General features: G+C 32.7%; 1 pseudogene; it reads right to left on the bottom strand.

Moving 5' to 3' along the window:
* Positions 1-44,620: 44,620 nt before the first annotated feature.
* On the bottom strand, positions 44,621-79,015 carry LOC149565525 (uncharacterized; annotated as a pseudogene).
* Between the last annotated feature and the right edge of the window lie 65,164 nt (positions 79,016-144,179).

Raw genomic sequence — 144,179 nt, 5'->3', positions numbered from 1 at the left:
ATGGAATGTATCGAAGGGGGTCATAGGTCACCCTATGACCCCCTTCAACCCATATGAATGATTCTAATATGTTCCTAGGGGACCTAGGACCCGTAGAGACATATGTCATCATGAAATGGGTCAGAAGAGGTCATAGGGTGACCTATGACATCCTTCAAAACATAAGAATGATTCTAATTATCCCTACGGGTCCTAGGACCACTCGGGACATATGTCATCATGGAATGTGTCGAAGCGAGTCATAGGTCATCCTATGACCCCCTTCGACCCATTTGAATGATTATAATATGTCTCTAGGGCTCCTAGGACCCCTAAGGACATATATCATCATGTAATGGGTCAGAGGGGGTCATAGGTCACCCTATGTACCCCTTCGACCCATATGAACGATTCTAATATGTCCCTAGGGGTCCTAGGACACCTAGGCACATATGTCATCATGGAATGGGTTGAAGGGGGTCATAGGTCAACCTATAACCCCCTTCAACCCATATAAATGATTCTAATATGTCCCTAGAAGTCCTAGGACCCCTAGGGACATATTCGTCAAGAAATGTGTCGAAGAGGGTAAAGGTCACCTTATGACCACCTTCAACACATAAGAATGATTCTAATATGTCCCTAGGGGTCCTAGGACCCCTAGGGACATATGTCATCATGGAATGTGTTGAAAGGGGTCATAGGGTGACCTATGACCCCCTTTGACATATAAGAATGATTCTAATCTATCCCTAGGGGTCCTAGGACCCCTAGGGACATATGTCATCATGGAATGGGTCAAACCCCCTTCGATACATGAGAACAATTCTAATATGTCCCTAGGGATCATAGGACCCCTAGGAAAATATGTTTTCATGTAATGGGTCAAAGGGGATCATAGGTCACCCTATGATCCCCTTCAACCCATTTGAATGATTCTAATATGTCTCTAGGGGTCTTAGGCACACTAGAGACATATGTCATCATATAATGGGTAAAAGGGGGTCATAGGTCCCCCTTTGACCCCTTTTGACACATAATAACAATTCTAATATGTCTCTAGGGGTCCTAAGACCCCTAGGGACATATGTTATCATGGAATGTGTCGAAAGGGATCATACATCACCCTATAACCCCATTCAACCCATAAGAATGATTCTAATATGTCCCTAGGGGTCTTAGGACCCCTAGGGACATATGTCATCATGGAATGTGTTGAAGGGGGTCATAGGTCACACTATGACCCCCTTCAACACATAAGAATGATTTTAGTAAGTCCCTAGGGGTCCTAGGACCCCTAGGGACATATGTCATTATGGACTGGGTTGAAGGGGATCACAGATCACCCTATGACCCTCTTGGACCCATTTGAATGATACTAATATGTCCCTCGGGAGATATTAGAATCATTCTTATGAGTTGAAGGTGGTCATAGGTCACCCTATTACGCCCTTTGACCCATAAGAACAATTTTAATATGTCCCTAGGGGTCCTAAGAACCCTAGGGACATATGTTATCATGTAATGGGTTGAAGGGAGTCATAGGTCACCTTTCAATACATAAGAACAATTCTAATATGTCCCTATGTGTCGAAGGGGGTCATAGAACTCCCTATGACCCCATTAGATGCATAATAATGATTATAATATGTCTTTAAGGGTCTTAGAAACCCTAGGGACATATGTCATCATGCAATGGGTCAAAGGGGGTTATAGGTCACCATATGATCCTATTTGGCCCATATGAATGATTATAATATGTCCCTAGGAGTCTTAGGACCCCTAGGGACATATTTCATCATGTAATAGGTCAAAGGGGGTCATAGGTCATCCTATGACCCCCTTCGACCCATAAGAATGATTTTAATATGTCCCTAGGGATCCTAGAACCCCTAAGGACATATGTTGTCATGTAATGAGTTGAAGAGATTTATAGGTCATCCTATGACCCCCTTCGACCCATAAGAATGATTCAATTATGTTTTTAGGGGTTCTAGGACCCCTAGGAACATATGTCATCATGAAATGTGACGAAGGGGGTCATAGGTCACCCTATGACCCTTTTCGACAAATAAGAATGATTCTAGTATGTCCCTAGGGGTCTTAGGATCCCTAGGGACATATGTCATCATGTAATGGGTCAAAAGGGGGTCATAGGGTGATCTATGGCCCCCTTCGACCCATAAGAATGATTACAATATGTCCATAGGTATCTTAAGACCCCTGGGGTCATATGTCATCATGTAATAGGTCGAATCGGGTAATAGGTCACCTTATAACCCCCTTCGACACATAAGAATGATTCTAATATGTCCCTAAGGATCCTAAGACCCCTAAGAACATATATCATCATAAAATGTGTCGAAGGGGTTCATAAATCACCCTATGACCCCATTCAACACATAAGAACAATTAATAGTACCTCTAGGGACATAAGTCATCATTGAATGTGTCTAAGGGATTCATAGGTCACCTTATGACCCCCTTTGACCCATAAAAGTGATTATAATATGTACCTAGGGGTCCTAGTACCCTTAGGGACATATGTCATCATGTAATGGGTCGAAGGGAGTGATAGGTCACCCTATGACCGCCTTTGGTCCATAGGAATGATACTAATATGTCTCTAGAGATCCTAGGACCCCTAGGGACATATGTCATCATGTAATGGGTTGAAGGGGGTTATAGGTCACCCTATGACCCCTTTTGACCCATATGAACGATTCTAATATGTCCCTAGGGGTCGTAGGACCCCTATGGACATCTGTCATCATGTAATGGGTCAAAGATGGTCATAGGTCACCCTATGACCCTCTTCGACCCATATGAATGATTCTAATATGTCCGTAGGGGTCTTGGGACCCCTAGGAACATATGTGATCATGTAATGGGTTGAAGGGGGTCATAGGGCATCCTATGAACCCCTTTAACCCATAAGAATGAATCTAATATGTCCTTTGGGGTCCTAAGACCACTAGGGACATATGTCATCATGTAATGGGTCGAATGGGGTAATAGGTCATCCTATGACCCCTTTCAACTCATAAGAATGATTCTAATATGTCCCTAGGGGTCCTAGGACCCCTAAGGACATATGTCATCATGTAATGGGTCGACGGGGGTCATAGGTCACCCTATGACTCGCTTTGACCCATATTAATGATTCTAATATGTTTCTAGAGATCCTAGGACTCTTAAGGACATATATCATTATTTATTGGGTTGAAGGGGGTCATAAGTCACCTTATGAACCCCTTGACCCATATGAATGATTCTAATATGTCCCTAGGTGATCATGGAATGGGTCGAAGGGGGTCATAGGTCAAACTATAACCCCTTTCGTCCCATATGAACAATTCTAATATGTCCCTAGGGGTCCTAGGACACCTAAGAACATATGTCATCATGGAATGTGTCGAAGGTGACCTATGACCCCCATCGACACATTAGAATGATTCTGATATGTTCCTATGTTTCTTAGGACCCCTAGGAACATATGTCATCATGGAATGTGTCGAAGGGGATAATAGGTCATCCCATCACCCCCTTCAACCCATAAGAATTATTCTAATTTTTTCCTAGGGGTCCTAGGATCCCTAGGGACATATGTCATCATGAAATGTGTCGAAGGGGGTCATAGGTCAGCCTATGACCCCTTTTGACACATAGGAACGATTCTAATATGTCCCTAGGGGTCCTAGGACCCATGGGGACATATGCCATCATAGAATGGGTTAAAGGGTATTATAGTTCACCCTATGACCCCCTTCGACACATAGGAACCATTCTAATATGTCACTAGAGGTCCTAGGACACCTAGAGACATATGTCGTCATGTAATAATTTGAAGACCTATGACCCCCTTCGACCCATATGAATGATTCTAATATGACCCTAGGGGTTCTAGGAACATATGTGATCATATAATGGGTTGAAAGGTCTCATAGGTCACCCTATGACCCCTATCGATGCATAAGAATGATTCTAATATGATACTAGGGGTCCTAGGACCCGTAGTGACATATGTCATCATAGAATGGGTTGAATGGGGTCATAGGTCACCCTATGACCCCCTTCAACCTAGAAAAATGATTCTAATATGTCTTTAGGGGTCCTAGGATGCCTATGGACATATTTCATCATGCAATGCATTGAAGGGGGTCATAGGATCCATAAGAATGATTTTAATATGTCCCTAGGGGTCCTAGGACCCCTAGGGACATATGTCATCATGGAATATGTCGAAGGGGGTCATAAATCACCCTATTACCCCCTTTGACACATAAGAACAATTTTAGTATGTCCCTAGGGGTCCTAGGACCCCTAGGGACATATGTCATCATGGAATGGGTCAAAGGGGGTCACAAGTCACCCTATGACCCCCTTCAACCCATAAGAATGATTATAATGTCCCTAGGTGTCCTAGGACCCCTAGTGGCATATGTTGTCATGTAATGAGTCAAAGGGGGTCATAGGTCACCCTATGACCCCCTTTGACACATAAGAATGATTCTAATATGTCCTTAGGGGTCCTAGGACCTTTGAAACATATGCCATCATGGAATGTGTCGAAGGGGGTCATAGGACACCCTATGATCCCCTTCGACCCATAAGAATGATTATAGTATGTCCCTAGGGGTCTTAGGACCCCCAAGGACATATGTCGTCATGTAATGGGTTGAAGGGGGTCATAGGTCACCCTATGACTCCCTTCAGCCCATATGAATGATTCTAATATTTTCCTAGGGGTCCTAGGACTCCTAGGGACATATGTCATGATGTAATGGGTTGAAGGGGGTCCTAGGTCATCTTATGACCCCCTTCGACCCATAAGAATGATTTTAATATGTAATGGGTTGAAGGGGGTCATACGTCATCCTATGACCCCTTCGACCCATAAGAATGATTCTATTATGTCCCTAGGGGTCTTAGGATCCCTAAAGACATATGTCATCATGAAATGTGTTGAAGGGGGTCATAGGTCACCTAGGGACATATGTCATCATGGAATGGGTCGAAGGGGTTCATAGGTCTTCAACCCATAAGAATGATTATAATATGTCCTTAGGGGTCCTAGGACCCCTAGGGACATATTATAATCATTCTTATGGGTCAAAGTGGATCATAGGATGACCTATAACACCCTTCAACCCATAAGAACAATTATAATATGTCCCTAGGGGACTTGTGACCCCCTTTGACCCATAAGAATGATTATAATATGTCCCCAAGGTACCCCTGGAGACATATGCCATCATGTAATAAGAATTATTATAATATGTCCCTAGGGGGACATATGTCATAATGTAATGGGTCAAAGGGGATCATAGGTCACCTTATGACCCCATTCAAACCATAAGAATGATTATAATATGTCCCTAGGGTTCCTACGACTCCTATGGACATTTGTCATCATGTAATGGGTCGACCTATGACTCCTTTTAACCCATATGAACTATTCTAATATGTTAGACCCCTAGGGACATATGTTGTCACACAATGGGTCGAAAGAGGTCATAGGTCACCCTATGACCCCCTTCGACCCATATGAATGATTCTAATATGTCTCTAGGGGTCCTAGGACCCATAGGGACATATGTCATCATGTAATGGGTTAAAGGGGGTCATAGATCATCCTATGAACCCCTTTCAACTCATATGAATGATTCTAATATGTCCCTAGTGGTCCATAGATCCCTAGGGACATATGTCATCATGTAATGGGTCGAAGGGGGTCATGGGTCATCCTATGAGTCCATTCAACCATAAGAATGATTCAAATATGTCTATAGGGGTTCTAGGACCCCTAGGGATATATGTCATCATGTAATGTGTCGAAGGGGGTCATAGGTCATCCTATGAGTCCCTTCGACCCATAAAAATGATTCTAATATGTCTCTAGGTGTCCTAGGACCCCTAGGGACATATGTAAGCTTGTAATGGGTTAAGGGTGTCATAGGTCACCCTATGACCCCCTTCAACCCATATGAATGATTCTAATATATTTCTAGGGGTCCTAGGACCCCTAGGGACATATATTGTCATGTAATGGGTCGACACCCCCTTCGATCTATATGAATGATTCTAATATGTCCCTAGGGGTCAGACCCCTAAAGACATATATCTAGGGTTCGTAGGACCCCTAGGGACATATGTCATTATGGAATGGGTCGAAAGGGGTCATAGGTCAACCTATGACCCCCTTCAACCCATCTGAATGATTTTAATATGTCCCTAGGGGTCTTAGGACCCCTAGGGACATATATATTATATTCATACATTATAATACTAATAACATAATATATTATTATATATTAATAACATATATATATATATATATATAAATAATATTATGTTATTATATTTAATAAAAATATAGTAAAAATAATAATAATATAATAAAATAATATATATTATATTCATAGATTATAATAATAATAACATAATATATTATTATATATTAATAGATTATATGTTATATCTTTACATTACATTATTATATATAGATTATATATTATAATGTATCTTTACATAGTAATATAACTCAAATAATTCATAACTCACAAACTAAAATTATATCATAACACAGATATTCATTTTTTCCTCTAATTTCTTTTGGGGGAATATCAGAAATCTGATATGAGATTGGATATCCTATATGAAATTGGATATCTGATGTCAAATCAGATATTTGATATTACTGGTTTCATTTTTCTAGATGTTCCCTATTCCTGGAGACCTGAGAACATCATTTTTTGAGGGTGTTTTTCATAGGTTTTACAAAAAGTCACATTTTGGGGCCCAACCAATTGAAAAAAGTTTGAAAATATAACCCTAGGTGTCCAATGTTGTCATTTGAATGGGGAGTAGAAGTCATCAAAAGGCTAAATGCAAAAAAAAGGTATCCAATGAAGACATTGTGGCATATAGGGAAAGGGACAAAATTGAACATCGAAGAAAAAGACAAGGTATGCTAAATGTCTGTCAAGTTGACGATGAATTAGTTGAAGGTGAAATCGTAGAGTCAGATAATGAATATGTGCAGTTGGGGAATCAAAATGTACCTATTGAAAATGATAATGTCAGAATTAAAAATTTAAATAATAAAAATTTCGAGGACAAAATTCTACTAGGTCATAATGTAAATTGCATAATTGACCATGCCGAACATGACAATGCACAAGAAGCTAATGTAAAAGAACCTTACATATCTCCTAAATATAATCGACATGAAGTTCTAGAACATCAAAATGGATAATTGAAATTGATGAAATGATTATTACTAGTTTATAAGGGAAGAAATTAGAAAGAACCATTCGGTTATGGGCTTCAAGACTATATGAGATTTTTTTGGCAACAAGACAATGGTGGAGCAATTTCAGTTTTTCATGCACTTATTAAAGATGCAAAAGATGAGACCTATGCTTTTGCAAATTGAAGATTAGTGTCAATAAAAGGTTGGAAAGAAATTCCATTATTGTGAAGAATCTTTTTAGTGCTCTCAATAGCATTGGAAAAAATAGTAGGGAGAAGGATAACATAGTTGCTTGAAGGGTTATTACAACCTCTTTGGTAAGTCATCATTTGAGAAAGGGTAGATATATGAGACAAATTTGTAATCTAAATTATACTACTTTGAGAAGAGCACTTAATCAAAGAGAGAAAATTGATGATCCTCTTCAAAATGAAACATGGGCATTTGGTGGGAGACTTTCACATTTTGATAAGAAGCTATCCAATGATGTGAAGTAAGAAATTACACAATTTTGGCACTCTAGCTCATGAGTATCACCCAATGCTAAAGATGTATTAAAGTTGAGAATTGGCATTAGAGACCACATGCCACATCCTAAACACTATTTGGAGGTAAGTCAAACTATTTTTTTCAAAGAATTTAAAGAGATTCATCCAAGTCTTCATATATCACAAAGGGCTTTTGAATCTTTGAAGCCATTTTATTATGTGCCACTCAAAATTCAAAATACATGTTGTTGCAAATATCATGTTAAGTTTTCTATGCACCATGAACTATTATGCTCCATCTATTCTACTTTGTATAGTAAAGAAATGTTGGAGGATTGTGGTGCTAGTGGGCTTCCAAAATTATCAAGAGACTCGCTAGATCAACTTTTATGTCGTAGAGTTGATGGTTATTTCTTTTATAGAAATGCTTTCTTAAATGAGAAGTGTTCAGAATATGGTGGCTTATTCAAGTTTGACACATGTTTCCATGAAGGGTGCGAACAAGATCTTGGAAAGACAATAGTAAAAAAAAGGTATATGAAACGGTGAAATACACATTGAAGAGTGGGGGTGAGAACTCTAGATGTGAATTGGTTGAAAAGATATCAGTGTGGCTAGTTTTATTTTAGATTTCAAGGAAAATCTTTTTTACAAGTATGCAAGACATAATCAAAGGTCTCAGTGGTTGGATCAACAATTTAAAATGTATAAGGAGACTTTTCCCATTGGCACTATTATTCAGTTGTTGATTTTGCTAAGAACTACACATTACAACCTCAAAATGAGACACAATCTTAGTATTACAACTCCATTTAGATTGCTATTTTCAGTCACATAACATATAGACATGCCCTTGATAGTGTAGAAGATAATTGAAAGATTATTAGAGAGTTTCATTTTTATATGAGTGATGATAGATCTCACTCTCATGAGTCTGTGCAACATTGTTTCGAGAATTATTTTGATTTCTTACATGAGCATGCAAATGCTATGGATAGATATATCATTTGGTCAAATAACTATACAGGTCAATTCAAGAATGCTTGCATGTTTTATTGGTTGTGTAGGATGCACGTAGAGAGGGGGTGGCCTCATATTTGAAGTTTTTTTGAGTCCGGCCATGGAAAAGGGGAACATGATGGAGCAAAGGCATGTGTGAAGAGAGTTCTAGTTAAGGAGCAACTCAAGATTTCAGCAACAAAGCTTCTTAATGCTCGTAGCATTGTTGATTGGTGTAGTTTAGCATTATCACAGGGGAGACTCTTGATTCAGTGGTATGCAGGTTCTTTTGGTTGGTTGAGGAAGGGTCCATAGCTAATAGATCAAATTGTGCTACAATGAGAGACTCATAAAAAATGCATTCATTTTGAAGCTCTGCTTCTAGTACATGGACCATTTCGACACGACAGCTAGCTTGCTTCTGTCTTATTTGTTTTCCATGTGATTGGGATCACTGTGACTCAAGTGAGTGGCTAGAAACATGGGTTCCACATTATCTTACTCCATTGTCTATCATACACACTATTAGAAATGATGACATAGAGAGTTCACTTGAGCATAACCAATTAGATCTACTTCAGCCAAGACATGTCTTTGCGTTGGTTGTACCACAAGGGAATGATGAGAAATTTGATTATTGGTTAGCACATTGCGTAAGAAGAAAATAAAAACTTGCACAACCGATCACAGATGATGATGGATTCACATATCCTATTGGTTTAATGTTTGTTGTTGGAACATGGCTATGGACATACATGCTTAGAAGGAACGAAATTGCTGCATTCAAAGACTATCAAAAGAAAAAAATAATTCTCATATATTTGCATCTTATTATAGCAACAAATGTAAAGTTGTTGAAGCATCAAGGAAGACCAAAAGTAAAAGAACCTTTTACAATTACTAACGCTGATCATGAAGCCCTATTGGAGACCCTAAAATAGAGAGAGGACCCTACTAGAACATTCGACTAGGTATATTTACTTCTTATGTTATTTTCTTCCTAATGATTCAATGAAGTAATGATTATCTTGTTTAATACAATAAGTTACTAATTTTTTTTATGATATTGGAATGTAAGTACATCATGAAGAGTAGGGTGGGGGCAGGGGAGGGTGGTGCTGGGGAGAATTCCTAAGATTTATGATGTATTATGATGTAAAATGTGAACATTTTTTGTAAATGGTTTTTGTAATAATGAAAAAGACAAGTTAAATTAGTTGCACATTCTAATTTGTATATTGGTAGGTTTTTGTAATAATCCATAAAAATGCACAAAAATGAACTTCTACAATATTAAAGTATGCTAGTCCCTTTGCATACACCCTTTAGTATCTCTAGAAGGGAAAATGATTTCCGTGTGGATTCAATATCACCCAAACATGTGATCACATTCCATTTGGATTTAGCACAATGATCTCGCTCCATGCCAAAACTCATAGTGTGCCTCAGTTCATAGGTGCACCAGAGCATAACTTTGAAATCACTAATCTTGGCATCTAATCATCAGTGCTATTAGCTCTGGGTGGGTGGGTGAACCCTAGTGACACCCTTTTTTTAACCATGGAGAGCATCCATCATCCACGGCCACCCCATACTGAGGAGTCTCCAAGGTGCTCTAAGTGTGTTTCAAGGTCGATCTTCCAAGGGTCATAACTCTAAACTCGTGAGGGCTATCAATGAAACATTGAATTCTAGAGGACGGTGATGCTGATACCTAAAATAAACTATCTCATTTTTGAGATATCACATTCTATTTGAATTCGTCACAGTGATCTCGCTTGATGCCAAAACTCACAATGTGCCTTAGTTCATAGGTGTACCAGAGTGTAACTCTAAAATCGCTGATCTTGGCATCGAATCGTTAGTGCCATTAGCTCTAGGTGGGCAAGTGAACCCAAGTGACACCCTTGTTTCATCCATGGAGAGCATCCATCATCCTCTGCCACCTTGTATCGAGGAGTCTCCAAGGTGCTCTAAGTGCATTTCGAGGTCGATCTCCTGAGGGTCATAACTTGGAGCTTGTGAGAGATATTGATGAAACATCCAATTCTACAGGATGATGATGCTGATACCTAAAATAACCTATCTAATTTTCAAGAGATCACATTCCGTTTGAATTTGACATAGCGATCTTGCTTGATGCCAAAACTCGCAGTGTGCCTCAGTTCATAGGTGCACCAGCGCGTAACTTTGAAACTGTTGATCTTGGCATTGAATCATCAGTGCCATTAGCTTTGAGTGGATGGGTGAACCCTAGTGACACCCTTTTTTTGGCCACAGAGATCATCCATCATCCATGGCCACCGCATACCAAGGAGTCTCCAAGGTGCTCTAAGTGCATTTCGAGGTTGATCTTCCGAGGGTCATAACTCAGAGCTCATGAGGGATATCAATGAAAAATTGAATTCTATAGGATGGTGATGTTGATACCTAAAATAATATTTCTCATTTTTGAGAGATCACATTCCATTTGGATTCAGCATAGTGATCTCACTTGATGCCAAAACTCATAGTGTGCCTCAGTTCATAGGTACACTAGAGTGTAACTCTGAAAGCACTGATCTTGGCATTGAATCGTCAGTGCCATTAGCTCTGGGTGGGCGAGTGAACCCTAGTGACACCCTTGTTTTGGACACAGAGAGCATCCATCACCCGTGGCCACCTCGTACTGAGGAGTTTGCAAGGTGCTCTAAGTGCGTTTCAAGGTCGATCTTTTGAGGGTTATAACTCGGAGCTCGTGAGGGCTATTGATGAAACATCAAATGCTATAGGATGGTGATGTCGAGACCTAAAATAACTCAGAGCTTGTGAGGGCTATTGATGAGCCATCCAATAAACTCTCTTAAGTTGAGATATTTTGAGGTTATGTTGAAATTTAAAAGTTGTAGTATGAGGATAGTAACAAAGTGAAGTGCTAGTTATCAAAGATTATGAATCTAGAAATGACTTCATGGTTGGGAATAGAATCCATGGTTGAGGAGTGGAGTCCTTAAGTATGTTGAGATTAGATTTGAAGCCAAGAGTTAGTTTCAAGGTGGTTATCTGAACCTTGTGTAAGAGTTTAACAAGTGTGCTTATGTTATGATAGCACTTCAAATTAAACATTGCATCCAAATTTGATAATAAAAGTTGTTAAAATGTTATTAAAATATTATCGCATTTGAATTGAATATAAAAAACATAATCAAAATTAATGATATTCCATAAACATCAACAATACACATGATCCAAGATAAATTGAACAATAAAAGATACTAAATTAATATGTATATCATTGTGCACATAAATGAGAAAAAAATATATCAAAATACATGTATCCATAGACAAAATTTTACACAAATATATATATCAAAGATTATGTATCCATAGACAAATTACTCAAATATATATCAAAATACATAGATTCATAATACAAAATGTGGCTGATCATGCCATTAGAATGTGTATAATATCAAGCCTCTTTGTTGCAAGGTGGATCAGATGCCTCCTACAACAAAAAAGGAAAACCCAAAGTTAGATTAACAAATTTATATGATTCTTTGTATATAACATTGAATTACTCAAATTCATAATGATCTTTTTTGTAATGAAGATTTATACTATCAAAATTTCATAATAAATATCTCTCTCATCAACCTCTTGCATTGGTCAGGAGTCCTCTCATATGCCCTCGGTAATGCTTGTACCTCGCTGATTGTGGGCTGTGTATGTTCAGATACATTTGACAGATGAATCTACAACTTAAACTATAACATTATAATTCATAGCATGCTAAATTTATAACATATTTAATCATGAATTCAAACTACAACTTACTATTGTAGGCTCCTCCTTAGGATAGAGTGGTTGCATCATCAAATCTACATAACTCTCCCGTTGGACCTCATGTGCACTAGGAGTCTCCTATGAGATACAAAATAATAGTTGTTAATATTACAAAAATTAGTTTTGAATTTATTGATGAAGATAAGAAAAATAAAAAATAAATGATACTTATACATACAATGGGGCTCTTAGTGAAAATGGAAATGCTTGATTGTCTATGATGTGGAATCTGTATAGGCTCATCACCAGTAGCCATGCCCTATATACAATAAAGAATGCAATAAAATTTCATTACCACAAACATTTTACAAGAATGCATCAATATTTAATCAAATAGAAAGCACCTAATTAGCTTTCTTTTGGACCCTGCACTTTGTCCACCTGGGACAGGTGGTACCTACAAGATAAAAGAAAGATTAGCAACCATATATGCTACAATATCAAATAGAAAAAATAATGCGAACACAAAATAATGTATTGTAGATGTCTTAAGGAAAAATTAAATGACCGAGAGCATGGCATCATCAATCTGTCTGAGCTCCTCCTTGGTCATCAACTAAACATGAATGAAAATCACATACATGTATAAGTCAATATGGCTTAAAAATTAAAATTACTCTATTATAAAAATTAAATTTAGGTTTCATATGTCATAAAAAAAATGTAAAGATGTACTGACACTGAAGGAGTCAATGCCTTTGCATTCCTCTCCTCTCTTGCATTAGGGTTTGTAGCCTCTGCATGTGTGTCTGGTGTATCCTCGTTTAATAAAAAATGATAATTAGGAAGATCACCTATGGACCCAAGAAAATATTCTTGCACATAATGCAAGTGTGAGACACAAAAATGTGTGATGAGCTAGCCAACGATGAACTAGCACCAACATCATCAACACGAGGAGGCAGGATTGACCTAGCCTGAGATATCATTAGGCTACTCACCCTATGAATGGCTTTGATGGTTTGAGAGCTAGCCTCTATGATAATATCTTAATACTACACTTGAGGAGGGGGGAGATATCAGTGGGGGGGGGGACAAAAGTGCCAGTTTTCTTCCGCTCGGAAGAGGGTCTATCCTAAGGAGCTCCTAGTCCTACACCCATGTTGGGCTTCATGCTCCAATAGTTCACTTTAAGTTTCAACAAAAATTATGCGTGTAATTTTTTAAGAAAATAAAATGGCACATCTAAATTGCTATGTGGAGGGATATCAAAGACCATCCACCAAAAATCCCAAAAGTTTGTACGTATGGCATCATTTGTGCACCATTTAATTGATAGTTTGGATTTTTTTGGGTTGACTGGTATACCCATTTTCAGGTTCGTAAAAAGGCTAGCCAAATTCTCTTTGGTTATATTGAGGGCCGCAACCTCATCATAGTCCAAACCATCATCAAACATCTCATGCATTTCATCACGCCAACAAAGAGTTGCATTTTGTTGGTTCATAAGGGTTTCAATGTTATCCACTATGGTGTTTAATGTGGATAACATAGGAGCCAATGTGGGTACATTATTATATGTTCTTTGTAAACCCCTCAACTCGTGAGATTTTCATTTATCAAATCCTCAATTTGAGGAGGGTTTTGAGGGGGTAGAGGATCATTTGGTGGACAGTTTTATGGGGGCGCTAGATCGCTTGGCAGGGGGCTACGAGAAATATTATTCCCTACCTCAGTGTCTTCATTTTGATCAGCCATTCCTATTGAATTACAAAACATAATATATTTTTTAAAACCTTAATTTTAACAAATTATTTTTAAAAAAACCCTAGATTCAACAAAAACAAAAAAAATCATGATAAAATCTATTGAATTTATGTTAAAAATGATTTAAAAAACAAAAAAAAAACCTTATATCTATTATCCGATTCGATATCCAATATCCGATCGCCGCTCCAAATACTAGCATCCAAATAAGCAAAATAAGGGCTCGCAGGTCTGTGTTTTTTTAAAATATTGGGACACAGGGATTGGATATTCGATACGATATCAGATATCCGATATCTTTGGTGGTTAACACAATGCGTATATTATATATTATATTATAATATATTAGTTTTTTTATTATATATTATATTATATTATATATATATTATATATATTATATTACATTATTATATATTATAATATAAATATTATATTATATTATCATAATATAATATATTATTATATTATCATAATATAATATATTATTATATTATCATAATATAATATATTATTATAATATAATAATATTATTATATTATATTATTATAATATATTATTATAATATAATAATATTATTATATTATATTATTATAATATAATATATTGTTATATTATAATAATATATTATAATAATAATAGTATATTATAATAATATAATAATATATTATATTATAATAATATAATATATTATTATATTATATTTTATTATTATAATCTATAATATATTATACTATTATAATATAATATTTTTATATTATTATAATATAATAATAATAATATATTATACTATTATAATATAACATTTTTATATTATTATAATATTATAATAATAATATTATATTATAGTATAATAATTATAATAATTATACGATTATAATGTCATTTATCGGATATACGATAAGGCTCAACCTTACTTTCTATGTTTGGTGCCTAGATAGGTGAAAAAAAGTCAGAGTGAATTTTGAATCATTTTTAGACGTCTTTAAACTCTATTTTTGTCACATCGCCACTTTTTGGCACACCATGATCCTGCACATACCCAAATAGTGTGTTTGACATCAATGACAAAACAATGATTAAAAACAACAATCTTCCTCCTTTGCAACAATCTCCCTCTTTGATCTTCAACAATGAGCTTTTCAATCAGATTTCCAATGGGGATTGTTGGAAATCTAATTGAAAATATCATTGATGAAGAAGATCGATTGAAAGAGGGAGATTGTTGTTAAAAGAATGTTTTCAATCATTGTCTTTTCATTGATGTCAAACTTGCTATATGTAGGAATGACATTTTCTTATAAAATCCAAGTACTAGCACTTAGTTGATTGATGAAGAGGATTTAATCAACAAGATGTAACAAGAGCACCTAAGGGAAAGGTTGAGTTATGATATTGTAATCAAGTGCAAGGATCAATTAATACAATGGTTAAATGATGTATTGATAATATACTCAAAGATATAGAGGTTAGATACACTTAGAAACATTGGAGGAATATTTTGTAATAAGGTTGGCTGCAAAGCTTTAACTAAGTTCATTAGTGGGTGCTGAGCAAGCTAGTTTAGGCCAAGAGATATTTTAGTTGGAGCCAAGCAAATGAAAATTCTAGTGTGTGCCAAGTAATCTTCAAGTGCCAAAAAAAGTAACAGGTGCTGAGTGAACTTTAGGTGTCGAGCATTAGAAAAATGTAGTTGACGCCGAGTAACATAGTATGTGTCGAGCACCAATATTTCAATAGTGTCGAGCTGCTGAATTATTGGAAATGTAAAAAAATTACCAAATTTGAGGTGACATAATTTTTATCTTGAATTTTGTGAACTAGTTAGAGGATAAGGATGATGAGCTGGTGGCACAAAATTTTATGCAAACCATTTTTGGGTGAATTCAAAAGGATTATTCAAGAAATTTCTAGAGGAAACAAAATATGGGTTAGATACAATGAATCCTACCTAATCCATACGAATTGAAATTAAAAGAAGAAAAGAATCGAGCTGGAAAAAAAGTTCCAAAATTCTATTTAAGGAGTCACAAACCAAGAAGCAAGTGTTGCTATTACCATTGGAGTGCCAAAGAGCAAAGAGGTTAGAAAGCTGTCATGGAGAAGGCATTTAGGAGAAGGAAGAGAACAGAGGGTCTGCTTTGATAAAGTGGCCAAAGAAAGATGATTGCACTGGTACATTGAGCATGAAGACTCAAGGAGACAAATCTTGGAAGTAGGGCAAGCTGATAGAGTTGTAGAGATTGAAGGCCAAGAAATGTGAAGAGCTGAAGAGTGATTTGAGATCTGCAAGTTAAGTTGTATGTTGTAATTAGGTCAAAGATTTTCTAATACTCTCTAGCAATTGTATTAGACATGAAAATCCTATGGACTTAGGTTGGTGTAATAGCCATTGATAAATCCTTTTACAGGGTGGCATTCCAAGTGAATGTTCTAAAGTACTTTAACCAGACCCATTTCTAATAGGGTGGATAAATCCTATAATGAGGTCACATTTAATAGTGTGTTGTAAGCCTTTAATAGGGTAGGCCTTTCAGAAGGCATGACTTTAGAAAAGTGAGAATTGAGTAGCATGTTACTGGTGGGTTTTCCCAAATTGGGTTTCCATGTAAACCACTATGTTATGTGTTGATTCTTTATGTGTTATGCTTGCATGTTGATTAATAGTAACTTGCTAATTAGGAAAGTTAAAGCTTGGATGAATGAATAGTTGAATGGGCTCACTACACTTATTGAAAAAGGTTGAATTGGACATTAGGACCTTGAATAATTGATTCACCCCCCCCACCCGCCTAGTTATTCTAAAGCATTTCTAACATCTTAGAGCTGATAACTATCCTTTGATTCCATTTTTTTTTCAAAAGATGTTAAATTCATTTGAAGTAAACTCTCCTTCTCTATCTGATCTCAAACATTTGATCTTCATGCCTGATTCGTTCTCAACTCTATTCTTAAATATCTTGAACTTATCAAATGCGTCAAATTTTTCTTTAAGAAATGCAACCCACATCATTCTAGCAAAGTCATCAACTAAAATCATGAAATAACTTTCACCATAAAATCCTTTAGTCTTCATAGGACCATTGAGATCTCTGTGTACAACCTCTAATTTTGCTATAATAGTAAACTTCTTGTATGAAAAAGAAGTTCTATTATGCTTTTCCAAAACAGACTCCTTGCAAATTATGTTAGAAGGTTTTACAATCTTAGGAAAATATCTAATCACAAATATACTACTAGTCTTCACAATGCTATCAATGTTTCTACAAAAAAATCTCTTATGTCATAACCAACTGTCATTTACCTTTGCAACTAAACATGTCATTTCAATAGGATTCAACTAAACTACATTACCTCTAGATCTAGTTCTTGTTCCAATTACCTTTCCATCTTTGTCTTTGATCATTCATGTCCTTTATGTGAACTACGACTAATAACCTCTATCTACTAGTTATCCAACACTTAGAAGATTGTGTTTCAAACCATCAAAAAAATATACATCCTCAATGTTAGTTTTAACATCAAGAGTTATAGATCCAATACCTTAAACATGACATGCTACATTATTTGCAACTGTAACAATGCCTTTATCTTGACTTTTGAAGTTAGAAAATTTGTTCATATCACCAGTCATATGATGTGAACAACCACTATTAATTATCCAATCAGATTTCTTTTCAACTTATGATACCAAAGCTACTTTCTCTAGGCTTTCTTCTTTGATTGCTACAAATCCTATCTCAACATCACTAACACTTACTGCTTGTTCATCAAATTCATTTTCTTCATTTGCATATAGGCACTCTTTATCTCTTCTATGTTTACAATTTCCTTTATACTTTTTCTCTCTTCTAGGATACTTAGATGCATAAGGACCAAATTCATTGCAAGTCCAACATTTAAAGATTTTCTTACCATATTTTTCTCTTCTTACTAGAAGGGTGACTCCTCCTTCAATTTTTTTGTCCTCATCAGATCTACTACTACTAGTAAAGTCTCCTCTAGCACTTGTGCTCCTTGATAAACTAGGTCAAATATTCAAGGCACAAAAAGCTATTTCTATTCTAGTTAATTCTCCACACTATCTAAGCTCATTCTCAATTACTTCAAGTCTTCCAAGCAATGTCTCCTTTGTAAAATCTTTGATACAAGATATCAACAACTGTATCATTTGAACTATTGATTTAGAGATGGTCTTAAAGTCTTCAATATCTTCCACATAACCTCATCATCTTCTTTGGTTCCCTCTTGATATTTAATACCTTTAGTGATTTATGATATTCTACCTACATATGATCTTATAGATTCATCTTCCATCACCTTAGCATCTTGAAATGCACAAATCCAATTTTGGAGCCTCAATTTCTTAGAATGTTCATCACCTTCAAAACTAGTTTCGAAAGCTTTCCAAATCAAATATGAAGTAACAAGTGACTTTACTTGATTTTATTCAATTTCAAGAAGTGCAATCAATAGTGCTTCTCTAGCTCTCATGCCACTCTCATGTTGCACATAAAAAGATCTCTTTCTTCCTCGGTACATGTTTCTAAATCTTTTTCAACAATGATTGTCTTTGATTTATTTGTCAAGATCCAATACCTTGGACCTATACGCAATAGATGTGTCTTCGTCTTTTCCTTCCATCTGTCATAATTTGTTCCATCAAACTTCAGACTATCTTTCATAAATATACTTTCCATGGATTTCCCAACACTTTGATACCAATTGTTAGAAATAATAGTCCACCAAGATAACTTGGGGTGGGAGGGGCAAGGTGAATTAGTTATCCAAAAATTAAAACATTTATTAACCTTAAGAAATATTATCCATTCAACCAAAGTAAATAGAAACCATAACAAGATGCACATAAATAATTACACTAGATATGTTAACTAGGGAAGCCCTTAATCAGAGGGAAAACCCTAGTGGGAATGATGCCCACAAAATGATGTACTAATATAAATATTCCTTTTTAGAGGATGAACCCTATTAGGATTAGATTAAAACATTTAGTATATAGAGTCCCAATTAGGAGATTCAAACCCTATTAGAAGTTGTGCCAACCCTATTAAGAGTTATGGAAAAATGTATATAAGAAGAGCCCACTGCTCAAACATGCAATTTCAATTACATGAAGAGCTCACTACCCAAACAATTAATTTACTATTGAGTTCCTCTTTCCTCTATTCTATCAACTGAACTGATCACTATCTGACCTTTTAGACCAGGTCACAAACCTCATATCCAAGTATCCAACTTCAGATCACTCAATAAAACCTCGACAATGAAGTTTCCTTCACTTCCTCTCTGCTTTGTTCAACTTCACATTCAACTCTTTGTATTGCTTATAATCATCTCATATCTCACTTCTAAGATAAAGGAAAATATCCTTCCTTTATATGGAATCCATAAAACAATTCCCTGAGTCTGTTGTTACACCTTCTCAATTATTATATTATAGGACCACAATAAGAACACATTACACTTAGCGATAACATTAATCTTCTATCTTGCAACTTGAATAAATTTTCATACGTGCAATATTATAATGAGAAAACTTAACCATGTCATCATCAACATGTTTTCTTCACATCCTCAACCTCAATTCTTAGAATAACAATTCTCCTAAGAGATATAACAAGTTTTCTAGAACATGCCTCTATAAACTCTATCTCAAAACAAACATCACCAAAACTTACATAACTTCTTCTAGACTTAAAATTTCTTCACCCAATTTTAAATTCATATACTAGATACTTAGAAGTATCTCCCATAACCTTGGATAGTGAGAATAATCAACTAGTCATTTGTATTGACTTGATCTTTCCACTATTCTTCTGTTAGATACCATAGAAAATTTCTATGTTGACATAAATGAAAAACACAGTCATGAATGTAACATATCATCATGATATTAATCTAGCCATGTATCTATAATAACCCCCCATAGGAATATAATTATCATTCATGCTTCCAACAATAAGGCAGTAGAAGCTCTTAAAGTATATGCAATGCAATAACAAGAAGTGCTAAAAGTTAAATACATCCAACTTCTTTTGATGGTGCATACATAGATAATACATGCTATCAATTATAATAGAGTTATAAAATTAAATATAGAGTGGTGAACAATACTTAAGGCATAGATACATGCAATTTCTATGTGTTCTAAAACTTATGTAAAGATAATAAAAAATAAGACATGTAATTTCTATGTGTTCTAAAACTTACAAACCACATGTCACCTACTCTAAATTTTTCTTATTTTTTCAATAGTAAAAGAAAAGACTACCAAAAAAAATGATCTCAACCAATGGAAAATAGAAACAAAAATTTTTAGATTTATTTTAATAAGAAATATTAGAAGAATCTTATGTTATTATTTCTACATGATTCTCAAGATTTTAATTAATAGAAAAATGCAATAGTCACAATGACCAAATTGTAGCCTGACTTAAAAAAAATTCAAGAAAGATTTTGAATAAAAGTTCAAGGAAGAGAAATAAATTGCTGGCAATAGGAAGAATTAAAAAAATTAAAACTTTTTTTTTCTAACAAAGGGACAAAATGTTTTCAAAATAATTAAGGATCTAGATTTGCTTCGGTATTTTTTTGTATTTTTTTCCATTTAAAAATTTAAACAATAATTTAATCCTAGAAAAATTGGAAGGGACCAATGATAAAAAAGAAATCAATGAACATAAATTAACTTAAAAACTAGCACTTGTACCCTAGAGGTGCAAGAGTCATGCCAATTTCTAATGCAACAATCTTGATTTTGATTATTCATTTTTAGTCACTTATAATCTACAATTTCATGGAACTCACACATCTCTATTTTTCTCTTCTATTTACTTTAAATCTACAAATTCTTGGAACTCAACTAATTTGAAATTTAATGTATAATTCTTTTTGAAACATATTTTAAGTTTGATATATTTTAGATCTATCTTCCAGTTTTCATCTGAGGGTCATTTGCTATAGCTGTCGATCCTTCAACCAAGCTTCCATTGGAGGAGTCTAGACCTTTTCAACTGTTAGAGATTAACCTTAATCTTACTTCCATTTACAACATCAAAATAAGTTCAGTCATTTCTTATTCATCAAGACTATTATTGTCACGGCCCCCATTCCCTCCCCTTGTTCTTCTTTCTTGTCATCTGGCCCATAACCATTGGACAATAAAAAAAACCTCAAAGCACATAAGCCTTGTGTATAATGACAAAAATAAAATTACATAAATTAATAACTTCACAAATACCACAGATGAATCCTATCATCCAAAAATTGTTAACTTCACAAATGCCATAGATAAATCCTATCATTCAATGCATGTTACAGGCTCCTAAACAACTAAATTAAATATCAAATTCTATGATATAGCTAAATATATCAAAAAAATCATATCAATTTGAGATAAACAGTTGCCTTTTAGGATTTTTCATACAGATTTCTCAATAATTCAACAATCACTGACAAATCTTTTCATACACATGCCTACTTGATTTTATAGCTCAATCTTCTTGTTAGCAACATAATTTTAGGGAGTTTGGAGACTATTTCCTTATGATATCTATTCAACCAATATGTAAATCAATTATCAAATTGTGCATGCACAACGGGTATGATTTTTTAGTTCATGTTTAATTTATTTTCTTTGACCTTGCAATTTTTTCTTTACAATACTTCTACTCCAGACATGAGTACAATTGCAATTAAGCTAAGGTGCTTTGGATAGTGTGATCCAAATGGTGAATAAAAATGTCTACATAGTTTACTAAGATACTATACAATCCAAAAATTTATACCTTGTCAGAATATGAGGGTTTGGAGGCATTGACATGCCTATAGCAACAACTTACTTTTCCCATTCTGTTTCCCCTAAATGCTTGATTAACATTGTAGATAGGAAGGGAAATAAATAGAAATATGAATTTTGGGTAGTAGTTAATGCTGTTGAATCTTCTTCTTAAAATGAATTGATTGGGAGGGTTTGCTGGCATGTTTCTTGATAATAAATTTTGGGTTATGAAAGGTGAATTGCAAGAGTTTTTGAGTATTGTATATTCTTGTGATTGAAAGTGATTGAATAGGAAATTATTTGTAGTCAGAGAAAATTTGATTGGTCTATTATTATTCAACACTTCATTCAAATTTAATATCTCTCCATGTATGCCATTTCCATTTTTATATTCCTAAGTGGAAGAGTCCATTCACGCTAGTAACTTTCCAACATATTGGAGTAGAAGGTCAAATTAGCCACCTTGTAGAGGAAAGAATGTCTTAATAAGATTTGATTCTAACTTCCAATAATCTATTGTCCTCTAATAGTGCAAGTAAATATCCATAGATACCTTACAGGTGAATCCATAAAAGATTGTGGTATTCTCTTTTTTCTCTCAAGAAAATGAGTTTAGCCAAGCTCTTTAGTTGTTTCACATAGTGGCTCAAAGAAATGCTCACCCACATAGCTTAGGAGTATGTAAAAATTTTTCAAGGTATAATAAGATGCGGGTTATTCTTAGCTCATTTAGCCGACATATCTTCCAAATTTAAAATCCTAAACATGGCATGTGGAATAACTTTTAGCCACAGAAACATTGGAGAAAATTCACTTGAGGGATGCAAAGCTGGAATCCACAACTTACTGTAATTTCCTCCCAACTTGTACCAAATGGAAGCATAGGAAGAGCATGTGAGCTATTTGATAGAATAACTCCACCAAAAATCATGATTCCAAGCTAATTGTGAAATGAATTTGTTGAAATTTTTTTTGGACCTATGCAAATTGGTAGATAAAGACTCAATTCAAGTGAAATGAGTTGTAAAATGATGAAATTAGTCATGAAAACAAGGAGGTTGTTGGTATGATCAATAAAGTGGTGGTTGCAGAATGTTAAAGAAGTGGGTGTTGTGTGGTTGCAAGTGTGTAGAGAGGGGTAGATATCATGAAAGGAAAGAGTGTACAAGAATGAATAGGAAACATGATCAAAGAGTAGTGTTTTATGGAGAAGTGAGTGACACTAAAAGGAAGGGTTCTTAGTAGAATAGGGGGGCCATAGGAGAAGTTTATTTTATAAACAATACAATTTTGTCTTGTAAAGTTGTTTTACAATCTAATTGAATATATTCTTTGTTGCAAGATATTATATTTTTATATACTTATAGATATTAGGAATAGATTTTTGATTCAAAATTGTAATTTAAGTCTGGTATGTTCTCATTTTCTTCAATACTTTTAATTGTATTGGTATTGTTTAGTGTTTTCTAAGACTTAAAGTTTCAGAGCATCAAATCCTTCGAAAAACTTGTGCATCCAATAAAAATAAATGTATATGTGTAATTTTTTTTTGGCCTAATACACTATTTTAGTTTGAATTATTTTTAAATGGGACAAATTAGCATATCAAAATGATTTCAAACATGTGATTTGTGCAATAGAATAGTGCCTGCATATAGAATGTTATTTACAATAAAATTGGAAATAATACTTTAAGTAATCTAGATTATTTAAAATTCTCTAATTTTCTTAGAGTTGTAGAAGTCTTATATTTGTACAATTTTTTAAAGCATCCTTTCATATTGTAGATCCTTCTACGTTTGTATCCCTTCAAAATCAAAAGATCAAACATTGCAATATAGTTGTGAATAAATTGCTACTAGAATAGCATAGGTTAAAGATAAAATAGACTTGGAACCATAAAAATTTAATTGAGCCCTTTGGTAATTAAGCTTGACCTTCTTCTATCTCTACTATAATTTTATAGACATTTGCAAAATTACAATTTGTAGACCTATAGAGAGGTATATTGATTCTAGTGCATATGTTATGGAGGAAGTGCAAGAGGGTATTCTTTGGTATAATGAAATTGGGAAACATGAACCAAGGAAATTGTCAATGGCTATTTCTTAGGCTTATAACCTTGTGGAAGGTCAATGCCATGGAGATTTGTAGGTAGATCATGTTTATTGTCATTTATAGACTATTTGCACTTGTTATCTTTCCTCTTTTTTTTTATCTTCCCCTAAAAATCCTTCTTCCATGGAAACCCAAAGGAGAGTACAACTATATTTTTATTCACACAATCAGGTTTAATGATAAACCTTTTAGAGCTTTGACATCCACAAAATGGTTCTCTGTAATTGAATCCAATAAATTTGGGTGTTAATGCACATTGCATGATAAACATAAATGAATTTTATAATACACAAAATAGAGTTAAATTAAATTTTTTGATTCATCTTTGAAAATTGGTCCCAAGAATATCAGTATACCCGCATAGAGACAAAATTCCTTTAAACTATATAGGCACTGATGTAGCATCTATATTATGTGGATGGTTTTCAATTCAAATCTATTTCTGGATCTATGGTGAAGTAAAGAAGACCGAATATTCTGAATATTTCATTTTAGCAATCAATTATAAAGCTTGTAAAATAGCCTATATGCAGTAAACAATAGAAATGTATTTTCATTATACACATACTCCCTTTCTAGAAAGGAAAATTAAATTTGTCGATAGATGTACAAATACAAGTACCGTAGAACATCACTTTGTAATTCTTCAAACTGTACATCAAAAATCACAACTCTAATATTGTGCATTTCTCCAACTCTAAAGATTATTCCAATTCAGATGCCCATTTTAGAATTGGTAAATGATTTTTTTGACTCTAGCTCATCAAAATTTATATCATAATAAGACTAAAATATTGTTAAACTATCAATAGAGGAGAATTTTTTTGAAAACTATTGGTTACCCCTTGAGCACAAATGCTCACCTACCTAGAAGAAGTATTTATCATGGTAGGTGAGTTCAAATTTGAAATGAGAGGAAAAGTTTTTGAGACAAGACAAAAAGGTAGATTGCTCATTCATTCGATAGGAAGAAGGACAGAGATCAATTGAAGAAAGAAGAGCTTTCAAAGAGTAGAAGGAAAGTTCAAGTAACCAAGAAGAAGATCAGAGGTTGTAGCAATATAGGATCAAATCTCCTTTTTCTCTATAAGTTCATTTTGTTTGTCCTCTAGAAGCAGTGATTGCTCTAGGTGTTATTGTATGCAACCATCTTGTGCTCCAAGTTCATACTATCAATAGAAGTTTTAGGTTAATGTATTTTGACTCTGGTTGAAGCCACATGCTCACTAATTTGTATTAGTTGAATTAATTTTTGAATAGAAAGCAAGAAAATAGGCATATTAGTCAATCTATAGTTTGTTGACTTATTGTTGTGTCTATTTCTATCTATTCCACATTGTGTTTAGTATTTGTGCAAAAAAAAGTTGCAAGTCTTCGTTATTAAGTATTTTAATGGTGGAAGAATCCACACTATAAGTGTTTTACCAAATTGCTTGGTTCTCTTTTCTATTGAGATATCTGTGCTAACTCGGCTAGTATTTGGTTGTGTTGTGCAAACCAAGCTGCAGTTGTGTTAATTGAGTTCTTCCATTGTTTACTAAGCCATCTTGGTCTACTAACCTCACTCAGTCCTTACCTAACCAAGTTGACAAAGCTCACTCAGTTCCTTTGTTAATCGAATTCACTCAATGTAGTGTTGACCTAGCCCACTATTGCTGAGCTCTTTCCTTTGGAGGCTAAATAAATTAGGTCCCATTACTACCAAGCAACTCAAAATTTCCTGTTACTTGGCTCCTTAAGATGCCGAGAAACTTGACACTTACTATGTCACTTGACTGCCAAGAATTTTTTTGAGAAGTCTTTACATGGTATCAGAGCTTTAAGACCCCATATCCTTGTGAGTTTGGGCATTTATTTTTTGGGTATTTGACATGGAAGGAGATGTAGGAAAGACATGGTAGTATCCACTGTCCTTTCATAAACAAAATTATGACACTTGGACAAATAAAATGAGAACCATTATGGTTGCAAATGATTTGTAGAAGCTTGTGGTAAATTTTTTTTAATGATGTAACCAACCTAGCATAATATGCTTCCCTCACCAACCCTTAGAAGATTCAACTAAAGGAGTCAAGAAGAAGGGATGCAAAAGCCCTAAGCCTAATTGAGGAAACAATGATAGAGGCTATTTTTCCTAAGATAGCAACAACTAACTATTCAAAGGAAGCATGGGATATTCTTGAGAAAAATTTCAAAGGAACTGATAAATTTTGAGTAGTGAAGATACAAATGATTAGAAGGGTGTTTGAGAACATTGAAATGAAGGATAATGAACCTATTGTAGATTTGAGCTCAAGAATTTATAATTTTATAAACTAGCTCAAATCAAATGGAGAAGAGTATGAAGAGAAAAGGATAGTGGAGAAGATATTGAGAAGTTTACCTCAAAAACATGACAATCTCATGATGACCATTGAGGAAGAAAATGACCTCACTAAATTAACAATGGATGAGTTGATAGGAACTCTTCAAATCCATGAGCATCATATTAATAGGTCAACTAAATCTTCCCAAGAGAAAGCTTTCAAAGCTCAAGAAAATTCAAGAGGTAGGGGACCAAGAAGAAATGGCTTTCGTAGAGGCTCAAGAAGTAGAGGTCATGGAAGAAATGGTAGAGGAATGCTCGAGGAGAAAGCTCAGGATGAGCAAAAAATAAAGAGGGAGAAAGTAATTCTCAAAACAACTCTAGAGGATGGAACCAAAATCTTTGGTGACAATATTTCCTCAATTGCATTGTCAAAGAATCCAGTCTTCTATGGGAGAAGCAAGCACATTGAGATCAGATATCACTTCATTAGAGAGCTAGTGGAGAATGGAGAAATCAAGATGTAATTTTGTAAGTCTGAGTAGTAGCTAACAAACATTTTCACGAAGCCTTTGGGCATAGAAAATTATGTGCACCTAAGAAGAATTCTTGGCATAGTTGATTTGGATTAGGAGTGATCCTTGATTTTTAGTTCAAGACAAAGGGGGAGTGTTGAAAACTATCAGTATCCCCTTGAGCCAAATGCTTACCTACCTGAAAAAAGTATTTTTCAAGGTAGGTGAGTTCAAATTCAAAATAAGAGAGAAAGTTTTGGAGACAAGACAAAAAGGTAGATTTCTCATTCATTCGATAATAAGAAGGACATAAGTCAGCTAAAGAGAGAAGAGATTTTAGAGAGAAGAAGGAAGGTTTAGGAAACTAGGAAGAAGATTAGAGGTTGCAAAAACACATGATTAGATCTCCTTGTTCTCTATAAGTTCATTTTGTTTGTCCTGTTGGAGCAGTGATTGCTCCAAGCATTATTGTATGCAACTATCTTGTGTTGCAAGTTCATATTATCAATAGAAGTTTTAGGTTAATGTATTTTGACTCTAGATGAAGCCACATGCTCCTAGATCTATATTAGTTGAATCGGTTTTTGAATAGAAAGAAAGCAAGAAGGTATATTAGTTAATCTCCAATTTGTTGGCTTATTGTTGTCTCTGTTTCTATCTATTTTACATTTTCTTTAGTATTTTTGCAAAAAAAAGTTCTAAGTCTCTGTTCTTATCTCTGTATTTTAATGGTGGAAGAAACTAAACTATAAGTCTATTACTAAATTGCTTGGTTCTCTTATCTACCAAGCTCTCTGTGCTAACTTAGTCAGTATTTGGTTGTGTTGTGTAAAAAAAGCTACAACTATGTTAACCAAGTTCTTTCATTGTTTATCGAGTTGTCTTTGTCTAATGGCCTCACTTAGTCCTTACCTAAAAAAGTTGATCGAGCTCACTTGGTTCCTTTTTCAATTGAGTTCACTCAGTGTAGTGTTGACTGAGTCCACTATTGCTAAGTTCTTTCCTTTGGAGAATGAATAACTTAGGTCCCATTGCTGCCAAGCAACTTGACATTTCCTATCACTCAACTCCTTAAGGTGCTAAGCAACTCACCACTCACTATGTCACTTGACTACTGAATAAATTTTTGATAAGTCTTTACAAATTTGTGTGAAGAAAACCCAAGATGGCTACATCTTCTTCACTTTGTTAGCATGATGAAATATAAAGAGATAATTTATTCAAATTTGGAAACATGAAGCCTAATATCACCTCCATCTTTTCTACCCTTACCACTATAGTTCTCCACCATACAAAAAATGGCTAGTTGATGTGAAAAAAACCAGACATCTTGAATGATAAAACTTTGGATACTAATGAATGAATAAAGACAAAGGTTACCATCATGGATAAAAATACTTTTTCAAGGTCATGAAAGATGTCAACAAGAGTTAATGGACAAGAGAAGCCTTGGAATCTTGGTAGTGAGAAAGATAAAAAGATGATCCAATGAATCTTGAGAATGAGAATCTTATAAGGGATAATTTTCTCAAAGTCTCAATACTTGACTTACTTAAATGTCCTTCAATTGACCCTATTCCAAGCGATCCAACCTTTTGTAGAAACAAAAAATTTTATCTGCATTTAGGATAATATGCATCTCATTTTTTTATCTATATCAAGAGCATATTATTTCTAGTTTCTATAATTATTTCCTCAATTTGATTTGTTAGTTGCTCCTAGTTCAATTTCATTTTCTTTTATTTAAATATCTATCCATTATGTTCTTTCCCTAATTCCCATATTAACATTTCCTTTTAATGATGGTCATAATTAGAACATGAATTATAATAGAATTAGGAAGGGCTAAGATCCAATTAAATCTATTATTTAACCATTCTCAACACATTAAGAAATTTTCAAGCTAGTAAAATGTGATAAAAATTCTCTTCCTCTTTATCACATAATGAACATTTGTTAGGGCCTTTAAAGCCCAATCTTTTTAATCTATCTACATTCAATATCTTTTTTTCTAAAGCTATCTCGTAAAGAAGTCCTGCCTTAGGTAAGGAACTATTATGCCAACACAAGTTTAAAGGGACATCAATATCTAGTTTCTGATGTTTTTTTGATGAGAAACTCATCCCATCCTTAGTATAATAGATTGTTATAGCTTGAGGCTAGTTGCAGATGCTACAAGTTTTGCTTCAACCTTCAATGTAAAAAAACTAATGCCATCAAAATCAAAGAAAAAAAAGAGGACAACAATATGTTAGGTAAGATATAACTTCAGTCTAATTTGAAGATATTTAAATGTAATAAATATAAGACTACTAAATTAAAATTATGTCCAAGTTCTTTCTCAAGTCAAGCAAAGGAATTAACAAACTTTATATAAAAGGAGATGAGATACAATGGGGTCCATCGATAATCAAAGGCCCTGCTTGCTTGAAGCTCTTTTTGACAAACCATACAATAAAAAATCATATATGGCTTTTCTGAAGGTCTCCTAATTTTTTCCTAGAATTGCTAAACAAACCATAATGTTTGTGGCATGTATTATTGCAGGAATGAAATTTCCCAACCCATTGGATTTAGAGTAAGTATACATAGTTGATCCTTAACCTATAGGTCTCTCTCCATTTAAAATTTTCTTGGAGATTTAAGATCATCTCATAGCAATGGTATATTCACCTGATCAACAACACTCCTAAAATTACCACCTAAAATTTTGAAATTGGATTAGTTACTTTTCATTTGCATTCAATGCCCATTTGGGTGCAAATAATTTGAAATCATTTGAGATTCAGATAAGAGACTATTTTCACCTTTGCAATTAGAAGTATTTTTGTTGTTGGTGCCTATAACATTCTTTTCCTTCACAACAAATGAAATAGAATTGCAAAACAAACATAATTAGAGACAACTAAAATATTTATCATATCTGTAAATTATCATGGAAATGAAAGGAAATCTATTATAAAACAAAATAAAATTTACACTCTAATAGGAAATATTCTTAAAAAAATGTGTTCTTACCTTGAATTTTCATGTCTTTATTTTCTAGAGCTCTAACACCTTTTCTAAGATGATTATCAAAGCCCATTGGAGTTTGAATTTCATTTCCAAAAATTTGATTGTTGATTAATAATTTACTCTATAATAAATTTAAAAGCATGAAAAATAATGAATATTATGAGATGTAGCTTTTCAAGATATTTCTCAAGTTTCTTAAGGTAGACAGAGGTCAAATTTTTGGAACCTACATTGAGATATGTGGGCTCTATATAAGCCACTATTTTCCATTCATAACATAATTAGAGGATGACTTCTCAAAAACTAACAATTAACTTATTATTATATTTAATCTAACATCCCACAATTTTCACTAGCTACTACCTAAGAATTTATTTTAGTATAAATCAGAGTTCTATTTAGATGTCTGTTCCAAATATTTTGATGGTGGCACAACACTCTTTAACACTTAGATTTAAATCTAAGCTACTGGTCCTGATACTAGTTTGGATTTGGTTAAAAAAAATTTGGGGGTTGGATTTTATTCCTACAAAAACATATAAATATCAGGAATATGACAATGTTTGGCATAAGTAGAATATTATTATTGGTAGATAATTTATTTTTGAGAAATGTTATGGGAGGAGATAATTAAAATTAAAAGAAAAATGGTAAAATGGTGATTATTTGAAACTTAAAAATAGAATATCACTTTGTAATTCTTCAAACTACACATCAAAAAATTGTAACTCTGAGATTTGTATATTGTTGAAAAACTTGTCAATTCTCTTCATCTTGGAACTGCTATTGTATTTGTGTAGCTCTAAAGGTCATTCCAATTTATATTAGATTCCCATTTCAAAATTAGTAAATGATTTTTGTAATCCATCTCAATTAAATCTGTATCACAATATTGTAAGGAAACTTAGGTGTGGAAACAACTTCCTACACTAATCCCTTAAGGAAAGTATTGCGCAAATTCCTATTAAATTCTTACAATTACAGATTTGATACTGTGTAAACAATAATATTGTAGTCAACCATGAATACAAAAAATATATAGAGAAAGAAAACACATAAATGCAAAGATATTCCAGTGGGGAAAAACCTTTCGATAAAACAACACCACCCCTCCAAAATCTACACAATGTATTATCTTCAACACAAAGGTTACAATTCACTTGAAATGCAAGTTATTTTAGGACACAGAAGACTAATCTAGTAGTAACCAACAATACACTTTTCACTCTCTCCAATCTGCAACCCTAAAAATGCTTATATCATGTGGTTTCCATTTTAGGGAAACTTCCAAAGAATAATCATATTAGGGTTTTACCATTCTCTGGAAAAGTGGGAACCCAAATTTTTTTTCAGGGTGATACCCTAAACCCATGTGCTAGATGGAGACTCGAGTGTATAGTACTCAATGATCAATTGCCACATGTCTTCACATCTTCACCCATCATCAAAACTTCCAGAGATAACTCTTATGCATCATAAGAATATGTCATAATCATTTTGGCCATGATCTCCTTACACACAATTCAAGATATTGACACATACAAGTGGAGTGACACATCAACATGCCAACTAGACTTGTGCACTCAACCTTAATTACATTATTTACAAAAAATACATTTACAAAAAAAAAAGAATAGAAATATTTTCCCACTTGTCAAACACCTTGTAAAAGCAACAAGAACATAATAGGAACTAAGCACTATAGGCCAAAAGGCCCATAGACTCTGAACACCATCTAAACTTCTATGTGTCCACTAGTTTCATCAATGCATCTGCAACATTCTTTATAGTATCTACCTTCTTGAAATTTACTTTTCCATATTCTACCATATCTCTCACAAAGTGAAACTGCACATCAATGTGCTTCGTTCTGGTATGGAAAGTTGGATTCTTTACAAGGAAAATAACACTCTGAGTGTCACACCAAATAGTAATCTATCTTGCATCAATACCAATATCAAAACACAACCTCCTAAGCCAAATGGATTCTTTACTAGCATGAGTAGCAACCATGTACTTAGATTCTATAGTGGACAAAGCAACCATAGGTTGTTGCTTACTCATCCAACTAATGACACCCCCAAACATAGTGAACACATAAGCATTGATGGATCTCCTATTGTCAATATCATCTGCCCAATCTAAATCCACAAACCCATGAATACAAACTAAATGCAGAGCTCTAGAAGAGTTACCATGATAAAAAATGGAGTAATTTGATGTACCACTCAAATATCTGAATACTTTCTTCACTACATCCCAATGTACCCATCCAAGATTAGCCATAAATTAGCTCAGAACTCCCATTTCTTAGGCAATGTCTAGTCTAGTATAGACCATAGCATACATAAGACTACCAACTGCACTAGCATAAAGTACTCTACTCATGTCCTCCACCTCACTAGGAGATTTTGGACTATCATCTACAGATAAATTTGTTCCCACAGAAATAGGAACACATAATGGTCTACAATCTACCATGCTGAACTTGTCCAACATAGACTTCACATACTTACTTTGACTCAACCAAAGTTTTCTGTTAGACCTATCTCTACTGATTTCCATACCCAAGATGTACCTTGCTGCCCCAAGATCTTTGATCTCAATCTATGTTGACAACTAAGATTTAAAATTAGAAATCATACCCTTACCCTTCCCAAACAACAACATATATCATCAACATACAATGAAACAATAAGAAGATGACCATTTCCAACTCTGAAATAAACATAATGATCTGATTTTGATCTTCCAAATCCAATTTACAACAAAAAGGCATCAAACTTAAGGTAACACATCCTAAGAGATTGTTTCAAACCATACAAAGACTTCTTTAATCTATAAAGAAAAGTTTCTTCACCTTTAGCAATGTAGTGCTTAGGCTGACATATAAATTGTTGGAATTAAAGGTAGAGTAATTGAGAGGGGGGGGGGGGGGGGGGGGGGTGGGGTGAATAAGTTACTTAAAAAAATTAATCCACATAACCCTTAGATGTCTTTAAGATTTAGTTATTGCTGATACTCAATAAACATAACAAAAATATTGTAACTCAGTAAATTAAACTATTACTTATCTTCAAGAAAACATACATGCAATTGAAAACAAAATGAACACAAGAGACACCAAATTTAATGTGGAAACCCAATATGGGAAAAACCAAAAAGTAACTAGTCACCAATTTTTCACTCTTTTGAAGTGAGCCCTGTTAGGAGCCAACCCTGTTAAAGGTTACAATACACACTGTTAGGTGTGACTTTGTTAGAGGATTTAATCATCCTATTAGGAGTGGCCTTGCTAGAGGTCTTTAGAACAATTCAACTGAATTGTCACCTTATTAAAGGATTTACAAAATGGCTATTAAACCAACTCTATTAAGAGATTTGAAATCACTACTACAATGGTTAGAAAGCAAAAATGAATTGACCTAAACAAGATGCAACTAAATTTGCTAGTTACAGGTCTCTATTCAGCATCATTAGATCCTCCTTGATCAAATATGGCTCTGCTACTCCTCAATGATCTTTGATCATCCTTCAAACTCACATCCACAATAATTAGTCTTCATATCACATTAATTCCACACACTTAGAATTCACAACTTGACCTCTTACTTATACCATTTAGATTGTCAAGTTGGCCCATTTACATGTTACATTTACCAATAAACCATACATCAGTCAGCTACAGATATTACTCTAAACAAATAAATGTTATTTCATAAAATAATAAAATCCTTTACTGGCCAACCCTGCTCGGTAAATAATGCTTCTAGAAATTTCTTAAGTTAACCTTCTTGACTCGGTTAACATTGCAATATCCATAAAATCCTTTGGCTATGGAGTTTACTCGGTAAGAACTAAATTCCTTCATGAGAGCTTGGTAAGAACTGCTTCTACCACATTCCCTTTGATGACCGAGTGAGCTCGATAAGAACTATTTCTGTCACATTTCCTTTGATGACCACGTGAGCTCAGTAAATTCTATCCTTTTGCCTCATTGACCATCTAAGCTTGATAAACACTATATTTTACCTTGCTGACCTTCTAAGCTCGGTAGACACTGTCATTTGCCTTGCTAACCTTCTGAGCTTAGTAGACATTTTCCTTTGCCTTGCTAACCTTCTGAGCTTGGTAAACACTATCTGATGACTGATATGACATTTGTGTGACATCAAAGACAACACAAAATTAAACAATTGTATCCAAAAATCTCCCTCTTTGGCATTGATGGCAACATAACATCTCATAGCAGAATGAAATTTGAAAACAACTCTTTTATTGATAGAATACTTCACTTTCTTTTTCAAATACAACAAACTCCCTCTTTCATAATAATCTCTCCCTCTTACACAAACTCTTATTATTTTGCAAATTTTAGAAAGATATGATAGTATATTCTCCTTCTTTGACAACACATGCGAAAGACAACTCAAAATAGTTGAATAACATTGTACCTAATGTACTGATTCATATGCAATGTCTTCAATTATTTGTTGCATCAACTGATAGTTCTTCAATTCTGTTTCTATTGATGCATCACTAGAACTGTATTTTAGTGAGCTTCAGATAGAGGAATGCCCCCTAACTTACCTCTTAGATACAAGAATGCATCCTTAGGTAAAGGCTTTGTGAATATGTCAGCAATTTGTTCCTTTTTATGGACATATTCCAATCTTATTTCCTTTTCTTGTACCAATTCTCTAACAATGTGATACTTTATGGAAATATGCTTGGTTTTTGAATGCATCACTAGATTCTTGGAGATGTTAATTGCACTTGTGTTATCACAAAACATAACAATAGGTTCTTTGATTTCTTGCTTCATACCTTCCAATAATTTTTTAAACCACACAATGTTTGAGCAATTTACTGCTACTACAACATATTCAGCCTTTGCTATGGATTGAGATGTACAATTTTGCTTTTTGGTTGTCCAAGAAACCAACCTTTTTCCAAGAAAGAAAGCTCCTCCACTTGTGCTCTTTCTATCATCAATATTTTCTGTCCAATTTTCATTAGTGAACACCTTTAAATCTAGTTTTCTTCCAAGTTTATACCATAATCCATATTCTTTATTTCCTTTTAAGTATCGCATGATCCTTTTGATTGCCATCATGTGATTTTCTTTTGGTTTTGCTGAGAATCTTGCTACGATTCCTACTACAAGGGCAATGTCTGGTCTTGTGTGCACTACATATTGCAACTTTCCAATCATGGATCTATGCAATGTTTGATCCACTTCCTTTGATTCATCATCCTTGGTCAGTTTTAATCCAGTACACATAGGAGTCCCAATTGGTTTGCAGTCTTCCATACCAAACATTTTCAGTATCTCCTTGATGTATTTAGATTGAGTGATGTAGATGCCATTCTTACTATGTTGAATTTGAAGACCAACAAAGAATTTGATTTTTCCAAACATTGACGTTTCAAATTCCTTGTTCATTCGTTCTAAAAATTCTTTGCAAAGATCATCATTTCTTATGAACAAAGAATCATCTACAAATATTTTTGCCAAAACAATCTTATTATCTGGTCCTTCCTTTATGTACAAACTACTGTTGTCATTAGTTCTTTGAAAACTAATCTGAATAAGATAGTTATGCAATCTTTCATACCATGCTCTAGGGGCTTGTTTTAGACCATATAATGCTTTATGCAATTTGCAGACCATGTCCTTCTTGTCTAGATCAAAAAAACCTTCAGGCTGTTCAATGTAAACCTCTTCATCCAATATGCCATTGAGAAATGCTAACTTGACATCCATCTGATAAACTTTGAATCCTTTGAATGCAGCATATGCAAGTAAGGTTTTGACACCTTCCAATCTTGCAACAGGAGCAAAAATTTCTCGATAGTCTACACCTTCTTCTTGAGAGTATCCTTTGCATACTAGTCTAGCTTTGTTCCTTGATACCTTACCATCTTCATTTAGTTTGTTTCTGAATACCCATTTTGTTCCAATCACATTTTTGTCTTTGGGTCTAGGTACAAGAGTCCATGTTTTATTTTTCTCTATTTGTTCTATCTCTTCATTCATAGCTTCAAACCAAATTTCATTGTCTAGTGCATCTTTGGCATTTCTAGGTTCAAAATTAGCAAGTAAAAAAATGACTTTCAACTTACTTCTTGTCATTGTTCCTTCCAATTTATCTCCAATGATCTAATCTAGTGCATGATGCCTTCTGACATACTTGGCTAACATGGGCTCCTTGCCTTTTGAAAGACTTGCACTGTTATCCTTCTCTGTTTCAACTTCTAGTTATGATTCTGGTTGCTTGGGCTCGGTAGATGCTAACTCAGTAGCTTATGTTTGCAACTTGGGTTCTTGTAGTTCAGTAGGTATTGACTCAGTTTGAACTTCTTGTGACTCAGTTAATGAAGACTCTAGAGTTGAGAATTCCTGATTAATAGGTATACTTGGCATTTGATCAGGTTTAATGTAAACAAATCTTCTATAGTCTTTAGGCTCCTTTTTGCTTTTTTCTTTTTTTTTCTTTCTGCAAACTCATCAACTTTCACATGTGCACTTTCTATGACTTTGTGAGTAGATAAGTTCAAACATCTATATGCTTTTCTTTTGCAAGAGTATCCCAAAAATATTCCTTCATCACTTTTTACATCAAATTTACCTTTTTTAGATTCTTTCAAAATGTAACATTTGCTTCCAAATACTTTTAGATAACATACATTGGGTTTATAGCCATACCACAACTCATAGGGTGTTTTGAATGAGTCCTTTTTCAGCTATACTCGGTTCAAGGTATGAACTGCAGTGCTAATAGCTTCCTTCCAATATTTTATAGCAATGCTTTTCTCAATCATTAGAGTTCTTACACAATCCATGATAGATTTGTTTCTTATTTTTTCTATTCCATTTTGTTCTGGAGTTCCAAGTGCTGAAACCTATCTTTTGATTCCCCTTACAATGCAAAATTTATTGAACTCATGTGAAATGAACTCACTACCTCTATTAGATCTTAAGCATTTTAGTCTTTTTCTTGTTTCCTTTTCTACTCTGGCCAAATACCATTTGAACTTTTCAAATGCTTCTAATTTCTCTCTGAGGTACATGACAGTCATCATTCTTGAATAATCATCAACAAACATAATAAAAAAAATTTCACCAGTATAAATTTCAGTGCCAATAGGTCCACACAAATAGTATGCACAATTTCTAGAACTTCTTCAGTCTGATAGTTTTTGCTTTTAAAACTAGTCTTTCCCATTTTACCAATTTGACAATTCTTGCATAGACCAACCTCAGGTTTCTTTATGTTAGGAATACCTCTTACGTTCCTAAATTTATTGATCTTTATCAAGTTGTCAAAGTTTACATGACATGACCTCTTATGCCATAACCAAATTTCTTCAATTTGAGCAATGAAACATGAACATTCACCAAGTTAGAGATAAAATAAGTTACCTTTTGTTTGTGTGCCTGATCCAATCAGCTTTCCTTTGCCATTCAACAATCTTTCTTTTCCATGCATAAATTCTACTTTGAATCCATTATTGAGTAGCTGTGCCACACTCAAAAAATTATGCTTTAGTCCTTCTACCCAATATACATTATCACATACAAGTTCCTTGGTTAGTGAGATTCTTCCTTTTCCTCTTATACAACAAGGTTCATTGTTACCAAATCTTACACAGCCACCATCATAGTCTTCAAAGTATTCAAACTTAATTTTATCACCAGTCATATGATGAGAATAACCACTGTCTATGATCCATGTATCATTTCTTCTCATATGAGAAATAAGTGCCATTTCCTCATCATTATTAGACTCATCTTTTATAGCAATGTAGACAATTTCATCTTCTTCTTCATTATTAGAATCATTAGAATATTTAGCCATAAAACATGTTTTCTTACCTTTATCCTTGAATGATTTGAAGTCTTTCTTGCCATTATACTTGTGACCTTTCTTCTCATCTTTGTTATGCTTATTTGGGCACCTAGCTACAATATGTCCAATTTCTTCACAAGAAAAGTAGATTAGAGGAACCTTACCTTTGTATTTCCCTTTGCCTCTTGAATATTTTCTTACTAGTAGAGCTTCAACCACTTCAAGATCACTGTCTGAACTTTGTTCTGATTCTTCATTAATATCTGATTGTGGATCCTTCATCTTTTTCCATTTTTCTTTGAGTGAAAGCTTGGCTTCAAATGCTGATTCAATGTTCTTGGCACCTAGAACACAATTGTCATAGTTATCTAGCTCAAATGCAATCAATCTTCCAACTATGGCCTCTAAATTTATTTTATGATTTACCTCACATCTTCTTTCTTGAATTGTAGAGACTCTGATTGCATAAATGGGAAGTAGAGTTCTAAGAAATTTACTTATAACTATATCCTCATTGATGTCTCCTCCATATTCTTTGATTGCACTAACACATGATTTAACTCTTTCAACATACTTTGCAATGTTTTCATCCTCTCTTATCCTCATTTGATCAAATTGTCCTCTCAAACTTTATGCTTTGGCTCTTCTTACATTATCATCTCCTCCATAGATCTCTTTCAGCTTGTTCCACATTTCAAATGCAGTTTTGCAATCCTTGATGTCATCAAATTCTTCATAACTTAGAGAAAATGCTATATCTATCATCATGTTGTTGTGAGTCTTTTTTTTAGCAATATCATTGATAGATAATGTACCAGTAGGTTCTTCATATTTTTCATCAAGGTACTTCAGCCCTGTATCACCAATAGAAGCAAGATGAAGCCTCATCAATCCTTGCCATGTTGAGAAGTTGTCCCTGTTAAGTCTTAGAATTTCCTTTTTGTAAGACATTCTGATCTTTATCTTAGATCCTTGAAATCTTTTCCTATAAGCACCAAAAGCTCTAATACCAATTGTTGGAATTAAAGGTAGAGTAACTGAGAGGGGGGGTGGGGGGGTGAATCAGTTACTTACAAAAATTAATCCATAGATCGCTTAGATGTCTTAAAGATCTAGTTACTACTGATACTTGGTAAACATAACAAAAATGATGTAACTTGATAAATTAAACTGTTATTTATCTTCAAGTGAACATGCATGTAATTGAAAAAAAAATGAACACAAGAGACACTAAATTTAACGTGGAAACCCAATATGGGAAAAACCACCAAGTAACTAGTCACCAATTTTTCACTCTTCTAAAGTGAGCCATGTTAGGAGCCAACCCTATTAAAGGTTACAATACACATTGTTAGGTGTGACTTTGTTAGAGGATTTAATCACCCTGTTAGGAGTGGCCTTGCTAGAGGTTTTTAGAAAAAATTAACTGAACTGTCACCTTGTTAGAGTATTTACAAAATGGCTATTAAACCAACTCTGTTAAGAGATTTGAAATCACTGCTACAATGGTTAGAAAGCAACAATGAATTGACCTAAACAAGATGCAACTAAATTTGCTAGCTACAGGTCTCTGTTCAATATCATTAGATCCTCCTTGATCAAATATGGCTCTACTACTCCTCAATGATCTCTAATCATCCTTTAAATTTGTTTCCACAATAATTAGTCTTCATATCACATTAATTCCACACACTTCCACACACTTAGAATTCACAACTTGACCTCTTACCTATACCATTCAGATAGTCAAGTTGACTCATTTACATATTACATTTACCAATAAACCATACATCAGTCGGCTACAGATATTACTCTAAACAAATAAATGTTATTTCATAAAATAATGAAATCCTTTACTAGCCAACCCTGCTCGATAAATACTACTTCCAAAAATTTCCTAAGTTAACCTTCTTGACTCGGTTAACATTATAATATTCATAAAATCCTTTGGTTGCCAAGTTTACTCGGTAAGAACTGAATTCCTTCATGAGAGCTCGGTAAGAACTACTTCTGCCACATTCCCTTTGATGATCGAGTGAGCTCGGTAAGAACTATTTCTGCCACATTTCCTTTGATGACCGAGTGAGCTCGATAGATTCAATCTCTAAAACATATGATGTAGCAAGAGGTAATAGAAATCTAATGGATGTCAACTTTGCATCAAGAAAGAATATTTCACCATAATCTATTCCCTCTACTTTTGAGTACCCCTTCGCAACCAATCTAGCTTTGTACTTTTCAACACTACCATCTGTACAAAATTTCTTCTTGAACACCCATTTTCTACCAACAGGTTTCTCTCCTTTAGGAAAAGGTACAAGGTCCCAATTTTTGTTTTTATCCAATGAAGCCATCTCATCATCCATGAACTCAATCTAGGAACCTATATCTTCCATATACAAAGCCTCTTTCACAAATCTAGGCTCATCAGTGTTAGTAATCAAAGCAAAGGCACAGCTAGAATCTAACATAGAATAACCAAACCTTTCTAGCTACTTTCTTACTCTCGTGGATATCCTCAAGGGCTGAGGTTGAGGTTGTTCTTCCTCTTCTTCTAAACTATTAGAGCTACTAGAGCTCTCCTCATCATTAGACCCAACACGGTCTTTTTGTTTAGTCTTCTCAGAGGTAGGAGGAAACTGAACAATATCTTCTTTATTTTCTTTTTCATTTGGTTGTAGCACAATAGGAGAAGATGATAACTTTCTAAAAATAACATTTCTTCTATACAACACCTTACAAGTCATAGGGTCCCAAAGCTTATATCCCTTCACACCAACATTGTACCTGATGAAAATACATTTGACAACTTTGTTTTCCAACTTAGATCTTTTCTCCTTTGGAACATGTGCATAAGCTTCACAACCAAAAACATGAAGATGTCTAATTGAAGGATTCTTACCAGATCACACCTCCATGGGTGTCTTACCAACAAGGGCTAATGTAGGAGGGTAAAAGTACAAAGCTATGTCGCCTTTTAGACTAACTTATCAGAACAACTAAATTTGAGTATTTCTATCTAATTTTAAAAAAAAATATGTTCTAGATGAATTCGTTATAGCTAAGTTATATATGGTATCACACTTTTTTGATTGGAAATGTCTATTAAATACATGTTTTATACTAGTTTCTATCCAATTACTAAATAAACAAAATTATTTCAAAAAAGTGGTGTTTCAATATCTCTTACTATTTCTTATGATAATTTTTTAATAACATATGAACACCATTTTATAGAGCTCAAAGTCAAGAACATTCTCATATAGATTTTATATTGTTTTAATTAGATATATAGTATAGTGTAATTAAAAAATTCTACAAGCACATATTTTAACACTCGAAAAGATGTTAGTTTTGAGAAAGAAAGAAATATTACATCGTATCATAAAAATAAAATAAATTATATGATGTTCTAGAGGAGAGAGTACTCTTCTAGAATGTATAATTTCTCTCCTGGTTAGTATAGGTTTGTTTTGAAAAATGTTGTGGGAGATGAAATCTATCAATTTCTGGTTAATCAAAATTTCAATCATTATAAAAGAGAAAATATAGGTTTAAAGTCAATTTTATTTTTGATTGTTCTCGATATATATGTTATCTATAACATACTCTGAGATCAAAGGAAAATAAGTTTATTTCCATATAGTTTTGTGGTCGGAACTAGACCCCTAATTTTTAGCATTTTTTAGTACCTAAAAATTTATCTATAAAAATTAGGAAAATGTATCAATTCTTATTCCAAATAATTATTAAAAATTATAATCTTAAAATTCATCCTTTTTTACACATTTTATTTGTGTACTTCATTTTCAAATTCAAAATAATAATACCAATTTTATGTCATTGAAAGTGAACAGTTATAATTTTGTTAGCTTTTTCCTTTACAAAAGGGTGACACAAATTTGTGCTTTTACCCAGGAGATCTATTAACCATATAGCAAGTAGTGGCCACAACTTCAACCCAAAACCTTTATTCAAGACTAGCTCCACTAGCATACTCCTAGCCTCCTCCATCAGTGTCCTATTCATTCTGTTTGCAACTCCATTTTGTTGTGGGGTATAAGGAGTTGTCTTATGCCTCTTCATACCTCATTCTTTATAGAATTGTTCAAACTCTGCTGAGCAAAACTCAACACCATTGTCAGTTCTCACACACTTATCTTCTTACTAGTCTAATTCTCTACAAGAGCTTTAAATTCCTTGAACCGACTAAAGACTTGTGTCTTAATTTTTAGGAAATAAATCCATGTCCTTCTACTATAATCATCTATGAAAGATACAAAAAATATAGACTTTGATATTGAAGGAACTTTTATAGGACCAAATACATCAGAATGAATAGGATCCAAAGCATCAAAAGATTTGTGAGAACTAGAGTAAAACTAAACATGGTCTTATTTATCATTTGGAGACATTGAAATCAATATTACAATCATTTAACCACTCAATGAGGTTCTTGTTTTTTAGGCTTTTGAGACCCTTTTCACCAATGTGGCCAAATCTCATATGCCACAATATTGTATTTTTTGTAGGAAGCTGTCCTTCTAATGTGTTTGCACCCTTAGGTACATATGCTAGATTTCCATCAAAACCAATAACCATAGTCTTCTTTACTACTTGTTTAGATGGTGGGGATGAAGTGATAGTTTCTCTCTTCTTTGAAACAAAAAAACTATTGCGATAAGAAATCCATGCATCACACTAAAATAGAGTACATCTCCTAGTACCCTTAGCAATTACCATAGCTCCTCTCATCATCTTACATCCATCTTTAGAAAAAAAACTTGCCCACCTACATCATTAATCATACTTACATATAATAGGTTTTGTGCCAAACCAGGGATGTGCATTACTCGGTTGATCGCCTTTACTTGTCCATCAAGGAATCTGATAGTAACCCATCCTCGTCCAACTATTTTTAAGTGAGAATCATCACCCAAGTACACCTTTCCACCATTAAAAACCTCATACTTTGATAACCAACTTTGATGAGAGGTCATGTGGAAAGAAGCACTTATGTCTATCAACCACACATCATCAGATGTATGCACTACCAAGGATACAATAAAAAGCATCACCATCTTCTTGAGATTTTTTTGAACCTAAATCTGAGGCCCTCTTCTTCTTCTTTGGTTGTTTATAGTCTTTATGAAAGTGCCTAGTCTTATCATAGTTCCAGCATTTTTCCTTGGACTTTCCAAGAGTCATTGATTTTCCACGAGATTTGGATCTACCCTTTCCAGACTTGTTATCATTTTTCTTTCCTCTATTGTTGGATCTCCTATGAACATCAAGAGCTTCCTTAGTCAAATCTAAAGAGTTTCTCCACGTCTCCTCAGATAACAACAAAGACAACACATCATCCATTTTGAAAGTGACTAAAGTACTTCCAAGAGCCATCAAAAGATGGTCTAATGAATCCGACAAGGAAAATAATAGGATTATAAATCAATCCTCCTCCTCTATCTTGACACCAGATGATGTCAACTATGCAATCAATAAATTAAAATCATTTAGATGATCTATAATAGATCCTCCTTCCTCGATTCTTATAGAATACAACTTCTTCCTTAGGAACAACTTGTTCACTAGAGATTTGGCCTGATACACATACCTAAGTTGTGTCCACAAACTATTTGTGGTCTTCTCATCAAGAATATTCAAGAGAACTGAATTAGCTAGACAAAGTCTAATGAGACCCTTAGCTTCCAATTCTTGAGATCCCAATCTGCTTGAGATATTGCTACAGGTCTCAAATCAAGTGAAGTCACCTCCCATAGATCATGATCTTCAAGAAAGTCTTCCATCTTGAGTTTCCACAACTCAAAATTATTGCCATTAAATTTCTCCACCTCCATTTTTCTATATGATAAACTAGCCATCCTAATTTGCAAATAAGATTTAAAATTCTTTGCACAAATCTCCCACTCAACTTGAGATTAGCTCAAAAAACCATACCCAACAACTAGGATCAAAATTTGATCAAGCTTTAGTACCACTTGTAAGGAAACTCAGTTGTGGAAACAACTTTCTACACTAATTACTTAAGGAAAATATTGTGCAAATTCCTATTAAATCCTTACAATTACAGATTTGATATTATGTAAACAATAATATTGTAGTCAACCATGAATGTAAAAAATAGATAGAGAAATAAAAAACATAAACACAAAGATATGTCAGTGGGGAAAAACATTTTGGTAAAATAACCCCACCTCTCCAAAACCTACACAATGTATTATCTTCAACACAAAGGTTACAATACACTTGCAATGCAAGTTCTTTCAGGACATGGAAGACCAATCTAGTAGGAACCAACAATACACTTTTCACTCTCTCCAATCTACAACCCTAAAAATGTTTATATATCATGTGCTTTCCACTTTAGGGTAACTTCCAAAGAACAACCATATTAGGGTTTTACCATTCTCCAAAAAAGTAGGAACCCAAAAACTTTTTCGGGCCAATGTCCCAAACCTCACATGCTAGATGGAGACTCAAGTGTATAGTACTCAATGATCAATTGCCACATGTCTTCACTTCTTCACCCATCATAAAAACTTCTAGATATAGCTCTTACACATCATAGGAATCCATCATAACTATTTCAGCCATTTAACCCATGATTTCCTTACACACAATTCAAGATGTTGACTCATACAAGTGAAGTGACACATCAACATGCCAACTAGACATGTACATTCACACTTAATTACATTATTTGCAAAAAATACATTTACAAAACAAATAATAAGAATATGAATTATCCAAGGTTGAGACACTTTATTCCTAACAAATACGACCAAAATATTGTTGAAGTATTCAATGAAGGAGAATTTCTGAGAAGAAAGTCCAACACAACTACATCTTCTTCACTTTGTCAATGTGATGAAATATATAGAGAAGCTTCCTTCAAATTTGGAAACATGAAGCTCGATATCACCTCCATCTTTTCTCCCCTTACTAATGCAGTTCCTACCATACAAAAATTGGCCGATTGATGTGAAAAAAACTAAATATCTTGATTGATAAAAATTTGGATATCAAATGAATGAATAAAGACAAAGGTTACCATCATGAAAGAAAAATAATTTTTCTTCAAGGTCATGAAAGATTTCAACAAGAGTTAATGGACGGTAGAAGCCTTGGAAACTTGGTAGTGAGAAAGATAAAAATATGAGCCAATAAATCTTGAGAATGGTAATCTTATAAGGGATATTTTTCTCAAAGATTCAATACTTGACTTAATTGAATGTCCTTCAATTGACCCTATTCCAAGCGATCCAATCTCTTGTAGAAAAATATAATAATTTATCTACATTTTGGATAATGTGTAGCAATCCCATACTTTTAGGTCAACTAGATTATAATAATTTATCTTCACTTTGACTAAGATTGTTATGACCCACCTTATGGGACTCCTAAATAGTAAGAGCTCGTTAACACTTTTAGACTCTATTAACTAGGTTGGTCGATGTTGATTAATGACTACGAGTATTGGTTTTCTTTAGTTGACTAATTTAGAAGTTTGGTCGAGGTGTTGTTTGACTAAGACCATTATCGAAGCATAGTTCAACTATGTGGTTATGTGTCTTTGGTTTCATGAACTTCTTTGATTAGATTTTATTTATTATTTTTGATATGCTAATCGACTATGTTATCTTAATCATATATCACTCTACTTATAATATAGATTGATACATGTTGATGATTATCTTATACTTAGATCTTATTGATTATACTTGTGAGTTTATATTATGATGTTAGATGTTTACATGATTGACTTTGTAAGATTTAAAATTTCATTTAAATAAATCATTATTGATGATTTTAGAATTAAGATGTAGAATTTTACTGTGCATCTTTAAATGTAAGTTACATATATGGAAGCAATATGATGAATGTTTAAAATTTGTATTATTTAAATGTAATTGAGGTTATGAATTTTGATAAGATATGTCGTATTAAAGATGTTATTTTATTTATTATTATTTTGGCAATACTAATGCTTTGTCTTGTGCGAGTTTGTGAGTGTATAGGTTCTGAAGGCTAAAGGGTGGTTGAGGTAGAGGAGTTTAGCTCCTCGACAAGATTGGATTGGAATTTGTATGGTGTAGTTGCACGCACACACACACACACTTAGTTTTTTTTAATTTGTGCAACTTAAACATCACACACTAAGCTTTGATCGTTTAGTGTCGTACTATGGGGTTTACTCAACAGCTCCATCACCCATTTGCTTCGTAATGTTCAAAGTTACTCTATAATAGTGAAAGGGAAAGGAAACCATGATTGTTAAGTTTTAAATCCACCTACTCCCACCCACTATTCATTAAACCATTCAATCACTTTTGTGCCCTATGCACTACACTATTTATTTGTGTTTCTTATTTCTTTTACCATGATTCAATTTGTTTGACAAGGACATTATTCAAGTTTTTTGCTAGGCAACTCAAGATATGTAATTTTAAACCATATTCTCCATTTAAAATTCTTGTATTCCAAATGAATTTCATAAACATGTAATCCTTATTGTTTTCCTTAGTTTAAATCTTTTAATTTATATTTTCAAATAAATTTTATAGACATTGTAGTTACTATAATCTTATTTGCTTGATTTAACTCCCAAACTTCAAAGCAACTTTTATCAATGTAAAGACAAATTAGAAGTAGCTTAAATTATATTTGTTGCTTGTTATTTCTAATATAGCACTATACAAAAACATAATTAATTTATAATACAAAATATTTTAGAATCATGAAAACCCTTGATCTATTGAAGAAATTTTGAGATGGAAATTTGTATGTATGGATTAAATAAATATAATTTTAAACATCTGTAGCATGCAATTTATGAAAAGAAACAATAAAAAAAATGAAAGTAATATTCAACTCATTCCTAGAAAAATAGAGTTGAAAATCATTCTTGAAAACAGAGCTGAAAACATAAAATAGAGAATTACTCTTTTCATTGGTAAAAAAATTATAAATTTTTGAGATTTAGAGGAGGTCCCAATGATATCAAATCAAAGAAGAAAAAATGAAAACAATTCATCAGCCATTTCATCTTCTCATCACAGGGAATGAAAATTGCTTTAAAGAATATCTCTAGATTTAATGCCTCAAAATTGATTAATTATCTAGGTTGAAATTGTTTGACATAATACTTGGTATTGTAGTGGTTGAAGGATATATAATTATTTTTAAAAAATATGAATTTTTCTTACAATCAGGCCTATGAATGGACATGTCCATATGATAAAAGACAATTTGGAAGACAAAATGACAAGATCATCTTATTCTCTGACACACAAAATTATAGCCAAAGTTTTTCTAGTTCACAATAGTTGTAAAGCTTTATAGTGAAAGAAGGTTATATAGAATGGGTTCCTATTTTCTACCATAGGTGGTAAAATGTATTAATGATATTAAGGGAAACTGAATATTGATAGCAAATGTGAATTAGCACAACTAGTTCAACTATAGTAAACTAGAATTTTATTACAATTCACTATCTAATAATAAACCTATATCATTCTAATCACAACCTATAATTTTGCCTTTTTCTAGCCTATCCAAACAACTTTTTACAAATTGAATCAAACCCTTACCCACCTTGTAATATTATATTATTGATTTGAATAGAGCTTAAATTATTTTGACCAACTTTTAGAAACTTAAATTTATTAATGCGAGGAAGTATCTAATGTTTTGGGTGTGAGTACAAAAAATAACAAATACTTTCAATATTAATTAAGCTTGCCTCAAAATCTCTTTGACCCACTACTCTACCATTGCAAAGTAGGGATTAATTTTAAACTAAGGGAATCTAAAGGGAAAGTTTGTTGGACCACACTTTACTTTTAACATTAAGGTGTGACAACACAGTATTAAGAATCAACAAGGGTTATAAATTAATGATAGATGAATAGATTAAAAAACATGGGACATTTGAATTAGTTAGATTACATGTTACAACATGAGGCTCTTTGTTGTGCAACAATTTCTTTTGTCTGCCCACTACCTCCATGGTGGTTGATAGTGTTGGTATGTTTACCGTTGTGCCAAAAGATCGAGCTATCAATGAAAGTCAAAAAATAGACTCACCTAGATTATTAAGAAGAAGATTTTATTATTAAAAAGGAATTTAATTATAATATAAGAAATTTTATTATACTTATTCCATCCATCCCATTTTATAACTAATTCTTTGAGTACTATATATGTATTGCATACTTTGTTATGTTATCAAAAGTGTATTGATTTTCTACCTAGTGTATTATACCATGTCTCATTATTTTCTAATTGAATTCTAATATTTTTTTGTTGTCTATTAGATAAATTTTGATTGGTCTTGCATCATGGATGAAGTAGTTCAATTCCCACATAGCAAAAAATATTCTTGTGTGGATTTGTCATTGAAAAAATATGCACTTAAAGATTCAGAACTGTTTTCAACTTGGATTGAAGCTGATAGATTGAAAGATTTTATTGAGGGAGAATGTTCAAGGGACTCATATCCAACATGCTTTCACATATGTCATTCAAGGAAGCCCTCTCAAAGTTTCAATACAAAAAAAAGGATTAATAGTTATTTGGAATATAACATGTACGAGTAATATTCTAACTTAGATTGTTTATACTTTCAATTGTAAAGTAAAAGATTGTCTATAATGATATGTTAATTATGTCTATTATTAATATGAAGATTCTTTATGATTTTTGTGGGTATTGGTGTACATTTGGACCAGAGGACCATAAAGAAAAAGATGCAACACCATTTGATCATTCCTTTGTTCCCAAATCAGGGAAAGGTAGTAGACTTGGTTGCAAATATACACGATGTGGTTGTACCTATCATTTTAGCACCTGAATCATGGTTCATAGGTAAAACCATGTATTGATATGGTACCATCAAGTTCAACATGTGAACAAGAGTAGCATACCTTGTCACGATCAAATGAACAATGCATTTTTTGGATCAAGGTCCTTCTTTGCACCATTTATTAGTAAGCAATTACATCAATGGGTCGACTCATTGCTATTACTTGGCATGCCTCCAGATGCAGTACATAAAAAACATAAGCAAATGGTGCATGAAAAAATGTCAATATTTGAGGGTCAATATTCTAGGGATGATTTTCTTACAATAGATGATATTGAAAATATTGGTTGCAAAATTAAGTCATTAAGATACATGTATGATAGTAGTGATGCTCTTTCAATGCAACAATGGGCCTATCAAATGGTTTGCATGTCAAGAGTATAGTGCCACTATTGACAGAGATGGAGATGCCCCATTTGTGCTAGGGATTCAATTGCCAGAGCAACTTGATTGGATGCTTCAATATGGCCATAAAAATCAATTGGCCATGGATTCTACATTTGGTACAAATACAATGAAGGTATATGGTGTATTACTTTGTAGATTTAACTTCGAAATGTTTACACTCAAAGTATAGTATTGATAAATTATTTTGATGTCTTATGATAGTTTCAATTGTATACAATGTTTGCATCAAACTCAAAGCATATGGGGATACTCATGAAATGGATTGTTATGTCCAAATCTTGTGCACATGGTATCACATATTAGATGCACATTCTTCTTCAATGGGCTCACTTGAAGAATACTGATTGGAAACTAAATGCATTCATAGTGGATGATGCAGTTGTTGAGATCAAAGCCATTAGGTATATTTTATTTATCATTTATTTCTTTTAATTTTTAAAAATATTTCAATGCCTCCTATAATATAAAATTTGAAATGGAGTGAAAGTATTTGTGATATAGAGAAGTATTTCATTGTGATGTATATTTATGCACTTGGCATGTTTAGACGTGTGTAGCTAAAGAACTTGACTACAAAGGTCAAAGATAATGCAATTATAAAAGAGATGTTTGATAGACTTGGATGTATCATGCATCATTCAAAAAATTAGGATTCAACAAAGAATGAGATTCACAACTTTATTGAGGAATTTAAAGATGCACAACCCTCATTCAGTGAATATTTTAAGGGATGATGGTCTAATAGATTGAGTATGTGGGCTAGATGTTTTCATACACTTAAACATGCCTGACAAGAGACAAATGGTGCCATAGAGTGTTACCATTCACACTTAAAGAGACAATTCTTGAAAAAAATTGAGCATCCTACAAATCTTCAGGTTGATTGGTTGGTACATCAACTATTAACACATGTTTATGTCTATTATTGGTGGGTGCAAGTTAGCAAAAAACATGGTTTCTACAAGAACTTTGATATTGAGAAAATTTAAAATACATCTTGGGTTCAAGTAATGAAAATTTAGGATGACCATGTTATATTCAATGACACTAGTGATCACATAGTGTGGGTGAAAAGGGAAAGAAATTCCAATTTTTGATATGAAGTGTATAGCTCCTCACCTGGTCTACCTATGTGCTCTTGAAATTTTTTGATATAAAGATACATGTGTAAGCATGTGATGAAGGTTAACTTGATGAGAGAGAGAGAGAGAGAGAGAGAGAGAGAGAGAGAGAGAGAGAGAGAGAGAGAGAGAGAGAGAGAGAGAGAGAGAGAGAGAGAGAGAGAATATTGACAATTGGCTAATGGAGATATGTAATTTTTGTAATTTATGGCAACACATGATGTACATACTTATAGGAAGCCTTTGAAATAAAGATACTTAGCTTTTGGTTCTCAAAACATTGTCTAAGTATGAAATTTGGTATATAGCAATGTATTATTTTCTTTATAACTTGTTGTTGATGTCATATAATGACTAGCAAAGTTTGATGGAGATAATATACACGTTGATGATGACGTTTATAACCTTGGAATTTAGTACAAACTATAAGAAACAAAGATATTTGGGTTTTTAGCGAAATAGGACAACAGAATTAAAGGAAAGGAATTACTTTGTTTACAAAATAATTACTTGTCCAATTAGGGCCAACATCCTAGATGCTTACTCTAAATTAGAAAAGTGTTTTGTGGTCTTAGCCAACCTAGCAAAAATTTGTGTAAAGGCATGGTATTTATGCAAAAGACATCTTGAAAATTCAAGTGTGCTATCTTGAAGTAATAGTTGTGTTGAGCAATTGCATGTGAACTTTTGTGAAAGCGGTATATGAAAAGTTTTGTAAAGCTATTTGTGATCTAAGATTGAGTTGAAGATAAGAGATCAATCAAGAAAGAAGTTATAATATCTACATTTCAGAAGTCTGATTACTTGTTTGGATAGTGAGCTCTTCTTGTAATTGGAAGTTCATGTTTGGGTAATGGGCTCATCTTGCATCTAATGTGATACAACTCCTAATAGGGATTTAGACTCCTTATATTGAATTTTCTCATTAACTCCTAATAGGGTCCATCCTCTAACAAGAAACTTATATATCAATATATTATCTAGTGGGTATCATCCCCACCAGAGTTTTCCCTTGGCTAGGGTTTCCTTAGTTAACAAAATATGGTGTTATGAGTTATCTTTGTACATGGTTACTATTATTGTTTAGCATTACTTTATTACTTTTTTTATGTATGGTTTAAAGTAAGAAATAATATCAAGTTGGCAACTAAAGTTTGTAGATTATTGATTCACCCCCACCCACCCCCTCTCGGTAATCCCTATTTCTAACAATTGGTATCAGAGTGCAGTTTCTTAGAAGAGGCTTAACAACTTGAGTAAGATCCCTATGAATATGGAATAGTTGATAAAGAACCTTGAAAAGGAACTTGAAAAAATTGATCTCCTTACTAAAGAAAGAGATAAGCTGAAGGACAGATATGAAGACTCCAAAGTATACTTGATGATAAGATTGAATCTATTCAATCTTCTAATAAACCTAAATAAGTTGGACAAGATAAGGAAGTTGAAATATTGAATGAACCAAAGCAAGTGGAATCTCATAAGGAAACCAAGTGTGAATTTACTGGTAGGTGTTTTTCATGTAATGAGATAGGTCATGTGAAAAGAGATTGTACAAATAAGTCATTTAATCATGTTAAGGACTTTTATTGTCATAATTTTCATGGTATGGGTCATAAAGTAATTTATTGTAGGAAACCTAAATATGATAATGATAGAAGGAATAGTAGAATGTCTAGAAATACTAACCTTCTAAATAGAAGGAGATCTAATGAAAGGAAATCAAGAGAAAGAAGACCTTATGAGTAAAGAAGAAAGATTGTGTGTTATAAGTGTAACAACTTTGGACACATAGCTTGGAATTGTCATACACCTAATGATCAATAGAATCCTAGAAGCAGAACACCAGTATGTTAGTTATGCAACAACTTCAAACATAAAACAAAGTGTTGTAGAATGGACGTAAAATTTAGAGATAGAAGAAACAATGGAAGAAACTTTAGAACATAAGGACTGATAGAAGAAACGTCAAAAATGACAGAAGGAACCGTGAGAGAAACTCCAGAGCTAACAAAGACAATGAGGAACAAAGGAATGTAGTTAGTAAACTTCAAGAAAAACTCAATGAGACATTTGTAAAAGGATTAGAAATATCAAAAGAAAAGCTAGAAGATGATGAGATAGGAAGATCAATGTCAATTATCAAGTTTGATTCAATTAAGTTGAATAAAGCTTGTTTGCAACACCAAAATTTGTAACTTCATCTAGAGATTGAACTAGAGGAAGAGAAGTTGGAAAAAGGTGTATCAATTTAAGTTTAGATTGCATCTATGCTCACTTGTAATTTGGAGCTTATTTAAACAAGTTATGAAAGAATTAAGAGTTATTGGTATAGAGAAATTTAATTCTATAGTAGAAGATGAAAACTATGTTTTTGCTAAAAATTTCAAGAAGCAAAGTTTAGTGGAGCTTTGTCATGACAAAAGAAAGCTATGGAAAAGCTCAGGTAGCATTTGAAGATCTGATAGAAGATCTTGAGTAGTTATTTAATTACAAAAGGTAATTGACAACTTTTTTGTGTTTGTAAAGTACACAATTAATGCAAGTTCAAGTTGATGGAATAAATGGAGTACAAACTTGATTTTCAATTCATTGTGATCACATCCATAGCAAAGAGCACTTAGAAGCAACTTTTCAAGGCAATTTCAAAGAAAACCCTATTTTTGGAAAAGGTATTTTATCATTTATCTGCAGAATTTATTTGATAAAAGTTCATATTTGTTAGAAGCATGGATATGTCTATAGAACTCATAATGTTGAGAATGAGGAGATACCTAAGTTGAAGATTTTTCTGTGAAACCCGTAGAAGGAAACCCTAGTTCAACATTATCTCCATTGCTCCAAATAATGTAGTATATTTGGAAGATATAGGAAGTTATCTTAATAGTAAATTTGAATCTATTGGGAGTGAATATATGAACAAGGATATGGAATTATTTTTCAATTACAATCTGACTATGAAGCCTAGATTTGAACATTTGAAGGAACTAGACCTATTTAAATATCATTTCTACCATGATTTGGACATAGATGAGTGGACAGAGATCATATTAAGTAAAATACTCGATGGGAAACTATGGATACAAGATAGTGTAGTTGATATTTCTACCGACCTTATTCATGAGGTAAGTAGTCTTTGTAAATAAGACAATGTACCCATAGGTGAGAAAATGGTTAAGAAGAAAGTTGATAGTTATAAAAAAGTAGTGTATAATGGAAAGGCCATGGTGATCAACACCATTAAGAAAGATGATGTAATATTCCTAAGTGAAATCATTGTCTACTCTATATGTGCAAGCTCAAAGATTGATGAATTGTTAGCCAGATTCATCTATGTAGCCTACAAGATATGTGTAGAGAAGGAACAAATTAACCTCAGTAAAATTCTAAGAATGAAACTACTTGAAAACCTAGAAACAAATCAATAGGACTAAGAATGGTGTGTTTAGATTCGAGTCACTAATTAATCACATATTCTTTCATGTGCTTAAAATTTTTCCATATTTGTCAATCACAAAGATTATGAGCAGTGATAGATGTACAATGGAGAAGATTAATGATGTATGTAGAAGACATCTAGTAGAGAAGATATTAGATAGTGGGAACTTGATTATGAAGACATTTCAGAATGAAATGAGGAAGAGATTCAAAATTGCACCTGCAATTGTAGACAGATTTAAAGATAACATTTGTATTATGGTTGATATAGAATTTACTTATATTCAAGCAGTAGAACCTTAGGAATCATTTCTTGATCCCTTAGGTTATGAATTGAATGATGAAACAATAGTTAGATACATTGATTTATTGTTTAAATCAAAGAAGGATAAATCATAATACAAATTTTGAACCTATGATGAGATTACCTAGTTCTCTCATTAGGCATCCTTGGAGAAGGCTTCTCACAAGAAAATATAATCAATTATGAAGAAATCTTTATCAGAGGTCAATATGACTAAGAGTGAATCACAAGCAGTTAGACAAACCATGAAATAAGGTATGTATCTAAATGTGCAACCTTTGTCAGTATTTTTTGCAGAGTCATCTTCAAAACAAAGCATTCCATATGTAGCAGTATCGGATGTGCAACCAAGTGAACCAAAGAGAATATCTAAGAGATTAGTGGAAGCTATGACCATAAAGACTAAAAGGGTCAAGAAACAAGCCACTGGACTAGGAGAAAGGAAAAAGACATTGTTGACAATTGTCAAGTCTAGTAAAGAAGAAGAAGAAGAAGAAGTCAAACAAGTAGAGAAGGTAACAACTTCAAAGTAATCAACAGGGAAAGCTCAAAAACCTTGGAAGCCAAAGATAGAAAAGATAAATTCAGCTATTGCTAATGAAGGAAAATTTTGATGATTGCATGAAGATTCTATTAGATTAAGGAAGGACAACATTTTTAACAACAAATGGACAATTTTTGGACAATTTTTGACATTTTGACCTTTGTCATTGATGCCAAAGGGGGAGAGATACAATCGAAAAATTGTAAAATAGGTAAAGAGGAAAAAATAATATTGTAAAGTATATTGTAAGTGGAAGATTTTGTAATATGGACAAATTGTAATAGATGTAATGTGAATGTGTTGTTTATTTTATGTTTCTGATACTTAGCCAATTTTTCCTATTTTGTTGCCATTAATGCCAAAGCGGGAGATTGTTGAAAATTGGCTAATGGAGATATGTAATTGTTGTTATTTATGGAAATACATGATGTACATGCTTATAGGAAACCTTAGAAATAAAGATACTTAGCTTTTGGTACTCATAAAATTGTCTAAGTATGGAATTTGGTAGACAACAGTCTATTATAACTTTGTTTATAACTTGTTGTTGATGTCATATTATGACTAAAAAAGTTAGATAGAGATAGTATACATGTTTATGATGATGTGCATAACCTTAGAAGTTAGTACAAATTGTACAAAATAGAGATATTTATGTTTTAAGCGAAACAAGACAATGAAATTAAAGGAAATGAATTATTTTGTTTACAAAATAATTACTTTTCCAATTAGGGCTGACATCCTAGATGTTTACTCTAAGTTGGAAAAGTGTATTGTGGTCTTAGCTAACTTAGCAGAAATTTATGTAAAGACATGGTATTTATGTAAATGACATCTTGTGAATTCAAGTGTGCTATCTTGAAGTAATTAATAGTTGTGTTGAACAATTGTATGAGAACTTTTGTTTGCGGTATATGCAAAGTTTTGTAAAGCTATTTGTGATCCAATATTGGACTAAAGATAAGAGATCAATCAAGAAAGTAGTTATAGTATCTACATTTTAGAAGTCTAATTACTTGTTTGGGTAGCGAGTTCTTCTTATAATTGGAAGTGCATCTTTGGGTAGTGGGCTCATCTTGCATCTATTGTACTACAACTCCTAACAGGGTTGGCACAACTCCTAAAAGGGTTGGAATCTCCTAACATGGATTCAAAGTCTCCTAATAGGGACTTCTTATATTAAATTTTCTCACTAACTCCTAACAGGGATTATCCTCTAACAAAGAACTTACATATCAATATATTATCTAGTGGGTATCATTCCCACCAGGGTTTTCCCTTGGCCAGGGTTTCCCTAGTTAAAAAAAAATGGTGTTATGAGTTATCTTTGTGCATGGTTACTCTTACTATTCAGCATTATTTTATTACTTTGTTACGTATGGTTTAAAGTAAGAAATAATATTCAGTTGGCAACTAAAATTTGTAGATTACTAATTCACCCTCCCTCTCAGTAATCCCTATTTCTAACAAAGACAACATCTATCTAACGACTTGGATGCAAATGCTGATAATATTTCCAATATAATTGGTTCTATAATAGAAGGATGCTCCAACAATATCTCTAATTATTTGGTACTTAAAAAACATCGAGTATTTTATTATATTGATATACAATTATTTGCAAACTACATGTTTTAAATTTTAAAAATGTGTTGCAATATGAATGTAGGTAACTGATGCATTTGAAGAGATTGTAACTGATGAAATTTTTTGGGTAGAAGCAAGGAGTTGGGTCTCAATTCCATGGAAGTCCGTGGATTGAGATCATGCTCTTTTAGAAATGGGTACCCGTTTTAGGCTCGGGCGCCCAATCTGAAATTTAAAAAGCGGGCACTTGTTCTTTTAAAAATTGGGTAACCATTTTTAATTTTCAAAAAATAGATACCCATTTTTGAAAACATAAAAAAATTGTACTTTTTAGAAACAGGTACCCATTTTTTACTTTTAAAAAATGAGTACCCATTTCTAAAAAATTAAATGTTTTTTTTTGTGGGGATTTTGTATGCCGATTTGATTTTTTCAAAACAGGTACCCATTTTTTGAATTTAAATAATAGATACCCGTTTCTTACAACATTGGGTGGGGTTTTTTCCTCCTACCTTGGATTTTGGTTCGGGATAGGCTTGGTGAGACCAAGCCTATGCCTTGACCTCTCAAGATTTGGCTAAGGCATTGAACTAACAAATTTATGCCTTGCAATTTTTAGAGGGGTCTTCTTGATCAAACTTTTTTATGAAACACAAACCCATTAGAGCTCTCACTGTCCTGATTTCAGAAATATAAATTTTTTTGTGGTATTATTTTATGTACTATTTTTGCATTATTTTTTAATGAAAGGTGGTACCTAAATGTAAAATAGTGAAGTTCACTAAAACTTTAATAAATTTTTCTTGAATTAATTTATATGTCATCAATCTACATACAATTATTTTGAGGTTAAGAAAAAGAACTTTTGAAAATAGTGAAATTTCGATCAAATTTTGGTGTTCGTACACGAGAGTTTTTAAAATTTACCTTTATAGCCAATTAATAATTAATAATAAAAAAATTATTCAAGAAAAAATAAAGAAAAAATATTTTCATCAATCTTAGGTGTATTAGGTAACTCCCCTTAAAAGAATTTATGAAAATTCATTTATTTGTGTCAAATTATGGTGTCCGTACATGAGTGTGGTATGGTCTTGAAACAGGCATTTTGAAAAAGTGGTTTTTACAGATCCATACCAAAAACAAAATGTATCATATGGGTATACAAATAAATTACATATTCAAAAAGTAGATTCCAAACAAAAAAATTTTTATTTCTAAAGTTTTTTTATATTCAATCTCTAAATGCTTCAAATTTTGATATCAATTGACAAGAAATTTCAAAAAAAGGAAAAACACTTTCACTTTTTGCCCAAAAGTGAGACCCAACTTCTTGCACTTACCCTTCCAATTCTTGGAGGGTTCTTCTATGCCCATACAGGTGAATTTATAATCACATCTTTTCTTTTCCAATTTTGTTTATTTGATTGTATAATTTCTAAAATATGTTTAATTATTTTTGTAGATTGCTGAAAATAGAGGTGAAGCTGTACTAAAAGAAATGAGGCTAGAAATAATACAAGAGTTGGACAAGTTAAAAGAAATTTCAACTCACACATCTTATTTGGCAACACTTACTTTCATTAAGAAGAATTTAAAGGACTCGAATAAGCTTGAGAGTAGACATGTCTCATCCTAACTTGGATTAGACCATCCAAGTGTAAATCCATTTCACGTTGTACAAGATGGGTTTGGACACACTATTCATCAACAAAGGGACTTGATTGAGTGCATGAATGCAAGGAGAAGATTAAGTATTTCCAATAGAACACCTATGTTTCCACCAATGCCACAAAATCACAAGCATCAAAATTGGTTTGATTCTCTTGATAGAAAAAATGAATGAGATGAGGAACAAATTTAGATCAATGAACATGATTTTGGTTACACACATGTTTGAAATTGTCCAAGATACTATTATATGAACACAAAATTTCATTGACAAAACATACAAGAGTGTCATGCATTTTTTTAGTTGTTTATTTAAAACTTTTTAAAGACTTTGAATGCTATACTGTGATTTTAGATGTTAAAAACACAATCTCTTTATGAAAATCTAACATATAATTTTCATACTATAACTGCAAAGATAAACTTTATTATTAGTTGCAAGTATGAAAAAGGGCTCAAGAGGATTGGAGATGATGAAATAGATTATATTTTATATGTAAATTATTCTCAAATCTCAAAGCTTGTACATTGTTTATATCCCTATTTTAAGAGTTTCTGATCAACTAGTCTCAAAGAATGTCAGTCATAGTTATGGTCTCTTTCAAAATTTAGAATTAAATTTTTGTCCTCTAATATCTTAAATATTATGATTCTTATATTGAATCCATTTGTATCCATGGGAGTACAAGGAAAAAATGTCATAATGTATGTTAATAGTGAGTAATGAGATGATCTTATTGTATATGAGCAATGTTAGTATGCTAATAGAAACCAAATTTAAATAAAGCTTCTACAAACTAAACAAAATTCATAAACTTCAAGATAGACTAAGATGAACTCTCAATTGAGAATATGAGCCATTAATGGAATCTCTCAATAAGAAGCTCTCTTGTTGAGTAGCTTTATCTAAATGGATAGGATGTATGCTCAATATGCTTCCAAAGGCTTCAATGGATGATTGTGGATTTTTGGTGTGGATAGATGGCTTTAGTATGGATTTGGCTCTCAAAATAGCATTATAACTTTACTTCATGGATTGTGTTATTTTGCAAAGGGGAAGGATCCAATTTATAGGCAAGAGGCTTGAGGGATTGAGGGCTAAGATGCAAGGATGGGAAAAAGCTCATGGAGGGCTCAGATTGCATGAGAAGAGAGCACATGGATTGTGCTTCCTTATAGCCAATCAAGGAGTGACACATGTCATATGGTGAGAGGATGGAGGAAAGGGGAAGGATGAGTCAACAAAAGAGGCTCAAGGGATAAAATCTTCATAAAGACCCTCATAATGACTTGTAAGAGCAATAAAAGGGCTTGGAAGAGTCATTTATAGCCTAGTGGACTTCATAAAGTTTTATGGTTGAGATATTTTGAGGGTGATGAGAGCAATTTCGACTTGGACTTGATTAGGAAGGTTTTAAGCTTGCTTAGGCTTGTGCAAATGATTAGAGGATGGATTAGGATGGTTTAGGATTAGCTTAGGGATAGGCAAGTGGATGGCATTTAATGAGGGTGGGTGAAGGAGGAGATATTTGTTAACTTTGGCTTGGGTTAGTAATTCTTAACCCATGTTTAGGGAATGTGACAAGGTTAGGAGGGGATTAGGATTAGGTTTAAAGACATCTGCTAGAAGAGTCTAGACTTTGGATGAGGATAAAGACTTTCTAGAATAGTCTAGAATTTTCTAGGATGAGGATGAAGACTTTCTAGAAGAGTCTAGAACTTCTTAGGATGAGGATAAATTAGATTTTTAGGAAATAAATAAAGTTTTATTTATTTCAAGGGTTTGGGTTGGGGAGATATTTATTAAAACTTTTTTAATAAACATGAGAATTAATATTTAATCTTAATTAAATATTTTGAGTTGGGATTAGGGGTAGGAAATGATGGGATTAGCCTTTAATCAAAATTAAAGAAGGATTAGAATATTTTGGAAGAGGTTAGTGGTCTTAAGGAAATTGGCCAAGTTTTGGGCAAAAAATAAATTTTTTATTTATTTTGGGTTTTTTGGTCAATTTATTAATTAAATAATTAATAAATAAGGAAATAATGTTTAAATAAGATTTAAACATTTTTGGGAGGGATTCTTTAATTAAATATTTTTAATTAAGATAAAGGGATTTAATGGCATAAAAATTAATTAATTAATTAAATAATTAATTAATTAATAAATGATGATGTCATCAGGAATTTTTCAAAAAATAAAAATACTTTATTTTCTAAAGGTTTTTAGGTGTCTACATTTTGCCCCTCTTTGATGTGATGCCGCAAGTGGCACGGCATCAAAGATAAGAAAATAAGATGCCCAAGGCTAGAGCAGAAGAGGAGAGAATGGACTGCAAGATGCCCCCTCAAGAAGGCAGCGGGGAGAGAAAGCGAGGCTCGACGACTTCTTGAAAAGTACAAGAATTCGAGATGAGCAAGAAGACTCAGATGGACAAAGAGAAGGGGCTAAATTAGCTCAAACTCTCACTATGGGAGAATGATAAAGGAGAATCAGATGCACGAGAGGAAACAAGCTTAAGACTTTAGGGAAGGTGGAGGATGAAGGAGCAAAGCGCTATAAAAGGAATCCAGGATGGGGAGATGGATGAGGGGATTAAAAAGCTAATGCAACAGGATTTCAAAGAGTCAGATTGGCGAAAGATGGGTTTTCGGAGATCCCTAGGACTAGGATTGTGGATCTCGAAAGATGAGGCTTGGTGGATTGATTTGATTGGTGGATCCCTAAGACTAGGATTGTGGATCCCTAAAGCTAAGCATGAGGAGTGATCCAAAGAGATACTGATGCATAAGATGGGATAGGTGCTGGATATGGATGGGGGATAATGGAGATGAAGGGAATTCATTGAAGCTTTTTGAGCGGGGGGATACTTCAAAGAGAAGTACCACCATGTAGTTGAGCACTAGATTTGCTATAGGACTGTTGGTTAATTGCCAAGGTTACCAAGAACATTAAGGCCTTTTCACCAACTGTCCAGAGGACTAACTGACTGACTCAAAACAAACATGCAAGGATTTCCCCAGCATCACACATGAGTCCAAGAGGAAGCAGTGTGGAACCGACACTGGGTAACCCACAAACAGAAAAGAAAAATAAACAAAAGACTTGATCAAGACCTTACGCTCAGATTGCCCCATTCGTAGCATACCATGATATGGAAGATCATGGCAACCTTGAGGAGGAAATAAAAAGATTGCTTGGAAAAGATATTTCAAGACCCAAAAGGGAAGATTCCAAATCAAAAGAAAGCAAATATCCAAAAGAGAACCATTTGCCAACGAGATGGGTAGGATGAGGTACTAACGGACCAAGATCAGACATGAGGAAAGCTATATCCTACAAGGATCTATCGGAAAGCACCTAAGCTGATGGATCTGGATGGGTGATGCATTTGGCAAGCTGAACTAAGAAGGATAGCACTTTGGTGACAGGAGATCTAGCTAAAGGATGCATTGGAATAGCTAACCAAGGGTTGTGCGATGTGTGCAAGATGCTAATCAAGGAGGAACGAACACAAAAGTTGGATAGATACAACGGTACTAAGCTAAAGAGGATGTACAAGCTGACAGACCAAGATATTTACAAGCAGGCTAATCAAGATATGGTATAAGCTAATAGACCAATGATAGGTATGATATAGATGGATAAAAAGCTCAGGATGAGAGGATAGCGAGATGGTTCGATGTTGTGCAAGATGCGAAAGCTAAGGATGGGGTGATAGCGAAAGATATAGATTTGGCAGGATGCATCCAATGATGAGGAGAGATTTTGTGACCAAGGATAGCTAGAGGAGCAGGATGAGATGGATGGATAGGATGGTAGATAGCTAGGATTATGATGGATATAAAGAGATGACATTGGGTTTGCATGAGGATAGCCTAGAGCTAGATACCAATGACAAGGGAGGATGGACAAGACAAGATCTCCAAGGAATATAGTGCCCCCAATCAGAAGATAACATGCAGAAGGAGGTCTTATGATGGATGTGATAGGATTGAAGCTAGGATGGAAAAAGCTGAAGGGGCTAGGGAGATGGATGATAGCTAGGATGATTGGCTGAAGCTGCAGGAGATAAGTGGATGGTGTGAGATGGAAGATGGAGGGTGGAGGAAAGGTAAATAGATTGGAAGATGGATTTGGATGTCAAGAGATGACCAAAAGCATGAGGGTGATAGGCTAAGTTGGGGATGGCAGGATTACGCATGACGCTTGTTTGCCAAGTTTTCATCATGGTACTTGTCCAAGGTGCTTGAATTGCCAAGTTTTCACTAGTGGACGCTTTATTTTTCTTTTCTTTTTTTGACTTTTTGACTTTGGACTTAGCTGGAATGATTTTGGCTTTCTTCAGCTATTTTGGCTATTTTGGGATTTTTCACTGGCTGTTGGAATGTTTAATTTTGTTGCTAGCTGTTGGTACACCAGATGTGTGATTTATGCAATAGATCAGATTAGATGGGATTGATGGTAGGAGATGGAGGGATAAAAATGCTAGACAGGAGCATGAGATGGGGATGCTTGCAAGAGCAACATTGGCACATGTTGGGATGGGTGTGAAAAGAGCATATGGGGGATAGATGGTAGATGCGGGCATGATGGAGGATTTGTGGAAGCGTGCTTGGGGATATAGGCACCCAAGATGGAGTTAGGAGATGGGGGACATGAGTCACTAGAGGGGGGAATTAGCAATGGTGGATGCCATTATGCATTGGGTTTCAACTTTTTTCTTGGGGATCCACATGGTTTTGGATTTTCTTTTCATAGGCTTTTGCATTGTTTTGCATTCTTTGATTGGATTTTGCCTTTTTGGAGTATTTCTTTTAGAATAGACATATGATTGTCTAGGATGTGGATTTTTAGCTTTATGCATTTTGAAGTTGGCATTTACATTGTTGTGGTAAGCTTTGGGAAGATGGTTAGGAGAAGCTTTGTGAGATGGAGAGGATATGAAAGAGCATGTAGGGGGATGATGATGGATGATGTGCCCTGATATGTGCCTTTGTTGATCTTGCATAGGAATGGATGGAATAGGATTTTTATGATGGCTAATAGGAGGATGGAGGATGGTAGATTTTGGGACATAGGGACCCAAAATGGATTTAGCGGATGAAGGGGGGATATGGTAGGTTGTTTTGGGTTGCAAAGATGGTGGAGGGGGGATGACATAAGATTTCTTGAAGGAGTGATGGGAGGCTGGCATGGTGGGCTTGGAGATAGGCTTGGTTTGGGGGTGTGGTGTACCAACACCTTTAGATGGTGAGCCTTTGGATACATATCCAAGACCATGAAATCCTAGATTTTTTTGTGCAATAATAGGCTCTCTGATTCCTTGCTCTTGTGGTCCTAAACCTTGACCTTGATAATGCCATTGATTGAGCATTTGAACAAGCTGAGGAAACTTTTTTCTTGCAGAAAATGGTAGAAGTGATTTATTAGGTGTATTGCAATGGGGAGATACTGTTCTTAATTCTTCTGCTGAGAGAGGGCCACTGTGGATGAATGTAAGTGAACCAAGAGGGTAGATTATAGATGGTGGAATAGCTTGGATAGGTGGTAAGATGGAAGCATGGAGCGGGGGAGATGGAAGGATAGGATCTTGATGTAGCTGGTGGGATGACAAGATATCTTGTAGTGGAGGAGATATGGCTTGAGGTTTTGGAGATGGAGGAGATGGTGACAGCACTATGGATGGAAGACATGGTACGATGATATCTTCATTTATGCTTTGGGGGATGTCAACATGCTTTTGGGCAGGATCTTGATAGGATTGGTTTGGAGTGGATGGTGCGATAGGAGGTGAAGGGATGGATTCTTCAAAGGCAACGGATGGATAGATGGGAGATTCAGTAGTGGAGATGGGTGAGTAGAAGATGGATGCATAAGGGTCATTACGAGAGATTTGGAAAATGCTTGGAGGTGATGTGGATAGGATTTGGAGGGATTTGATAGGTAGTGGGATTTTGATGCTTGCGGGAAGTGGAAGGATTTTAAGCAATTTGATGGATGGTATGGGGATGATAGCTATGGGAGATGGAGGTGATATTATAGATGGGGAAGCTTCATCACTGACTACTTCACATGGTTGGATTAGATGACATGGCTTATCAACTATTGGAGGTGACTTTTCTTGTATTTCCTCTAGGAGATTCCTTCGAGACTCGTGTGTCAAAGGTGGAGGTGGATTGACAGGAATAGCTAGTGTGATGGGGGTGGAAGATTAGAAGCTTGGTTGATGGGGTGATGGAGGGGAAGCTGGAATATCGGATGGCATGACTAGATAGTTTGGAATAACTCTTGGATTTTGGGGGATGCTTGGGGGAATGTTTCTAAGGCTTTCAATATACCTGTCATAGTCAACAAGATTTTTATCATCATTGGAATTGGAGGTGGCGGGAGCAAGGACAATGCGACCAAACACATCATGATAGGATTGGTACTTCATGCTTTGATGATGAGTTTGATGGGGATGGGGTCTTGCATATGGATAAACACGGAAGCTCATGGTTGGATTTGGATTAAGCACAGATTTTGGATTGGCTGATGAAAGATTTCCTAGGGAGAGTCAAAGCTGTATGACAGACCTAAAGAGGATTGGCTAGAGATTTTTGGCTTTCTTGTGCGTGGAAGACTTCAAGGGTATGCTATCAAAAAGTGAGAGTTTTTCTTTCCTATGTGCAGGATTCATGGTGATTGTGTCAACTTAAGGATAGACTAGTGATCCTATGGCATGACACGAGATTGACCACTTGTGGATCCCAACCTTTAGGTCAAGGTGATGAGGGATACAAGTGACAAAGTTGGATTACCCTAGACAATGCTCTGTCAAAGGGATAACCTTGGTGAGATTGGTTGATTGGTAGGATTGATTGGATAGAAAAATCTAGCAAAGTGACAACAACTCTTTAAAGGCTTGGGTGATTTTGGATTGGGTTGCTAGCTGGCTGGGGGGATGATTTGGATGGACTTTGGATTTGGGATTGTTCTAAGGAAAAGAACTAGATAGATTCGGTTGCATCGGGGGAGCTTGGATGATTTTCTGATAAGGCAGTGACTACGCTAAGTATGCCTTGAGTTGGGAGATTTCTGCTTTTCTGGGATTTCGACCAAAATTGGCAAACATTCATTCAAAAGCTATGAACAAACAAGCAGACAAAAGTTTTGAGCAAGCATGTCAAACACACCAACATCTTAGGAAGCTTTCTACAAGGATGAAATTTGGTTTAGCTAGGGAGTCCTCGATATACACAAGGTACATGAGGCCCAAATCTGTAGATGAAACCAAAAAGATGTCACACAGCCGAGAGGAGCAGTAACCCACTTCTCCTCTTTCACTTCTCAAGGGTATAAAGTTCCTTGAGGCTTAGCCCGAGTGACAAAATCTTGATTCCAAGAGAGGTGTTTTTGGATTCACCTCCCCATCTTTATACTCCGCCAGAACGCTGGAGTTGAGGTCGTCCCAAGGGGTGATGAAATCCCCAAGCAGGCCTCCTAAAAAGTGTAAAAAAAGACCACATACATGATCTTGGGCTTTAAAAGACACACGTTCATTCCAATTGATGATTTAGATTTTGTAAGCTATGATTGAAGACACTTGTGATTATGGCCTACAATGTAAATTCCAATTTGACAGCGTCATTAGCATAATGAAAGTCGAGAGATCGTCAACATAAGAAATGCGAGCGCCATTGAAAATGTGTCAAAACCATGCGATGTTCATTGATTTTTAGGCATTCAAGATTGAGTGTGAGTTTATTTTAAGCCCAAAACAAAGATGTGTGAAACTCGATTGCCAAGCGCGCGCCCGGAGGTCCTCCACGTCAATAGTTGTTCAATTTTAGTGCCCAAACTTGAAGTGTGATCGATTTAATCTAGAGTTTCGATCATTTAAAATTTTTGATAAAGTTAAAGAAAATTTTCAAAGACCAAGTGAGTGATTTAGATTGTGGAACATTTAACACCTTTTTCAAGTAGACCCATCCCCATGAATGGCGTTGAGATTGCAACCAATGGTTAATATTTGATGGGTGATTAGAAAAGAGGTGAGTCCAAGGAACTACTCAAATTGATTTTTGCAAATTTTTATTTTAACTTAACAAGGTTTCTTAAATGTTCAAAAATCAAACTTTACCTAGATTGCATGTGGAAAAGAGATTTGTTTTGTTCAATTTTTAGAAGCTCCAAATGAAGTGTTTGATATTGCAATGGTTAATTGATCCTTAGAATTCAAGATTGGATTTTTTGTTTTAATCATGCATTCAAGGAAAATTTAATTTTAATCCATGGCATTCAAGAGTGATTTTAGCAACATGCATTCAAAGACAAGTGATTAAACATTCAAGTTTTTTCCTTTGAGCATTCAAGATTGAGATTTTGTGTGTTGTTTTAAGAAATTTGAAGTGCTTTTTTTTAACCTTAGATCATTAAAGATTGTTTTGGACTCAAAAGTGAAAATGACTCTTTGAACTTTTCTTTTCATTCAAGATTTTGTGTTCTAGTTTGCATGTTTTAAACCCAAAAATGATATTCCTAGATTGTTTTGATGCATGAAAAACTTAAGAAACATTCAAGATTTTGCAACAAGACATTTGTTTGGAACAAATAACAAAGCTTTTAGAAAAATTTTTGGCAACCATTTAGGACTCTTAGTTTTCATGAGATTTTTAAAAGAACTTTAAAATATTTGCAAATGAGGTTCATTTTATCCTTGATTGATGCTTTGAGTTTGATTTAGATTTTAGTGTGCACTTAGTGTTGATTTTGAACCTTTTGAAATGGAAACTTGAAGTTCTTTTTAAATTCCCAAAAATGAAGTGTTCCTAACTTTGCATGAATGCATCTAAAACCTTGATGTTGCAAGGATGCAAATGATTAGATTGGTTTAGTTTCACGTGTTAAAAGATTTTTCTTTTTTTGCAAATTTTAAATTTTTTAATGGATTTAAGTATGATTTGGGGGTTCATTTTAAGCACTAAAAAGAAGTGTGTATGATCTTGCTTCCTTAAAAAAAAAATGGCCAAGATCTCCCACAAGAAGAAGAAGAAGAAGTAGATGGAATGAGAAGAATATAGACAAGAAGAGGAAGAAGAATTCCAAGTGCTTTGTCCACCTATAAGCTTGAAAAATCTGCAAATACTATGAGATAGACTATGAGTTCCTTTGTCTTCTTCATGCTCATGTGGACCTACAAAACCAATTTATACAATCCTACCAATCGCAAACAAAAGAAAAATTAGCCAAAATCAGCAAATGACATACAAAACTTGACTAAAAAAGCTAATAAAGATGACCCATGCGAGGTCCCACCGGGCGTGCCAAAATGTATATGAGCAATGTTAGTATGCTAATAGAAACCAAATTTAAATAAAGCTTCTACAAACTAAACAAAATTCATAAACTTCAAGATAGACTAAGATGAGCTCTCAATTGAGAATATGAGCCATTAATGGACTCTCTCAATAAGAAGCTCTCTTGTTGAGTAGCTTTATCTAAATGGATAGGATGTATGCTCAATATGCTTCCAAAGGCTTCAATGGATGATTGTGGATTTTTGGTGTGGATAGATGGCTTTAGTATGGATTTGGCTCTCAAAATAGCATTATAACTTTACTTCATGGATTGTGTTATTTTGCAAAGGGGAAGGATCCAATTTATAGGCAAGAGGCTTGAGGGATTGAGGGCTAAGATGCAATGATGGGAAAAAGCTCATGGAGGGCTCAGATTGCATGAGAGGAGAGCACATGGATTGTGCTTCCTTATAGCCAATCAAGGAGTGACACATGTCACATGGTGAGAGGATGGAGGAAAGGGGAAAGATGAGTCAACAAAGGAGGCTCAAGGGATAAAATATTCATAAAGACCCTCATAATGACTTGTAAGAGCAATAAAAGGGCTTGGAAGAGTCATTTATGGCCTAGTGGACTTCATAAAGTTTTATGGTTGAGATATTTTGAGGGTGATGAGAGCAATTTCGACTTGGACTTGATTAGGAAGGTTTTAATCTTGCTTAGGCTTGTGCAAATGATTAGAGGATGGATTAGGATGGTTTAGGATTAGCTTAGGGATAGGCAAGTGGATGGCATTTAATGAGGGTGGGTGAAGGAGGAGATATTTGTTAACTTTGGCTTGGGTTAGTAATTCTTAAACCATGTTTAGAGAATGTGACAAGGTTAGGAGGGGATTAGGATTAGGTTTAAAGACATCTTCTAGAAGAGTCTAGACTTTGGATGAGGATAAAGACTTTCTAGAATAGCCTAGAATTTCCTAGGATGAGGATGAAGACTTTCTAGAAGAGTCTAGAACTTCTTAGGATGAGGATAAATTAGATTTTTAGAAAATAAATAAAGTTTTATTTATTTCAAGGGTTTGGGTTGAGGAGATATTTATTAAAACTTTTTTAATAAACATGAGGATTAATATTTAATCTTAATTAAATATTTTGAGTTGGGATTAGGGGTAGGAAATGATGGGATTAGCCTTTAATCAAAATTAAAGAAGGATTAGAATATTTTGGAAGAGGTTAGTGGTCTTAAGGAAATTGGCCAAGTTTTGGGCAAAAATTTATTTATTTATTTATTTTGAGTTTTTTGGTCAATTTATTAATTAAATAATTAATAAATAAGGAAATAATGTTTAAATAAGATTTAAACATTTTTGGGAGGGATTTCTTAATTAAATATTTTTAATTAAGATAAAGGGATTTAATGGCATAAAAATTAATTAATTAATTAATTAATAAATGATGATGTCATCAGGAATTTTTGAGAAAATAAAAATACTTTATTTTCTAAAGGTTTTTAGGTGTCTACACTTATAAGAACCTTATAAATATGATTCTGCATTGGATTGTCAAATTATGATTGCTGAGTATTGTTAGAAAACAAATATGTCATCTATGGATGCATTTTAAGTCATTTTAAGTCCAATCTTAGGATTACTTGGCATGCACATGAAATATTATTGTTGTTGTAAGTCAATTGGGTAGTTATACACATAAGTTATGTATGTATATGATTCTATTCATACACTTTAGTTTTATATTATGAAATTGATTTGTCCTTTCATCTACCCTTTTATGTGGTCTTTCATTCTTTTATGGAGCATTTTGTTGAGAATTTAATATCATGGTTTGACTAATAAGATGTCATTAATTATATGAAGCCTAAGACAAAGACACACAATATGATTGAATCCATCAGTTTCAAACATAAATTTCAAATTCAAATTTCATCATTGGCATGGCTGATTTGTAATTCATTTTGTTTGTAAAAGAAATATCCTAGCTGAAATATGCAAATTTCTTGTATGTTGAGGTTGTGCCATCAGCTGATACAATACATTTTTTATGCTCTTCCTTTTATTCCTAATTCAATCATATGCATTTTGGTACATTGACTTCATTAAGATCACATTTGGAATAGTTCTGTTTGGGAGACCATATGGGCACATTTTGAAAACTAGTTTCATTCAAAATTGTCCATTAAAACATAGTTCGTAGCTCCATTGTAAAATTTTAATTTGGATATCAAACCTAAAGGATGTGTCCAAAATATCCACTAGGTGTTATGCAGTAAACTCAAGGCTAGAGTAGGAATAGAGTTAGGTTCGTAAATTTTTGGATGATCAAATATTTGAATTTATAAAACCTATTTCAAAGGAATATTCTCCCATGAATCTAGTTTACAATGCAATTTGAATCACTCAAATATGATATTTTATGAGAAAGTTATGCCAAAAATACTGACTACTGTCCCAAATTTGCGTTGCCAAATCTCACATTTCCCACCTCTTCATTGACATGTTTTACTAATAATTCTAATTGTATTTAAGTTTGAATTATAGTGGATAAAAAAACATTGAAAATACTTCTATCTTAATTGGTAATCTCTTCAATCTATCTTTTAATAAAAATGAAATAGTCAATTTTATGACTATTCATCTAGACGTGAATCTGAAAACAACACTGGCATGCGTGGTGCTCCTTGTCTTATTTGGTATATCATTCTAATGCATATAAAAAATATATTTATACTAGAGATATATCTCTAAATATTCTTTCCTATAGCTTTGGAATTACTCAATTCGGATTTAAAATGAACTTTTTGTTGACAAAACGCTATCAAGTAGTTTAAAGTTGCCACCATTTTTCATTAGGTAAAGCTAAATTTGTTAGTATCAATTGTCCATGGATTTTTTTATACTTACCATTTGTGTTTTTTTCATATTTATAGGATGTAGTGAGACAAATCATCTCTCTTCTTCCATGATCTTGTATTTTATTGCACGTGAGTTCTAGTTTTTAGAGACCTTGATATATAATTTCTTATTTTCACTCATAATAGCCAGTCTCCAAGTTCATATAGTAGTATGTGATTCCATTAAATATGGTGTATATCATGAAAATTTGTGCACTTGAATGTTACCAAATAATAAATCAATAAAAATCTTGTGAAATTCTAGGAGAAGGGCCGCACATTGAGCAAAAAGGTCAAATTCAACATCATTATGAATGGCCATATTGACCCAAAATATCTAAGATTCCTTAGGATTGATCTTTATCTACAAAGTGGAATTGATCAATGATAAAATGTAGGAGTTTAATATTGAATTTCATGGTCTAGAGGCTCACCCTTAAAAATCTCCTTCCATTGGATTTATGATCCAAATGTGGGTCAACCCAAGCTGTGTATGCTTTGATGTTAACAACCAAATGTGGAGTATGATATTTGACCTTGTCAATGTATTTGAAGTATTTAAGATGGGTATACGTATTTAAACCCAATGTATGATCTAGTGTTGTTAAGATACATATTTGGCCACTGATGACACATTAATTTTTAAGACTCTAATTATTAGCTATTTAAGATCATGCAATTACCATCACCTATTAAAGATATCGATGAAGCTATTGCAATGGGAGACTAGAAGGTGGATCAACCTATGAGCCTACCAAGTAATCTGAAGTTATTTCTTGGTATTGAACATCCAATAGTCGATTAGCCACTAGTAATATTTGAATTGTAGACATCCCAATATTTTGTATCATTACTATATTTGTCTAGGCTATGTTTGCAAGGGATCACTGACACCCTTTGTTTCAAGACAACATCAATCTTGGCAAGAAATTCATTTAAAGATTTTACCCAAGTGGAAATAGGAGACAAAATAATGACAATCTTGTTTTAAGAAATGGAACAACAATAGTTTGGAAGACAAACACATCCAATCAAGTATGGCATCTGTAGATATGCAACACAATGGAGACTTTGTACTGCAAAATGGAATTTCACAAATGTTTTGGGCTACCTTTAGAAATCCTATAGATGCATGGTGGATGAGACGGAGTTCTCTATTAGACCAATGCAAAGTCTATAGATTGTGTAGTAATTTTGGGGTTTGTATTTACAATAATATAGATCCATATTACAATTGTCCAACTACATATTTTGATCATATCTGAATGATGCTAGGACAGGATGTGATGCAACAAGATACACAAATGTAGAGCCCCAAGAAGGGAAAACCAATTACAGAGTTGCAGACTGGATGACATCATGATGCAATGTAAATAACATTCTTATGCGAGGACACAATATATTATTTCAGTAACAATCTTACAGTGACAAGTTTAAAGATCGGTAATTTTGTGGTCAAAATTTAGCTATACATACACAGACTAAATTTTAAAGAAGGGCAAGACATTTTATGATTTTAGGGGCTAATATTCAGCTTTTCATTCCTTCTTCTTTCTTGTATTTCGTAAACCATTATTTCTCACATAATTATTTGTTCAATGCATCCTCGAGAGATTTAACCAAATAATTATTATTTTCAATGTATTCTGGAGAGATTTAGTCAAACTGGTAAAATTTCATTATATTTTTTAGATTTTTTCTTCATAGATGCTTTCATGTTACGAAATTACAAGAAAAATCATTGCAGAGATTGAAGTTCATAGATGATGGACACCTTGACAAGCCGTCGATTTTGAGTCATGAAAAGCCGAGGATATTATTTTAAGTCATTTTTATTCCCTGCAATGAAAAGAGAAAGGAGGTCTTATGTGGCGGTTGCTTGCAATCTTAGGATGAGAAATAAGATTTGTTTTGCCCAACATGGTAGGTTGAGTAAGGGTTACCCTAAATAAATTGGAATATTAATGCGTAGAAATATCAAAATAGAAACCTTCATCTTGTGAAGTTCTTGATTAACAATTGTTTACAAAGCTCATGCATTCTGTAGCCTCCACCTTAACTTATTCTGTTGGTTCAGATGTGAAAATGCTGTGTAGACCATGACTGCACGGTAACAGTTAACTATGGTTAGAAAGGGGAACAACAGAGATAACCAGTAATGGAAAAGTGAATAAAATAAATGGAAGGAAGAGATAAGTAAATGAACTGAGCCCATATCCATCTAAGTAGTCAAAGCTTAATGTGTGATGTTTAAGGTTAGCCCTTTTAGGATTAAACGTGTTGTTATATGTATGCATGCAAAATCTAGTAGCCCGCTGCCACGGTAACAGTTAACTATGGTTAGAAAGGGGAACAACAGAGATAACCAGTAATGGAAAAGTGAATAAAATAAATGGAAGGAAGAGATAAGTAAATGAACTGAGCCCATATCCATCTAAGTAGTCAAAGCTTAATGTGTGATGTTTAAGGTTAGCCCTTTTAGAATTAAACGTGTTGTTATATGTATGCATGCAAAATCTAGTAGCCCGCTGCCAGCACCTGCAGGGACAGCTAGGAGTTAAATCTTATCATAAAATCACAGGTCATAGTTGGTATACTGACTGTCTTATAATTGTAAACAACACCAGAAAACTCGGGAGAAACCTTCAGGAATTTTTATCGATTTCTTTTTAAATCATGTAGTCTAAGCCAATCACGTCTACCGGGAAAGTGTTATAAAACCATCTATATCGGTTTACATCAATATTGATAGCCAAGACTCTAATGATTTCTTGTTCTGCCAGCTGTTAACCGAAATTGGATTAACTAGCAGCATTTACAGCTACCTTCCATCCTATCCTACTGTGCAGATATGTGATTATGTGGAGTCTTGTATTTTTTAATATATCAAATGAGAACCTTTAACATAGCAAACAGACCGTTTTGATTTCCGCATCTTAACTCTTTTAAATTGCCTTGTGTCTGTTTTCCATGTCATGTGATAGGCCAATAGTTAAATAAGGATTTGTGAAGATGATTTCCACCAAGCTTATGGTGGTCGAAACCTTTTTCCGAGTATCCTCCTCTTGGGCGTTTTTCTGTGAGAACCATGAAGCAGACAGTTTGCGTGGGTGTGATGAGACGAAGGAAGAAATGAAGCTTGGTGGACTGTGCAATGGAAGAGGCGCAACATGGTCATCTTTCGTGGTTGTGATGGCTGATCGACCTTTGGAAAACGAACTCTGATATGCGAAATCTATGGCAAAGAGGGGTGTGGACATAACAAATATTTTATGTTAGTTGGAATCTTCTTTTTATATATATTTTTATTAGTTATTTGTTTCTTTTAAGGTAGTAGGAAAAGGGTAAAACATTATTTAAAATTTGCTTAAACATGTAGACAGTGTAACCAAAATTCGAAGAGTAAAGTATAATTTAGAACCTTAATAGAACATTAACTCCATTTTAAACTGTAAATAGAAAGTATTGATTTCGTCTTACAATTTAATCGTATTAGAGATCATTAGAAGTATAGAGTTACTTGAGATTTGATAAGGTTTAAATGTTATTCATTCCTAAAAAAATCTAATAGATTTGTTCATATCTATAACGTGTAAGTTTAAGTTTTTCAGAAGTTACTTTATGATTTAAATATTTACCAGTTTCATTAAGTTATATTGGGAATAAAATTTGACTCTTAGGAAGGGTGTTGAATGTGGGTTTAAAGAGGGGGGATAATTGATGGAAAATGTGTATTATTTTTCCTTGGAAATTACCTACCAGTCTTTTACATTATGCTAGTTCGTGATGCTTAGCCAAGCTCGATAAAATAATTATGCATATGATTGAAATGTATTGGTTATTTTACATTGTTTTCACTCTTCTACATCCTTGTGTATGTTTTCTACTAGGCATATGTGTAAAGTAGAATTAGGCACTTAGTTGCACTAGATTCTTCTAATTTAATTGTGTCAAGTTGCTAGCCTTCTTGTGCCAAGGTCGGCTAGTTCTTCTTACCCAAATAACCTTGAGGAGCTAGCCACTCCATGGTTGGGCAGTAAAAGCACTTGGACCACTCTTACGTCTCATGATAGAAGATGAACAATGTTTCGATGGCTTGGAGATAAGACTTCATGCGGATGGGCTCATAGGTTCGATGACATGCTATTAATGTATTTTATGATATTGTATGTTTATCTCATTGGATGTACTTGTGATTTTTTTTTTTAATGTTCGACATACATGTCGGCATACTTATGATAGATGTTTGACGTGTAGGCTTTATGACTTTTCTTAGATTATGATATCAACATGTGGTTGACTTTGTAATATCAGATGTATAGAAAGATTTTGGTGCTTATGAAATGATGATATGTGATTTTAGTTTCAATTCAACTAAATGTCATTATGTAATTTCCAACTTTAATTCAAAATTAAAATAAGTAATTATGCTGATGAAGTCAACATTTGACTTTTCAACTTTATATTTCCACATTTTGTGGTTGTTTTACGTATGTGACAATGCTAGAGAACTTTGATTCTTACAAAGATGGAATTAACACCTATTTTGACTTGACACTATTGTAGATAATCTTCCATCAAGAGCCTTTCCTGAGAAAAATATAACACAATCAAACAATTGAGCTTGGACATTCAAATGTATCAACTCTTTACAACTTAAGAGCACCAACTTCTAGAGAATTAGGCATATATCTAGGAGACCTTAAAACTTTTGTCATTCGGGTTCTCAATATTAATAGACAACAAGTTCTAAGAAATGATAAATTCCCAAATGAGATGGGCTTGAGAATATCTGGAATCACAAAGTGGGAAAGTTCCAAATACAAGAGAGCATTACAACCAAAAATATTTACAGGTAGATCCTTTTATATGCCTTTGAAATTAGCATCAACTTTAAGAAACATATTTTTCATTCCTTTTTTAAGCTTCATTATGAATGTATTGTTCTATGTCAATTTGGTTCAATACATTCTTAGATGACGTAGCGTAGGAAGACCAGTGATAAATATGAAACTCTTTAGAGGCCCATCATGTTGCATTAAATTGTGCTGAAAACCCAAGTTTAATAATATTATTTTATAAAAAAAAAAATTTGAATATTTTGATCATAATCATATTTAACTAGTGATTCCTCTTTTGAAATCAATTGAGAACAATGAGTGTTGTGCACATACAATAAAAGTGATTCCCAAGTAGCATATGTCAGTGCTATAATCAACATTAACAAAACCCTGATACATCTTTAATAATTGAATTTGGAAGCATCTAGTACCATTTAAATCACTACAACAAGAAACTATTAGATATATACATGGATGTAGGCAATTAGAACTGCGGGTCCAAAAATATGGAGAGTAAAGAGGGTGCATATTCCTCAATTTGCATAATGATAAAGATGAAACGTTTCTATGTGTTTTCTTACTTAAAAGTTCTTAACTTTTAACTTTAATATTGATAGTCATATACACCTCAAAAATACATATTTCCTTTTAAATAAGGAAATGTTTTCAAATAAACAATCCATTCTTACTCTCAATACCATTTTCAATGACAAGAAATTATTTCAAATGAATAGTCAAATTGTTTATGCAATATCATTGTAATGACCTAAACCACCACTATTATAACATCAAAACCTATAGTTAAATAGCCAACAAGAATCATCATGATATTATATTAGCACCAAGCCCAAAAAAGTAAAAAATAAATTGATGCGAATGAGGAGACACAAAAGGGGAATATAATAATTTTCACTTAGGGTCCGTTTGGTTCATGGAAGATGATAGGAATTGGCTTTTTCAAAACCTAGATTTGAAAATTTGTGCGTTTGTTTCAAAATTTGCAAAATGGAATTAGCATATGCAACTTCCAATTTTGCCTCAAAACTAGGTTTTCCAAATTCCTACTAGCAAGCAGGAATTGAAAATAAAAACCTGGTTTTGTTTTTTAAGGAGTGTAAAAACAATAGGTTGGACTACTTTTTGAAATTTGCCTTCAACTCCAAGGTTACGCACTTCACACACATCTTCCAAGTGAAACAAATAGTTTTAGTAAAATCTCAAAAATCGAAATGAAGATATGCAAAACCTTGATTTGGCTAAACCAAAGTTTGTAGAAATCTAGATTTTTTAAATTCCACAAACCAAATAGACCCTTACAGTAGGTAGCCTCTGAATTTGATCTCCTATTCCACAGAGTTGGGACCCTGACTTATTCTCTCTAGAGGGCATCAACACAACCACAAGATCTCTATTTAATTCATGGATCCTCTGCTTCAATTCCTCAATATATTTGAATGCAATGCACCAGAGACTGTACAATTTTTTTGCTCTGTAACAATGAACAAAAACCACCCATATGAGAAAAAAACAAAACAAGACGCTATAATCAAAATAACTACTGATATTGTCTCATTGTGTTTCAAGAATAGACCAAAATTTAAAAGAAAAAAATAGAAAGTAAGTAAACAAGGGCTGCGTGCAGCACTAGTCCCTGCCTTAGGTGAGTTTTTGAATTTGGTGGGAGGTATGTAATGTTAGATGTGAGAGCCACTCTAGGCCAATCTCCTGCTACTTAGCCTCTCCTGCTACTTGGCTCGCCTAGATAGACTCAAAAATGGCTATTACGTAAGTTTCTATCTTATATAGAATGGTGATTCAATTCATTCATGGTAGAATCGACTGGCTCTCGTTGAATGGATCTGGAAAAGGTTCAGGGATTTGTGCCTAGAATGACTGAGAAGAGTAGGGCAATGGGTGGCTTAGGATAAATTATTGCTTGTGGGACTTGCGGCCTTCCCATAAGATGGTCTTTGTAAATACATGAGGTATATGAGTTTATATAAACCCTATGAAACCCAAATATACATAAAGAAGGATATGGATTTTGTGAAATTTAGGTACTTGAGCATTAGAAATAGAAAAATCATAAAACATTAAAACCAATCACAATCTGACTCACCCTCAAGAGAAATCATTTTTTGAAGTGATGATTTTGAAGAGACCTTCACGAGATAAAACTATTGGTGCAGAAAACAAAACAATAGATTTACCTATTTGGAAGGTAAACCAGTTTGGAGAAAAAGCACCTTCAGCATCATCCTAGACATGTAAACATGAGTTATTGTATGTCATGAAAAGCTTCAAATGCTCGACAATAGAATTAGGCTCATCCATGTGTATTTATACTTGAAGTTCAGTAGTGTATGTACTGGAGGAGAAGGAAAATGAAGAGAACTCAAAGCAATTTTATATCGACTGTGAAACCCACTTCTTGTTGGGTGATGCGACACACTCCCCTACCCACAGGTGGTTAATTATGTGGTGTTCCATGTTCACTAATAGTCATGGCTTTTAGTGCAACGGCAAATGGGCCCAACAATTGGTATCAGAGCTTGGTTTTGGCCTGGTCATGGGTTCAAATCTCCCCGGTGCCTTCCCGACCCGCGTAAGCACTTGGTATGCACGTCGAGGGGGAGATTGTTGGGTGATGCAACGCGCTCTCCTGCCCACAGGTGGTTAATTATGTGGTGTTCCATGTTCACTAATAGTCATGGCTTTTGATGCAACGGCAAATGGGCCCAACACTTCTGGACACGTGAAAAGCACTGGACATTTGCAGAAAACTTGGGGAGAATTGCTAAAGGTTAATCTTACAAAAATGCCACATGAAATATTGGCATGAAATATTGGGCAAATGATAGGGCTACCTAGAGGCTTATTTTCGCTCAAATTCCTCCATGAAAAAAATGAAGGAGAATGCTACCGGCTCAAATAAACACACCCAATGAAATGACACAAAATTCAGTTTGAAAATGTAAAATAGTCGGTTGAGAATAATTGACCATCCATTCAGAAGTCTTATCATGTTTAACTTGCATCCATTGGCATAATCCATGCAACTGTTTCACTCTATTCACTATATTCCCTCCTTAAAAATTGTAAAATTCAGTGTGATTGTCTTATGTCAAATATGCATACATTGTATTCTGCAGGATTACCAATCCTGCTACCATTCCATCAACTAAATTTTCTCAAGATTTGGCAATAACACAATCTCTATTTACGAAGCAATCAGCCACGATGTAGAAAATGAAATGCTCAATCTGAAGATAGAAAGTTCCGTGTTTTAAATTTTAAAGCAGATTTTACAGATAAAAATCTCTATCACAAATTTTATATCATTACTCTGTTTTTCAAAACTGAAGAAGCTAATATGTAGCATTTTGAACTGGCAAATTCGCAATAAATATTATGACTGAAAGTCTATATACAATGAAGGCAAACAGATGAATTTTTGTCTTTCCCAACATTGCACAAAGGCATCTAATTAAAAAAATAGCCTTACACTAAAAACATTGTTTACTAACCAGAAAAATTATACATAAATCATCCAACATCACTTAATAATAATTAACACTTGATGAACAGCAACCTTTCCCTACAGAGAAGGTTCCACCATACAAAAGTGGTGACCAACATGACTAACAGTAGATCATAATGAACACTGGTGATCATTAAAAAAACAACTACTTCAGAAAAATGAACCTATGAAAAATAAAAATCTGTTAGATTTTGAATAAGACTGGTAGCTATTAATGAGTAAATATAACGCCATGTTAGCATATGTGACGCAAAACAATAAAACCATAATATGAAAGGAAGCAAAGAGGACTACGTCCACATCTTGCCATCCCCACAAGAGACTTCCCGCACCTACGGGTTGCTATAACTATGGAAGAAGACACTAGGAACTAGAACTGATTGCTGGTAAGACCTTTCTGCATTGCCTAACCAATGGGCCCGACCCCGTTCTTGACCAGAGGAAGGAACATCTCTTCCACAGATATAGCGAAAAGAGGGCTTCCATGCATGCAGAAGGTCCACTACAACAAAGCGCAGCCGGAGGCGAAGAGAACGCAAGCAGACTTGGAGTTTGAAGGAAAAGCATGAAAATGGACTGTAAAGAAATGACAGAAAATAAAATGGAATAGTGTAAAGTGAGAAGGCCATATCTGATGTTCTGCAGCTGAAAGGAGGAGGAATTCAGTGCAGTACTAAAGTGAAGTAGTATGTGGTATAAAAGAAACACATCAATAAAACCCATTTTGTGGAAGGAAACAGAAGCCACTAGTCATTAAACGAAGCATGCAAAGGACACGTACTGAACAGGTGGAATGCAAATTTTTTATATTTAAGGTTAAATTTAAGGCAACAAAATAGAAAATACTACGAAGAAAATGAGCCACCACTAATGGAAATTCTAGAAAATTTATGAGGAAAACAATGGTAAATAGAAATGAGGGAAGAAGGACGAATTTTGTGGGATTGTTTTTAGATTTTCCTACTCTCGAGGCACAGATTAATGGAGGAAGTGAAGTGAAAACATTAGTCCCGGCCTATGGCGGCAGGGACTAACAACCAGAACAAAATTCTAAATCCAAGCACCAAATCTTACCCTAATCCCATTTATGAATAAGAATCTGACCGCCATATCCCCGAAAAATGGCCAATGGAAAATGGTGATAATGTACTTTATCCATTTATCCAAACTGTATAATCGAGCTAGAGAAATCAGCCATCAAAGTTGCACAGTGTCCCATAGGCCCTCTACATCCATGTTTTCCAAACAACTCTATGTCCAAGCTGGCATCTACAGATCCCAAGCATCTCGTTGTCTATTTGCAGGATAGAGGCTAAGTTCTGTCAATCTAAAACTTACCACCAAATAGATTCTGAATTGGACATCAAGAATCCCGTATAATCATATGTGATACCCTTTGGTAGGGTGCAAACATGGTTTACTTGGATTTCTTGCTATTTATTCTAATTATCCTCCTTGTTTTGATCATCCATACACTCGCCTTTTCTATCCTTAATTTATGTGTTCTCCCTGATGTTGCTAAAATATTCATTTTTTGATAATTTCTTATGCATTTTATTATATGGTTGGGATGACCTATAAATATGGGTTCCCATTTAACGATGCCTCTATGGTGCCACAAAAATTACCTCTTGTAAGTGCTAAAATAATGCACTTAGCACAAAACATGTTAGGAAGGGGTGCAAATAAATTTTCCCGTAGCTAGAACCTGATTTAGCTGTCACCATGATTCATGGGCCCCTCCGTGACCAAAGGTGTTGATTCATATCTTTAATGTTATCGAGTAAAATAGACTTATTAGGTATCTATGCAAGGTTATAGAATATTGATTAATTTGAGAAGTATACGATATTAATAAGTTATTAATATAATTTTTTCATGAATACATGACTGTTTTTATTATAAGAATTTTTGTTTTTCTTTTTTTAATGAATATATATACATTTAAATTATATTTTGATTTTTTTATGTACTTCAATGTTGATTTGAGAATGTAATCGTCTCACATCATAATAAATATGTTATGACCATTTTTGTAAGTGTATTAATAAATTCATTATCTCATTAGAGTAACAATATGTTCTAATGGGGTATGTGTAGGATCATGGTGGGCCAAACTATACTCTTAAGTGGTAGTCTAAAATCAACAAATCAGGTTTATATCAACTTGACATGCAATTTTGAGCTAGTTATGAAAATTATATGAAAATGTTGTAAGAATAGAATCTATAGAAAATTGAATGTAATTTCTAAACTACTAGGGTTTATCTGAAACTAATTTAATCTGATTGTTCAAAAATTTGTATTTTAATGTAGCAGAACAAAAAATTCAGGACAAAAACAAGAAGTAGGTGTATGTCTAACCACTTTAATCACAATAATGTAATAATATTTTTTTATAAGATTCTAAATATAAGAAGTAGATCCATGTCTAGATGTGACACATATTTTTGAGTATTTTTATTACAAAAAAATTAATTATGAAGTCTCTGCTACAACATTAAAAAAAAAAAAAGGCTTGTGTCTAGCCACCTTAACTAATTTAAAACATTATCAATTTTTTTTTTTTTTTTTTTTTTTCTATTGTAGTAGGCAAAGAATAGAATGTGATGCATCTTTTGAAGATTTCAAAAATATTTTACAACTTGAAAGTTATAGTCATTTTAAAATTAGTTTGTAAATCAACATTTTATAGATATCTTCATTTAAAAATAAGTAATAATTACTCATTGAGCTCATATTTTGAAAGCAATTATATCACTAGAAAGTTCAGAACATCCTTACAAAACCCTTTTCATTTTAACAAATTTGGTCACAATAAAAGTTGCTAGCTACCTCCTTGAAGTCTAAAAGTCACCTAACTGGGCAGAAGTCACATTTTTTCAGTTGACCAAGGATGCTTGGTAATTACCAAGCCGAATCAAATTCCTAATATATTGGGTATTTGATATGTCAGATAGTCGATATCTCTCACCTAAATATGTAAAGGAATCAAATTGAAAATGGAGGGTGAGGATTGAAAGTTGAGATAGGGTCCTCATTATTCTGTCCATGATCCATGTGAGGTTTTTTAACTATTACAAATGGTATTATTATTTGTGTGTTATAATATAAATTCATATTATGCTTTATTAGATTATAATATAATATAATAAATTAAATTATATTACATTATAATATTATATATTATTAAATAATATAATATCATATATTATATTATATTATTTTATAATATGAATTTGATTATATTACATTATATTTGATTGTAATTTAAAATAAATTATATTAAATTATATGATACAACATATGTCCCTAAATGCATCGAAAGGGATCATAGGTTAACCTATGATCCCTTTCCACCCATACAATGAATACATCATATGTCTCTAGGTGTCCGAGGACCCCTAGGGACATACGTTGTGATCAAATATTTCAAAAGGGGTCATAGGTTAACCTATGACCCCTTTCAACCCATATGATCAATACAACATATGTCCTCCCTAGGAGTCCTAGAACCCTTAGGGACCTGTCATCAAATGTGTTGAAAAGGGTAATAGGTTAACTTATGACCCCTTTCAACCCATACAATCATTTAGAATATGTCACTAGGGGTCCTGGGATCCCTAAGGATATATGTTGTCATCAAATATGTGAAAAGGGGTCATAGGTTTATCTATGACCCTTTTTGACCCATACAATCAATTAGAATATATCCCTAGGGGTCCTAGGGCCCCTAGAGACATATGTTGTCATCAAATGTGTTGAAATGGGTCATAACCTATGACCCCTTTTGACCCATACAATCAATTAGAATATGTCCCTAGGGTCCTAGGGCCCCTAGGGACATATGTTATCATCAAATGCAGACATATGCTGACATCAAATGTATCAAAACCTATGATCCCTTTTTACCCATATAGTCAATCAGAATACGACCCCTATGGAGATATGTTGGATTGATCATATGGGTCTAAAGAACCTATGACCCCTTTCGACCCATATGAACAATTAGAATATGTCCCTAAGGGTCCTAGGACAATAATAATATCTTTTAACTATCGAGAATGATTTCAATTTTTAATGTGGTTGGCCCTTACAACAGATAGATATTCTTTTTTACTCTTGTGCTAATTTTTTGCATAACTCAATTTCTACTCAAGATTATGTATTCATATTTGTACATTTTTCTATACATTCAATTTTTTGGATAATCCAAACCAATATTGAAGATAACCATTATGATACTTGAATCCCAAAGCTTTAGTTTTTGATTACTATAATACAATATAGTTATGTTTATTTAATTTTAAATATGATACATATTCTTTCAAATTCTTAATATTTTATTTAAAATTCAAATTTAATAACATTGATTGAAACAATTCAATATTTTTGGTGAAAAAATATTTTATTATCAAGTTTGTAGAGTCCTATCATATAGTCACTATAGCTCAACCATAAAGCTAAGTCATGCATTGTAATTTAGTCATTTTCTAAATTTAGAAAATCTAATTTTTTCCCCTAAGCCATTGCTATAGAAAAATCATTATAGCCTTTGTAAATCTATTGACAACTCACATATAATAAAAGCATCGAACAAAATATGTTACATCCACTTCAAAATCTTGGAGCCTCTGTATCTATCATTTTATAATTTTATAGTATTAAATTAGTTTTTATTTTGTTTATTATAATAGCTTTTGTGCAACATCACTAAGGTAAAGAGAATTATTTTATAGACTAAATGATTTTTTTAATATAATTAACCCTACATATTTGAATAGATCAAGGGTCACTAACTATTTTAATGTTACTCTAAACATGGGTTAAGAGTATAAATGGGAATCACTCATCAAATTAGGTATGGAAGACATAAAAATCCAAGGAGGTTATTTTTAAAGTGATAATCTTGAATGGAATCCTATTGGAGATGGTGGTGAAATGGAATTATGTGTTGCAATTCCTTTTGAAAGGATCCCTCACTTTGTCATAGGGGAGGGGTTATTGGATAGTATAAAGACAAACTTTGTATACAAGAAGCATATAGAATTTAACTCAAAATACCATGCTAGACACACTACCAAGATGTACTCAAGGTTTGTCTATATATTTAATATGAAATTTACAAATTTCATATTCTATAATTATATTTACCTTGTCAATTAATAATTTTTTTTTTACATTTATACATAGTTATTGGTGTTCTTTTGGCCCTGAGGATGATAGAGTAAAACCTGTAAAGAGGGATAGGAAGAGAAATTTTATCCAGAAAAGGGGATGTCATGCTCATTGTTTAGTTTGGGTTATGTATGGTAGATCAGATGTAGCTATAACTAGATATAACTATTTTACCCATTGTAATAGTAATGGTGAGTTTTTTCATGGAAAAGATGGCCCTTCTAGTGTTCCAAGGAGCAATTTTGCACCAAGATTATCGAATGAATGAAAATCATACATTAAATCATTATTACTAATGGGCATGGGAATCAATACAATATGTAAACAACACTACTTAGATAAAGGTTTAACTAAGTTAATGAATAAAAGGGATACATGTTTGTTGAGAAAAGATGTATTGAATGCATGGAAAAGAGTACAATCTCTTTGGTCTTGGAAAAATAAAGATGATACCAAAAAGTATATGCTTGTGGCATGTAGAGAAAAAGATAAATTTTTCTACTATAAGAGGCCAAACAACATGAAAATTGTTTCATTTATTGTAGGCATCCAAACACCATGGATGCAAGATATGATGGTGAAATATTCACATAACTCACTCATTGCAATTGATTCCACATTCTCTACAAATAAATATGTTGTAAGAAAATAGTGCTACCCATATCTAAATCTCATAAATTTATCATTGATACTTCTTATCTATATGCTACTTCATAAATTCATTTTTATTTATTGATATTGTTTATTCACATGTGTACTTTCTTGTATTTGATGAGCAAGAGTTTGACATTCCTATAGCATGGGCTATATCCTCAAGATATGAAGTTGAGGATATAAATTAATGGCTAAGTAAAATTTATAAAAGAGGAAAAGAGTGTAAAGAAGACTGGCATGTCAATGCATTCATTATAGATGATGCTAGTGCTGAAATAGAGGCAATAAAGTTTTTATTGCTTATTATTTAGTTTATAAATGTATAATTTTAGTTATGTTTGAGTACTATAAAATAGTTTTCTTTGAATACCACTAATGAAATTCTTTAATGTAAATTATAGATTATCTTTTGTTTGTTGAATACTTCTATATATATAGCACGTGTGTAGGGCATGGTTGAAGAATGTGTGCAAGTAAATAAAATTTTAATTGGAATGCATCAATATTACTTATTTCAGCAACATAACTTGATATTTCTCTTTATAATTTAGGCTTTTCAGAAATAAGGATGTTGGAACACATGTTTTCAATAGATTGGGTCAGATATATATATATATATATATATATATATATATATATAGGTGAAATATTATATTTATATTAATAATAACTAGTTTAAAATAGCTCCTGGAGAAAAGAACCAAAAAAGAAAAACTTTGGTGATTGCCTGATACAAAAAAGATGCAAAAGAAGAAATACTACATCAAGACAGAGTATCTATCAACACAAATGAATCTTATCCTAGAGATTCCCAAATTGAAAATATAGTGATTACAAAGAGGCCAAAACTCATATGAATACAATTCATTGTTTGATGCCAAAGACAAAACCAAGAGCCTAGGCAAAAACTGTCATAAAGATTACCATCATTGATCTACATCCAAAACTCCAATTATGACCATGATATTAGAAAGCCATCTGATATAAGTGCAATCCAAGACCCTGACCTACATACACTATCTCAAAAGAACAAGTGAGATCCATAAAATAAAAAACATGTGAAATCATAGAGAAGTCATGATTTACTATAAAATTAAATATGAGAAGGACTCAACCTTATTCTAAATATATTCTTTTGTCACAATATTAACCAAGTTGGAGAGATCAAGGAGGTTAAGAGAGGAAAGTAAAGAGTTAATATAAACCCTATCAGTACCCAAATTAGCCAGACAATCCACTAAAATATTCCTTCTCCATAATCATGCATGATGTAACATTCAAAGATTGAATTGAGAAGAGACCATACTTGATGTAATATATACTATATGGACCAATTATATACATGGCATTTAATACATGCATTAATAATAATGGATGAATCCCCTTCAACATGTAACTTAGATATAGAAAGTGATTTTGCAAGTTTCAAACCAAAAAGCAAGGCCAAGGTCTCAACTTTTTTATTAGTATACTGAGGGAGAGAAGATGATTTTGTTGCAATCACATGACTTTTAAGATCTCTAATGACTATACCATAACCAAAGTTTCCTAGATTTCCTCTAGAGGCCACATCAAAATTGAGTTTGAAATAACCCTCACTTGGAGGAATCCACTTGGTTTGTGCTCGGATAAGAGGAGTCTTGGATGGACACAATGGGGTAGGAAGATGAGGAAAAAGTAAACCCTTCCACCAATGAATAACATAGCCATCCCAAGGAGAAAAAACATTTTTACCCTTATATTTACTTATTGATGCATTAACAAACTCAACAATTGATCTCTCTAATCCTTCCAAAAATTGAGGGATTGGAGATGACATTTGTCTAAAATTTCTCTTGTTTCTTTTCCACCAAATTGCCCATACTACAGATGTAGGAATGCACTTCCAAAGACATGAAAATATTGATATAGAGTATAAGATTGGCCATGCTTGGAATAAATCCCATAGAGAATTAGGTAATGGCATATGGAAATTAAGTGTATTTAAAAAAAAAAATGCAAACAATCTTGGGCAAAAGAGAAGTTTAAGAGGAGTTGATTTGTTGTTTCTATAACTTGCAGACATTGCACATAGTTAAAGGGATCATAAATGTTCAATCTGTGAAGACGATCACTAGTTAAAATTTGGTTCTTTAGTAAAAGCCATGCAAAGCATCCTACTTTTGGCATAACTAAGTTATTACTACTCAAATTATAAAAATATTCATGAAGGAACTCAAAGAGGAGAAGAGCTTTATTGAATATTTTCAAAAAACCTTGTGTTAGTATGAGAGTCATATTGGCAAGATCATATGATAATGAATTGTAGTTTCTAGATGCATTTACATAATTTTAGCTAATTTTTTTGAAATCATTGTATTTTCTTTTTATAGAAATCTAGGCCAAGAATTATATAAATTTTTCTCTTTCAAATCATGAGACCAATGCTTCAATAGAATCATATCATTGCTACATCAATAGTCTCTATTTAAGTGACCCTTATAAGAAATGCACAAGGCTAATGGATTTGATTATCCATGTACTTCTTAATAGGGTAGAGCCATTTTATAAAAATAAAAGATTTTTGTAGTTATTTGGGTTTTTTAAAAACTTAAAAAAGTAAAGATATTACATAACTGCACTAGAAAGGTAAAAAACAATACCATATGAAGATTGTTATCCATATGATCAACTCCCTAATGTGTATAAGATAATAATTCAAACAATTTGATCAAAATGAATTGTTGTCAAAAACTTTGGACTTGATTTGCACGTGTCTAATTATATGTGTTCAGAAAAAGGAAACACATGCAAGCATGTATTGAAGATTTATGATCTTCTAAAGAGAAACTAAATAAATGAGAAATATCAAACTATAGGTAAGTCTTAAGTGATAACTTAATTTTTTTAATGATTATAATATTTATTCTCAAAAGTGATTAACTAAATTTTATTGTGCTATAGAAAGTGTTTCTCTATTGGTTGTTGGCAACCATGGTGATAGAGGGAGTCGTTATATTAAAAACATCATTTCTGGTAATGTTTACATTCTATTTACAATTAAACATTAAATAATTTTATGGTTCTCAAAATTTATTATTTCTTATTTCAAATACAGATAGTTGTGCTCAATTTGAAGATCAAGATGCTCTTGGTGTTACTATTAGCGAAGACCAAAGGATGGGTAAATTTTAACATCACCATTTTAAAATGAAATGTTTATTCTTTTAATTTTTTTTTACTTACTCATATTTGTTTCTAATCTAGATGACATGTCTGATGCTACAAATGAAAACTTTTAAAATTTCATTAAATATTTGAGTTCATTACTCCAAAAATTATGAACTAGTAAAAATGAAAAAAAGTATTTGAGTGGATGTGTTAAGAGATTCATAAAATATGTCAATGCATATCCAAATTCCTTTACTAAATTTCTAGAAATCCCTAGATCAGAGAACATTCCTATGAGATGAATATCCCCATGGTTTAGTCCAAGCAAAATGCACAAATGTTGTTCTACTCATCAAAGGGACAAAGCCATTTTTCAAAAAATAAGTGAAAGGGTTGATCATGAATCTTTTTAATTCTTGTCCATAAGATGTAGAAAAAAAAAGAAAAAGAAGGGTATTAATTGCTCAAGGACAACAATACAAAAAGAAAGTCTTATTATCATGCAACAAAAAAGTGAGTACATTTATTAAAAAATATTTTAGTAGTTTCTGGAAGTATGAATTGTTATTTTTTCATATATGAATCCTATGTTGTTGTAGGTTTGGATGATCAAGGGTGAGCTCTATGACATCAGTTACCTTTTTCTATTGATCTAAACAAAATAATATCTTAAGAAATACAACTCGTAGACAATATCTTTTAACTATTAAATTTCATTATCATTTTTTTATAGAAAAATATGTAATTGTGTAGATCTAACAAAGTTTCTCTACTTATTCAAACAAAATAAGGAAAAAAAATATTGTTAATTTTTAATTTGTATTTGGTTCATCTAATTTGATATCTCGATTTTCATGTGTTCTTATAGATTTAAATGATAAAGAAGAACATGTGTTTTCGTATTCTATCCATTTCTAGTATACAAAAATGAATGGTGCAATTTGTATGATGTAGATGGTAGAAGAGAAAAAATTGAACTTCAATCAATTTTGAGTACTCAAATTGTAGATTGGATTTATATAATTTGATTTCATAAAGTGTACATGTTATTGCAGCCTTATTTGATCTCCAAAATAGCCAATAATTATATTATGATCTTAATCAAACAACATCATCAGTTGGAAAAGTAATGCAAAGCAGACATGGTAAGATCATTATAAAATGAAGTTCAATTAGTTTTAAGTCTTTCTTTTGTAAATTAATTTTCTAAATAGCTCCTTATGTTTCCAGGTGTAGATGAACCATAATTGAGGGTCTTGGTCAATAGCTTTTTGGATTTAACCAATATACACCACTTATTGTAATGATTTATCTCTTGAGTTCATTAACTCTTTTTACAAATTGGTACTCTATAGAAAAACATTATTTGGATTGTTTGCTACTATCTAGATAGAGATTATTAGTTTTGGATCATGACATTTTTTGTACTCAGGTGATGAATTAGAGTTTTCTTTCTAGTTCTTTCTTGAAGGAATCTCTTGAAGTAGGCATATATATTAATAATTTTTATAAGTTCTTTGTCACATTTTATTAAAAAAAGACATTCCTTCGGGTCACATAATTGGTATAGGATGATTGAATTTGTTTTTGAAATTTCACATTCATGCATTGTCTTGTGATTCACTAATTTGTAATAAAATTATGTATTCTTTCCTTAGATTAATGTAGAGGGTAGTTCTAGATAGTATTAATATATAATTCACCAAAGATGCTAGTTCCTTTTCAAATAAGACATTTTTTTCCAATAGATTATTGAACTACATTTCTTCTTTTAGTGAGATAATGAACACACCTACCATGATTAATGTGACCATCAAACTTTTTAAGATAGTATGTTGTTTCATGAGAGTAAAAATTCTTCATATTTTTGTCACAATTTTTCACGTGTTAAGAATAGTGGAGTCATTCATTTTCTATGAAGCTAGATGAAGAAGGAGATGACTTGACTCGTGTTTCATTTGTTCAAAGCACCATGTCATATTCAAAAAAATATTTTCACAAATCCTTATTTGTATTAAGATGTTTCTTTAGCATGTACAACTTAGTCTGTCATGGGTATGTTAAGTCATGAAAGGTCAATAAGTTTATACAATGAGATTTAAACAAGTGTCTTTTAATGTAATGTTAACATTTTGGAGACATTTTACTAATTTGTGTATGAATAATAGTAAAATCTACGTAAAACAAAAATATAACTATATTTTAATTCAATTATTTTACTTTTGAGAAATTATTTAGTTTTTAACTTTTTACCTAATTAAAAATGCATATGTATTCTTAAAGTGTGTGTGTGTGTGTGTGTGCACACACATATGTGTATTTTCAAAATTAACATAGAAGCCTTGAAAATAATGAAATTATATATATATATTCATTAAAGATATGTATGCTAGTCAATATTCAACAATGAACACTATAACTAGTATTTAAATATAACAATACATAGAAATATTTAATTTAAATATCAATTTAAGAACATTTAACAAACATGGTAAGTAAATATATATTATTAATCTAAACTATAAAAAAATGGTTAATAGAATAATATATCTTTAATTTATTTACTATCAATGTACTTATTTTAACTTTTTAAAAATAGATATAAATAAGTACATCTTAATTAATTTTTAAAAATAAATTGTGCTCTAATTTATCAAAGTAATGCACTTTATTATGCAAAACATATCTTATATATACATTGAAAAAAGCATAAATAAAACATTTATAAGAACACTTATAAATAAAATTTAAACATGCACATATATTAATGTTGTGTTTTTTTTTTTCCTCTTGTATAAAACTTGAACTTAACAACTAACACACATTGCTAATGATATTTATGATAAAATACTTAAGCTTCTTTTATGTATAATTAAAATCATTATATTTTAATTAATATATTTCAATTTAATGAATCATCTTTAGTATGTAAGGATGGCATGCGTGCGAGTTTCTATTAGGGCCTGTGTGCCCTAGCTCTTGCAACCTTGGCCTGCATGTAGGAGGATCGATAGTCATTTGGACTGGCTTTCTTTGCCTTGGCTGGCACTGACAGATTTGCTAGTCAGGTGTTTCCAACCCATGGGAGGCCTTTGTGTACATTAACATTGCTAGGAGCTGTCTTTAGTGGGGGCTACGGTGAGTGGAGTTGGTGGGGCTTTTGCCCCATTCCCTCATCAATTTTATTGTGTCCTGTGTTGAGTTTGAATGGACGATCAATGTATTCCTACCTCCCAGCATCCCGTTGATGATGCAGTGATGGGGGAGCCTTTGTCTTTGTTGCATGCCAATATCATGGATCTAAATGGAAAGCCTTAATCGGGGAATGGTGAATCCTCTCCAAATGGGGGGTTTCATTTAAAGAAAGTGAATGGATGTTTGCAAAGAGCCAAGGATCAGCCAATTTTAGTTATACAACCTGCACAAGTCTCCGAGGATGTCGAATACTACAACAATCATGCCCTTTTTTGTAAGTTTTTGGGTCTTCACCTTTCCTTGCCTGTACCGGAATCTTGGGCTTGTTGGATGTGGAACCCAGAAGGAGATATGAAGATTCTGTTAGCAGCCAATAACTACTTTATGGTAATCTTTTCAAGCATGTTAGACATGAATAAGGCATTTGAAGGGGGCCCTTGTTTCTTTAACCATGTGGGACTTTTCATCAAGCCTTGGCATATGAGCTTTAACTCTGTTGAGGATATTCCCTCATGAGTGCTGGTGTGGATCCACTTATTGAGGCTACCTTTGGAATTTTGGAGAGAAGATATTATTCACTCAATCTCACTGCTTCTTGGGAAACCTGTGGGTTTAATTACTTAGACGCAGGATCATAAGGTAATTTCTTTTGCCCATATTTGTGTAGAAGTTGATTTAAATAATTTGTTACTAGATTCTATGGAAATTTGCATGGGATCATCTTCTTGGATCCAACAATTGGATTATGAGACCTTACCATTCAGACGCAAAATTTTCCATGAATATGGGCATTTATATCACAATTGTCCCAGGAACAAGCCCCCTACTTTGGTTGCTTTTGGACCCCCTAGGAAGGACAAGGGGAAGGCTACTTCATCTATGGGACCTATTGATAGCGAGGGATTTACTCAAGTCAAGTCTCGTAACAAAGGTAAAGGAAAGAAGAGAACTTGGAGGGATAGGCAGATTGATGACACCTTTAATAGGTTTGAGGCTCTTGGGGATTTCACCCAAGAGGAAGGTACCCCAGTTGAGCTTCTTTCTGAGGAAAAAGAGTAGCAGGGGATTCAAGTTGGGGATACGTATAATGAGGAATAGATTCCATCTACAAGGGAACAATAGGCTAGATAGTTGGATATTGATTTGCTTCCTCTAGTGCAAGATAGTGGAGACATTGGTGAATCACAGGGCTTGATGGGTCCTGTCTTTGTGGATCCTATTCCCAATAGGCCCAAGGGGACCCTAGATTCTACAAAGGGAAATAAGGCTCCTCTTGTCTTGGGCATACAATAGAAATCCTTCAAAAAGGGGTCTTTGGATAAATCGACAAAGAGTGGTAGGAAGACTGATCAGGAGAAGGTGAAGATAATGGGTGAAAACTTGTTTGAATTTGGGTCTGTGAAACCAATCGATTCTCATTTCTTTCACCCCCATAAATGATTGTGTTGTCTTGGAATGTAAGGGAGTTGAACAAAATCCCTAGACAAAAAGTTGTTTGAAGATTAATTGAGTGTCAGTCTCCAAATGTGATCTTTATTTAGGAAACTAAGATGTCAATGGAGGGATTGGCTAACTGTGCCTCACAGATTTGGCCACAAGGCTCTTGGTAGGGAGTAGGTTCCTTGAATAGTTCGGGTGGGGTGGCATGCTTTTGGGACCCTAGAAAAGTTTCCCCCTTATGGTGGATCTCCAGTTGGTTCTCAATCTCTTTGGTTGCTTTAAGTTTTGAATTTGGAGAAAGGTGTCTCTTATCCAATATTTATGCTCCTACTGATTTTTTAGGTAAATCACATTTATGGGCCCATATTAGATTCATCCGATCATTGGACCCCTTTCTCCCATGGATTATGGCTGGAGACTTTAATGCTGTCACTAGTTTGGATGAAAAATGAGGTGGACTAGCTAGGTTGGACCTGTCTTCAAATTTCCTCAGGGATATGATTGGCTTGTTGAATCTCATTGATGTGAAGACTTCCAATGGTATCTTTACATGGAATAATTGGAGATGTGGGGATGAGGCTATCTTAGAAAGGCTTGATAGATTTCTGGTTTCCTGCTACTGGATGGACAATAGGTGGATCACCAATTCCAAAATTTTGGACTGAAGGGGCTTTGAACATTGGCCCATTAAGCTCTCTATTATCCCATATAGTGTCACCAAATGGCCCTCCTTCAAATTCTAGTTGATGTGGCTTAGAGACTTGTCTTTACCTGACCTTATGGTGGATTGGTGGTATGAGGGGAAGCCTACACATGGAACAGTGATGTACACCTTTAGTAAGAGGCTCAAACATGTGAAGTATAGGCTTAAGAGATGGAATAAACATCATTTTGGGAATCTCCATGCATAAAAATTTGTTGCTCAGACTAAGATGAATATTATTACCTACCAGATTAGAGATTAGGGGATGACATCTGATTTGAGTAGAGCTAAGATCTTGGCCCTAAAGGAACTAGAGGAATGGGAGCTCCAGGAGGAGATTTTCTAGAAGTAGAAATCTCGTGTGGATTGGTTATAGCAAGGGGATAGGAACACTGCTTTCTTCCACAACTTAGTGAAGACTCAGAGATAGGGTAATTCTATCTCCTCTCTAGTCTCATCTGATGGTGACCAGATCTCATCCTATGGAGAAATCTCTAGGGAAGTTGTCAATTACTTTTCTAATCTATTTTCTAGGGAAGCCCTTCCCACTGAGAATGAGGACCATTCCATTTTGGATTGTATCCCCCTCTTAGTATGTGCTAAGATAAATGAGGCCCTCTTAAGCCCTATCCTACTACCTGAGCTTGAGAAAGTTGTTTTTAATATGAAAAAAAGACAAGGCCCCTAGCCCAGATGGCTTTCCGATTGAATTTTTCCAAGAATTTTGGGAAATAATAAAGTTTGATCTCTTTGAAGTGGTTCATGAATCTCATAGAAATAAATAGATACTGAAGTCTTTGAAGTCTACTTTCTTGGTTCTTATACCTAAGAAGAAAGAGGCGAATAGGTTGGACCAATTCAAGCCTATAGCATTATGTAATGTTGTTTATAAGATTATTACCAAACTTGTTGTTGAGAGACTCAAACCACTCCTTGATTCTTTGATATCTATCGAACATGGTGGTTTTGTTGAAGGTAGACAGATTTTGGATGGGGTTGTGATAGCAATGGAGGCAATCCACTTTATGGCGACATCTAAGGAGAAAGCTATGTTTATTAAACTCGACATGGCTAAAACTTATGATTGGGTGAGCTAGGAGTTCTTACAGAAAATTCTTTCGGCCTTTGGTTTTGAGGAGGAGTGGGTGAAATGGGTTCTAAGCTGTGTGACCTCTTCTTCCTTCTCAGTTCTCATTAATGGGGAACCGTATGATTTGTTTGGGGTTTCTTGAGGTCTTTAGCAAGGGGATCATTTATCTCCCTATTTATTTATCATCATGGCGGAGGGTCTCAGCAAATTTCTAAAATCACAAGTGAGGCAGGTTCTTATCCAAGGTAGGAGCTGGAATAATAATCTTCCCTCTTGCTCTCATCTGCAATTCATGGATGACACTGGGTTAATGGGCATGGCTAGAATCAGCGAGGCAATGAACTTCAGGCAAGCTTTGGATATCTTTTTAAAAGCTTCAAGGTAGTGTATTAATGAGGATAAGTCATCTATTTATTTCCTCAACACTCCTCTTCTTATTTAGAATAGGATTGCTAGGATTTTCAGATTTCAAATTGGTTCTCTTCCTTTGATGTACCTTGGGGTTCCTTTAGTCTTGGGTTCTTAGTGAAGATATTACTAGTAGGGGATTTTGGATAAATTTTGGAGTAAGATTAGTCATTGGACTTACAGATGGTTATCTTCAGCAGGAAGAGTGGTTCTCCTTAAGATTGTGGTGCATTCTCTTCCAATTATAGATGCTATGTTCAGGTTCCCCCTTCCAACTTTGTGAGGGATTGTGATGCTTTATCTAGGAAATTCCTTTGGTCTGGCAGCCTTCTTTCCTTTAAATGGAGCCTTGTTAAGTGGGGATTTATGTGTAGGCCAAAGCATGCCAAGGGCCTTGGTTTCAAGTCGATGGCTCTTGTTGTCACAGCTTTGGGTACTAAGCTGTATTGGAGATGGTGTAATTTTTAGGATCAGGATTGGGCCAAGATTCTTGTTCACAAGTATTTTCCAGGTGTTGATTACCTTGATATACCAAGACTTACTCTTATGGGTAAAGGTTCTTGTATTTGGGACACTCTTAAGAAGGGCGCTCAACTTATCAAGGAGGACCTCTTTTGGATTTGTAATAGTGGTTCAGATGCCCTATTTTGGCAGGACTCTTGTGATGGCTACCCTCCCATTCTTTCTAGTTTTCCCTAGCTCTAGACTCTTTGCCACATTTTTACTAATGCAGGATTGGTTATAGTGGAGCACTTGAAGATGGTCAAGCACATGGGTCAAGTGGAGGTGACTTGTTGGAAGGACCCTCAGGAGTGGCCAATAGGAGGCTTTGATGAGGATCGTGTGGTTCTCATTAAAACTTTGGAAAGTAGATTTTGCAACTCTATTAATGAGCGAGATGTTTTGGCTTGGAGTCCTAGCCCAAAAGGCAAGTTCACTGTGGTTCAAGGTTATGTTGTGCTTGACAGGAACCTGCATGGTCCAGATGAGGTAAACTAGTGGAAGAGGGTTTGGTATAACCTTTCTTGGCCAAAATGTAATTTTTTCTTATGGTTGTTGGTTTAGAACAGATGCCTCACTTGGGAGAATCTTTGCAAATGAGGTTTTCAGGGTCCTATCTATTTCCTCTATTTGAACAATGAGGAAAGTACTTCTCACTTGTTTTGTTGTTGCCCTTATTCAACAGAGATATGGCACAGATGGTGGGAGGCTTGGCAATAGGGTTGTGCTCATATGTCCTCTTTAATTGACTTTTGGGAGAGTTTGGGTAGACCTCCAACAAAGATTTCTTTTTTGCAGGTTGCTTGGATGGTCAGGCCGTCTCTCATTCTATGGAACCTTTGGCTAGAGAAGAACTACACAATTTTTTGTGATTCCAAGTTAGAAAGTTTGCATCTATGGAGAATTATCCTTAGTAGGCTTCAAGAGATTATCTCTGCAAAGTGTGATATGTTTGAAAGTATTGATCCTGGTGATGTTGCTACTCTGCGAAACTTGACTTTGTGAAAGTGCAAACATGGTGACACCCTTGGAAAAAGACCCTTCCATGGCAAGGAAAGGGTTTTTCGGGATGGGAGGTGGACTCCCCCCTTAGATGGGACTTTAAAGATTAACACAGATGGCTCATCTCGTGGGAATCCTAGTCATGCTAGTATTGGGGGCATAGGTAGAGATAATGAAGGTGGTATGGTCTTTCTTTTCTCTACCTATAAAGGTCAATACTCTAATAATTTGATGGAGGCCCTTGCTATTAAGACTGCTATTGAGAGAGGTTGCTCCCTAGGCTAGAAGAAGATCATCTATGAATCTTATTCTCAGATTGTTATGGACATATTGAATAGTCAAAGATTGGAAAATGTTAGCTGGCAATTAGCTACTTTGGTTAGACAGACTTTAAGCCTTTGTAATTCTTTAGACTCTATTTCCTTTTGTTATATCCCAAGAGAATGGAATAGAGTAGCTAATTGTTTGGTGAAGTGGGCTTCAAAGAATGGTGATGGCTGGGATATTAGTGGAAAGGAGAAATTACCTGCCGAGTTTAATGAGATTTTTGAGTAGTTGATATTGAGTGACATGAATATGTAGTGTTTTTTGGGTCGTGGGCCTTTGCTCTGTCCTTTGATTCTAGTTGAATAAATTTTTACCCCCTCTTTTTAAAAATATATTTCAATTTAATATTACCATAATTATATTATTAACTTCTATTCAATCTATATAATGAAATAACTCTACTTATTATATTTTATAAAATTCATAATAATGTCATAATAACTTATATATTAACTATTTTAATTGTTAATAATATTTATGATAAATAAATAATATATTTTACTAATATATATAAATATATTCAATTAAATTTTATTAATTATAATTAAAAATAATTTACGAGAAATTTTTTATACTATCAGACTTTTGTCAAAAAGATTACCCATTAAAAAGATATTTTACCCAGTTTGTTGGTTATTAGTTAAAAGAAAATTTTAAAGGTTTTCATATGAAATGTAATAGAAGACCAGCTAAATTAAAATCACCATTAAAAATTAATAACTATGCAAAATTGGCATGATTCCTAATTTCTAGAAATGATAAATTCTAAATAGGATGTGGTGAACTAGTGAAAATAGTCTTGGGAAAGTGTCTAGCCGATCGAATGACTGTGATTTGACATTTAAACATTATTATTAAAATTAACATAGAACTATATTATAATTTTTAAGTAATTAAAAAAAAATTTAAAAATTATCCATTTGGTCAGCTGCTTAGTCGTTTGGGTGGGAACTAACAATCAGTTCAAATGCTATTCCAAATTTATATTAATGGTAGTTGTCTAGTGGGGAGGGCATGCCCATAACATAGGATCATTGACACATGTGATCCATAGGGGAGGATATAGTTGGTTGGCTTCCTAAATTAGCACCTCTAAATGACACACCCATTTGGCAATGAGAATACGAGTGGAATAGGCATATGTAAGTTCTTAAAATTTTGAATTCTCTGTTTGGGTGCACCAAATCAGAATTATGAATCGGAATAAAATGGTAGTACATATTCTAATTTTGGCCCAAAAATGAACATTTTCAAATTGCACTTAAATAGGTGAAATTGAAATATGTATTCCTATTCCAATTAGTGCGTGAGGTGGATGAAAGATACAGTCTCTCAGACAAAGACCACGATTGAGAAAATGAGAGATTTTACCAATTCGTTGACGAAGGAGAGCATTGCTGAGATTGTGAATCATGTGTCAGATGTGTATAGGTATATAGATGGGCACTAGCTACGGTGCAACTTATTTGCACCTATCCAGCACACATACCTTTGCACCTACGTATGGACTGCCTCACAGTATCTGTGCCTCTTGACACCAAGTGCAACTTTTACATTGTACTATCAGATAACAGTAGAAATCCAATATTCATCTTATAAAAATAAAGAACTAACATTTTTTATATCATTATTTATCTATTCTCACTATAGAATAAGTTTTTATTTTTCCAATGAAAGTTGTTTATAATATTAAGAAGCATTATAATTCTATTTGAGAAAATTTATATGATAATTTTAAATGTTAATTTCTTTTAAAATTAATAGTTATTTTTAATATTGTATTTTATATATATATATATATATATATATTTTTTTTTTTTTTTTTTCTTTTTTATTATATACTAATAAATTTAAGTGAAAAATGTATTATTTTATTAAGAAGTATAGGTGTAGGTTTTACATCACACCATCCAAAAAAATCAAATTCATCATTTAAAATTAAGAAGTACTTTTTTAAATTTCACTATTTACCTAAATCTTTAGACAATGGCACCATAATCTCTCTTTTTTAAACTTAAAAAAATACATCCTCACCAAGTAAACAAGTAGAGTTAACAATTTTTAAATTTTAATATTTAATAACAAAAGTATAATATAATTTTAAAAATAATTTGTTAAAAAAAATGAAAATTTTATAATATTTGTTTTAACAAAATTGATTATAATATTAGGCAAAAGCTTACAACACTAAAGAGGTTTGGGTTCGAATCTGCTCAATTATAATATTGTAATATTCTCTTTAACAAAATTGAAGTTTAAAATTTTCTTTTTTAAATAAATTATTATTTTAATTTATATATTAAATTTGTAAAACTGTGTGTGTGTGTGTGTGTGTGTAACTTTAAATAACTTTAGAGTTTTTAAAGAAATAAGATTATTAAGCATATTTTAATTTGAATAAGATGTTTTAGTTATATGATACAATTAAGTATTAAAAATATCTTTAAATAAATAAAATATAATCTAATTTAATAATGAGAAGTCATTTTAATTACAAATAAATAACTATTGTCTTAATGAAAAGCATATTTATATTTCTAAAATAAAATTAATATATTTATAAATCTAATTTAACTTAAGAATATTTGAGGTAATTTTAAAAAGATAAAAGATATAAAATATAAGTAAAGATTATATTAAAATGGAAAATCTATTATATAATTTGATTTTAAAAAATGAAAAAATAGTTGTGAACATTATCATATATATTACTTTATTGTTTTAAAATTTTAACCGTTAATAAACTTATTATTGTTTAATTCAATACATTTATTAATTATTTTTGAAGATTACTATGTCTTCTTTATCCTTATATCATATTTTGTCCATCTCAATTGAAATTTTGATTGTATTTTAATTTTGAAATTAGAAGAAGAAAAATGAAGTGAAAAGGGTTGTTCATAATTCTAGTACAAGAAGTTAGGTAAATCAATCTTAAAAATACTACTTTTAACTAATTTATTTAGATGTTAGATATTAGATGCAATAGTTGTTTCTATGTAAATTTCATGGAACGTTCAACACTAGATCGACATTTAAATTAAATTTGTAGGAATATCTTAAATATATCATTTAAAAAATTTATAATATCAATTTTTAATTATATTTTATTTATTTATTTAAAATATATTTCAATTTAGTTTGGAATTATTATTATTATTATTTTAATCGGTAAATGGCCACGGTCAGGATAAATTTTCTTAATAAAACAATAAGTTTACAATAGTTTTCTCTATTCAAACGGACACTAGTAGGAAAGAACGGAGAAGAAAACCTCCAGTTTTGCCCGAGACAGATGTCTATATTATTACAAATATAAAATGGGCATACCCAGTGAACTAATGTCCTAATTAGAATTACATTTAAATTACAATCAATAGAGGGGCAAGCCCCTGATAATTACATCATCAATTCTTCAAAGGCGTCTATCGAGTGACATTTAAGCCCGAATCAAATTAACCTGCTAAGAGACAAGCACTCGTACCAAAAAGGCCAACCAACCAACTAATAAAATAAAAGGTTGGAAATAATACATAGACATAACAAGGATATTTTGGCTGAGGATTTGGAGTTGGTACCATCCTTGAAAAGTCTCATGTTAATTGATTTAAAATTTAATAAACTAGGAGAAGCTCAGCGTAACAAAAAACACCCTGTTCGTCCATGTTAATGATAAATTGAAAGAATTTATCCTAATTACATAGAAAATGATAAACATGGAAAACTCAAAGAAAATCTCACCTGGCAAATCAGAAAAGATCTCAAAATTCCATACCATCTAACAATTAACCAAAAACAAAAACCCAAGGACAAGAACCAAAGAAGATTAATTACAAAAGTACTCTCTAGTGCATATAGATAAAAGCTAAAAGCGCTCTAGAAATGGAAATACATCAATGAATCTGAAACGAAAAACATCTTTAGCATTGCATGAACTATAAACGAGATCCCAAGATAACTATAACTAAACGAGGAGCATAAATCAGTGACTTAAAAAGATAGCATCTATATAGCATTATGATAGAATATAAACTAAGTTAACCAGTTACCCATCCAGACTTCTTGTCATCCAAAGACTGAGAGAATTTATAGAGAGATCATTTAGGGAAAAACCAACGCCATGTTAAATAAATTTAGAAGAGGCCGAGTCCAAAACAAGGTAAATAGACATAGCAATTGACTCCATCTAATTAAATACATACTGCTTGAATCTTCTAATGCTTCAATTAGTAATCAATTATAATATGTCCATCTCTATATATCTTAATAACACCATTTAATATCATCAAACACTAACTATCCTATGAAAGGGCTACTAAACCAAAATCTCTAGCTAGACAACAAAGAGTTAATACCTCCATTACTACAAGATAAGAGCAAAGCTAATAAGCAATACGTCTCTATGCAAGAAATCAAGGCTCTCTTAAAATGAACAACAATACTCTAAAATGTTATGACATAAATATCATAGAAATTGCATGCAACAAAGGGAAGACTACAACATCCTGAAGACAAATGACCCGAAGCAGGCTCAAATAGGATCATCCGTAATATCGAGACCATCTTATGGGAGATACTGCTAAAAACAAACTAGATACCCCATCCATGTTTAGCTTTGATTCCAAAAATCAAAGTAAAACAATGCATTAAGATAACCTTATAGAACATAGAAGCTAACCTAAGTAAATGATCTGAATCCATCATCCACCATTAAAGAAGGTGAAGCAGAACACATTACCATTATCCAAGATACATTCCTATGATTAACATACAAGTACTATAAGAGGATACTATTCATAACCTCTCGCCAAAGATAAATCTAAAATCATGAATAAGAAATATAATACAAAAAACCCATTATATATATATATATATTATTACTAATCAAAGTTTGACAATACAATAGTCAAAAGCTTTCCACAAATAGACAAAATCTCCAAAACATTTCGACATTAACACCACTATGCCGATAAGTCACTACCCTTTAACCTAAATAATAAGTTTACCCAAACCTTACTATGAACAAAAAAATTGCATACCCACATTCTAACCTATTTCTTCCATGTTACCATAATCACCTCTGGAAGATCATTTTCCCTATCTGTAGTATAATTGGGAGGGAATTCAAAGCTATGCTTAGCTCTACTTGACTTTTCTAAATTTAGGGTACATGATTCCAGTACATTGAGGTCTTCAAAAACCACACCCAGTTTCACAGAAGCATTGAACATTTGGAGATAGTTGATGATCCATTCCTTACCTGTGTCCTCTGTGATCTTCTACTAGTGGAGAAGGAAGTTGATACTTGCCTCTATATGAGGCCATTCCGTATAAAAAGGCAAACTTTCTCTCACGATGAGCAATTGCCAACATGGTTTGATTTCCAGCTCAGCCACACCCACTAGAAGGCTCATATATTTTCTGAGAGAGGAATATGGAATTTATCATCGATGTTGTATACATCCTTTTCCAACCTTTTATGCCATACAGGGCTAAAAACATCATTGCAAAGTTTAACTATGTCCTCTCTTCTAGTCTTAGCTCTTACTGCAACTCCTATGAACGAACCAATAATACTACTATTGGTTTTCCATGTAGCACTGTAGTCAAAAATACCCTCACCTAAGGCTCTACTCATAGAAAAATGAGTCATATCATCTACAAGCTTTAGCTGATGACTCCACCTTTCAGGCTTAACCTTTCCTAGAAAGGCCATTGTTTGATTCTCAGTCATATGGAAGACATGAATGTTAGTCTCCATCAACAGTAAGGAAAACAACACAATCGGGGAAGATCTTAAACAATAATCTAGAAACCCTACGTAAATAAGAAAACAAACTGCCAATTGTTTACCATAGACACTAACCTTGGTATGAATGGAATTAAATAAAATGAATGCCATCAATCTAGAATGATCTCACTCCATCATGGTGATTGATGTTAGCAAAGTACAAACTCATCATAACTTGGTATAACTTGAAATATCTACAAATAAATAATTAAATAAACTATCACCTCTTAACTAGTAAAATCTAGCCAAGATCTCCATAGAATTAGAGAGACCCAATGACTAATACACATCAACTAAATCTAGAAAAGGATAATTAAGAGCCATCCTAAAACGAATGCATGCCAATTAAAATAGATAAGACTATAAATGGAAAGGAAAGAAAGAATAAACCAAATATCCTTGACAAAACTTATCTAACCCTTATGACATATATATCTAATATTTCTATCCCAAACACTATCCTAAATAAAGCCTAATGAATATAAATCCAAAATATATAACCCTTAGTTGAAAGTTAATATTGATTCACCATCATCTCATTTATTAGCTAACTAGTCTACTATCTTGTTACCTTCTCAAAATATATGACCAATCTGGTAATCTTCAAAATGATCCAGATGAATAAGAGCTTCTCCAAGTTTTGATTTTATAACCCAATTAGGCATATCTTGCGTCCTTACTGCATTAAGAATAAGCTGAGAATCTCCCTTGATGAAAATCTTAGATATTCTTAATTTATTACATAGTTGCAAACCTTTGTCTAATGCTTCTGGTTCTACCATATTATTGATTGGTGGGGGAAGGCGCGCAACTAGCTTCGCAATCCACTTCCCAGAATCATTATTAATTATGCAACCAATATCGACCATCCATGGGCTACCTTTGGCTATGCCATTGAAGTTAAGCTTATGCCATCCATAAGGAGGAGGATCCCACTTGCAACTAGCCCTTGCCTCCTTATTCTTTTTCATGTAAACTAAAGGTGGATTGATGATGTTGGACCAATTTTTTTTATAAGCCTATCCCAGTGGGAAAATGATCCCTCTTCTTTCAAAGATTTCCTAAGGTGAGAATTCAACACCTCTACATTGGAAACCTCTAATTTTAAAAGAAATCTATCCAAACTCATTTCTATATTCCAAAAAATACGATGATTTCTTTCCTTCCATAGCTCCCATACGATGATTGAAGGGCATATGTTCCAAAGCTTGTTATAAACCCCATGGTCCAAATTTGTAGGTCATGATAATAGGAGGACCTAAAAAGAGTTTGGAAGAGGGGTGGACCACATTAGTCGTGCTTTGAGCCACTCCTAGCAACTTTGTGCAAAATGACAGTGCTAAAACATGTGATCTGCATCTTCATTATTTTGTTTATAGAGAACACACCAAGAAGGTATGATGATGCCAAATTTAGCCAATCTATCTGCGTCAGAACTCTTTTTGGCAAGGTAAGCCACAAAAATAATTTAACCTTATGAAGGCATCCAGAGTCCCAATAGAGTTTGAGCGGCATCTCAACAAGATTTCAACATTACAAATGGACTACAACCTTATATCCTTCTTTCACATTATACTTAGCATCTTGAGATCCTACCCAAATGAGTTTGTCCAGTTGTTTAGATTGTTTGATACTTCTTGTTGAGATAATCTTCTCATATTCCTTTATTAATTCATGATCTAAATTTAGATTGTCAATCGAATGACACCTCCACTGTAGGTTCCCATCTAAGGTAACCTTAATTTTGTAGTCCTTAACCTTCTCTCCCCACAAGGAGATCAGCTTATGCTTTAGATTATCATTACAAGGAGAAGAAGATATCGGGGGATGCCAATCCCAGGAGTCTTCCCAAAACAAGGCATTATCCCCCAAGCCCACATCCCATGTTAAAAACTTACATATCAACTTTTGACACTCAGACAAAAAGTTCCAACATTTCAATCCTTTAGGCAGGCTTCTCATCCTGAAAAATGACATAGGATCAGTCAGATCTAGATATTTTTCATAGATAATCTTTCCCCATTTATGCTCATGTTCCGAGTATAATCTCCAAATAAGTTTTGTTCCCAAAGCTTCATTTTTCCACTATAACTTTTTAATCTCTGAACCCCCAAACTGTTTAGGTTTGCATAGATTATACCATTTAATAAGGGCTAATTTCTTATCATCATCGTCATCTTTCCATATAAAGTTCTTAAGTTTGGATTCAAATTTCGAAGACATCCAATTAGAGAGAGGTAGACAAGACAAAGGGAAGATTGGAATGGCCAAAAGTATCGATTTGATCTTAGTAATTTTACCAGCCTTGGTGAGCCACTTATCTTTTGAACTTCCAATCCTCTTATCTATCTTCTCAAGTGTGTCTGACCACACATTGCTATATCTTGATACCTTTTCCAAGGAAATACCTAGATATTTGCACAAAAATATTCCTTTTTTATAGCCCATAATCCTACATATCCTAATCTCCATATCTAGTTCAGTATTGAAAAAGAATATTTCTGATTTTTCTTTATTGACTTTCTAACCTAAAGCATCCATATATGACTGAATGATATTTTTAAAACCTAGAGCCTCATGAGTAGTACTCTTACCAGGTAAAATTGTGTCATTTGCATATTGTTGGTGGGTAATATTGGGAAGATTTCTAGTTATAGTGATACCTGAAATCTTCTAATTAAGATATGCATCTAAGACTGCTCTACCAAAGGCTTTAGCCATAATAATGGAAAAGGATGGAGATAGAGGATCTCCTTTCCTGATACCCCTAGAGATTCCAAAAAAGCCTTCAAGCATTCCATTAATAAGAATATATATCTTAGGAGTGGAAATTAATTTGAATATTAGGTTGATCCATTGATGTGAAAATCCAAAAGCTTTGAGGACTTTGCAAAGAGAATGCCAGTCAACCATATCATAAGCCTTTTAAATATCTAACTTCATAAACATACAAGCTTCTTTGTCTTTAGATGTCGAGTAGATAGTTTCTTGGATCGTGAGTATACCATCCAAAATAGATCTACCTAGGACAAAATCTATTTTTTCTTCATATTTCAATTTTGGAAATAGTTCTTTGAGCCTATTAGCCATGATTTTAGAAAAAACCTTGTATATCATATTGCATAGGGAAATAGGACGAAAGTCTCCTGGATATCTTGGCCCATTCTTCTTAGGAATTAGTACAAAAAAGAAATAGTTAATCTCAACTAACAGAGATCCTCCATTCCTTTATGCTTCAATTTCTTTCCAAAGGTCCTCCCCTAGAATATCCCAATACTTTTGGAAGAAAGAGGCCTAAAAACCATTGGCCCAAGGAGATTTGTTAGGATTCATATTAAAAACGGTGGATCACACCTCCTCTAGAGAGATAGGTTTAATTAGATTTTTGTTATCCTCTAGAGTAATTAATTTAGGGATAAATTTGAGCATATTGGATTGAGCCTCCCTATTGGATCCCTTATAATTATTTAATAATTCCTCAAAGTGAGAAACAAATGTATTTTCTATCTCTTGAGGATTCTCCCTATGAATACTTTGATTACTAGTGATACTAGTGATATTATTTTGAGCTCTGCTATAAATGGTTGAATTATGAAATCATTTTGTATTGTGGTCTCCCACATCCAACCATTTATCCCTAGATTTTTGCCTCCAATAAATTTCCTATTTGGAAAGAATCTCTTCCTATTTTGCAAGTAGTTCTTTTCTAAAAAATAACTCTCATTATTCATACCATACTTAATAATATCCTGATTGAAATTTTTTAATTTTTCTTCAATTTCCAACTTTTCTTTGAAAATGTTATTGAAATATACTCTATTCCATCTTAATATATTTTCTTTAACCAATTTTAACTTGGAGATAAAGATAAACATTTTAGAACCTTCAAAACTTGCATGTGTCCACCAAGTCCTAATAAGATCAATAAAATTTGGATCTTGAAACCACATCTTTTCACATTTAAATGGATTTCTAACTAGTTTCGAGGGTTCAGTGAACTCAGCACAAACTAGGAAATGATCTGATGTTGCATATGACAGGATGAAGGACTGAAAGTTCTTATTGTAATTTGTTAAATTACCTAAAATAAAAATAAAAACCTATCTAGTTTTTCTGAAACATAAGTGTGATCCTTCCTTCTATTATTCCACATGAAAGCACCATTATTTAAAGGGGTATCTATCATATTGTGTTTATTGATCCATGCTTTAAATTCAAAAGAAGACTGAGCTAGGTGTTGCACACCTCCTATTTTCTCATCTAAACTAATAATGGTGTTGAAGTCACCACCCATTACAATAGGACTATCATTATAATTAAGAAGAATTGGACCTAATTCATCCCAAACAACTTTTTCCCTATACAACTATTTGGACCATAGACATTTATTAAAATAAATTTCAAATCAGATTTTAGGCTTTGCACTCTAGCACAAATCTAGTTGCTACTACCTTTTAAGTAATGTAAATCAACTTTCTTGGAATTCCAGATAATACCTAAACTGCTAGAAGCACCTATTTCCTCTAGGAAAGTAGATTCCTAGATTCCTAACATCTTATTCAGTTTAAAGCCTTCAGACTAGTTTAATTTTGTTTCTTGAATGAAGATTATTTTTGAATTAAAGTTTTTTAGATATTGTTTAATTAACCTCTTTTTGCTAGGGACATTTAAGCCCCTAGCATTCCAAGTAGTTATCCTCATGGTGCCTTGGGAAAGCACTTCTCCTTCCCAATATTCAGAAGATCGTCAATTTTTATTTGTTCTTTGCATAGTCCCTCAGCTTCATTTAATTCCTTCAATGATTTCCTTCCTCTTTTTCCTTTTGACCTACCATAAATTGGAACACTCAATCCTTCTTGATTCATAGGTAAATCAAGTTCTTGCTGATAATTAGTTGGGCTATATGCTGAAGGAGTTTTTCTATCCCCTGATCCTCTAAACTACTCCTTTTCTAATTCACTGAGAATCTTACATCAAATATCATTCCTATTTGCATCCATAAAGTTAAGCTCTGACACATTGCCAATGTGTACTATGTTCCTTTCCTGATTTATTTTTGAATTGATTTCACCATTCTCATCCTGTTTCATTAAATTATCCTCCAACTCAATCCTCAAAATGTCCTTTCAAAGATCCTCAGCTATATAGCCATTTCCACCTAGTTTGATGATTTTTTGTATCACGTTTTCCTTCTAGGAGGTTGTACTATTGTTGATATTGTCAAAACTAAAGACTTGAATTAATTCTTTAGAAAGCTACTCTAACTCTCTATCATCTGCTATAGGAGTAATTCCCTAGGAAGGCAATCCTCTTCTTTGTTTAAGAAATTTTGAACTTCTATAACAATGGAGCCTTCTATTTTATTATCGTTAATCAACAACTTTGTCTGCTCAACCTCTAAAGTAAGTGGAGAGGTAATGTGATCATCCCAAGTCTGCCAAAATTTAGAAGATACTTTGAACCCTTTGTAACTGGGACTAGTTTCCTCAACCTTAATATCCATATCATGAACCTTCTACTGTGCTCCCTGTCTATCCTTTTCAATTACAATGTCCCCCTCCACATCTTTAGGAGAAGCAAAAAGTAAATCATTTTCTGCCTCAACTAAATCAATACTCTTTGACCCTCTTGATACCCTAGCTTAAGATCTTTGTGAATCTATTTCACCTGTAACTGTCTTCCTAGTATTGTATTGATCTTCCTTATCTTGAACCTTATCTTCTATTTGATCATTGATTGATGTAGGAGCCATTAAAATTCCCTTGTCCCTGCTTGCTATATGGTTCTGATTTTCTTCTCCCAGATCTTTTTCCTTAGCCATCTCTACCATATTTTCCACCTCCATCCATTGTTCGACAGATTCAATTGAATTCTTATTTTTCTTAGCCTTGTGCTTCTTGTTCCTTTCTTTTTCTTGGCATAAAATTGAGGAATCTTTACTAACAATTATGGACTTTACTTTGTCATTACAAGATGAGATTCCTATAGCTAAGTTTTTGATTCCTTTTAAGTCGAATCTTTGCTTATATGCTAAGAGTAAGATTCAAAACTTTCAAATTTAATACCCATCTTTTTTCTTAGTTGGAAGATCAAAGGAAATGTAGTCCAAAAATCTGAAGTAAGAGAGAGATTTCGGAGTCCCATGCCCTTATGATCCTTGATTTTGATGATCTCTAAAATAACACCTTTGTATTTGTGTAGATTTAATTCATATATTGCCCTATTAGTTTTAAAAAATTTATGCAATGTTGACTCAAGATTTAGTTTGGTATTTATAAATAGTTTCACATTATTGTCAAACTAGAATGAAGCATCAACTCCTATGAAATCTCCTAACAAATATCCAATCAATTTAAGTGTTTCAATCTAATTGAATTCCAGAGGGAGGGATTGGATATTAAACCAAGTGGGACACTTAATATCTAAATTATTAATTTAAAATTAGGAGACCACTCAATAAATTTGACAACATATCCATTAAAGATACATTTAGAAACCTTTAACAGTTCATCTCTAACAAGTTTTTCAAAACAATTCAAATAGAGAACATTATCACCAAAGTGAGAATTACTTACCTAACCTTGGCAATTTTCTTCTAGCCAATTGGACAAGAAGAAAATTTTCTCTCTTGAACCAGTCGAAATTGTGAAGATAACAAGGGTTTTGCATTCCATTCATGCATCTTCAAATTCTTCATTTTGAATTAGGATTGCATCTGTTAGATCTGCAAAATGGGGCAAATTCATTGGGGATAATGCCATACTCTTATCAATTTTCTTAGTTTATCTTCAGTATGGGGGAATGTAGGGTTTAGGGGTTTTGTTACAGGGTGCATCTGATACATCTAGAGATGGAGAAATTAGTGATACCCTAGCCGTATCATAAGAAATTAGAAATGTCACTTGATAATTTGGAAATGCATATTTGGTCATGTTAAAAACCTTTATTTGATGGTTTAGACTTTCAATGGTGAAAATTCTATTAGGTTGGAATAGATTCGAGGATTTTTCTCTATAAGGTTTGTTCCTGGTATGGAAAATCTCAATCTCTGGACTTGTCCTGACAAACCCTTTCGATTGCAATCATGATTCCAATCCCTACAAATGTCTGGTTCTGCAAGAATGGACAAGGTGTTTCTAGTTTCCAACCCATATTGAATATTGCTTGATTTGTGTCCTTTCTCTTAGTTCTGGTAATGAAATTTCCTAGGGCTACTGTGAAATTTGAAGTCTTCATTTGCCCATATTTCGTTCTTTGCATGTTTTCTTACATTTGTTGAATGGTTTTTACTTGCTACCCTTAGGCTTTGCACTTGACTACTTTTTTTCGCAAAACTGCTTTTATTTGCCATGATCCACCTAAGGAATATAATCTATAGTTTGGAATTATTTTAATTGTTTTATAGATTAAATTTTAATTTTGTATCTATATACTAAATTATCTTATATATCAAATTTGTGTGTCTTAAAACATAGATTATAATTATAAATATTTTGAGTATTTTGAGAACAAGAATAATGTACTTAATAGACTGTGATAAAATATTTAAAAAAATATTAAAGAAGGATAGCCATTATCAAAATATTTAATATTTTGATAATGCTTATCCTTCTTTAATTTTTAAAAAATATTTTATCACATAGTTTATTAAATACATTATTCTTGTTCTCAAAATACTCAAAATATTTATAATTATAATCTATATTTTAAGACACACAAATTTGATATATAAGATAATTTAGTATATAGATACAAAATTAAAATTTAATATATAAAACAATTAAAATAATTCCAAACTAAATTGAAATATATTTTATATAAATAAATAAAATGTAATTAGAAATTGATATTATAAATTTTTTAAAAGATATATTTAAGATATTCCTACAAATTTAATTTAAAGGTCAATCTAGTGATGAATGTTCCATCAAATTTGAAAGTTGGTGTTTGGCTCACTCAGGGGTCTTGTTCAATGCTCAAGGGTGTTTGATCAGGCTTGTGAGCCCATTCTTCCTTTTGACAATAGGAGGACACATGCTTCCTTTTGACGGCAAGGTGTTTTCATTTTGTTGTGACTGCAAGACTCCTAGTTTTGGTCCACAGTTTTATTCTTGGGATCAGAGACCGTGGGTCTCCTATCCCATCTTTTGGTGGTGGGATTGTTGAGCTTACCCTATGGAAAATTGAGGTATAGTTGTATCTCAGGTTGCACCTAAGGATATGGTGATGGCTGATCTGTCATCTTCGACACATGCTAATGGTGAAGATCAGAGGAGTATACCTACAATGGGAGATGGGGGTCTACGCTTCAAAAGGGGTGCCTTCAATTAAAAAAGTTAATGATTGTTTGGAAAGATCTGAGGACTAACCTATTCTAGTTATTCAACCTCAGAAAATTTTAGAGGATTTTGAATACTGGCAGAATCATGCTCTGATCTACAAATTTTTGGTCCTTCGCCTCTCTTTACCTATGTTGGATTCTTGGGCTCATTGGGTTTGGAACCCTCAAGGCAATATGGAAATCATTTTGGCAGCGAATAATTATTTTTTGATTATCTTCTCTTGCATGACAGATAGGAATAGGGCATTTAAAGGAGGTCCTTACTTCTTTAACCAGGTGGGGCTTTTCATTAAGCCTTGGCACATGGGCTTCAATTTAGCTGAAGAGATTCCACCATAGGTCCCTATGTGGGTTCATTTGTCGAGGCTTACATTGGAGTTTTGGAGAGATGATATTCTTCATTCAATCTCACTACTTCTTGGAAAGCCTGTGGGAGTGCCTACACAAACTCAGGATTGTAAGGTAATTTCTTATGCTTGTATTTGCATTGAGGTAGATTTAACTAATCCATTACATGATTCTATGGAAATACGCTTGGGATCCTCTTCTTGGATCCAACAGATGGATTATGAGACTCTCCCTTTCAGATGTCAATTTTTCCATGAATATGGTCACTTGCTTCACAAATGTCCTAGATTTAAGCCTGCTACTTTGGATGCCTCTGGAACTCTTGCGGGGGACAAGGGGAAGGCTCCTACATTTACTGGACCTATGGATAATGAGGGCTTTACTCAGGTTAAGACTCAAAACAAAGGCAAGGGTAAGAAGAGAACATGGCAAGAGAGACACAATGATGGTACTTTTAATAGATTTGATGTACTTGAAGACCTAGTACATGAGGAAGGTATTTTGGTTGAGCTTTCTTCTAAGGATAAGGGTTTGCATGAAGTTTAGGAAGAGGGGGAAAAGGGGGAGGATCAGGTACCACTGCTAGAGGATCCTCAGAGTGTATAGATTGATATGGATCTACTTCCTCAGGTTCAGGGTACCAAAGGATCACAGGTTCTAACGAGTCCATGTGTGGTGGTTCCAGATCCCCCTGCTCCTAAGGCAGCCTCAGATTTGGCTAAGGGCGGAAAAGCCCATCCTACTCTAGGGTTACAATAGAAATATTTTAAAAAGGGGTCACTAGAGAAATCGTCAGGGAGTGGCAGAAAGACTGATCAAGAGAGGGTCAAGATTATGGGGGATACTTTGGTGGAGTCTAGGTCTGTGAAACCCATTGATTTTCATTTCACCCACCCCCACAAATGATTATTTTATCATGGAATGTACGGGGCTTGAACAACATCCCTAGACAAAAGGCTATTTGTAGATTAATTGATTCTCAATTACCTGATGTGGTTTTTATTTAGGAAAATAAGCTTACTGTGGATGGTTTGGCCAACTGTGTTGCACATATCTGGCCCCAGCATAATTGGCAGGGGGTGGGAGCTCGAAGCAGTTTAGGGGGGATTGCTTGTTTTTGGAAACCAAGAAAATTTCTTCCCTTATGGTGGATTTCTAGTACATCCTCTATCTCTTTGGTTGCATCTTGTTTGGTGATTGGTGAAAGGTGCCTGCTATCTAATATTTATGCTCCTACTGATATTTTAGGAAAGTCAAAACTTTGAGCTCATATCAGTTACATTCAGGCCATGGACCGATTTCTCCCATGGATCTTAGTTGGTGATTTTAACTCTATTACTAGCTTAGATGAAAAACATGGAGGAGTTTCTAGGTTGGACCCTTCTAAAAATCTTTTCAAGAATATGATTGACTCCTTGAATCTTATTGATGTGAAGCCAACTAATGGCATCTTTATAGGGAATAGGGTATGTGCAAGATCATGGTGTACCAAACTATGGCCTTAAGTGGCAGTGAAAAACCAGCAAATCAGGGTTATGTCAACTTGACACATAATTTTAAAGTGGTTTTGGACTTTATATCAAAAAGTTGTAAGAAAACAATCTTTAGGAAATTGAATCTAGTTTCTAAACCACAAGGCCTTATTTGGAGAAAAAATTATTTGATTGGTCAAAATTTTTGATTTTATTACAATACTACAAAAATTTCAGGGCAAAAATAAAAAGTAGGTGTATGTCTGACCACCTTAATCATAATCAAATGATAATATTTTTAAATATAATTTTAGATATAAAAAGTAGACTCATGCCTGGATATGACACATATTTTTGGCAATTTTTATTCCAAATAAATAATTAATTATGACTTTTCTACTATACTATTTTTAGAATTAAAAAACTCTCGTGTCTGACCACCTTAACTAGTTCAAAAAAAATTAAAATTAAGTTTTTTTTTTTTTACTTATACTAGTCAGAGCATAGAATGTGAGGCATCTTTTGGATTTCACAAATCTTATACGGTTTGAAAGTTATAGCTATTTTTCAACCAGTATGTCAATCAGCACTTTGTAGCTAACTCCATTAGAAAATAAGTAATAATTACTTACTAAACTCGTAATTTGGCAAAACTTACATTTATGAAAAGCTAAGAACATTCTTAAGAAATGCTTTTGATTACATCAAATTTTGGTTAAAAAAGAGTCATTAGCTACATGCTTGAAGTAAAAAACACATAAGAACATGCCAAAAACACATTTTTGGGATGTTTTAAAGATGACCATATAAGGTTGGTATTGAAAGATATAGTAGGAATTATAAAGGTATTAATTGTTTTCATTTAGTATCAGGATGGGTGGGAAAAAAGTGGGAATAGATTTTGAAATTCTTTGAGGCATTTTAGAACTACATATTTTTCAGATTGCCACTTTTTGGCACACCATGATCCTGCACATACCCAATAATAGGAGGTGTGGTGTTGAGGCTATCTCTAAAAGGCTAGATAGATTTTTGGTTTCCTATTATTGGATGAATAGCAGGTTGATCACTAATTCAGAAATTCTTGATTGGAGAGGCTCTGATCATTGGCCTATCAAGCTCTTGGTTACTGCTTATGGAGTCACCAAGAACCCTTCCTTTAAATTTCTGTTAATGTGGTTAAGAGACCAGTCCTTATAGGATCTTATGATGGATTGGTGGTATGAGGGGATGCCTACTCATGGGACAACAATGTTTACTTTCTATAAGAGGCTTCAACATGTTAAGTTCAGGCTTAAGAAGTGGAATAAACAATGTTTTGGGAACCTACAGGCTCAATGGATAGATGCTCAAGCTAAGTTAGACAACATCACTTGGATGATTTGGGATCAAGGGAGGACCTCTGATCTAAGTGATGCAGATTCCCTACCTCTTAAAGGATTAGAAGAGTGGGAGATTTGGGAGGAGATCTTTTGGTAGCAAAAATCTCATATTGACTGGCTTCAGAAGGGGGACAGGAACACTACTTTTTTTCATAACTTGGTCAAGGCACAGAGAAAGGGGAATTCATTATCCTCCTTGATCTCGCTTGAAGGGATTCATCTTTCTTCCAATGTTGATATCTCCAGGGCAGTAGTCAACTTCTTTTCAAATCTCTTTTCTAAGGAGGAGCTTGATTTTAGGATTGAGGAGAGGGCAATCTTGGATTGCATTCCTCACCTAGTCTCTGTGGAGATGAATGAGGCCCTTCTATGTCCTATTCTACTATTGAAGTGGACAAAGTGGTGTTTAACATGAAAAAAGGTAAGGCTCTAGGCCCTGATGGATTTCCCATTGAGTTTTTCCATGAATTCTGGGAAATTATTAAGTTAGATCTTCTTGAGGTGGTCGAAGAGTCTCACAAGAATAAATAGATGCTTAAGTCCATGAATTCTACTTTTTTGGTCCTCATACCTAAGCATGAGAGGGCTAATCAATTGGCTCATTTTAGACCTATTGCACTTTTTAATGTTTCCTACAATATCATCACCAAGCTAATTGCGGAGAGACTTAAGCCGCTCCTCAGCACTCTAATCTCCCCAAAGCAGGGGGTTTTGTTGAGGGAAGACAAATTTTGGATGGTGTTGTGGTTGCAATGGAAGGTATTCATTCTATGGCTAATTCGAAGGAGAGGGCTATGATTGGGTGAGCTGGGAATTCTTACAAAGTGTTCTCTTGGCTTTTGGCTTTGCTGAAGAATGGGTTAATTGGACTCTGAGTTGTGTGACCTTCTGTTCTTTTTCTATCATTATAAATGGGAAAACATAAAGTTTGTTTAATGCTTCTCAAGGAATTTGGCAAGGGGATCCTTTATCTCCTTATTGATTCATTATCATGGTAGAGGGGCTTGGAAGATTTATTAAATCTCAAGTGGGGTGGGGCCTTATTCAAGGTTGGAGTTGGAATGACTCTCTCCCTTCCTATTCTCACCTTCAGTTTGTGGATGATACTGCATTGATGGGCATGGCCAGAGTTAGTGAAGCTATAAATTTCAGGAGAGCCTTAGAAATTTATCTAAAAGCTTCAAGTTAGTGTATTAATGATGATAAATCCTCCATTTTCTTCTTCAATGCCCCTTGGCCTATTCAAAATAGGATTGTGAGTGTCCTTCAATTTCAGATCGGTTCTCTTCCCCTATTATACCTTGGAGTCCCCTTGGTTTTGGGATCATAGTTCAGAGGGGATTTTGGATAAATTCTGGAGTAAAGTCAGTCATTGGACTTATAGGTGGCTTTCTTTTGCTAGCAGAGTGATTCTTCTTAAGACTGTGGTGCAGTCTCTCCCTATTTATAGGTGTTGCATGCAAGTTCCCCCTTCCACCTTTGTAAGGGACTTTGATGCTCTTTCTCGGCAATTTCTTTGGTCTGGTACCCTTCTCTCTTCAAAGTGAAGTTTAGTGAAGCGGGAGTGCATCTGTAGGCCAAAGTTTGCTGGGGGCCTAGGTCTTAGGTCCATTGCACTTGTTGTTACAGCTCTAGCTACTAAGCTATATTGGAGGAGGTGTAACAATTAGCACTCAGATTGGGCCAAGATTCTGACTCACAAGTATTTTCTTGGGGTGGATAGTTCAGATGTGCCATGCCTTTCTTTGTTGGGTAAAGGTTCTTGTGTTTGGAATACCCTCAAGAAGGGTGCTCAACTGATCAAGGATGGCCTCTTTTGGATTTGTAATGGAGGCTCAGATGCTCTGTTCTGGAAAATTCTTGGGATGGCCACCCACCCATAATCTCTAGCTTTCCCCTACTTCAGCCTCTTTGTCACTCTTTCACTAATACTGGCTGGTTTAAGGTGGAACATTTTAAGACTATCAAGTTTTTGGGACAGGTGGAGGTGACTTGTTGGAAGGATCCTTAGGAGTGGCCTATCAATGGCTCTGATGAGGATTGTGCTCTTCTTGCTCATGTGTTGGAAAATAGGTTTTGTAGCTCTCTTAAGGGGAGTGATGTTTTGGCTTAGGATCCTAGCCCAAAAGGCAAATTCTCTGTGGCTCAAGGTTATGCTATGCTAGATAGGAACCTACATGGTTCAGATGAAGTGCACTAGTGGAAGAAGGTTTGGGACAACTTTTCTTGGCCCAAATGTAATTTCTTCATATGGCTACTAGCCCAAAAGAAATGTCTTACATGGGAGAATCTCCGCAAAAGAGGCTTTTAGGGACCTTCTATTTGTTTCTTATGTTCACATAATGAGGAGTGTATCTGTCACTTGTTTTTTCTTTGCCCCTTTTTGAAGGAAATTTGGCATAGATGGTGGGAGGCTTGGAGTCATGGTTGTATTCATGCAACTTCTCTCATTGACTTTTGGGAAAGTTTGGGCAGACGTCCAACGAAGACTTCTTTCGTGTAGAGTGTCTGGACAATTGGGCCAATTTTTATTCTATGGAACCTTTGGCTAGAGAGGAACCACAAGATTTTTGGGGACTCTAAGTTAGATAGCTTGCAGTTGTGGAGGAAGATTCTTAGTAAGCTACAGGAGACTATTTTTGCTAAGTGTGACATGTCTGAAAGTATAGATCCTGGGGAACAAACTATTGTGAGGAATTTGAACCTAGATGGCAATAATCAGAGTTGCACTCTTAGGAAACGGTTGTGCCATGGCAAGCAACATGTTTGTAGGGATGGGCGATGGTCCCCTCCCCTAGCTAGGATCTTGAAGATTAATACTGATGGGTCTTCTTGGGGAAATCTTGGGCATGCTAGTATTGGAGCTATAGGTAGAGGTAATGATGGGGGTGATGTCTTTATGTTGTCCATTTATAAGGGTCAACATTCTAATAATTTGATGGAGGCCCTTGCTATTAAGATGGCTGTGGAGAGAGGGTGCTCTTTAGTTTGGAAGAAGATCATATGTGAGTCTGACTTGTAGGTTGCTGTTGATATGTTAAATAATCAGAGATTGGAGATTAGCCTCTTTGGCTAGACAAATTCTAAGCTTATGTAGCTCTTTAGACTCTGTCTCCTTTCGTTATATCCCTCACGAATGGAACAGAGTGGTGGATTTTTTGGTGAAGTGGGCCTCAGAGAACGTGGACAGTTGGGATATTAATGGGAGGGATGAGTTACCTTGGAAATACGGTGATATTGTTGATCAGTTGATATTGGAAGATAGGAATATATAGTGTTGTTGTGGTCCTTTGGCCTTGTTTGTAATCTAGATTTGATTGAATAATTTTTTACCCCTTTTTTTGAAAAAATGTTCCATCAAATTTAAATAGGAACAACTATTGTATCTAATATCTAACATTTAAATAAATTAGTTAACAGTAGTATTTTTAAGGATTGATTTACCTAAATTCTTGTACTAGAATTATAAACAACCTTTTTCACTTCATTTTTCTTCTTCTAATTTCAAAATTAAAATACAATCAAAATTTAAATTGAGATGAACAAAATATAATATAAGGATAAAGAAGACATAGTAATATTCAAAGATAATTAATTAATTTATTGAATTAAACAATAATAAGTTTATTAATAGTTAAAATTTTAAAACAATAAATTAATAAATATGATAATGTTCACAATTTTTTTTTTTCATTTTTAAAAATCGAATTATATAATAGATTTTCCATTTTAATATAATTTTTACTTATATTTTATATCTTTCATCTTTTTAAAATTACCTCAAATATTCTTAAGTTAAATTAGATTTATAAATATATTATTTTTATTTTATAAATATAAATATGTTTTTCATAAGACAATAGTTATTTATTTATAATTAAAATAACTTTTGATTATTAAATTAGATTATATTTTATTTATTTAAAGAAATTTTTAATACTTAATTATATCATATAACTAAAACATCTTATTCAAATAAAAATATACTTAATAATCTTACTTCTTTAAAAAATCTAAAGTTATTTAATGATATATATATATATATATATATAATAAGAAAATTTCAAAATTCAATTTTTTTAAAGAGAATATTGTAATATTATAATTGAGTAGATTCAAACCCAAACCTCTTTAGTGTTGTAGGCTCTTGTCTAATATTATAATTAATTTTGTTAAAACAAATATTATAAAATTTTCATATCTTTTAACAAATTATTTTAAAAATTATATTAAATTTTTGTTATTAAATATTAAAATTAAAAAAAATTGTTAACTCTACTTGTTTACTTGGTGAGGATGTATTTTTTTTAAGTTTAGAAAAGAGATATTATTGTGTCATTGTCCAAAGATTTAGGTAAATAGTGAAATAAAAAAATGTACTTCTGAATTTTGAATGATGAATTTTTTTTTTCGGATGGTATGATGTAAACCTTTCACCTCTACTTCTTAATAAAATACTACATTTTTCACTTAAATTTATTACTATATAATAAGAAGAAAAAATATATTTTTATAGTTAATACATTAAATTTCATTAAAAAATATAAATATATATTAAATACAATATTAAAAATAACTATTAATTTAAAAAGAAATTAACATTTAAAATTATCATATAAATTTTCTTTAAAAAAATTATAACGCTTCTTAATATTGTAAACAACTTTCATTGGAAAAATAAAAACTTATTCCATACTCAGAATAGATAAATAATGATGTAAAAAATGTTAGTTCTTTATTTTTACACGATGAATATTGGATTTCCACTGTTATCTGACGGTACAATGTAAAAGTTGCACTTGGTATCAGGAGGCATAGGTACTGTCGGGCAGTCTATATGTAGGTGCAAAGGTACATGTGCTGAATGGTGCAAATAAGTTGCACCATAGCCAGTGCAATCTGGATGTATGTGTAGGCGAGGTGGTGAGCGGGGCATTGGATAATCTAGATTCGTCGAAAACTAGTAACATGGTGATGGATAGATCCCACAGCTTTGACCAATCTCTATGTAACACACTCTCTCTTATTAACACACTTTCCCACGGCCAGAACCCATGATATCAAAATGGGATTGTATAATATGATACAATATGTTTTAAGTCAAATAGTTCTAATCCATTGGAATGTATGGCATCGACATGTGTAATTTGTTATTATGGGGTCATTAGTATATAGTATTGAATAAAATTGTTTTGAGTTGAATAATCTTGATTTTGATAATTCTCGTAGATTGGATGATGATCTATAATATTTTTGCTCTATTTTCATTTTTGTTGTTTTGACAACTTTGCTAAAGGTGTAGAGCCTAAACACTTGGAATCCACACATTTTGAAATGCTAGAGTGTGTGGAAGAAGGAACATGTCCCTACTAATAGGGTTAGTTAGGGACAAGTAATACCTACAAAATAAATGTTAGAATCACAATATTAATAAAACTAACTATATTATTCTACCCTCTAAGTTAACCCCAATCTTAAGGACGTCTCTAGATCGAGCTTCATAGCTCATAGCTACTTTGCCATCATCTTAGGAGTGCACCTCTTAAGATTCTTCTTGGACGGGCATCCTCTATCCAAGGCCAATGACATATGCATATGTTTGACAACATCAGAATATTCTAGCAACACAGAGAATTCTCATTAGTTCAAAGTGTTAATACCTTGCTACCCCCATGCTTCAAGTCTTATAATTCTCTTAATAGATTAATGTATTATTACTTGGTTTCAATGCTTATTTTTCTATATGAAGGATTGATTACCACTAATATGTCTATGTGCATAAAATTATTTATAACTAGATTTAATAAATATTTATAACAAATAAAAATCACCTTATAGTATGTTGGGGATGCCTTTAATTAGCATCCATGGTATTAACCTCATAGGTTAACACTATATAATTTAATAGCTAAATTTTCATCTTATAAGAACTTTGTTGATTCTTTCAAGTTAATATACATTTTTATGATAAATTTACTTATACTCAAAATACCATTTGAATAGATAAATATCTAATTTTAAAATAATAATAAAAATACCTTTAAAGACACATACCTTCAATAATAATATTATATAAATGAGTGGCATCCTATCCTACTTCCTCCTCCAAAACACATGATTACATAGCATTCATGATCCACGACCAACTCAAGACATCCAACCATGCTTCATCTAGACTAGCAATTACTACTTTATGTGGTGGCTTCCTTTACGAATGTTGGTATTTTGAGACTCTACAATGGTGATTATAATACTTCACAATCAATAGAAGTGTCCAGATTTTTTCCTCCTTCCTCGTATGATGTGTATACTTTATGGTTTCATGTTGCATGTCCTCCTGGAGTATTATGATATGTGTCCCTTTTTCCTAGATTATCTTCTTCGTCCTTACACTTATATGTGTTATCTTTAATGGGTTGTGCCCTTTTAACTTATTAAATCATGACCTTTGGTGTATGGGTCCTATGTTAGGGATTAGTATTCAATGTTTATTTATTAATTGAGATATATATATATATATATATATATATATATATATATATATATATATATATATATATATATATATATATATATATATATATATATATATATATATATATATATATATATATATATATATATATATATACAGGTATAGGTATAGGAGATAGTTAATAAATAGTATATATTTAATATTATACTTGTTTTTATTTTATTTAGTCTACCAAATACTAATCAATTTGCATTGATATTCAATCAACATAAACTTAGTAATTATGAAGTATCTATATTTATTTATTAAATAATTTATTATAGATAATTGAGATACCTTATAACAATTTTATTCTTTAATTGATTACTCAACTATTGTGTGTTAAGTCACCATATTAGAGGGGGATGTTCTAGTCCTACCCTCTCAGAATTGCTTGTTCTCAAGCAATTCCAAGATTCATTTAGATCACAAAGATGTCTTTGTTTTGGATGCACTTTTTTCTCTATCTCCAAGGTTAGATTATTGATCAATCCTTAAATTTCTGGTTAACTCTCTTTCAATTTCCAAATCTACTTTCAATAATATATATTTGAGTTGAAAGGTAAATTGATTTATACATCAAATGACATGAGTGATTGGATTAAGTGATTGCATCATATAGAATGACATACTGTGGGGTCATTTAAATGGATTTCATAATGTTTAACTTGATGAGCCACTCAAATCATAATATTGATTTATGACCTCATGATTAAATGGTGAATGTTTGAAGGATAAAAAGATATAATATGATTGATCTTTATAGTTTCAATCTATTTACCTTAGGTATTCATAGATCAAATATGTTAGCATATTAAGCTCACGTCCTTTTTTTATTTCATACATTACCTCCTTAAGAGGATGAAAATCTCAATGTCACAAGGTGCTAGATAACTATCTACGAGTGGGTTCCCTCAAAGCATTGAGACCACATGTCTGTACCCATCTTGGATTCTTTCCTTAGGAATTGGAACTTGTGTCCTTACTTATCTTAGAATCTACCTATCTCGAGTGGATTTACTCAGATTCTCCTATCTTGACCATAAATCACTTGTATGAAGTTAGATTCATCATTTGTTTAATCATATTTATAGGCTTCTTTTACAATTGTATTGATTAGTTTATTCTTTTTATAATTTTCTTCACCCTACAGGATGACAAGATCATGCTTAGATACCACTGTAATGTCCCCACTAATAGGATTAGTTAAGGATAAGTAATACCTACAAAATAAATGTTAGAATCACAATAGTAATAAAACTAACTATATTATTCTATCCTCCAAGATAACCCCAATCTTAAGGATGTCTCCAGATCAGGCTTCATAGCTCATAGCTACTTTGTCGTCATCCTGGGAGCGCAACCCTTAAGATTCTTCTTGGACAGGCATCCTCTATCCAAGGCCAATGACATATGCATATGTTTGATAACATCAGAATATTTTGGAAACATAGAGAATTCTTGACCATAGTGGTTAGTTCAAGGTTTTAATACCTTGCTACCCCCATGCTTTGAGTCTTATAATTCTCCTAATAGATTAATGTATTATTACTTGATTTCAATGCTTATTTTTCTATGCAAAGGATTGATTACCACTAATATGTCTATGTGCTTAGAATTATTTATAAATGGATTTAATAAATATTTATAATAAATAAACATCAACTTATAGTATGTTGGGGATTCCTTTAATTAGTATCCATACTATTAGCCTCATAGGTTAACATAATATCATTTAATATCTAAATTTTCCTCTTATAAGTACTTTGTTGATTCTTTCATGTTAATATACATTTTTATGATAAATTTCCTTATACTCAAAATACCATTTGAATAGATAAATATCTAATTTTAAAATAATAATAAAAATACAGTTAAAAAAATTACTCATATTCGAAACAAATACCATTCAATTATATATACATACATATATATACATGTATATATACATATATGTAGATATATATATATATGTATATATATATATATATATATGTATATATATACATATACATATATACATATATATATGTATGTATGTATATACATATATATATATATGTATATACATATATATATGTATATACATATATATATACACATATACATATATATATATATATATATATATGTATATGTGTATATATATATGTATATACATATATATATATATATGTATATACATATATATATATATGTATATACATACATACATATATATATAAAAATATATGTATATATCTACATATATGTATATATACATATATGTATACATATATATCTATGTATATATACATATATGTGTGTATACATATATACATATACACACATATATGTATATATACATCGATATATATGTATATATGTATATATAAATGTATACATATATATATATATATATATATACATATATACATATATGTATATGTATATATATACATATATGTGTGTATACATATATATATATATACACACATATATGTATATATATATACACACACACATATATGTATATATATACACACACACATATACCTTCAATAACAATTGATATTATATATATATATGAGTGGCATCCTGTTCTAGTTACCTCCTCCAAACTGCATGATTACATAGCATTCATGATCTACGGCCAACTCAAGACATCCAACCATGCTTCATCTAGACTAGCAATTACTACCTTGTGTGGTGGCTTCCTTCATGAATGTTGGTATTCCAAGACTTTGCAGTGGCGATTATAATACTTCACGATCAATAGAAGTGTTTGAATTTTTTCCTCCTTCCTCATATGATGTGGAGACCTTATGGTTTCATGTTGTGCATCCTCCTGGAGTATTCTGATCTATGTCCTTTTTTCCTAGAATATCTTCTTTGTCCTTATACTTATATGTGTTATGTTTAATGGGTTGTGTCCTTTTAACTTATTAAATCACAACCTTCAGTGTATGAGTCCTGTGTTAGGGATTAGTATTCAATGTTTATTTATTAATTGAGATATTATAAATATATATATATATATATATATATATATATATATATATATATATATATATATATATATATATATATATATTGGTTTATTTAGTAGATAGTTAATAAATAGTATATATTTAATATTATACTTGTTTTTATTTTATTTAGCCTATCAAATACTAATCAATCTGTATTGATATTCAATCAACATATACTTAGTAATTATGAAGTATCTATATTTATTTATTAAATGATTTATTATTTAATTGATTACTCAAATATTGTGTGTTAAGTTGCCATATTAGATGGGGATATTGCAACATTTTTTATTTGTTGGAATGTATGACATTGAAATGTGTAATTTGTTTTTATGGGGTCATTGATATGTAGCACTAAATAAAATAGGTTTGAGTTGAATGATGTTGATTTTGATAATCTTGTAGATTGGATGATGATCTATAATATTCTTGCTTTGTTTTCATTTTTGTTGTTTTGCCAACTTTGCTTGAAGGTGTAGAGCCTGAACACGCAGAATCCACACATTTTGAAATGCTAGAGTGTGTGGTGGAGGGAACTTGAGACATATTTGGAACATGCTATTCTCTAGAAAAAATACACTAAAGACAAAACAAAGTCAAACTTTCTTTTTTCCAGAGTCATGAAAACATAGTGATATTTTCCCAATTTTTTTCTTGCTTTTGACTACAAACTATGCAAAGCATGAAGATCAAATGCTATTTTTTTTTGGAAAAATCCATGATGTTTTCGATTTTTTAAAAATTGGTGAACTGTACAAATTGTAGGGAGGATAACCTCATCCTTATTATTTTCACAACTTTGAAAGCTAAAGAATATTATTTTCTACACTTAAATGATCTGTTAATAATCATAATTATTATAAAATAATCGTTTAAGAGTATGTTTAATCACTATACAATTTAGGTGGTGGTTAATAAGAAGTTTGTATAGCATAATACATTACCTCTCTTTAAGTAAGGCAAACATTAAGTTGATCAAGAAAGATTGGTATGAACTCACAAGGAGCATAGTTTAGAACACTCATAAACTAGCAGTTACATGATTTTGTGCATGCAATGATGAGCCGATATAGATGTTATAATTTGTCTAATATAAATAAAATGATCACTAAAAATTCTACCTAATATATATATATATATATATATATAATGTGTTAAGCGAATTCAAATCCAAGACCTCCTACATGAGAGGCTCACAAGTTACTATTGTGTTGTAGGCTCTTGCCTAAGTAAAATTCAATATTATATAAACAAATAATCAAACTATAATAATGAAAAAAAGATTTTATATCAAGATTTATAATAATAAAAAATAATTCATGATTTATTAATAGATTTATTGAAAATTAATTAAAAGTGAGATATAAAGCTTATTTTAAAAATAATTAATAATTAATAATTAGCAATATAACATTAATTAAATGATTTATAATTAGAAATATCTATCAAATTTGAGTAAATTAAAAAAATAACTTTTAATGAAATGTGAATTGAGATTGCCTCAAATGATTTTTGTATAGTGTTTGAGTTCCTTTTCTTTATAGATTTTTCTCCTATAGTATATATATATATATATATATATATATAGAGAGAGAGAGAGAGAGAGAGAGAGAGAGAGAGAGAGAGAGAGAGAGAGAGAGAGAGAGAGAGATTCTTTGTATTTAATTATTGACTTTGTTCAAATATTTTTATTTTAAGTGATTGCTAAAAACTACAATTTTTTCTTTTCTAATTGTGGAAAATATCAATTCCAAAACTTTAAAAAATAATAATAGTTATTGCTATATAATATAAAAATTATTATTTATTTCTGAATATTTATGTATTACTAGAAGAATAAAATGAAAATTACAACATGTTCAATTGGGAAATTATTGATTAGAAGGTGAAAAAATCACTCATATTCTCATATTGCTTTCATTGCAATCATAAAAAATCTAAGTGTACACATTTCAAGGAGAGTTTTAGTTGTAATTATTAGATGAGAGCTTTAATATTATAGTTGCCTTAGTCTAAAATTAACAATATTATAGTTGTCTTAATTTACAAAAGTGATAATAATTTCTATAATATAATTATAATTATAATTATAATTATCATATTAATTATATTCTTAATAGTAAAATAATATTATGCATGTTGTAAATAAGTATAATTTATTAAAATTTATAATTATATATTCTATTTTTATGGTTGTAAGAATGAATTGATAATAAGTAAATGAATAATCTATTTCTATTGCAAAACTTAGTTAGATATGATTTATCTTATCATACATTCATAATTGATTTTGTTGATAAAAGTTTTTTTTTTTAATAATAGGATGCAATGTGTTACTTATGTTTCAAAATTAAGAATGATAGAACATGTGCAATATTCTAATTAATGTTATTGTTCTTATTGATTTTATTTTTAAAAATTAATCAATAAGTATTTTATTAATCTATTCAATCGTTAATCAAAATAATCTAAGTATATTTCAAATTTTTAGATTTATTTGTATTTAATAATTATAATTATGCATTTTCTTTTGTGCATCCAACAAGGTTTAGTTTTTCTAAAATGTAAAATGGTTTGAATAAAAGCTAATGTGGAATTTGAAAGATTATTCAAAAATTCTAAACTATTAAATTCCATCAAAGTATCAAATACAAATTCTTCCAAATCTACTAGTTGTCAATACATTAAAAATCTACTTTAAATCAATAAATTTAAATATAGAAAGATTCAACAAAAAAACATACAATAAAATTTCATACCTAAATTTTGAATAAGTAAACAAAAAATGTTGATATATTTAATTTTTTTTGAATATTTAATTTTTCTAAATTAGTTTCTCTTGCATATTTTCTACTTCTCAAATAAATCTTTCTATTATTACCATTATTATTATCAAAATTTTCAAGGTAACTATTAGTTTAGGTTTTCCTTTTCTAATTTGATATTAACATTTATTTTATAAATATTAGTATGTAAAATCCATAAGATTAAAATTAATCTCTTATTATCTCTCAAATTCAACCAATGAAACATTTTAAAGAATTTTGTTAGAATTAAGTGGCAACAAAAAATGTATTATTATTAAAATTTTGTGGAACTTATCATTTAAAAAACATATCAAATTTAAACCATGTCATAAATGATTTTGGTAAACCTTCTTTTAATCTAATTTTTATCAAACATTTATCTTAATAAAACATTTAGACTATTTGGTATATTGATAATTCTTACTAAGGTGCTTATGTTTTATAATATATAATTTATTTACAAATGTTTATTTTTTACTTGGACCAATATTTACTTAATCTATTAGAACTAATTTAGATTTTATTTCAAATTATTATAAAAACATAATATTGTAACAAAAATACTAAATTTATTATTTAAATTTTAATATTTGATTACTATAAAGACTATATCAACAAATACACATGTGACATTTGTCATACATTCAAAAAAAAAAAAAATTGTTGATAAAAGTCATTTTTTTAGTACTATGCAATGTGTTACTTATCTTTTAAAATTAAATATGGTAGAATATGCGCAATATATTATTCTTCTTGTTAATTTATTTTTTTTATAATTATTAAATATGTATTTTATTAATCTATTAAACCATTATTAAAAATAACCTTAAATGTATTAAGAAAAATGATATTGTAATTTTTCTTTTATTAGGAATTCTTTATGAGTTATAAAATGATATCTTGATTATAAGAAAATAAACTCATTATGAAGATAATTCATATTTATTTTTCAATTTTTTTTGGACATAATATTTCTTATATTTTTAATTTTTAAAAAAATAATTAGTATGAAAATAGTAAAGATTAAAAAATTATCTAGACTTTTAAAATGTGATTTAGGTGTTGTTAAATTTGTGTAAAGTTTAGTTTCTATGTACAAAACTATTATTAAAGTAAACTTGAGAAAAGACAAAGTTTCTATTTAGATAAAAATCTCTCTTGTTGAATGGTTCCTTAAAAAGCATCCCTATAAGGGATAATCATTTAAACTAATAATATAGGAGATTAAAAAAATTAGAGAAAAAATGGGGGAAGAAAAGTTAACTTGCCAAAATAGATTGTTAGTTTTCATTGCTAGAAAAAATTATTAGCAAGGGGGGCTGACAATTTTCCTGTGAAAATTAACAGAATCTGGGAGTAAAGCTCACAAATATAAGCCTATTGGCTTAATAAATGACCACCATATAATATTTTATTTATATTATAAAAAATATTAATCTTTATAGCATATTATAGCATGACACAAAAGATGGTGAGTATTTGTAAGATGAGTGCATCAAGATGGTGTCCAAAAAAGTGGACTCTATAGGAAAAAAGGTGAAAAGTACATATAAGGTGATCACTTATGTGAAATTTTCATAAATTTCAAAAATGGGCCTGGCTCCTTAGTGAGCCAAGAAAATAATATTTAAAAAAATCAAAGTAAATATATCAACATCACATTTTTACTTACCAAAAATGTGATCACATTTTTATTGGTAAAAATAAATTTTTGTTGGTCCATGGACTGAGCTATTTTTTATGCTCAAATATGTGGATAGCAGTGGTAAAGGTCCAAAAATAAACCACAAGTGTGATTAGGTTTGGCTCCCTCAACCTCGTATTCATCTTGTTTGCCAACAATCTTCAATGGCACCTCCACTAGAAGGTTAGTTATCATTATTTTTATTTTTTGTATCATATGTTGTATTATTTTAGGTTTTTTGTATTGATTTATGTTTTTATAATCATTTAACAATCAGATACATATAGATCTAGCAAACACAAAGGAAATCAAACACCACCTTCAATGGAAGAATTAAACATTAAGCCTGCACAAACACCTCAAAATGAACCACAAAATTCTCAAGGTGTAGCCCCAAACACACAAAACCCTCAAATGGTTACCCCTCAACAACTACCACCACATCCAAGGCCTCCATGAATCCCATTAGATCATGTGAACTCTAGTCAAGAAGACCTTGTTAATCATTTCATAAAAAATAGTCCTAGATAACTAATTTGGTTGGTAGGTTGAGGTCTTCTTGTCTTTGCCACTACTCTACCCTAGTGGACACATTAAAAAAATTCCACTAGTACCAATGAGGTGACTAAGGAGGAAACTAAATGGGGTTCACGGAGGTATAGATTTCATTAATATTATGTAGATGAGTTATCCTATGACCAAGTGAAAGACAAAAACATAAAAAAGGTGACCAATCTTAAGACAAGCCTTAGCCTAGAGGAAACCAACCTTGATTTCCTATTAATCGATGTGCTTATAGGGGGATAAAATTAGCTTTTGGAGATACGTGGCATATGGTGTTTGACCAACCACCCTATAATAATAATGAGGTGCCCTTATATTTTTTTAGAAAATTATATTGTTACTTTATCCTCGACAAGAAGCTGAATTACTTTGACTTCTACCAATTCCAGGATAGAGGGAGGGGATTTTTAGAAGATAAACTTAGGGCTCTTAGAATAACCCAAACAGAGAAAAGGAAGAATCTAGCATAAAAAAAACTTTGATTCATATTGTGCCCACCATAGTCACAAAGGAGTCTATGAGCATACACATTTTCCATGAAATAGCATCACTAACTGATATCATCATTGAGCATGTCATACGACTAGCCTCAAAAGGGGGTAGATTAGTCAGATGCTCCACAAGAGTCATCTCAATCCATGCCACCTCCTTCATCATCATATATTCCATTTGGGTAATCCCCTTAGCATGTTGAGCATATGTGCTTCAATTGTCATAATTTGTGTGATGGGCTAGATACTAATGTGAATGAGGATGGATTGACATCCCATTCATGTATACATTACAAGAGAAGATTCCATGCATCTATTGCTAAGGACATGGCCCTTACTAATGATTTTAAGACAATGGTGTTTTCTAGAGGGGTGAAAAAGGTTTGTTTATTTGTGTTACAATATGTCATTAATTACTTTCACCTAAAATGGATAAATTGATATAGATTTGTATTTAAATAAGAATATATATTGATACATGATTTATGTATGTTATAGGGTGCATTGGGTGATAGGAGCATACCTCAAAATGTTCATTCGTGTAGATATACATGGGTAGCTTGAACACCTAAGGTAAAGCAACAAATATTCACTAGAATAAAATAATACTTGTTGATTTGAAAATATTAATTCTTAAAAAATATGTATATATAATTGGTGTTTTATAGGGCTTGTCAATGAGTTAGGCCTCCCAAATTGACAATGTGACACTATCAACTATTGACTTTGGCTTATCAAGTTTTGCAATATCATATCTTACACTCCTTTTGTTTACAATATTAATATAACTAGTATAGTATCATATTTATTTCTCATATGTTACTTATGGTTTTGTTAGGATACCCCAAATACCCTAGAGTCATCAAGAAAGAGGAAGAAATCATCAAGGACACCCAAGAGAAAAAAGGTAAATAAGTTCAATCATACTATATTTGTTAAAACAGATTATGATTGAAGATGATGAAATTTCTAGTCTATATTGATGAATGCACTCGACTTATTTAAATTCTAAATGCATGGAGAAACAAATGGGTTTCACTGAGTTGATGAATTCACTAGATGCCACTTTTGTTTAGGAGAGGGAAGAGGTAATATTATCATTATTTATTTTAGTTGCATTGTTGTCCATTCAAAAATATTAGAAATCAGGTTCCTTTCTAACTGGATGTCATATGTTATGACTTTTCACATAGGAAATGGTTATAGCTACATCACCATTAGTGATTCCTTCTTATACTACATGACCACCATCAGTGGTATGCATTAGAACTCTATATACATACTTTAAACATATATATTTAAATGTTCAATTACATGCATTTATTGCATTTTACCATTTTGTTCAAGTATATAACATATATTGTATTTTACCATACATGCAAACATCGCAATAGTTTCATTAGTTGATGTGTCTCCTACTACCATAATAGTCCCAATTGCATCTTTGGTATGTATTCCTTCTTTATTCCATGCCTCTTATGTTTTTAGTATGTCTTAATTATAAGTGATCGTGCATTAATTTTTTTCACTTGTTACAACCTAGATTATGAATGGTGGATTCTCTTCCTATCCACTTTGCTAGGAGTCCCACTCGTTCAATTTGGAAACCATTACCCTAATCATTCAGCCCTAGCATAGAAGAATGAGATGAGGTAATCAATAATTCAACAATCAATGTAAACTACATTCCTCTATTTATTTAATTTGACATTATTTTTAGATAACATATTTGACTTAGCATTTGAATTGTTCTTGTAAAGATGTAGAATGAGGCACATAGCGCTATGAAGAAGCTTCATTTTGATGATCCCAATTCATCATAGATTTTCATAGATGCATGTTATGCAGATACATCATTGTGGTCATTGAAGGATCAATTTTTGTATATATTCGACATTTTTAGTGTCCATATCAACCTTCATATAAGCAGAGTCACATTTTGTAACTGTGCTTTTGAGCTAAAACATATGCTTTTTTTGGACATGTACTCTTGATATTTGATCATATTTGATTGGACATGAAACTTGGGATTTGATATTATTTTTTCATTATGAAAATATGTGTTTTGTCAATAAATTTTCACAACAAGAGTAGTGCTCAAGTTTGCAGATGTCATGTATTATTTTTAGTTTTAGATTTACAATTTGTTTGCAATAATAATATAAATTAAATTCTTAGGTGTATAACAGAGAAGGAAAACTTAAAAATGAACAAGATGATCTTAAAATGTTGAATAGATGAACCAATGTGAAGATATATACCAAATGGATTTAGTTTTACAATTGATCTTGATGAGACAAATCAAAAACAAAGAAAAAATATTGCATGAGCTTTGCCTTGTTAATGGTTATATGTTGGTATGATTAATGATGAAGTTATATGGTTATAAATTTGGTTGTTGAAGACATATACCCCAATATGCAGGAAGGTTTTATTGTAAAAAATGACCTTCATAATGTTGAATTGATGAACCAATGTTAGGATATACCAAAATGGATTTAGTATTACAATTGATCTTGAGACACAAATCATAGTCAAAGATAAAATGTTTCAAGAGAATCAATCAGATTATTTTGTTAGCTCTAGATGGGTGGGTGAACCCTAGGGACACCTTTGTTCTGGTCATGAAGTGTCCAGATTCATCATGACCACCATGCACTAAAGTGTCTCCAAAGTGCACTAAGCACATTTAAACTTCCATGTTCTAATGGTCATATCTTAGAGCTTGTGAGGGATATAGAAAAACTATTAGATGGTACACATCTATGTTGACAAAGCCTATAGTAACTTGTATCAATTATGAGAGATTCCAAAGGTATTTTATTTGACAACACATTCCTACTTGATGCAAAAACTTGTAGTGTTGCTTAGTGAATTGGAGAAATATTGCATATCTTTCCAATCATCCATCTTGGAATCAATTTGACTATTTATTTAGCTTTGGATGGGTGGGTGAACCCTCGAGACACCCTTTTTTTGGTCACGAGGTGTCTAGAACCATTATGACCACCATGCACCAGAGTGTGTGCAAAATGCACTAAGCATATTTCAATTGCCATCTTCTAATGGTAATATCTCAGAGCTCGTGAGGGCTATAGAAAAACAATCAAATGATACATGATCATATTAATGAACCCTACAATAATCTACATGAGTTCTGAGAGATTCCAAATGGATTTGATTTGGTACAACACTCTTGCTTGATATCAAAACCTAAAGTATTACTTAGTAAATGGTAGACCATACTTGGATTTGAGATGTAAAGAAAAGAATGGTAGACCATACAATGGTATTTATGGTAAACTAACACTACTGACAAAACTACATGTACCCCTTCAAAATAAAGAGTCATAACTAGAATGGAAATAAACTCATTCAAGTGACAATATATCTACAAAAATTGGTATATGAATATGCACGTGTTAGATTTTTAGAACTTTTCTATAAATAATTTGGTATTTGAATATGCACATGTTACATTTTTATAACTTGAAATACAAAATTTGACATTTAAATATACACATGTTATATTTTTACAACTTTTCTATACAAAATTTGGCATCTAAATATACACATGTTATATTTTTACAAGACTTCTATACAAAATTTGACATCTAAATATGCACATTTTACATTTCTTCTCAATTTCTATATACTAAAAATTTCATCCAAATATGCACATTTTACAGTTCTTCTCAGTTTCTATATACAAAATTTTACATCTAAATATGCACATGTGATAGTGAAGTTACAAAATTTTGCATAAGATATTTAAAAAAATTTCAAAAATTATTCTATTGGATAGTGTAGAATCATTCTTCTAGTTCAACACAACCTTTTGGATTATATCTAACTCTTATTATGCCAAGTATTTCCTCATGATTAGATACACACAATTTCCAAAAATTCTTTTTATGAGGTGTACCACTATATTTTATCAACTAAATATTTTTTGTAACAACAAGTTTAGATAAATGAAGAATATGTCTACGTGTTTCAAAATCCTCAAATAGCTACCTAAATTATAATTCTTGGTAGGGTACTTGCATTTGATTAAAACTTATAAGTTAAGGCTATAATAATCATAAAATCTCATTTTTGAATATGTAGTTTATTTGTATACCCATATGATAGATATTTTTTTGGTATGGATCCTTAAAAACCACTTTTTCAAAATGCTTATTTCAGGACCATACCACACTCATGTACGAACACTATAATTTGACACAACTAAATGAATTTTTGTGAATAATTTTAAAAGAACTTACCTAACACACCAAAGATTGACAAAGTAATTTTCTTAAATTTTTTGATAAATATTTTTTAAAAATTATTTTTAATTGATGATTAAGCTAATCTAAAACTTCTCCTACATGGACACCATAACTTAATAAAAATTTAACTTTGGATTTTTTTAAAAACCTCAAAAGAAGTGTGTGAGGATTGATGAGATGTAAATTAATTTAGGAAATATGAAAAATTTAAAAAGTTATTAAAGTTTTAGTGAATCTTACTATTTAATGTTTAAGAGACACTTTAGATTAATAAATAATGCAAAAATAAAAAATGAACTCATAACACTTTAAAATTAACATTTTTGTAATTTGAATTTTAAGACCTATAACGGGTTTTCATTTCGTCAAAAAACTAAATGGGGACAATTGTATAAAAATTACAACAATCCCAGAACTTGTCGATTAAATGCTGTAGTCAAATTTTGGTTCATAAAGGCATAGGCTTGGTCCCACCAAGCCCATGCCATGCCTTTCTCCAAGGCAAAATCCAATGCCAAAGGAAAATTCCTGCCCATGGCATTAGAATCCGGTGCCCAATTCTAATTTAGTCATTATATGAATCATACATCTGATATTTAAACAATCAGATACTCAATTATTTAAAAATTGGGAGCTTGACATAGAATTGGGTACTTGATTGTTTAAATTTTGAGTGCCTGATTGTTTAAAATTTGTGTACCCAATTTTGAAGTACTCGTTGGGCCTCGAAAGATGCCCCATAAAGAAATTTTCAATCATTTGAATGATTGAATGATAGTTTTGAGCTGCAATATCAAATTTCTATCGTAATTATTCTATTATCTTGTCATCTTCTAAAATTCGCAAACTATTAATTTGAATTTAAAATTGGTGCAAACATGGGATCAAAATAACGAAGAAAGAGGAAAATAAAAGTTCTAACAAATGAGGAGATTGCAATGTAAGTAAAGACAATGAAGCACAACGTCAACAAGAGAGAAGACAAAGAATTAGAGAGTTGAACAATATTTTAGAAGAGAAGGATATTGGGGATACCATGATAGATGAAGAGGCTAAAGAAGAGAATCCAATACAAGGAGATTCAAGTGTACATTCTAACCAAACATTCAATATAGGCGTGTCTGCAAACCCTCGAGTTTTTTCTCATGATGAATTTGGTGATTTTTTAGAAGCATATTATGATCTAAATGATTTAGATTTTCTTCATGAGAATAGATTGTCAAGATATCATGCACAAAAAACTCTAATGGGAATGCAAATCTCGAAAGAAATACCAACAAAAAATGAAACTGCTTGATTGAAATTCCACATAACATTGGAAATGAAATGCCAATTGAAAATAACAATGGTATGAATGTAGACATGGAAATACCAAGTATTGAACATACATGTCTGAATGATACTGAACATTATTTTTATTTTTCTAATGACGTGCTAGATAATTTTCATGGATTGGTTTTGTGGAGATAGATTAGGACACATGCTAATAGATTATATGGACTTTTTTTTATAATAAGAAATTTGGGTTTCAATCTCAGTTGATGTTGCAACTAATTAAAATGTCTAAAATGTGAAAAAATTAGGAATGTATGCAAAACCCAAGAATAAAAATGAGTCTTTAAAATAGATTGTATCCACTTTTTCTAGTTCCTTTGATGTTATTGGAAAGAGAAGTCACTCTAAAGATAAGAATGCAACACAACAAATAATAACAACTTTAGTTAGTTACAAATCAACTACTAACAAAAGATTGATTAGTAATATAAGTGGATATCTTAATGTGGATTGTAAGAATTTAGAAAAAGCTATAAAGAGAAGGGTTAACTTTGAAATCCAACAAATAGTTTGTGGACTTCTAGTGGTAGACTCTCAAGATCTGATATGAAACTTACTAGTGAAGTCAAAAGTTTGGTTGAATTTTTTTGGCATGATGATACAAGAGTATCACCTAATTTAAGAGATGTTCTTAAATTGAGAGTTGGCTCAAAAATCCATGATCCACATCCTAAACACCTTTTGGACATGACTCAAACTAAATTGTTCAAAAAAAATTTAGATGATAAGGTGTTGACTGTTACCATTAGTCAAAGATCTTTTGAAAAGTGTAAACCATGGTATGCAAGGATTAACAAGGAAAGAATCACATGTTGTTGTAAAATTCATGTTCAATTTCATTACCATTATGATTTATTTTGATATATACATGGTACCATGCATATTAAAGATTTCATAGTAGGTTTATTTTTTAAGCCACCTAATGAACAATACCACCTCAAACTATAAAGGATTTCATAGTAGGTTTATTTTTTAAGCCACCTAATTACCAATATTTTCTTTTCAATGCATGTCTTTCTAGTACATGTGATATGTGTGGCAATCTTTCTTTGTTAGATGAATGTTTGCATGAAAATTCTTTGACTACTTTTGGACCACAATTAGTTGATGTCAAAAAATTCAAAACTATTGAATATCCATTGAAGGATGGGAAGATTGGAAGAAGGTGTGATCTAGTTACAGATAAAGATAGTTGTCATGCATTTATGGATGAGTTTAAGAGTGTGATCATACCAAAATATGTTACACGCTCTCAATATGATATATGGCTTGATGGATAATTTCACATATGTAGGAATACATTTCCGATTGGTACTATACTTTTAGTTGTTGACTTTATAGAGAACTACATACGTGTGCCACAAGATGTGATACAACCAAAATATTATAATTCAGTGCAAGTAACAATTAATGTTAATATATTTTATAGGCATGCACCTAATAGTATAGAGGAGGATCAATAAATATTGAGAGTGTACCATTTCTATATGAGTGATTATAAACTTCATTAATATGAGTTTCTCCAATATTGTTTCAAGGTCTTTTATTATAATTTAAGAGAGAGATAAATTCAAATGACACAACACTGGATATGGTTAGATAATTGTACAAGATAATTCAAGAATGCTACTATGTTCTATTTGTTGAGTAGGACACATAGGCAAACTAATATCCAACATGTGTGGAGTATTTTTGAGTCTAGACATGGTAAAAGAGAACATGATAGTGTTGGTGTATCTATGAAGAGAGAACCTTTCTAGAGAGCAGTTAAAATTTGAGGAACAATCCAAATTAAAAAATGCACATGAGATTTTGGAATGGTGTAACACATATTTATACACAGGATCAAGTCAGAACTCTACAATCAGACATTTTTTCTACCTAGTTGAAGAGAATAATATCCTTTCAAGATATGACTATGGCACAATTAGTAGGCCGACTAAATGACATTCATTTAGGAGTTCATATTCTAACACTTGAACTATATGGACTAGGGAGCTTTCTTTTTTTGTCATTTTTGTCTTGCAGAGGAATGGGAATAATGCAAGAATATAGAATGGGTTGAAGATTGGAAACATAAATCATTAGCACCTACTAACACACATTTTCAAGATGATATAGTAAATAAAGGCCTAAATGTTATATTTGCATAAGAAAACTATGGTCGTATTTTAGACCTCATACAACTTGGTATGCACAATTTAATTAAAATTTTTTGTAATCATGATTCAATTTATATTATTCATTTAAGTACATGTCATTAATATATTTCAAGTACATTTCATTAAAAATTATTTATTTATGTACACATGTGATTAAATTGTTTATGTACTTTATCTTATCTTGTAGGACATGTTTATGTTGTTATTGCACCTAATGATAATGATGAATAGACTAAGTATTGGCTAGCTAGATGTGTGGAACCTAAGAAATCAATGATATCTCATCAAGTAGATGATGATGGTTTTGAGTATCCAAGTGAATATATTGTTGTAGCTGGCACCTAGCTACATACATACATAATAAGTAGAAATAGTTTACCAACATTTGAAGACTACCAATCAGAAAAGAAGACTTTACACTATTCTCATTTGGTTTTGGCAACAAATATCAAATTAGCGAGATACAAAGTGAGAACTATCAATAAGGTATTATGGACAATTTCAATGGATGAGCATGAGGCAATCATAGATACATTGCACAAGAGAGAGGATGCAGATGGTATAGTGGAATGACTAAAAATACACACATGTAAGTTTTCTCTTTATTGTGCTCTTTTTATATGCATGTACTTATACAATTTAAATATATGTATGCATTGTCAATAGAAAATTAGAGAACTTATATATACATCTTATTTAGGTCTCAGGTACAACTTATGCAAATTGAAATGTTTATGGTGGATCCAACATCAACATCTTGTGTAATTACACATAGTGAGTACATATATTATACATATTTACATAATACAGATAGCTCTTATTAATTTATGCTTTTATTGACGTTTTAAATTATTTTTTCTTTTAAAATTTTATTTTGCAGGACCTCATTTGAAGAAATGTGTTGAACCAATTTTTAATTTTGAAATTGAAACATGTTGTAAATATTTAAAAATAGGAGTTCACTTCTATTTTAAAGTTAAAGGTGTGCACTTGATATTAAAAATTCTTTGTCAAGTCAAGTAATGATCTACATTTTTCCATTACTTTTACATTCAAACATGTTTATATTAATGTTCCTATATTTAATTAAAATTATTGTTCATACATGTACCATATACTAATAAAATGTGTCGTAACATGAATAAAATATGTCACAATAAAGAAAATGGTTCATACTTACAACATGATAATGTATAATAATCTATACTGCATACACCAGCATGACAAGAAGTCATAAACATATATAAAATGGTCTAACATGTCATAACATGATCTATGAAGTAAAAAATTACATATAATAGAATTATTTGTCTTGATGAAAAGTGTATCAGAATAAACAATATGTGTTATAAAAACACAATCTAAAGGTGCCAAAAGACCTAATCCATCTAATTTGAAGTCATCTTTACTCTACATGAAGAGGAATCAGATTGATCATCATGTGGGACATCTTGTGAGGCATCGTGTGACACATCTTGTGAAGACAATATGTACATGCTTAATTGAAATGAGTTTCAAAATCTAGCTTGCAAATAAATTAAATATTTAGTACTTATTAAAAATAATACCATGTGAGATCGTTGTCCCTCTATAACAGAAGGAGGTGCATTTTCAAAGCTACCAAATGTGGCAGTGGTGAGGTCCTATAATTTAGAATAATTTTTTTTAAAAATTTTGATAAAGATCATTATGAAATATGTATGTATAAATCAAAATATTGACCTGAAAGGATAATGTCTGTACCTCCATCTAGCTTAGTCCTGCAGTCCCAACAACACTAATGGCGACATAGTCCTAAAATCATGGATACACAAACCTTGAGTCAAAATTATATATACATGAATTACAAAGTACTTATGTTAAAAACTACATAATTTACACTACATTTTTTTGAAATAAATACATATATACCATACCTGAGTAGTAGCTAGTGTCATATACGTGTCTAGAGATATGCTACCATGATGATCATCAACATGTCTGAAATAGTCAAAAGATGAAGGAGTCAAAAATAGACTATACTAAGGTTATTAGATTATGGTGACTGATTAGGAAAGTACTGTACATACTCCATAATTAGTGGGGTTTAGGGCATCGCCTTGAAAAAAAGAATTTGGGCCCTATTTTATCAAGATTCATAGATTCACCATTCATAGATTCTGGCCAACATGTTATAACCCTAAAGTGGTTTAATACTTGTATAAAAGGGCTTAGGGTTAGAGATTGTTTCATAGTGTGATGCAAAATTGGTTCTTGCGGCAGTATTGACCTGTAAGGGATTACAGATTGTAATTAAGTTGTAATCACTGGATTGTAATAAGATCGGACTTGTTGTTTGGTGGACATAGCCCAGGGATTGGGTGAACCATGTTAAATCTTTGTGCCGTGTGTTCATTTCTATGTGATCTATTATTTTATGTTATTGGTTATATTTGCATGTAGTTTTTATTTCTGTCCATGGCTTTATCCTAACAAAGGCCTATATGCATAAGTAGGATCCATCTCCTATTTGTAAAACCAAAATAAATTATTGTACACAAATCAAAGTTGAAGATAAGTAAATAAAAATGTGTACATTAAAATAGTACAAATTATTTGTCTTCAAACTTTGTTCATACTGTAGATATTTGAGGTTGTGCCTTAGTGGTCAATGGATCAAGACTTGTACAAGCATTGGATTGTGTACAATAGATGAAAATCCCTACAAAATTAGATAAAAATAATATATGAGCAAATGTTATTAAATTTGAGTTCCAGTGTACATTATTTACTATGTAATTCAAAGCGTATATTGTATGAGGGATGCTAATGTCTGAAGGTCTCAAAAAAAGACTATACTGCCTCCTAGGAGGAATGATATCATCCACCATTTGTTAATTGAAAATCAACATACATTAATATGGTTATTACAATTATGCATATATGTAGAAAGTAAATAATTATAATTAAATTTTTATCTGCTACTTTTAACTCTCTCCCTCTTGACAAATAAGGTCAATAAATGACTCAACATCAATCTCATCACTACCACCACCATAAGCTGTATAGCCTCATCATCAAAACTAGCATCATCGACATTATGGCCATCCTCTGCTACATTGACATCACCAAGAGGGCCTTTGCATATACCTCTACAACTGGTACAAATGTGTCCAAGTGGATGAATATCTATCACCTCTATCCAATACTCTACTAAATTTCTTGAAAGGGCACTCAATGAAGTAAGAGCAGATGACACTGCTTGATGATGGAGAGGTGCTAGGATAACTGGTGCAGGAAGAGATACAAGTGGCTGAAGATGTTTGTGATTCCTTGTATTATCACTGAGTTTTTCCCTAGGTCTATCCTAAGGCATCCCTCCACCAACCCTGTAAAAATCCCTAATATCAAAATAATTTGGTTTCAAATCCAACTCAAACTCAACCCATAGTTTCTTAAGTAAGTAGCTAGGTACCTCATGATTTGCATGTGGTGGATGGTCAAATACCATCCACCACCACTCCCAAAAGTGTTTTGATAAATGAGGATGTGTGCACCATCTAATAGATATGTGAGGCTTCTTCTCACTTATCTCTAGACTTGTTTTAGGGTTTACAAAATATCTTTTAAAATGAGTTGATGGAATTCTCCATAGGATAGCTTGTCAAAATAAAAGGCACTCATGTTTTGCCTCCATAGTCTAAAGCTATCTATATCATTGTTGAGATGCTGAATAGAGTGTATGATGCCTTACATTCTATCTACAAGGTGTAGTAGGTAAGGAGGGGGGTCGGCCTCATGACTAATAGTCTCAATATCTCGTATGAGGATGTGAAGATTATGCCTCATGATCTCTCACAATTCCTTTACAGTAGGTGGTAGAGGAGGACTAAGTAGTCATGGAGGTGGCAGTGGAAGTGGAGGTAGAGATGGAGGGGGTGGGGGTGGGGGTGGGGGTGGGGGTGGAGGAGGGGGAGGGGGCAAGGGTGGGTCCATCAAATATAATCTGCATATATGTAAACAACATAAAAATTCACAAAATTATTATTTAATAAAAGAATCTAAAATATGAATTATATATGCACATCTTGAAAATCATATCAATTTACATATAATACATTTTAAACTACTTGAATATAACAAAAAGAGGAGAGAATATATTTGGATTAAAGAAACATTGTGGACATCATAAACATACAAAACTGTACAATGTATAGTAAACAAAACCTACTTTAACAAATTATATGAAATTAAATATCATCTTAATATAAAAAAATCTATTGTAAATAATTATAAATTAACATATGCATTTAAAATTAAAATACATTAAATAAAAATATTAATGTTTAATTGAAACACCCGAGGGAGTAGGGAGCAAATTATTTCTATGTTTTGGCATGCCCTAGAGCTCCCATTGGATAAGGATCTACAAAGGTAATCATTCCTACTCTACACTAGCTTTTATAATTAAAAGGTATATTACAATGGAATGGTGATTTGAGTAAGCCATGTTATTTGGAAAAACTTTCATACTTTTTGGATGGAATTTCACTAAGATGAGGAGGAGGATTGCCAAAAAAATATTGAATTACACACAAATATTTTTTTCTTGCAGGGAACAATATGTTTTGTGCATGTTAGTGCTATGTGGGGGGGAATTATGTAAATAATTGTCCTCATCAATGAAAGTTATGTTAGTGCAAGAAAAATTCCTTTAAAACAAAAAAATTAGAAATGTGTTGTGCATGTTAGTGCTATGTGGGGGAAAATTGTGTAAAAAATTATCCTCATCAATGAAAATTATGTTAGTGTAAGAAAAATTTCCTTTAAAACATCAAATTTCTATGTCATTATTACTTTGTTGATCTAATGACACACTTGATATAGAAGTTTTACTCTTGATGAAATTGATTGTTACACTAAATGACATTATTGCATTTATTTGGAGCTTGGTAAGATCTCATGATGACTTGTGTGTGAATGCACTAGCTTTGAAAGACTATTAAGATAAAATCTAGGTTTAAATAGAGTTTAAACTTACTACCTATTGGTAAAAAAATTGTTCTTTCGATTTAACTCTTAAATGCCCAAATTTGTGAACAACATCTGATTACAATAGTTGGAAAGTTGTTATTAAATGACTAACTTCCCTCTAAATTCTTAGGTATGACTCCTTATTCTATTTGTGATTTGCAATGAATTATGTTTGCTTCTAATTCTAAAATGGGGTATACTCTTAACCTAAGAATAGAAAAGGTGAACCAAGCTAGGCTAAATAGGAACTAATTTAGGCAAGAGTTAGAATTTTAAGATAAGTTAAGTCTATGGATTCACACATCTTATGAACCCACAAAGCTTAAAAATTTAGAAATGTATGCTATCTAAAACTAAAATGATATCAACAAGGAACTAGCTCTAAAGAAGGAAAATACTGACTTGAAAGAAAACATGGAAAAGGATTTATCTTGAACTTATGATAACAATACTGTTATCTTCAGTTTATTGTTTCAAAATAGGGGAATAAAGCTTTGTTCATTCCATGATTCAATTCATATAAAAGAGAAAACATAAAACTAACATAAAAAGAATGGAACAAAAAATAATTGACACAAAATACCATTCAATTGTCTCTACAATATCAAGTATTTCACACCAAAAATTAGTTGATCTTTTATTAATCTTTTGATTTAGTACATATAGGATTCTGAGATGACCGTTACAAATATGGGACTCAAATCAGTTCATCTCCTCAAAATTGACAAATGGAAAGGATCCAATTTTTCCATTACAATCATTACATCAAAACATGAAATGGTGGGATAAGAATCATTTTCCCTTCTTTCCCTTTTTTGACTTTGCCTTCTAGGCCTTGATGGTGATAATGATTGGAATCAATTCTTCATGTCTCTTAACATGGACATTAGTGTATCCCAAGAGCCACTTGGAGTGTTCTATGACTAAATCTTTGATGGCATTTAACCACTCTTGTATCTCCTTCATGGCCACATGCACACACCTACCAAGTTTTTGGAGCTCAAAAACTTCATTCTAGTGATCGGAAGATATCTCTGTCAAGCCATCTAAATAACTAGTGAAGTTCTTTTGCATGATGGCCACTATGATGATCACCTTTCCTTATCCACCACTTTATGAATTTGTACGTAGACCTTTTAAGAGTTCATAGTCTCTATCTTGATCATTTTGCACTTTGGCTTCTGTTTCTTTAAGTCCTTCCTTTGCCACTAGGATCATTTTAGACTTGAATTGCATGCTCTATAGCCACTCAAAGGAGGCTCGTCTCCCCTTGGTAGAATCTTTACTTCCACAACTTCCATAGTATTCATGTGGATAATCATTTTTAGCAAAGAAATACAATCTTAACTATTAACTTTCTCTACTGCTAGGGTGGCTTGATTGGCTAAAATATTATCCTTTTCTATTTCAAGCCTCAGTATTGCATTTTCAATCTACTCTATAATTTCAAGTTCTTTTGACTTGAGTTTCCCACTCCACTCTCTACCAATCTGCCTAAAATTCTTGTCTTCTTTTAGCTAGGAGATGAGTGCTAGAACGTTAGTAGCAGTAGGATCACTGGTGATTGACATTTTGGAGATGCTTACCAACGGGGTGACTAACTACCTAATAAAGTCATTAAGTTCATGAATCTTTGCCTTCATTCTAACTTTTGATAACTTAAGGCTTTCAAGTTGTTTGTCTATCACATCATTTGCATGTATGACTTCCCTAAGATCCATAATATGTAGGGTAAAATCATCCATAGACATATCTTTGATTCTTCCCTCTTTAGTGGGTTTGGCATTTTCCATTTTTAGATGCCCTATATCAAGATCTTGTCCAAGAATTGACAATATCTTCTACTTTTTGACTTTACTCAGTGCTAATCTAGAGAGGATAGCCAAGGATAAAGTCTCTTTATTAGGAGCTCCTTCCTCTTTCCTCTTTCCTTTTTCTTTCCAAAGTGTCCTCTAGCCATGACTCTATGCCAATCACCTTGGATGAAATCCCAAGTGTGTCTATAATAAACATCTTTCTCTTAACCTGGGTTAGTGTTTTTGTTGCTGAGGAGAAAGGATTCTTTAGGGCTTGTGAGATGAACTTTGAAGATTCAGGGCCTTTCTCTAATTTTGTAGTCTTCTTTCTTGCTTCATCAAACTTAGTAGACTCACTCGCACTGCTTCCACCATCTCCAAGATCCACTAATTACACTTGGGGACTACTTGGAAGGAGTAGTTTAGCACTCATAGAAGGGATTAGACTACTATGGGGTGAGAAAGTAAGTGTGACTGCACCATCTTTTAATTCCTCTATCTTCTTCTTCTTAGCTTCTATTGGAGTTCTGATTTTAGGCAAAGAACCATCCTAACAAGTTTTGGCAAGGGGAATGCTCTTGTTGGGAGGTTGATCACCTCTACCTAATGGTTGTGCTTGCCCTTGGGTAATAGACAAGGTTGCACTTGGTGTACCACCTTGGAAAGAGGAAGCTGCTACAACTTTTGGGGAAGCTTGAGCAGATGTGCCTTTGCTTTGACTCCTTTGAGCTATGGTCCATTCAACTAATTTTTTGGTCCTCTTGTAGATCTGAGCCATTGTTATATCTAACTCTTCCCTAGTGTCTTCATAAGGTTCTAATATTATTGGAGTGCCTCTGATCTTGGTCAGAATAGTGTTACCATACATGTTTTGGCCATCATCCTCTACTCCTTCTACATCAATGTTGACCTTATACATTTTCACCTGATCAATTGTTAATCTGGTGAAGACTCAATCACAACTCTTGAACTCATTCTTGTGATTGGTCTAGTAATCCTCAATGGTGGTAATATGCTTGATTACACTTTCAATTTTTAAAACATCCCTTGCATACCCATTTGCATCGAACATGGGTCTCAGGACTTCGTACATGTCCAACTTATACTTTATCTTGAACACCTTCAACATGTTCTTAGCATTAAAGTGGGTGTCACAACTG

Source organism: Cupressus sempervirens, chromosome 3, assembly GCF_028749045.1.
Source record: "Cupressus sempervirens isolate cs-2001-9-10 chromosome 3, ASM2874904v1, whole genome shotgun sequence".
NCBI classification, from domain to species: domain Eukaryota; kingdom Viridiplantae; phylum Streptophyta; class Pinopsida; order Cupressales; family Cupressaceae; genus Cupressus; species Cupressus sempervirens.
Note: the sequence above shows the minus strand (reverse complement) of the source record. Positions and strands in the feature narration are given on the sequence as shown.